General features: G+C 42.4%; 2 protein-coding genes across 6 annotated transcripts; one reads left to right on the forward strand and one right to left on the reverse strand.

Moving 5' to 3' along the window:
- The first annotated feature begins 3,871 nt into the window (after nucleotides 1-3,871).
- Nucleotides 3,872-66,660, forward strand: HSD17B2 (hydroxysteroid 17-beta dehydrogenase 2). Of its 4 annotated transcripts, none has more exons than XM_023637383.2 (6): nucleotides 3,872-3,967; nucleotides 4,147-5,426; nucleotides 39,419-39,631; nucleotides 45,543-45,728; nucleotides 58,446-58,583; nucleotides 66,237-66,660. In XM_023637383.2, exons 2-6 carry the CDS (start codon nucleotides 5,162-5,164, stop codon nucleotides 66,587-66,589), a joined length of 1,155 nt encoding a protein of 384 aa, XP_023493151.1. In that variant the 5' UTR covers nucleotides 3,872-3,967; nucleotides 4,147-5,161; the 3' UTR covers nucleotides 66,590-66,660. The 4 variants fall into 4 exon arrangements, with proteins under 4 accessions (XP_023493151.1, XP_014593952.2, XP_070118204.1 ...); XM_014738466.3 differs by having other exon boundaries at nucleotides 58,449-58,583; XM_070262103.1 differs by lacking the exon at nucleotides 3,872-3,967 and having other exon boundaries at nucleotides 5,109-6,451.
- Nucleotides 66,661-99,506: 32,846 nt separating this feature from the next.
- Nucleotides 99,507-114,317, reverse strand: MPHOSPH6 (M-phase phosphoprotein 6). Of its 2 annotated transcripts, XM_070263133.1 has the most exons (6): nucleotides 113,400-113,490; nucleotides 112,294-112,488; nucleotides 111,619-111,731; nucleotides 103,011-103,101; nucleotides 100,658-100,752; nucleotides 99,507-100,219 (listed from the first exon to the last, which is right to left on the reverse strand). In XM_070263133.1, exons 3-6 carry the CDS (start codon nucleotides 111,726-111,728, stop codon nucleotides 100,087-100,089), a joined length of 429 nt encoding a protein of 142 aa, XP_070119234.1. In that variant the 5' UTR covers nucleotides 111,729-111,731; nucleotides 112,294-112,488; nucleotides 113,400-113,490; the 3' UTR covers nucleotides 99,507-100,086. The 2 variants fall into 2 exon arrangements, with proteins under 2 accessions (XP_070119234.1, XP_001502084.1); XM_001502034.7 differs by lacking the exon at nucleotides 112,294-112,488 and having other exon boundaries at nucleotides 113,400-114,317.
- Between the last annotated feature and the right edge of the window lie 29,862 nt (nucleotides 114,318-144,179).

Below are 144,179 nucleotides of genomic sequence, written 5' to 3' on the forward strand. Positions count from 1 at the left end.
AGGGCACTACTGTCAAAAGAGCACATGAGTCTTTGGATATACGAGTAAAAATATAGCTCCAGGGATAGGGGAGGTGATAATCTTGCTCTAATCTGTGCTGTTTGCGTTGTACTGAAAATATCGTGCCTTGCTCTGGGTCAACCTTTGAGAGGGGAAGTAAGTAATTGTCTCTCATTCTAAGAAAGGCCAGGCTGCCAGGGGTCCTTGAAATCCCATACAACAAATGAGATCTGACCTGTTTGGAATTAATGATAACTGTGGAGTTTAGACATCTTCACCCCACAACGTTTCAATGACAGAAAAAAGACTTGACCCAACCGCAACTTCTGGTTGTTTTCTCCTGGTCTTTTTCCCTCCTACTGTATGAAATAGAGAATCATAATTACAATTGCAATTCAACACTTAAAACACTAGTTATTTCCCAAACACTTGAAAATCATAACAAAACTTGCGTTACCAGCAAGACTACCCTGATGTTTGTGAGATGATCTGTTATGACCTGTACCACCCTGTTCACGTCGTGAAGTTTGGGTCACCATGACATCAATACAATGTCATTCTCTGCTTGGTGAATCACACCATTACCAAGCTACGTTCACCAAAACAACGTGTTCTTCAGTGATTGCAACAACGTCATCTGTGAAGTGTTTGAACTCTTAAAAACGGGGCTGCTTTGGGCACTTAGCGCCGGACAAACCATATCCTACTGTATATGAGGGGCAACTGAGAAAACTGAGGACCACCAGCCTTGAGAAGGCGAGCAGTGATAGCAGTCTTCAAATACCTGAAACAAACAGGAATTAAGTTGGTCTGTGTGACTCTGGGAAAGGAAAGACAAATGCCACGATCACGCTCTGTCTCGAGGAGAAATTTCTAGTGCCTCAAGATGTCTTAAACTGGGAAGTCAGCTTCAAAGGCTTTGCAATGCCTTTTATCAGAGGTGTACTGGCAGTAGACAAGATGACCACTTGGTGGGGATGTTACAGAGAGAATCTCTGTTTTAGATGGGAAGTTACTTCTTCAAATTCCCTTCTGCATTCAAGAGCCACTGATTCTAAGAAAACATACAGACTAGGATTTTCAGCATTTTTTTTTTTTTTTTGCCCAGGTTAGGAAATCTTCCCTTTTGGGTAAGGTATCTTGTCTTCAGAAGGTGACTTCAAAAAGGCACCCCCACTAGGGCTGGCCCGGTCATGTAGTGGTTACATTCCCATGATCTGCTTCGGTAGCCCCAGGGTTCACAGGTTCAGATCCCCAGTGCAGACGTGTGCACTGCTCAAGCTGTGCTGTGGCAGCATCCCACATACAAAATAGAGGAGGATAGGCACTGATGTTAGCTCAGCGACAATCTTCCTCAAGCAAAAAGAGGAAGATTAGCAACAGATGTTAGCTCAGGGCCAATCTGCCTCAAAACAAACAAACAAACAAAAGACACCTCCGCTATTCGAAGGAAGCAGTGCATCGACCCACTGGCGTCATTAGCAGGCATGAGCTAATCCAATTGGCTTCTTCCCCTTGGAAAGCTAGAGCAAGCTTCCCAGAAATGGGACTCTAGCCAAACAAGGATGGTCTCAAGCATTGCTCTAGGGCAAGATAATGGGGACAAAAAGGTGACAGAGTTTAGCTCAGTCAGATGGAGGAAGTCCTCTTTCAGAGGCAGAGCAGCCCTCAGATGGCTTGGGATCCTGAAGTCCTCAGTTGGAAGGTGGACATTTAGGGCTCATAGGGGTTTGGGCTGGTTCTCACTAATTCTGCAACTCCATCTCTGTGTTCCAAATTGGGAAAAAGCCTTCCTCTCCACCACCATCCACCCCGACTAGTCATTGCTCCCATGGCAGCTACTCTGGAGAGCTCCCCAAGGTCAAGGACTGGGTCCCTATTATTCACTGCTGAATTGCCCCGTGGCTAGTGCAGCGCTTACCACATGGATGGCTCTCAATAAATACTTGCTCCTTCCTGTATTCATTCAACAGGTATTAGTTAAGTACACGCAACATGCCAACACTCGATGGGGCATTTGGTGCACAGCAAATTAAAAAAAAAAGAAAAAACAACCACCAAAAAACCAAAAAGCAGATGAGGTTTTTGCCCTTGTGAAGTTCATGGTCTGGCAGGGGAGACAGAAAAATCTTAAACATGAACAAATTGAGTACAGAATTATGGATTGGGCAAAGTGCAGTGAAGGGAGTGAAGAGGGTGTGAAGATAGCAGGTATTCTGGTTGGGTGGTGAGGAGGTGACATTTAAGCAGACGGCTGAAGGACAGTGAAGGGAAGAGCTGTGTGATGAGCTGAATGAAGAAATAACTAAGTGACGGGGAGGCTGGCAAGATCCTCTCCTCTGCTGAGGAGAGGAGGGCCAAGAGGCAGTGAGTGCTCCCAACGACGAGAAAACTGGCTGTCATCCTGTCAGTGCCAGGCACAGAGTGAGAATTTTATCATTCACTGAAAACACACACACACACACACACAATGGGGAGCTGGGCTCCATTTCCTCAGAGGAGGAAACCGAGTTCCAGGAAGGGTAGGTAACTTGCTCAGTGCCTCACAGCTATTAAGTGGCAGAGCCAGGATTTGAACTCAGTTCCATGAGGCTTAAAAGCTCACGTTCTTAATATTATGCATCCTCTTCTCTGCCAGAGGACAAGGAGCGTCCTTACCTAGACTTCCACGTCATGGCACTTTTTGCCCCCTCCGTGGGAGCCCCAGGACTGAGCAGCTGGGAAGCACCCGGGCTGCCACCCGGAGATCTGCTTCATCTCTGGCGGGCATGCACCAGTCAGGGAACCCATGTGGATGTTTGGCTCCAGCCCCACTGTGGGAGCCGCTGACCAAGTGCCAAGGCCCCCACTGAAGAGCTGTAACCAGTCCTGCACCCTCACCTAGAAAGCCCTCTGACACTCCTCCCGAGCTAGCTTGACTGACTCCTCCCAGCTGGTGAGGCCACAAGGCCCGTGAGGGGTACCCGCAGCCGGGACGGGTGTGAGCAGGGCTGACAGGAAGGAATGGCGTTTGTAGAGGGAGGGAGATCTCAGATCTAGCCAAATCACATTCCAGATTCTTACCTCTCAGCTTCCTGGCCTGGAGACAAAAATACCACCCCACCTTAGGGGTCCGCGCAGCCGGGAGGGCAGGCAAGAGGTGCCACTGCCCTACTGAGACCCCCCCACGATGGCTTTACTGTCACCTCTTTCGGTCCCCCAGCACACTATGGTCCACAAGTCACTGCTTCCGCCCAGTCTCTCTTGGGTCTTGAGACAGCCGTGTACCCAAGTGGGCTCCCTTTACAGTTGGACTGGCTGGGGGCGATTCACCGAAGGCTCATGGGTGGCCAGAACCAGTTTCCCAGACTCCCTTTCCCAAACCCTACCTTCTTATGGGACAGGCTGCTGCGACGTCCCTCCGAAGTCCTGCCTTCCCCATACATATTGTCCGATCGGAGCCCTCTCCCCTTCTCCTCCCTGCCCCTCAGCACGTGCCAACTTCAACCATCTTTTGGGACAAGTGTATATGCCACGGGGCACTGTACGTTACTTCTCTAGTTCTTATGCTCTTGCTTAAAAAACATGACTTGCCAGCATTTATGAGGCTGCTTCTGGTGTGCCAGGCAGGAGGTGCTAAGTGCTTCACGTCGATATTTTTCCCATTTTTACAGCTGAGGAGAAGTGGTCTAGGGGATAGAATGACACCCCCCCAAGAGTGCCTAGTTAGTGAGTAACAGAGCTCAGATGAGTCTGGAGTGCAGGTAATCTGATCTCAGAGGCAGATCTTTTCTTGCCTCTCCAGATAGGCCAACGCCCAGCCTTTATCAGAATTCTGTGTCCCTCCCAGCCACGTGCCTGGTACATGCAAGGCACACCATCCGCCCAGGTGGGACAGAGCCCTCTTGGGGATCTCATCATTGTTGCCGGTGGTCAGTAAGGTGTTGAGGATCCAGAGTGCTGGCTTTTGAGCCAAGAAGTTGTGGAGGTGGGTCGGGATTCACTACTCTCATGTACGTAACTTAGCCTCTCCCAGCCTCAGTTGTCCTTTCTGTAAACTGAGTGTAATAATACCCACCTTGAAATGCTTTGTAGGGTTCAAATGGGGCTTGAGTAGGGCAGGGCTAATATATAATGTACCGATTGTCTTTTATTTTTTGCCTACAGCAGGCAGTAGAGTAGAGCAACTAAGAGCACAAAACTCTGAAACAAGGCGGCTTGACTCCATTTCTGTGTGGTCTTGGGTAAGTCTCTTAACCTCTCTGTGCCTCAGTGTCCTCACCTGTAAAATCGTGACACTAACAACACCTACTTTGTAAGGATATTGTATGCAAAGAGACTGAGCATATTGACTGTGGAGTGCCAGTGTCTGGAGCAGAACTTGGTAGAGAATGGGGTCTCAATAAAGAGAATGAACAAACAAATAGTTGAACACGATCTCTGGCACAAATAGGTCCCAACAGATATGGGCCATTATTGGTTGCATTATCATTGTTATCTCTCCCTGGCATATCTCCCCTCCCTCTGGCAAGACCCAAGCACTTTGCATCTGCCAAGGATCTCTTCCTCTTGTCCTATATTCTCTCTCCATCCAACCCTTCGCCTGCCTCCACTGGGAGATGGCGGGAGTCCTGCGGACAGGAACAAAAACCAGTCATGCCTTCTCCTTCCAGAATTGATCTTCCAAACCTCACTGATTGCCTGGATTTACACACACACACACATCTCTGAGTCAGAAGGACTCAGACAGACACACCACAGGCTCCTAAATGGGACCAGTGTTTTCCTATGGGTTTAAGGGTTTGTTATTTGCTGTTCAGATTGAGTTCTGTCAATTATTACCCAACTGGTTGTCCCTCTAGAGTCATTAAAAAAATAATGGGTTCGTGTTTGCTGCGGGTGAGTATGCGTATGTGTTGTACGTGCAGGGGGCGTGGGGGGAGCAATGGACTAGGAAGCGTGCTGGGACTTACATTAACCTGCACACGGCTCTGAACTACCCCCCAGGAAATGTGTGCCTGCATAAGTATGCTTAATCCACGCTCATTCAAAGTGTGCCGGGGCTGTTATCTCCGCCTCCCTTCTTGCCTGTCCCTTCATATAACCCCGGCTGCCTCCAGCCAGTCTTTGCCCACTTGACTTGCTGGCCCTGAGCACACAAAGGTGCAACGACTCTCTGAGAATGAGTCTTTTCTGCTCTGAGACAGTGGGGCTCTGCCTGGCTGTCACCGTAGTGCTGGGAGGAGCAGTTCTTTGCAAACTGAAGAGCCCAGGGCAGGAGGGGAGAAAGGTGGTCTGCTTGGTGGGCCTGTGGGGAGGGGCTTGCCTGCTCAGCCTGTCCCTCTTCTGGGGCTTGCTTCTCTTCTCCCTGTCATGTTGCCTCATGTATACTTACTTATCCGGCCAAGAGCTGTTACCTGTGGATCAAAAGGCGGTGCTGATCACAGGTAAGTGGACAGACTGCGACCCTCACTCAGGGCAGCACCTGGCACTTGCTCTGCCTTAGCAGGACTTTTTCAAATTAGGCTTAAAAATGAAATCCTTGACAGAGAGCAAATGCAAGCAGACCTGCAAGTGTCTTTCACTGCACCGTTTTGGTTTGCTTTCTTCAGGAGGTGCACCTGACGGGACTGGTGGCGGGAGAGACCGGGAAGGCGAAGAGCATCTAAGCCACAGTTTTGTTAATTTCCCAGGATAAATAGGAATCGGCAAAGCTGTGCCATTTTGTGCGTTTCATTTTACCCAGGAAAGTCCCATAGATTTCTTTAGGCTTAAACGGAATTTTGTTCTGAGATTAATGTTTGACGGCGTTCTAGACTTGGGCTCTTACTCCCTAGATGTGCAAGAAACCTTACAAAGCCAGGTTCTCCTTGTATTTTGCTGTGTTTTTTAAATATTGAAGGTGGAAATTGTGTAATTTGCCCGGGGTTCTGTCAAGAATCTTTGGTCTTCAAATCTGTCATTAGCCTGCCGATGTTTCTTAATTGGATCAAGAAACAGTTGCTTGTTAGCTCAGCTGCCTGCTTTTTTCCTCTTTTGTGTTTTTTTTTCCACTGCAGGTGTGAGGCCAAATTAAATTCCTGCGTGTTGTAAAACTGGTTGGTTTGGCTGCAAAGTTTGAACTTGGATAGGGCTCTAATTAGGATTATCCAGCCTTATCCCAACCCAGAAAATTCTTCCAAGATAAGAACATTAGTTCCAGAATCATTTGCGGGGAGGTCATCACGCCCCACCCCAGCCTGAGGCCACCATCCACTGGGGTGAAAGCAAACAGGGGGCGCGGATGGAAGTGAATCAGAGGTTCTCTCAATTCCCTGAGAAGTGGTCTCTAAAGCGACTTGTCTACTTTTCCTTTTCCTTTACCCTGATAAAGAAATTCTCTAAGACAAAATGCAAGTTGGCACTTGTTGGAATTTTGAAGTGCTGCGGGAAACAAGCTTCTTCAGCGAAAGCAAAACAAAACAAAACAAAGGTAGAAAACTCTGTTGATCGGTGGGATGTTTATCCACGTGAATGTCTGGTATGACCTGGAATCGTGCATCTAAAAGATTGGCTGGGTTTTCCACTTTTTTGCTAGAATTCTCTGGGTGGGCTGGGTGAGCATCTGTAAGAAGAGTCTAAATCCTTCTGTTCTGTGTGTAGTAGCAAGTACTCATGGTCTTAAGAGCAAGGCCGGGTCGAATCTATTTTTTTGTACTTTTTCTCTTGTGTGCAAGAAGACAGAACAATTAAGCATGTTAAAATAATAATCGGGATGTCGTGGCTGACTCTAATGAAACGTGATCTCCCGGAGGGTCTGAAAGTTCCTGGGAGCACTTCAATTTCAGGGAGCAGCACTCCTAAGGCTAATAAATAAGAATACTAAACCCTAGGATAGACTCAGGCAAACTTCAAGATAATTGGGAAAACAGGAATCCTTTCTTGCTTGTTTATCTTGTCAGTTTTCTTTATCCTCTGTGTTTGAAGATGTAGGCATGCAGAAAGGCACAAAATACACACTTCAGTCAGTTAGCCCACACCAGCCATTGAAATGTCCTGACTTGTGTGCAGTGGCATGGAAGATGACTGATTCAATTAGGCAACTCATGCCGCGACTGATCCCTCAGTAAAATGCTTACCAATCAGCCAGCTTAGAATTAAGAAAGGAAGCACATACATTTAAGGGTGACTGAAATGTTCCTTTGAGGTTCTTTGCTATCTTCAGGAGGAACGCTCCAGGTGTAATACAATTCTGCACAAAGTTTCAAGACCTTTATACTCAATGGAGAAATTTAAAATGAATCCATTTAGTTAGATGAGAACTCACAAAAAAATGAGTCACTGTGACTTGGAATAACTTTGTTTTAGGTTGGCATGTGTCATAAATTGGGACACATTTTAATGTGGGGGAGGGGCAGGGAGAAATGTGGTGGTATACATTAAAAGCCATAAATATTATTCCTTTATCGGATGATTCAAGATTTGGAAACGTCTCTTAAGCAAATAATCTGAAATATGGAAAAAAGGTAGACAGAACAAAATGGTGTATTCACAGAGCTGTTCAGGATAATCTTATTTAAAATTGTGAAATATCAAAAGCAAAATGGTGACAAATTATAGTGTAACAATGGGGAACCATTAAAAATGACAACCACAGGCCTGTGTGACAACATGGATAACTGGGCTAGAGGAGAACATGCAGGAGACCTGAGTGTTTGAATAAGGCTCCAACCACACCACAGGAATAGGAGAAACACTGGAAGGAAACAGTTTTCGAATGGTTGAGTTAGAGTGATGGGTTTGTTTTTCCCCTAGAATTCCTCTAGTGTGGTTATATTACTTATATAGTAAAAACATTTTATTTTTATTTATTTATTTTGAGGAAGATTAGCCCTGAGCTAACTGCTGCCAATCCTCCTCTTTTTGCTGAGGAAGACTGGCTCTGAGCTAACATCTGTGCCCATCCTCTATTTTATATGTGGGACGCCTGCCACAGCATGGCCTGCAAGGTGCCAAGTCCGCACCTGGGATCCAAACCAGTGAACCCTGGGCCTCCGAAGCGGAATGTGCGCACCCAACTGCTGCACCACCGGGCCAGCTCCGTAGAAACATTTTAAAAAGAGATCGCATTAATAGGATAAAGCCCATTTTGGTGCCTAGTTGATTATAGGCCCGGGTGTAGGACAATTACTAGGACAAGTTAAAAAAAACCTTTTCCTCTTTGAGTCCCTTATTTCATTTTGCCAAGATAGTCAAGGGTCTTTTGTCTCAGAGATATATAATTGTAGTAAGAAGAAGGAATAAGCAAGCCTAGAGTGTTTGAGATACAGCGGCCATCCAGTTTTTAAAATGACTATAAAATTAGTGAAGAGCAGGCCCATGTGATTGCAACAGCGTCTCAAGCACAATATCGTGGAAAAAATGTTGAAGTGTGAGATGCTTGGGTTTGCATTCTGCGTTTGCATTGCCTTGGGCTGGGTTCTCTGGAGGCTGAGCTTGAGACGGGGATCTGTGCCAAAGGGATTTCTTAGGAAGGTTTCCAGGGAACACTGTTCTGGTGTAGGGAAGATGGGCAGGGAAGGGGAGGAGGCCAAGCAGGTGTGCAGCATCAGGGGAAGTCTGCTGAGAGTCACGTTGGCTTACTCACCCGGGGAAAGATCTGGAGGCAGTGGGGGTCACACGTGAGAGCTGTCTGCATTGCCGGCCAGCGAGCTGTAGCCCTTATACCTGTACACCTGTCAATCATTAGTGAAGGGCTGTTCCCCCCCTGCAGTGGTGGGGAGGAGAGGAAGCTTAAACTCCAGGCCCTTTTGGCTCTCTGTGCCACTGGTAAAGTGATCACTGGCATCCTGGGGAAGCCCTCGGACAAAGTCACAGGTGCTGGCTGCTGGAAGTGAAGCGCACTTTGGATTAGCGTGCACGAAAATGGCCGATGGATCCGGGCGGTACCTTATCTGCTACATACCTCTTACTAGCTGTGTGGTCTTTGGTACCCAGTTTTGTGCTTTTGAACTTCTGTTTCCTCCTCTGTAAACTGGAAATGATAATACACACACACACACACACACACACACACTCCTATAGATGGAATTAGTGGAGGAGAGAAAGAGAGAGGGAGAAGTAGAGTGAGTGGGAGTTGGGGGGGTGATTTTGTGTATTGGGGTGATACGGGGAAAAGTTGAGGAGTGAAGTTAGGGAGAACAAAAGGAGAATAAAAAGAAAAAAGGAAAAGACTGACAAAAAAGCGGAGAGAAGGAACATTCACTTATTCATTCAACAACTACTGATTGAGGACCCGGTATGTGCCATGTACGGTCCAGAAACAATGGGAGAAGAAAATTAAAGACCGTGCAATTGTTATGCTGTCAAGGGATGGGATCAAAGTTCCTAGTTTTCCTTGATCTTGGACCCACATTCACTGGGGTTCCTTCTTCCTCATCCCAGTTTGTGCATTGTCCTTCTCAGCCTACCCTTTGAACTTGGTAAAAGATGCAAAGGTAACTATGATTTTCTATCCTCAGGCCTTTCCTCCTGGCTCCTCTAGTCTTTCTTACCCACCTAGAGGGTTAACTACTGATTTGGCATCTGCTGTGTGCAGGACACACACCTGGAGTGCTTCACTGTCCAACAGGAGAGATGTGGCCATACATAACCATAGGCATGGGACGAGGTAAAGAGGGTACCTCCAGGAGGATTCCCAAAGAGCCGTGGAGCCCATGAGTGGGCACAGCTCCTATGTGGGGGGCTAGGGAAAGCTTGACAAAGGAGGGACCTTGTTAGGAATTTAAAAGTAGCTTGCTAGAGGGAAAATAAGGTCTTCCAGGCTAATTGGTTAAGCAGCTACTACACACAAAGCTGGCAGTCATTAAAACTTGTTGAATTGGATAATTTTCAATTGGAATTTTCAAAACTAGGTACAATGGAGGATGGATCAGGGAAGGCAAGAGGGATCTGTTTTATGTGGAGGTCTTCATTTTATGCTTCAAATGATGGGTCCAATGTGATGGGTGACCCCTTCTGGGACTTATTAAATAGTTCAATTAAAGTTCTAAAATTGAATACTGTTGGCATCACCTTGGGATTTGGGCTCCTTTTGATTTGATGTTAGATTATGGAAACGGACAAACATTGACAGTGGACTATGAGACTAAGAGAAATAACATCTTCATGCTCAGAGCTTTACATACCTTTTATATTTTATTCTTACAACTCTAATAACTTACATCTTGTAAACGAGGAACGATGTGTCCAAAGTCACTGAGCTACTAAGTAGCAGAGATGAGACTAAACCCAGATCAGATCCATCTGTCACCTGAAGCCATGCTCCCAACCTCTGTCATTATCAGTGCTATAGCCACAGTTACTAGTAGCCTGTAAAGATTCCCAGCATATAAAACATGTCCATTCAATCGGCAAGTAAATATTTGACATCTATTATGTGCACAAGGTTCTGCTTGATACAGAACTTGGCAACTGATTGGGTACAAGAGATGCAGATCAGATAAGATAAAATCGAGGTACCATGGACAGGGATAGGGACGTTTGAAAAGGGTGATGAAGCCATAGGGTAAGTTTGACTTCAGGTTTGAGTTGAGGGCAGTGAGAGGACAGTGCAGGTGGAAAGTCATTGGCATTTGGAAATATAGAACTAGACCTTGGTTAGGTTTGAAGAAGGAGACTGGAGAAACACAACAGAGTGATGGTTAATGGAGCAACGGAAGAGGTCTTTCAAGTATATAGTCGTGTGTCGCTTAACGACAGGGATACTTTCTGAGAAACGCTACTACACACCTAGGCTATATGGTACTCATCTTGTGGGACCACCATCGTATATGTGGCCCATCATTGACCGAAACATCCTTATGTGGCATGGGACTGTGTAGTAAGGAATTGATATAATCCTCAGTGAGCCTATAATCCAGTTACTCCATCAGATTTTTTTTTTTTGTATAAGCATGTATCCTCATTCCTCATTCAGTTTAAGCTTTACCTTAGCCTTCTACAGAGAAGCATAAAAAGATGTTGTTAACCCAGGTGATTCTGTAAAAGTTTGAATGGTGGTTTCATTAGGCATTCTAGATGGGGTGCTCTGGTTGGGGGAAATTCTCATGGAATGAAAGTCTCCCCAAATATCTTGCAAGCTGTTTGAAGGCAGGGACTAGGTCTCTTTTGTGACCATGTAACCCCTTCTCAATCTCTGAGCATATTAGACCCAATACAATGTCACTGAGTGAATGGACCAAGTCAGTGAAATGTCCTCCCCCTTTTGTGGTCATTGGCTGGGCACAATGGAATTGTCCCAATCTGCCCACTTGCTTAGGTACTTATCTCTGCTGGTTCTTTTTGCTGGGGTCACCTGTAAAGAAAGGGCAGAGTGACATGGCTGAGTTGCGGAGGCCCCAAACACATCATTGTGATGACTTGGTTTTAAGGGTGCTCCTACTTACCCAAGATGTGGCACAAACGGACATCCTCTGGCTCCCACCACGCTGCTGAAACTGCTCTCCCAAGGGTCACTGGTGCCCTCCTAGTCACCAGAGCTTGACCTCTCCTCGAGCACTGCTGACCATATTTTTCTTCTTGACATGGCCCCCTTTGCCTTTCAGGATACTTCACTTCTGCGCTCCTCCCTGAATTCTCTGTCCCTGACCCTCCAGGTTCTTCTTCCTACCCGCGCCCCTAGGGAGCCCTCTTGCCTCTGTCCTTAGTTCTCTTATCTTGCCACATCCTCTGCTGTGTAAGTCTCACCTGCTCCTGTGCTGTTAATGGTCTCTGTGTGAGGACTGGAAAACCGGTAGTTTAGTACACCCAAAACTCTTTTCACCTCCTGACTCATATTTCCAGGATTTTAGACTGAAACTTTCAACTCAGCGTGTTCTTAAATAAACGTATCACCTTCTCTCTTATCCTTTTCCTTTTCTTAACTTCTCTGGTTCCCACCTTTTCCCCAATTCTATCTATTCCACCTATTTCCCATCTCTGTTTCCACTTCTTTGCGTCAGCCACTTTCTACAGATTCTTTTCTCTCCCTTTTTGATGATTTCTTCATAGATTCATCTTCCTCTGTCTACCTTCCTAAATGTCACCATTCTCTACACCTAACCCTCAAATTCCCGTGTTTTCCTTTAGGGTCTCTTTACACTCTCACATTCTCCTGTAGTACTCTTGTTTCCATGTGTATCTTCCCTTGCCACCATATTCTGGTGATGATTAATCTCTATGTCTTGCCCAGACTTGTGTCCTGTACTCTGGACCACATATCCACTGCTTCCTGAATGTCCCAGGATCCACATGTCCCTGACTGCACTCATTAACATTCCCCTAAATCCTGCCATTGCTCCAATAGTCTCTACTCTGTTGATGGCACTATCATCATCCACCCATCAGCCTGTCAGGGAATTCACAGTACATCTTTGATTCCTCCTATCAATCTGCCCAAATCAGAAACTTCAGAGTTCTCCTTAATTCTTTCTTCTCATTCTTAGCCAAACAGGGCAGCACGAGGTTGATGATCAGGTAGTCAAAGGATGAGGTTGCTAAAAGACCCCTAATTCTGGAAAGAGAAGAATGAGAGTGAGCATGATTGCAACAGAATCATGAGAATGGAGGAAATATGAGATGGAGGGAATCACTTCCTCAGAACCCTCCCACCCAACACCCACACCTTTCCCACTTAAAGTTTGAGAGAAGCTTCTAGAATAAGCCACAGGAAGTATGTGTTCAAACACAGATAGTAAACCAATAAGTCATCTTAGGGGAACATTGTCGTAGGAACAATGGTGTAGGGTTTGGGGTCCTGTTCCCCAGGCAGGGTCTGCCTTCAGTCTCTGCTGGCCTGCTCCACTCGTTATGAGTCAGTTGTGATGCTGGGGGGAAATAGTGGTGAAGGAGAAAGAACACCCCAGTCAGCTACTTTGGGCTTTACACAAGTCAGAGATAAACTTCATTTCAACCAACTATCTCCCAGTCTTGAACGCCCTTTTCAGAATCATCCATTGACTGGGGTTATTTGAATAAACCCAGTGATGGAAAGCTCACCACCTCTTCAAGGAAATACTTCCATTTTTATACAATGCTAATAGTTGTAAATATCTTCTAATAATGAGCCAAAATATGCCTCCCTGGAATATTCATCAAAGCACTTAGTTCTGCCCTTAGAAGTCACATAATCTAATTAAAGCACTCTTTTGCATGATAACCCTTGAAAAATGCGAAGAATGCATCATATCATAGCCAAATCTGCTTTGAACTACATTGTCTCATTCCTTTACCATTCTTCCCATGTCTTGGTTTCCAGAACTTTCACCATTATCCTCAGTCTCTTTTGGACCATTTCCAGTTTCTTGACATTCCTTTGAGACATTGACTCAGATTTAACATCATGTGCCACCTTGGTATGAGCACTACAGACCAGACTGGAACTAACGAGGTGAAATTAAATCAGAATAAATGCAAGTTCTTTCATTGGATGTTGTTGCTTTGTTTGGTGAGGTCAATCCATAATCCCCCTTTTTCCCCAGCTGAGTTCAGAACCAGTTGAGACAGACAGGGAAACAAGGCAGGTGGAGATCAGGACGTCAGCTTTATTCCTGATAGAAGCATTGGATTAAGTGTCTTCAAAGTGTAGTAATAACAGTGCACCCATTCAAGGCAGGGTTGAAAGTCTCAAGCCTTGCCCACAAGGTAGGTCTTGGATGGGGCAGCTGGGCTATCACAGCCCAATAGCACAGGCATTTTGCGGGCTAGGAGATTCCCAAGGAAGAGAGGAGAGCCTCCATGTGATGCTCTGAGCTCTTGAGTTGTCTCCTCCACTTCTCAGTCCTGATCATTTGCTCTGAATTGTCCTTTGGGTTCTTCTGTTAGAAAGAGAAGAGACCTTTATGTTGGGTGAGACGTTCTTGTCCAGTTCCTTCTGTCCAACTCACCAGATACTTTGCTCCACCTTCCCAGGAGAGGAGAAAGCAGGAGAGAGAGGGGCCAGGAGTGTCACACTGATAATTATTCTTCCATATTAAAGGAAGCACAGGAAGTGAGGAAGAAGCGATCCCCCTAATCTTAGGTTCAGAAAACCAGCTCTCTGGATGGAAGATGCTGTCTCTAAACTGCAGCTTGTGTGCCAGAGGTCTAGGCAGATTTGACTGAAACTTAAATGGGGTCAGTGGTGAGCTGTTTGCCCACAACTCTCTTCACACACACACACGCACACACACACGGCTTCACTCTTAAGATTCAAAATGTCTAAATGAAAGTGTTAGACCACTCACTAACTCCGGGCTCTTGAGCAAGCAGCTTCACCTCTCTGAGGCTAATTTTCCTCATATGTAAAATGAAAATCATGATCGATACTTTTTCTCAGGATTAAACAAGATTATGAATATATATGTGCTGCATGGCATGTAGTAGGTGATTCATGAGATATAATGATTTTTACCTTTTCCTCATCTTGTCCAGTCTATTAATCCCCTTTGCAAAGAAGACAAAAGCAAAATTAGAGTTTGGTATTTCTGTCTCCATGCCATTCATGAATGCTACGTCATCAGCCTCATTCACTGGTGCCTTTGTTCTTTCTCATTAATACCATCACTTGACTGGCAAGCTCTCTTTCTGTAGTTAACTTGTTTCTGCAGACCTCAGTCTAATCTAGGTTTTCACTTACAGATGCTTTTCTTACAGATGGGTAGGGCTTCTCCCATGTCAAGACCCTTGGTTCTATGCTGTGTCTACCCTTGTTTCTTGCCTCTTTAAGCCCTGACCTTATCTGAGGGTTTCTCATGCGACCACTCTAGTCTCTTGAGTTTTCTCCCATGATTCTTCTCAGTCTTGATCCTTTATGCTGAGTTGTCTTTTCAGTTCTTCTATTAGAGAGAGAGTCTTTTGAGGGCATTGGAACATGGAGACCTTTGCTCTGGGCAAAATGTTCAGCTGTTGTCTTTCCTCGTGAGTCTCCATCTCTGTATGAGACTCTCAGGCTGTGGAGGATAAGGGGTCCTGAGAGGGACGACGATTTGTAATTGATTTGAGCTGTGCTGGAGCCATAGCTGCATGTTTTCACATTTCATGCTTTCAACAACCACTTGTCGATTGCCTACTGTGCACACTTGAGATACAGTGGGGAGCGAAGACAAACAAGGCCCTTGCCCTCAAGAAGCTTAATTCTAGTGAAGGAAGACATGAAACAAGCAAACCAATACATAGGTAAGATAATTTCAGTGCCGCGAGACTCTGATGGCATGGATGGTGGTTTCACGGTGTTCCTGAGAAGTACGTCAGAAACTGTGTCAGGCACTGTGATTAGCACTTTCCATGCCTAATTTTATTTAATCTTCACAAAGGCCTTATAAGATAATTTGTAAAAAATTATGAAAAGCTTTAAATATATGAAAAGTAGAGTGAAGAGGCCCACATGCCCAATATCCACATTCTAGAATAATAATGGTCATGATATCAATGAGATAATTTCTATTATTAATCCCATTCAAAGATGAAGAAATGGAGGCTTTCAAGAGTTTACATAACTAAGGTCACATAATGTGAAGTAAGTAAGTGTGGTACTAGAATTCAAATGCAGGCTATTCTATCTTTCTTTTAGGTCAAGGAGATGATATAAGCAGTGCAGACAGGAGATTGACATGTGTGCCTTCTCTGGGGGAAAGGGGCAATGACTGCCAAGTGTTTCAGATCTGCTAAGTGGCCCCCAAGCATCTTTGGCTTCCACATTCAGACCCAGGGTCATACGGTAAAGTTGGCTTCCAGCAGTGGAAGGAGAGCTCTATCACCCATCAAGGCTCACCTTGGCATTTCAGAGAACCTCGGGGACTGAACAACTAGGGACTTCCCTGGGGTTTCTCTCCAATAGCAGAGCTGTTATGTCTCCAATGAGAAGCCATCAGTGCCTTGTGCAAGATGCCTTCTCATTGTTCATGGAGCCCATCACTGTTTTCCAAATATTCCCAGCTGTGCTCTTGGCCACCTCTAGGTTATCACTTCAAAGCCTGCCCTGTGTACTGTTGAGTTTGGTGAAGTTTTGGGAGGAGCCAGAGAAGATACCATTTTCAAAGGAGGATTTTCAAAAGGAGCGCTATAGTTGATAGTGTGGAAAGGGGATTGCAATCCATTCATTCATTATTGCATGAATAATTCTTGAGCACCTCTGTGCCAGGTACTTGGAATACAGTGGCAAACAGCATGCGTGCATTCATTACATTTAATAAACTTATAGTGTAGTGAGGGAGATAGACAAGAAACCAGGACATTAAAAGGCAATGCAACATGTGAGAGTTCAGAGATGTGGGAAGAAGAAGGAGGAGGTAAGATCACCCAGAAGGCTGGGGCGGGGGCCGTGAGTTTGGAAAGCAAGCAGCTAATGGGGGGACTTCATGATGGAAGAATGGGCAAACTTGCTGGCTCACTGGATCTTCGTAGAGAAGAAGAGGAGAGACCCACTAAATGTTGGACTTTCCCTACCGTAAACCTCGTCAAAGCCCTTTGTAATTCCTCTTGACTGTCTGTTTTGCCAGATGGATTGTCACCTCCATGAGGGTAGGCAACGTGTAAAGCATGGTGCCCACAACAGGCTCAAGGAATGAATGCATGAAGAAATGAATGTAGACAATTATTCTGAGGGTCTGAGAATGACTTTTACTGCTAAGAGAAACAACAGGTTTTGAGAGACTGAGGGGAAAGAACTGACTTTGAGAAGAAGATAATGCTTTTTGTCTGAGATGTCTTAAATTTGAGATGCCAAGTTTGTATCCAGGTGGAGGTCTCCAGATGAATTTGGAGAAGTGAGGCTAAATCCAAGAAAGAGCCCAAGATTGGAGATAAAATTAGGTTAGTCTTCCACATCGATAAGACAAATGAAGTTCTGGAAGCTAAAACGACATCTGAGCCAAGAATGTAGACAGAGATTAGGACAAGGAACTGGGCAGTGGAGTCCACTCAAATCTACAGGCAGGTAGATCTGGATGCTGTAGGATTCCAAGGAAGAGGAAAGTTCCAAGGAAGAGAGTTATAAATAACATCCAACACGGAGGACAGATTGAATGGGATGACAAGATGCCTCTGGATTCAGTGCCTTGGGGGTACTGATTAGAGAGAACTGTTTCAGTAAATGGAACAAGAAGGAACCCCAACGCAGACAGTGTGGAGATGATGTTAGTGCAACTCGGAAGTTTTGAGAACCCTGGTGGAACAAAAAACGATCAAGATGAGAGATTAGCACTAGGAAATAGTGAGATTAAAAGAAGTTTTGGGGAGGGAGAAATTTTGGGGAGTGATTTTGGAGGCCCTAAAGAAAGGCCTCACTGAAGACGTTGACAGTGCCAAAAGAATTGTGGCAATTGATGAAGTAGGAGGTTATTATCCAAGAGATAAAGAAAAGGTAGAAGCCACTGAGTGTCTCAGCTGTCGTTCTAGTTGGTTTACAAGACTAATATGCCAAGCTATTGGTGAAAAAGGCAATTTACTTACATAGTGCATCTTCAATTGTTTGTGGTGCCGCTTATGGTTACAGTATAGTTAGGAGAATAAAATGAAATAAGGCATGCAAATGTTTAATACTGTGCCTGGCTGCATAGTACACAATCGATGAATACTACTGCAGGAAATTGGAGAAGACGAAAGACAATAAAGCAATCAGAGAAAACATCATGACAGAAATCATACTAGCCATTTTCTGGACAGAAACAGTCTCCACGTTGGCCTCTGAGCGCTCTGTCACTGCCAAGTTAAATTAGATCTCTCTTGTATATGACATTCTCATCACATTTCTCAACCTTTATGAGTATTTGTTCAATGTCTTCTTCCTACCATAGCACTGCTTCTTAATGGAGGCAGTCTTGCTTCCCAGGGGACGTTTTAGCAATGTCTGGGGATATTTTTGGTTGTCACAACTGAGGGGCATGAGAACATACTACTGCCATCTGGTGGGTAGAAGCCAGGGATGCTGCTGAACATTCTACAATGCACAGGGCGGCCCCCACAACAGAGAATTACCTGATGTCACATGGCAATAGTGCTGAGGTTGAGACACCCTCTCCTACAGTGCGAGCTCCCCGGATCAGGGGCCATGTCGTTTTCGTTGGTCACGATATCCTCAAGTGCCAGGTACAAAGCAAGTCACATCATGGATGCCCAATGATAATAAAAGGAAATGGGGATTGAACTGGATTTTAAAGAATAGGCCAGGCCTGAATGTATTTTCATCTGCTTTGAGCACACAGTGGCAGAGGGTGCTGGGAGTTTGTTTTGAAAGAAAGTTCACAAAGGAGATTGCAAATACTCTATCCCCAAAAGGATGGAAGACGTGAAGCAGCCGTGGAGCTTCACCAGGAGACTGACATTGCTACAAACACGAGAGTCCCAGGACAAAAGGCCTGGAACTGCTGGCAACACAAGAACACCCAAGACTATGAACAATTGGTTGTTTTGACGCATAGAATTCAGCCACCCGCTGAAACAGCAGAGAGAGAATTTTAAATAGACACAATCTAGAGAGTTCCTTTGATAAGGCAGAAAGATGAGGCTTCTGAGCCTGCTGTGGCTGCCCTGCACACAGATAAGGTCTCCACCTTCGGGCAGTTCCTCGAGTCTGGCGGATATCAACCATCACTGTGCATTAGGATCGCCTGTGAGCCTTTTAAAGCACACTGATACTTGGGCGCCTGCTTCCAGAGCTCAGGTTTACCTGATCTAAGGCATGTGACCTGGGTGTTGACATTTCCTCAGAGCACCTCCATCCCAGGTGAAGCTAAAGCGTAGCCCTTCGTTGAGCATGAACCACAGCTCAAAGCCGCATGTAAGCAATTCCCCTCTCCAGCACCCATACACCCAATTCCACTGGATGTCTCAGACTTTATGCATCTGAAAGTGAGCTCTTGATTGAGCTCCTGGGCTCAGTCTTCTCCATCTTGGTGAACCACACTACCTGGCACCCTGTGGAGACCAGAATTCGGAGTCACCCTTAAGCTCTGTTCTCCTCCTTCTTCCCCCAGATCCAGTTCATTCCCAGTGCCATAACTGCTGCTTTCAGAGTGTGTCCTGATACACCCACCGCTCTCCTGCGCCACCTCTGCTCTAGGCAAAGCTGTCGTCATTTCCTCCGGGGCTGCTCCCAGCCTCTGGGATTTCACTCTTGCCCCTCCAACTCATTCTTTGTAGAGTAGCCAGAGCGTCCCTCTCTGCTTTTCCTCGCAGCACAGGCTTTGGCTGTGAATCAGGTGCAGAAGTCAGCAGAAGGAGCCCACGGATCAGTGAGTTAGTGACTTGGATCACAGAGAAAAGAAGCGAAGTCAAATAGAATTAAGAGTCGGGGAGATGTGGAAGAGGCACACAGTCCAAACAGGCTAAGATGGACACAGTCCTTGTGCAGAGTCTACGGAGGAGGTAAGAGGTCATTGACATCACCATCATTTTTCATTCTCCTGAGTTAAAATACAATGACAGAGATTGCAAACTAAGACAACAAATACCGCATGACCAATGATAAATTTAGCAGACTGGGAAAAGTTCATAAGGCCGGCTGTGGACTCTGAGTTCCCCACCAGGCTGGAGGCCCCTTGAGGGCAGGGAGTGGGTCCATCTCAGTCACCATTTTAGCACGAGCACCCAGCCCAGTGTGGGGCAGAGAGAAGCTGAGTTAATGAATGGAGGGACACTTTGGTTGGGGCTGTCTTCTAAAGATGTTCTGTATCAATTCTGAAACTGTGCACTTGACCTGTGTGCTTGTCCCTGGAGAAGAAGCTTCGTCTCGGGTTGCTGCTGGGGAACTAGCACAGGGCTAGACAGAGGGAGGGCCCGAGGGGCAGGGTATTCCCTTTGCCTTATGCAAGGAAGTTCTAACCTAGAACACATAATCATAGGTAGAAGTGCACGGTTATGCTTAATTGAGCAGATGTTCCTGATGATCAAAGTGACTGAGATATCACGGAGTCACCGTGTCCCATTGAGTCAAGATATCATCTGCTTGAGTCCATGTTCTACACACTGTCAGAGGTCCATCCACGCTCTCCACAAGAGGTTCACAAATTCCCAAGCTTGTCTTTCTCCACGTCTTCTCTGGCTCTGATTTCTGATGAAGGTGACCTCTTGTTCTTCTCCCTGTTTTCAGCCAAAACATATAAGAGTTCCTTTTCCTTAATTACTCACCCTCAACCCACCCACACACATGCACACACAAAGAAAGTCACACACACAGATCAGCTGACAGAAGTAAGCTTTCCGGAAAATTCAGGGGTCTTCTGTTATAGCAGACACTGTAGATATTAGATTGCCTTATTCTTTTTTATATCTTTCTTTTTATTGAGCTACAATTCACATACCATGAAATTCACCCTTTAAAGTATACAATTCAGTGGTTTTTAGTATATTCGTAAGATTATACAACTGTCACTACTATCTAATTCCAAATTATCATCACCCCGAAAAGAAACCCGTAACCACGAGCAGACTGCTCTATTCTTAAAATATGACTTAGTCATTTCTACCAACTTAACTTCCAAACCTCCTGACATGTTGCTTCCCATCCCCACTCCTGTCTCATCTCTTTGGAGCGTCACTCTTTGTCCTTCCTCGTTAGTGTCTTTAGTGGGAAAGGAATAGTACACGGCAGTGTTGCCCAATAGAAGCATAATGTGAGCTGCGTAATTAATTAAAAGTTTTCTAGTAGTCACATTTAAAAAAAGTATAAAAGAAACAGGTAAAATTAATTTTAGTACTGTATTTTATTTAAAGCAGTATATCCAAAATATTATCCTTTCAACATGTAATCAGTGTCAAAGTTATTAACGAGGTATTTTTCATTGTACTAAATTTTAGACGATTTGTTTGTGTTACTTCCTGAGAGAAGTCTTCTTTGACCTGCCTCCTCAAGGCAGGTCCCTCCCTTTCACCTGAATTACTCATCACAGCATTCATTTTAGTTCCTTTGTAGCACTTACCACAATTCATAACTTTCTTTTCTTTTTTCTTTTCTTTATTTTTTGCTGAGGAAGATTCATCCTGGGCTCACATCTGCTGCCAATCTTCCTCTTTTTTTTTTTGGTATGTGAGCCTCCACCACAGCATGGACACTGACAGACGAGTGGTGTAGGTCCATGCCTGGGAACCAAACCTGGGCTGCTGAGGCAGAGTGTGTGGAACTTAACCACTAGGCCACTGGGGCTGGACCATAATTTTCTTTTTTATATCATGCATGTACTGTCCGTATCCCACACTGGACTGTAAACTTTGTGAGAACAGTTCTACGGACTGAATTGTGTTTCCCCCAAAATTCATATGTTGAAGCTGTAACCCCCAATATGATGGTATGTGGAGATGGGGCCTCTGGGGAGGGATTAGGTTTAGATGAGTCATGAGGGTCGAGCACCCATGATGGGGTCAACGTCCTTATAGGAAGAGACACCAGAGCTCTCTCTCTCTCTCCCTCTCTCTGCCATGTGAGGATACAGTGAGAAGGCCCGCAGTGAGCTCTCCTCCTGCAGGCCAGGAAGATGGCTCTCACCAGAACCCAACCTTACCAGCGTCCTGATCTCTGATTGGACTCCAGAACTTTGGGAGAATGGATTTTTGTGGCTTAAGCCATCCAGTCTGTGGCATTTTGTTATGGCAGCCTGAACTGACTGATACACATGGGGATCACATCTATCTTCCTCACCAGTGTGTCCCGAGTGCCTAGCACAGTGCCTGGCACATAGTATCAACTCGAGAAAAACTTGGCAAATGAATGAATTCATAAATAGATATGGATGTCAAAAATTAGCAAGGTGTAGCAATCGGTACTTGGACGGCTCACCTAGAATATTATCCACTGGGAGCATTTCTTTCTGAGGATTGTCACCAGACTTGGAGATTGTCCTCCAAGGAATGGACTACAAAACATGGATTTGCTTGTAGCCATGGTTCAGGCAACTAATGCTGAAACTCACTTCTTTTGTCTGTGAAATGAAAGTAAACAAATTGACCCTAGGCACTGTTTACTCCTTCAACACATATAGAGTGTCTATTCCAGCACTGTCCTAGGTGCTGCAGATTCAACAGGGAACAAAGCAAGGTTGTTGCCCTCACGGAGTTTGCATTCTATTGGGGGAGACAATTATTTAGAAATTAATGGACCAATATGTAATGTAATGTCAGATAGCGGTAGGAAGAATGAAGAAAATTATGGAGATATTTTAGGTAAGGTGTTTAGCACAGAGTCTCAGATATAATAAGTGCTCAATAAATGGTAGCCTTTTATTTCACTTTTATTATTCAAATTATGATTTACGGCACAGTATCTAAAATGATCCTTTTAAAATCCAAGTCAGTTCATGTCACTCCTTTGTTCAAAACTTTCTAATGACATCTCATCATTCGTAGAATAAAAACCATAGTCTTCACCATGGTTTAAAGCAGGGTTTCTCAACCTTGGCACTGTTGACATTGGGCTGGATACCTCCTTGTTGTGGGGCTGCCCTGTGCATTGTAGGATATGAAGCATCTTCATTTGACTCTATGCGCTAGATGCCGGTGGCACCACCCAACTGTGACAACCAAAAATATCCCCAGATATTGTTAGATGTCCCCTGGGGGGCAAAATCACCCCAGTTGAGAACCATTGGCTTAAAGGCCCCACAAGAAGCAGCCCAGAACTACTGTCTTGATCTACCGCCTATCATTCTCTTCCTCACTTACTCTATTCTCATCAAAATGACCTGGTTCTTCCTCAAACAATCATGTCCTTGACTGAGAGCCTTTGCACCTGCTCTTCCCTGTGCCTGGTGCAGCCTTCCCTGGGAGACCTGTTCAGCTTGTCCCTGCTCAGAGATGCCTTCCCTGATCTCCATACAGAACATGGCATCCTCCTCCCCAGTCACTGCTCTGCTTCATAGCACTCATCACCACTTGACACCATATGCATTTGTTTGTTTCTTTATTGAATGTATCCTATCTCCCTCTACAATGTAAGCTCCACAGGACAAGGACATGGGTGGTCTCATGTACTGCTGTACCCCCATGATCTAGAAGAGTGCATAGCACATAGCCAGTGCTTAAGAAATATCTGTTGAAAGAATGAACTAATGAATAAATGTATGAGTATTAGAAGACAGGCAGGAACACACAGGATGGAAAAAGCAGGACATGTGAGAGATGATGAAGCAACCAGCCTGACTGTAATAAAAGATAGGTCCTGAGGTTGTGCTTGGTTGGGTGTGAATAAATTATGGAAAACCAGGCAGGGCACTTCACCCATTACCTATCAGACAAGTGGGAGCCGGAGTAGATTCATGAGTAGGGGAGAAATGTGATAAGGATTAAGCAGAAATTAAAAACCTGAATCCAACTAGAAAACAATGCAATGAAAGCCTGGACCCAGCTAGAGAGTAACACAACGTTTTGTGTGTAAGCAGGGATGGCAAATAGCTTTCCTCTCCTGTGATATCTCTGGTTGGTTAAGAGTGTTTGGGCAAGTAGCTTCTAAGGAAGAGATGGAACAATGATTTGATTGTTTGATTGAGCCATGTTCATGGTGGCATTAGAAGGGTGTGATGGCAGGGGTGTCAAGGGTTTGCCATCCCTTTTGGAGGAACTAGGTCAATGGCAGTGATTGTTAATGAAACAGAAAATAGAGAATTTCTGTAAATCAGAGATCTCTTGGATTTCTGGGTGGTATTTTGGTCAAACTTGGCAGGTAGAATCTCGCACCAGTATGTATTAGAAGCAGCCGAGTGAGTTTTTGGCTTTGTGTTGGCAAGAATAACACCCTGTTAGTCAGGAAACACTATTCCTATGAAAAAGACCCCAGAGACATTATTACAGCAGCTCTTTGTAGATAAAACTATAGATAATGATGGTGAGGAGGAATTAAGCCACCTTGGGATAATGGGACAATTGCGCTTCCTCTCTGGATATTTTCCATTCTTTGTGTTACGTTAATCTTAAGCAAATTTACTTTTTATGGAGTAGTGTGCTATTTTTTTATGTAATTGCTTAACATGTTTTTACAGGTACTACTTCACTTGTAAACTTTCTTGTGAAATATATGGTTGAAACCTTTTAAAAAAATTCCACTAACCAAACCACATGAAAACATAGCAGAACGAATGAAAGAATCCAGCCTTAAAAAGGACTAATGTACGATTTCATTTATTCAAATTAAAGATCAGGCACAACTGATCTATGCAGTTAGAATTCAGGAAAGTGGTAACCTATGGGGTGGGGCTGACTGGAAGAAGGCACGAAGGAGATTTCCGGTGAGCTGGTAATGTTCTGTTTCTTGATGTGGGTGCTCGTTGCATGAGTGGGTTTACTCTGTGAAAATTCATCCAGATGTACACTATAAAAAGTAGATAAACACCTAAGGAAGTTTCTCTATAATGTACGTAGCAGATTGATACCCTCAAAACTGTTATTGCCTTAAATAACTCCATCAGGTGAAATATACACTAGTCATTGATTTACAAAGATTGGCTATATTCAGATGGACCATGGTGAACAGGAAAAATAAAGCCCCAAAACCTGTGCTTTAGAATCTTATGATTCTAATCACATGTCTGCTCTTGTTAGTAAAGTGATGATGGCAACTTTGCGTTCTTTGAAGCTTCGATTCCTTATCCGTAAAATGGGAATAAAAAAATATACTTTCACAGGAACCAAATGAAAGAGCTCCAAATGACCAAAGCTGGAAGAATTTGAGCAATAAAATAGTTTTGGATTATAACCCAAAATATAAAATTAATATCCATGAGTCCATAATGATATAAATAAATGATTGAATAAGTCAATAAATGAGGGAAAAGACACAAATCTCCCATGCAGAAGAACTCCAAATGATTTATGTAGATACTCCATTCTAAAGGAGGGGAAGATAGCTCTTCACTCCTTAAGTGTGAGCTACGTGTAGAGACTTCCCTGCAAAGAGTACACTATGCAAGCGGGAAAAAAAGTAACTTTATAACAGAGAAACCTGGCAACATTACTTCCTCCAAATGACCAAGGGCGACATCAACAGCCATAAATCATGTTGACAGTATGTACTCTTAATATGATGTGATAAAAATGGCCCTTTACCTCTGTCATCTCCTCCTCCAAACCATAACCCTGGTCTAATCATCAGAAAAGCCTCAAATTCCAATAGAGGGGCCTCCTACAGTATACCTGAAAAATACTCTTTACAACCATCAGAGATGTCAAAAACAAGGAAAGGTCTGAGAAACTGTCACAGCCAAGAGGAGCCAAAGAAGACACGACAACTAAATGAAATGTGGGATTTTGGAACAAAGAGAGCACACTAAGCAAAAGTAAGAAAACCCGAATAAAGCTTGGAATTTAGTTAATAATGATGCAGCAATATCGGCTCATTAATTGTAGACAATGTAGCATACTAATGTAAGGTGTTACCAATAGGGGAAACTGTATTCGGGTTAGATGGGAGCTTTCTATACTGTCTTCCCAATGTTTCTGTAAATCTAAAATTGTCCTAAAAAATTAAAATCTATTTGTTAAAAAAGATCCACTATACTTTGAGATCTTGGGCACGAAATGAGGTAACATATATAAACACAAGGCTCTCAAACTTTTGGAACCTAGCTCCTTCAGATGGGAAAAATTCATTAGGGCCCACCTAGTCTTCGCTTTCCCACACCAGCTTCGTGGTGGGTCCCATGCCCTAGCGGCAGTGTATATTTTCATGGCCACTAGAGCTCAGTAGATTGCTGAATTAGAGTCATCTGTGTACTCTAGTTTCATCTGTGAATAGAAAATTTGAGAAATTTAGTAAGGTGCATGTAAAAAAATGAATGGATGAATGTGGTCAGTAAAAAAGGATCTGAATTTTGGGGCATCTCTTTGTGGCCCATCAGTGCACCATTGGTTATACATTTAGAATTTAATTTGTTTAAAAAGTGTTATTGAGGGATCAGCCCTGTGGCCGAGTGGTTAAGTTCGCTCACTCTGCTTCGGTGGCCCAGGGTTTCGTACGTTCGGATCCTGGGCACGGACATGGCACTGCTCATCAGGCCATGCTGAGATGGCATTCCACATAGCACAACCAGAGGCACTCACAACTAGAATATACAACTATGTATTGGGGGGCTTTGGGGAGAAGAAGAAGGAAAAAAAAAGAAGGTTGGCAACAGATGTTAGCTCAGGTGCCAATCTTTAAAAAAAGAAAATTATTGAACACTTATTATATGTCAAGCACTGTGACAGCATAAGGATACAAGAGCAAATACAGCCTCTGTGCATAAATAATCACTTTATATTCTCCTAGGGGAATAAGAAGAAAGAAATTCAATCAGCAAGTACAATAATTTTTGAATTGAAGACAACAACCAAAAAGCTGAGATAAAGAATAGTGGGATGTGAGATTGGGGATGGGGAATGGTGCAATTTGGAGCCTCTGGGAAGGAGACTCTGAGGCAGAGCTGAGCGTGCAAGGGGTGCCCTGGGATGCACACCTATGAAAGGGAGAGAAGGAAGCAGGACGGCCAAGCCCACGGGGAGCCCTAGGACTGAATGGCCCCTCTGATTTCTCCCTAGTTGGGCTGAAATGGCCAGGATTTGTGCTCCTGCGTCGATCAATCCTTGGATGTGGATCACATTTGGGAGGGTGGCTCTCTGTAGCTGAGACAATCCTTGGACGAGCTGACTTCTGAAGGATGTCTGCTGCCAGCACTCCTGGCATCTAGGGTGAGTCCTTCTTTGAAGGCAGTCTGGGCGGTACACCACAGGGCGTCCACCCTGGGAGGTAGAGGACGTCTACCTTAAACACAATGGTCACGAAGGTCTCTCTCAGGTGGTGACGTTTCAGCCAAGGCGGGGAGGATGGGAATGAACTAGCACGTCAAAGAAAAGATGAGAAAGTATTATACGTGCAGAAGTCCTGAGGAGGGAAAAAATTTAGTACTGATCCCTCTGATATGAGCTACTTGGCACATTCTCGGAACCAAGTTAACATTCCTTTTGCTTCCTGAGGTGCGTCTTTTCCAGCTTCCGTGTAACTGACTCCATGTTTCCTCAAGCTGCTGTGCATTTCCAGTGGTGTGCCGGAGTCGGCTTGTTAGAGGCTCCAGAGAGTCAACTGTTAGGTATTCAGGAGTCTTGGAAGCTGGTTGTTAAACCCCTGGCAGCTTAAAAGTTGTCTGATTCAGCTCAGGCTGCTATAACGAAACACCATAAACCGGGCACCTTACAAACCACAGAAACGTATTTCTCACAGTTCTGATGCCAGCATGGACCGGCTCTGGTGGGAACCTTCTTCCAGTCTGCCGTCTGCCGACTTCTCCCGTATCCTCGCACGGCAGGAAGAGAGGAAGCTAGCTTTATGGCCCCTTATGAGAGCACGAATCCCATTCACGAGGCTCCACTCTCATGACCTAATCACCTTGCCTACTGCTATCCCTTTGGGACTAGGGTTTCAACACATGAATTTAGAGGGTTGACGTTGCTTCTAGGTCTTTTCAGGGGACAGAACTAGGAAATACGTGATGTTTAGAAAGAGGAAAATAAATCGTGAATTCATATTGACACTTTTAATTCAAATTTAAGATGACAGAACTTTTACTTAAATTCTAGACTTGTAATCTTGGCTCCTAGTGACATTGACATAATACTTCATTTGCTTTGTTCTCTCTATATGACAGCTCAAAATAATAATAATTACAATAACAATAATATTACCACTAATAATAAGGCTAATGAATGCAGTTTAAAATTTTTGTCAGTCTTCACGGTTTTGGCTAATAAATGCAGAAGAAATGATAGAAGTAGAAAAATCATTATTTTTAAATCTTGAATGAAGAATGAATGGGAGCAACAATCATTAATGTCATTAATGTAGGCTAAGGTTCAGGTGCAAGGTTGATGGGGAACTTCATATTGACAGTTGGGTTGACAGCCCCTGAAAACACCATCAAGCAGCGTCACTAAAAGTGGGACAACAATCATCTTTGCATCTCCTGCCGTAGTGCAACGCGGGCACCCAGCACCGCCTACGAGCCGTCTTGAAAAAGAAAAAAAGAGACAACCTAAATCTAATTAAGCTTCTAGACCTAACTTTACCAGAAGTTTACAGGACAGAGGAGCAAGCTGAACGGCAGCACAAGAAAGCAATTCACCAAATTCAGGATGCGGGATATTGTAAGAGACAAATGCCTCAGTTTCTTCAACAAACAAATGGCATGGAAAATGGGGAGAATAGAGGTTTACAGAACCCATGAGCCTTAAGAGACATGGAAACCCAATGTGCCGTGTGAATCTTATTTGTATCCTGAGTCAAACCAACTGTAAGAAGACATTTTTGAAAAAAGCAGGGAAAGTTCAATACGTCCTGGGTATGAGAGGACACTAAAGAAGAATTGTTAATTTGATCAGGTTTATAATGACAATATAGTTATGGTTAAAAAGCCCTTGTCTGTTAGTGGTGTACACTGACATATTTACAGATTTACGGACAACATGATATTAAGTGTGCAATTTGCTGTAAAATACAAGAACAAGAGAAAAAGTGCGTGGGGACGAAATAGATGAAACAAAATGTTGCTACTTCTAGTGGGAAGATGGGCACATGGTCCATTATACAATTCTCTGTTCTTTTGTAGGAAATGGTCTCTAAAAAATTAAAATGGTAAGGAATGGTGAAAGGGATGTGAACGAGTGTTCCAGGCAGGGCGTCCGATGTGGTCAAAGATGTGGGCAAGGAGGCATCAAGGAAATTCCAAGTATGGTTGTGTGTGGCATTTAGGATGCAAGTGGAAGACAGTGGGAGATAAAGCTGGAAATGCAGATTAGAATCAGATCATACAGTCTTTGATGCCAAACTTAAAACTTGAATTTGAGTCTACAGTCAGTGGAAGCCACTGAGGCTGTGAGCAGAGGAAAGGTAAGCTCAGAGACACGCTTGGGATGCAGAATTGTGCCCTGTGGGCTACAGAGAGGGCAGGGCAGGGGCAGGCAGACCCCAGGAGAGGGAACTGTGAGTCTAGCAAAACAGTATAGTGTAAGAGGACAAGAGAGGTGACGAAATGGGGCCTGGACTATGATACTTGGCATCTAATAGGCTGGTCTTTAGTCTTTCGGCAAATATTTACTGAGCAGCTACAACACGCCCCGCACTGTTTCAGGCATGGGGGACAGGACAACGAACTAGATAACCCAGTGAGTCACTGTCCTGGTAAAGATGACCTGGTTGCTTCTCTTTCCTGCCCATGGAGTGTTTTTTTTGTTTTCCAATGGAGTGTTCACTCAAGGAGGGACCTTGAGTTCTCTGTAAACATGAACTGTAGTTCCTCAAACTTTGCTGTTTATAACATTGATCATTCTCCCTTGTAATGATTTACCTAACTTCTGTCTGTGCCGCAGACTAGGTTTTCTCAACCTCAGCACTATTGCTATTTGGGGCCAGAAAATTCTCTGTGGTGGTGGCTGCCCTTTGCGTGTAGGGCGTTGAGCAGCATCCCTGGCCTCTGCCCTCTGGATGCCAATAGCACTCTCAGAGTTGTGACAACAAAAATTTCTTCAGGGGCCGGCCCCGTGGCTGAGAGGTTAAGTTCGTGCGCTCCACTTCGCCAACCCGGGGTTTTGCTGGTTCAGATCCTGGGCGCCGACATGTCACTACTCATCAGGCCATGCTCAGGCGGCATCCCATATGCCACAACCAGAGGCACTCGCAACTGGAATATACAACTAAGTACGGGGGGGCTTTGGGGAGAAGAAGAAGGGAAAAAAAACCCAAGAAGATTGGCAACATCTGTTAGCTCAGGTGCCAATCTTTAAAAAAAAATAATTTCTCCAAACATTGCCAAATGTCCCCGGGCATGGGGGTGGCAAAGTCACCCCTGGTTGAGATCCCCGCCTTCGATCAGTGTTTCTCCATCCTGGCTGTGCATTGGAATCACCTGCAGAGCTTTAGAAACTGTTGCCAATACTGGACCCCAACACAGACCAACTAAATAAGACTCTCAGGGGCTGGGGCCTGGACATTAACATTTTTTAGAGCATCCCAGGGATTCTAGTGGGATTCAGGATCGAGAACCTCTGTCCTAGGCGGTAAGCTCTGTGAAGACAAGGAGAAGACTGTCTCTTTTTTATGGTGGTATTGCTAGGACCTAACACAATGATCCCTGAATGAATAAGTAGTGAATGAATGAATGAAGGCGTGAAGGCGCAGAGACAGGAAGAGTGTCAGAAGTTAAAAGTAGCTTTAGGGAGAGCCAGAAAATCATCTTTTTTTTTTTTTTTATGGTCATGGATACCAGCTGTTGGCTAGATTCTTCCTGTTTTCTTTCTTTTTGTGGAGGTGGGCATTTAATAGATTTAAAAAAGAGGAGGGGCTGGCCCCTTGGCATAGTGGTTATGTTTGGCACATTCCACTTCACTGGCCTGGGTTTGCAGGTTTAGATCATGGGTGTGGACCTACACCACTCCTCAGTCATGCTGTGACAGTGACCCACGTACAAGATAGAGGAAGATTGGTACAGATGTTAGCTCAGGGCTAATCTCCTCAAGCAAAAGAAAAAAGAGGAAGATTGGTGGCAGATGTTAGCTCAGGGTGAATCTTCCTCAGCAAAAAAAAAAAAAAAAAAGGAAAAGAACAAAAGGATTCCCTGGGTCTCTGCAAAGACACCCTTGGAGGAAATGGGGCTGGGAGGTCTTGGCTGAGGCCCCTAAGTACCACTCCTGAGAGGGAGTTTTTCCATCCTTGTCTGGATTCTTAATTTGCCTCTTTATAATGGCTTCTGTTCTTGGCTGGGGATTTCTGAAATTCTGGTCCTCTCAGATGACCACACATCATCCCCATCAGCATCAATTTCAAGGATGTCAGTATCAAGAGTCATGTCCAGTGTTTCTAAACTGGTACTCCCTCAACAGATGTAACATGAAATTTTGAACAAATATAGTGTCAATTTCTGCTGCACCTGAGAATGTATATCATCAACTTGGTTGCAATCTGACGGCAGGCTGAGCTGAGTTGAACTGTCTTTTTTTTATCACAAGATACAGAAAAGCAGATATGGAGATAGATGTCAAAATCTTAGGATGGAAAGCATGGGTACTGCATGGACGTGGGGACTGGGAGAGAAGACTTTGGTTCTGGGTGACTGGAAGGCTGTTGACACCATTTAGAAGAATAAGGAATTTCAGAAGGTGAAGCAACTGCGGGTCATTGGTGAAGAATTCTGTTTGACTTTGGGATGGCAGCAGGTGAAGGTCAGGAGAAGCAACAGGACTGGACTGGGGTCTGGGAATCCAGCCGCTTACTCAAACCCAGCGCCACTTTGATGGGTTGCTTATTTTGCAGCAAGGCTAGGAGCTGTTTCCTTGTGCACCACTGAGAACAGATCCATCGCATTTTCCCTTCTGGAAGAGCAGCTGTAACCAGTTTGCACTGTTTCAAGCATGATGAGAGTCCGTCCTCTTTGAAGGGAGCTGGCACCCGTGATGGGGACCCCTCTCTGGAACAGAGCTCCCATCGTTGGTCCCCACTTTGCGTGTTACACCCCCGCCCAGGTGCTCGAGGAGACGAGGAATCATAGCAGTAGAAGAACACGCTGTAGAAAGAACAAATCTGGGTTGGAGAGCCGACTCTAGCACATTCCAGTTGTATAGCCTTGAATGAGTATTTAGTCCTCAGCATCTCAGTTGCCCATCTTAACACGGGAATAACAATAATATGCGAGAATTAGTCATAAAGGTTATATCCCAGGAAAAATATGTTTATTTCCACTAAAAAAATTGACCTGACAGATCTAGCTGTTTCCCATGGCCTCACCACCCAACAGTTATTATCCTTAAGAGTCCACTGGCAAGGGAGGTGGGGTGTTGGTGGTACAATTGTCAAGTCTTTGCTCTTCCTGGATTAGGAGCTGAGCCTGTAGGGCCCTTGGGGAAGTCTTAAGTGCACTAGAGTTTTATTTTATTTATCGACCATTTTATTATACCTTCATCTATTTTATAGAGAACAGGCAGTGTCAACGTGAGGGTGGCGATGACGGATTGCTTAAGTCTTAAACAAGAGAGGGAAAGTCCTTTCCTACTTAGTTTTTCACAGGTTTCCAGATAGACAGCTCTTGACTCCATGACTTTTGTAAGTGGGACAAAGTATATCAGGGGTCTCTGGTTCTAAAGGGGTGGGGGAGGTCACGTTAGTGAGGAATGCTGGCCGTAGAAATGCGCATGCATACTATGGAGCAGGGAGCCTTGTTCTAACCAAGAATATGGCCCATGAAAGGGGCAGCCATTGGGATCCTCAGCTTCAGCTCTTGGGTTCCTTGTAGGAATGCAGGCCTGGAGTTAGCCCATCTCCTGGTTAAGGAAGAGAAGCTGTTGACCTGGATTTTAAGGTGAAATTGCCGGATTCTAAGTGTTGGTTTAAACGATTACAAAACACACTGTGTGGGCCAAGCAAAATGCATATTTAGACCATGTTCCCGTATTGATCCATAGTAGGTCCTCAATTTGTGTTTGTATCTTCCACTACTAGAAATGAAATTCCAGGAGCCGGCCCCATGGCTGAGTGGTTAAGCTCGTGTGCTCTGCTTCTGTGGCCCAGGGTTTTGTGGGTTTGGATCCTGGGCACGGACATGGCACCGCCCATCAGGCCATGCTGAGGCAGCGTCCCACATGCCATAACCAGAAGGACCTACAGCTACAATATACAACTATGTACTGGGGGGCTTTGGGGAGAAGAATTAAAAAAACAAAAGAAGAAGATTGGCAACAGATGTTAGCTCAGGTGCCGATCTTTAGGAAAAAAAGAAAGAAATGAAATTCCACTGAGAAAGGGTCACCTCTGAGAAGCTCTGCTCTAGGCTGCTCTTGGTGGAAGGCATCGTTGGCAGAGGGGGAGTGGGAGAGATGAGACCACTGGCAGAAAGCAGAGCGTGGTCCTTGGCTGATTCAGCACTATGCTTAGAAAAGCTGTGATGACCTTCTACGACAGGAACTGAACTGAAAATCCTTTTGGTTCCAGGAACTAGAAAAAGCCAATGAAAGGAGTAGCATGGATTAAAAAAAAAAGTTTCCTTTTACATAACAAACACCTAGATAACAACTGCCCTTTGCCCGGCCCTGTTCTAATTACTTTAATATATTAAATTATTTAATCCTTCTAACAACCCTATGAGGCAAGTCCTGGTAACACCACCCCCGCCATAGATGAGGAAATTGAAGCACAGAGAGGTCAAGTGACTGTTGAAAGTCACACAGCTGGTAAGTGGCAGAGTCAGAATTTGAGCCCAGGTATCCTGGCTCCAGAATCTAGGCTCTCACCATTTCTCTCTCCTGCATTTTAATAGGGAGAATTTTATCTAGTAATGAAAAATGATGGTTTATGGGTTTGAAGACTATGTAGAAATATGTAAAACTGGTTTATATAACATTAATTTAAAAATTAGTTCTCAAATTATATGTGTGCTATATAACTGTAATTGCCAAAGAACAGTCTATAGAAAAAAAAAGACTAGAAGAAAAAAACACCAAAATTATAAAAGTTATGCTAGATTGGTGAGATTACACATAATTTCTTCTTTTATTAATCTCATTGTTGATTTTAAAGTTTCATTACTTATATGAGGTTTTAATAGTGACTAGAAATCATTTATAGGCTTGCAACCTCTTCCCCCTTCATCCCTCTTTCTGAGTGTAGCTTCCAAGGGACCCAGCTTGTGTCCAAGAGCACATGTGGTCTCCTCCTCACAGTGTGGGTGTGTTCCATTCAAGGGACCCAGCCCTAAAGAACTCTTGAACTGGAATTATTCACAATTGGCCTAATTTAGGACTTGACCCAGTATGCAATGGGCTTTCTGTTCACCAGCTAACACGGCGCCCCCATGTGGCAATAGCATAAATCCACTTACAACTAGCCCGCCAGCTTTGAAAGGACTACACAATTTTTAATTAACTCTTTGAATTAAAGTGATTCACATTGTTTCCATTTTGCACATAAATTGATACTTTATTAATGTTTTTAGAATGAATCACGATTTCAAAGTTTCTCTAATCTTGCACAAATGGGACTCTGCTTCTCATTGCTTGCTCCAAGTAGATGGATTTCCAGGCCATTGGAAAGAATGATCTCAAGGGTATGCTCCAAGGCTGAAAACCAGCTCTGGCATCTCCCTCACCCTCTATTGGGGTAGGGATCCAACTCAACGAACGTTTGTGGAGCACTTACTTTGAGTCAGGTACCCTCAACATGAGCGGCATAGGACTCTGTCTCTGTTCTTAAGGCATTCACTTTCCAGTCTCCTCTTAACTGCCCTCTGAATGTTTTTTATTGACCACCTACTATATGCTAAGCCCTGTGCTCTGGAAGAATTGACTATTTTATACCCCAGATGTTTATACCCCGAGACCTGCCTGGGTTCCAGCCTGCCTCTGCCATGTCCCAGCTGAATGACTTAACCCTTCTGTGTCTCAGTTTCTTCCTCTGTAAAGCGACGATAGTAAAATGACTTGCCTCCCAGGGTGGTTGAGGGGTTTCAATGAATTAATATGCATGAGGTTGGCTGAACTTGGTAAGCATTCAATTTGTATGACTAGGTATGTTTATTTTCAGCGGTTACAATTGGGTTACTCTTATGAAGCACTTTGCCTTTTCACAAAGGCCCCAGCCTTGTCTTTGGGTTTCTGGAGTGCACAAGGGTTGTCTTATCTCTACAGGGAGTGGCTCCCCAGCCACATACCTTCCCAAGGCCCTGTGAACTCTGTATACGCTCACAGCTTTAAAAAACCAGGGCTAGCACAGCCGGATCTCTAACACTCTACATCAGAAATGATTTCTGAGTTAGAGCCATAATACTGATGACAGCCACATACAACGCGCGGGGCCTTGTGCAAAACATTCTCTGTCTCGTGTTGACATCCAAGGTCAGCCTAGGAGGGAGGTCCTGTTATAGCCCCACTTACCAAATGAGGAAGTGGAGGCACCACAGGGCCCATTTTACAGATGAAGAAGCTGAGGCACACAGAGGTTAAATAATCTGACCAGGGTTGCACAGGTAGGGAGGGTGGGGCCAGGTTCACACCCAGGCCCCTATGCTACCGTTCCTTGTAGGTAAGGACAAACAGAGGGCCTCCCATGAACTATGGCTTTGCTAATCCACTTGCAAATAAAAAACAAATCCAGATTTAGTAAGGAGATACTTTGTTCAAAAACATTATTGCAAGAGCCAGGAGGACTATTGCAGTAAGGGGAACACTGACCACAGGTGTGCAGATAGCTCAAGAGTTAGGCAAAAGAGAATTTTACTTTTACAGCAGGGAGCAAGCAAGTCTAGGAAGAATCAGATGAGAGGAACTGGGCTGGGCCAGAAGTGGTGTAATTGGACTGGAGAGGAGAGAATGCCTCTCCCTGAGGCCAGCCTGTTTTCAGGAGGGGCTGTCTGCTGGCTCGGGCTGAGGATGGGCAGGACTGGGGGAAGAGACTAACTATACTCAAGTCTGGTTAACAAGCGTCTTGTTCCAATGACTCATCGGGATAAGCAGTTCAGCTAATCATTTGTGAAGCAAAGAATGGGAATTTGGAGGGCCTGGGTCTGGCTTTGTCCTAGGTAAACAAGGGGGGCATCCGTGAGTTCTATCAATGTCATACAGGGAAGGCAACTTGCTTGCAGTAAGCTGTTTACCAAAACAGGCAGAGTAGAGGTATTTCTTAACGTTTGCTGTTTTCCAGTATCACAGGCTCACTAAACTTCAATATCACTGCTCAATTTGTGGCTAGCATCTTCTATATGCCAGGCTCTTCCTAGGAACTTTCTGAAGAAAGTCAGATTCCGTATTCACGAAGCTGGTCAAAGCCATGACCTTTGAAAATGTCTGCAAGATCATTGTCTACTCAGAGAAAATGGGATTGGGATCTAAGCGTCTCCTCCTTCTTTCATTTAGCATGTTTTCCACGTTCATTCGTGTTGTAACGTGTATTGGAACTTCATGCCTTCTATTGCTGAATCCTATTTCATTGTGTGGATAGACCACATTTTGCTTATTGATTCACCAGTTGATGGACCTTTAGGTGGGAACCTTTTCTCACCTTCCTTCCTAGATGTGGCTGAGCGCTTATTTGCTGCATGGAGCCGAGGGCCATAGCCTTCATCTCTGCACCATAGAACGATTGTCTCCATGCAGGGGGAACATCCTGGTTGCCATCCTGGTATGACACAAACCTATCAGGGGAACTGGGAGCCTTAAAATCCATGGCCCCAGTATGTCCAGCTGTGACAGCCAAGGAGCCTAGGGTGTGGTGCCTCACGTGGGAGGGGCCCTCCATGAGCACCTGGCCTGACCCAACTGAGTATGTATAACCTGGCTCCAATCTGGTTCTAAGATAGTTATTTTCAGGTTAATTAATAACCTTCCTTGCTCATCCATAAGAGGATCATTCTGGGTTTGGCTTCCCCGTACCTCCTTTTTCTGCCTACACCAAGGAGAAGGTGGATGGTCCAGGATGACGAAGAGTGATGGACTTGGATTTAGGCTCTGGCAAAAGGTCCAGGTCCATCCCTACTATCCCTATGATCTTGGCCTCTCTTGTTTTCAGTTTCCTCATCTGTAAAATGGGAATGGTAATCTCAACTGTAGACATTTGGAAAATAATTTTACAGAACAGATTTGGCCACCGGTGACATGTGGGGGGTTCCAGGGAGAGGTCGCACACATTGTACCCACTATTTGGTGAACTTGCTACTGTCCAGGATCTGGCCTTACCACTGTAGACCCAGAAGTTGGATTTGTCCAGTGGCAAGTCCATTTCTACAGGGAAAATCCACATTTGCTGGGCTCACAGAACTGTTATTATTATAGATTATTATATGTTAGGACCAGAATTCTAATGTGTTAATTTACACCAAGGCAGAGATCTGTCACATGGCCCAGATACTTGTGTCTGCCTCAGTGGGTATCATTTCCTCCTCTGGCCAGGCCCAGTCAGGAAACCAGGCATATGCCAGGGGCTGTTTCCTGGGCACAGATGCACATGGACATATAGGAAAGAAGGAGATGGAGCAAGAGTTGAATGCAATCAATGATGGTATCAGATGCCTTCACTTCATAACAGGGATGTCAGAGGGACGCCAGAGCCCACATCTTTTGCTAAGGCCGCTGCTCTCTCTCAGGCAGCGTTTGCAGACACCAGCCACGTTGGCCTTTCTTTGCATCTTTCTCTACACTTACAGGGCTGGTGAATCTCCATTCTAATTGGCATGACCTTTCAAAGAAGAGAAATTACACAAGAAAAATAAGTCCTTTCTTGTAGCAAAAGTGGAAAACATTAGAAGATAAGGTCCCCTCCATTCTGCCTCTCCTGAAAGTAACTGCTATGCCTGTTTTGGGGTCTCTTCTTTCAAATCTTTCTTTTACATTTCCAATCACGGGTAGGTGTAGAATCAGATCCCTCCCCTTTTTTTGGAGTGTAAGTTGGATTCTATGTAATAAGTGCTATACTGTAACTTATTTTATTTCACTTAAAGTCTCTTGGAGCAATATCCATGTCAATTTATATAGCTCTCCCCGTCTTTTAAAATTGCTTGTCATATTCCATCATATGTACCATAATTTATGTAACCATTCTCGGATTCATGGACATTTAGGTTAATTCCTTCTTTTACTCTTATATCCAGTGCTGTAAAGAACATCATTTATGTATTTCTGAAAACGGTCATGTGCCACATAATGACGTTTTGGTCAATGACAGACTGCATATCTGATGGTGGTCCCATAGAATTGGGACCATATAGCCTAGGTGTGTAGCAGGCTATACCATCTAGGTTGGTGGAAGTACGCTCTATGATGTTCGCATGATGGTGAAATCACCTAATGACCCATTTCTCAGAGTGTATCCCCATCGTTGAGTGATGCATGACTGCATATGTGAGTTTTTTCTCTAGGACAGATACTGAGAATTTTGGGTCAAAGGATATGCACATTTAAAATGGATGCAGGTTTTAGTGCTTCACATTTATCAGCAGTGTATGTGAATGCCTGTTTCTCTGTCCTTTTGCCTTCTGATGGTGATCATCCTCTCTTTGGGGTATTAAAAAAACAAAATTCAACTGAGTAAATTTGAAGATCTAACTGACTTTATTTAATGATTCCTGAATCAGGCAGCACCCCGTCTTAGCAGATAGAAAGGAGCTCCAAAGACCTGCAGAAAAGAAAGGGCTGTTATAGGCAGAAAGGGTGTGGAAAAAGGAAGTTTATTAGCAAAGAGTGGATTGTTTCAGGAAAGGTCACCCTCCTATGGGGGTGGAAAGGACCTACGGGCAGATTACCTCCTAGTGCTGACGGGGTAATTCCAGAGCGACTCGTTAAATGCTGCATTCCTGAGAGACACTGAAACTGCAATTAGGGTTGATATTAGGTCTTGGTTTGCTGATGTGGGGCTTAGCACAAGCGACTCCATTTTGGGCCTGTCATTTCTTTTTTTTTAATAGGAGACAGTAACACTTCTGGTCAGATTCTTGGCAAATCTGGTTAGCTTGGAAGTCAGACATCTTTTCTGATTGCTTACATATTGATCCTTGAGCTGATTAACACTGTGCTCTCCGATTTCCTGTATTTTCTGATTTTTAGGGGGATGCCTGACTATAGCCCCCAACTGCTGCCAAGAGAGATCCCTTAAGATTTACAGGAGAGATCACATGACATAGCCAATGTGAAAATGATTTCTCATCTTTAGAGCTGTAGAGATGTGTTAACTGCTACACACTTATTCTGGTATGGCTCAGAGGGCGATTTTATGTTCATGTTGTCCTCATCAGAATTTCAGATATTATCTTTTGTACTTGTGGGGGTAAAACAATTTTTCCAGGGTCCATAATATTCTCAAGAATGGGTTGTGTAAACTCCCATCTCAAATTCTGAGAGGCCTGACACATTTTACATATTATATTATCCTCTATTTTCACAAAGCATTACACTTAGGGCTTTCTATTTGGTTTTGTTGCAGGTTTCTTTCTAGGGTTGATGTCTATTCAACGGTTTGGGAGACGGCCATGGCTAGGGAAAAAGTTTTGAGGAGGTGAGAAGTGCAGGTGGCTATGAGCCTTCATCTTTCATGGTCCAGAAGGATCTGGCTCCTGGGGGCAGCCTCTGTTATCACCCTGTGTCTGCTTTGAAGCGGGACATTTTGTTACATCTCTAAAAAGCAAAAGCAACTCCAAAGTATTAGTTTGTAATGAATATTTTATGGAGTGAAGAAGGTTACAGCAAATACAGCAGAGATTAATAAAAAAATTTCCATTAGATGTCTTAGTTTGCCCTCCTAAGTTCTTTGGCCTCCAGCCACTCCTGGACCATCCCCCCATCACAGTTTCTCCTTCCACTTATGCCCCCACCCCAAATTCTACCTCACTTCCCTGTCTGTTTTTTTAGTGCAGAGAAAGTTATCTGTTTTGGTTTCTCTGCCCATTTTCCCACTTAGCAAATAAAGAAAATTCTCCTGCCACTTTGGTCTGAGTCCACTTTGTATTATCTTGACCCCTTGCAGGTAGCGATTCTGGGATTGGCCATGCTTTGTCTAAGCATCTGGATGAGCTGGGCTTCACAGTATTTGCCGGAGTTCTGGATGCAAAGGGATCAGGAGCGGAGGAATTACGAAGAAGCTGCTCCAAGCGCCTGTCTGTGCTCCAGTTGGACATCACTGACCCGCAGCAGATCAAAGACGCCTACAGCAAAGTCCTGGAGAAGGTGCAGAACAGAGGTACCACCTTCAGTTACCCTTGCCCTCGATTGCTCTCCACCCCCCTTGCAAATGCCCCACTCCGGTTCCACCCTCCACCCACTGCCCTCTAACCCATTCTGGCTGCCAGCTGCACGTCAAGACTCATGTACTGAGTACCTGAGACATGCTGGGCCTCTCGTAGACAGGAAGACTTTAGCAATGAGTCATCTGTCTTCACAGAACTTACAGAATTCATCTCATTCCCTCCGACATCTGCTCAGTCACTCTCCCATTAATTACCGCCCCCGTCCCCTCCTCACATCTTTCCCCCTACCAACATGAACATGTGTTAGACTTTAAAAATATAACTTTGTAATCACTGCCCTCCCTCAGCCGCTGCCCTTTCTCTTCTGTTTCCTTCATGGCCGAGCTCTTTGGAACTCTATCACCCTCTGTTTTTAATTCTCATCAGGCCTCCCTAACAGGTCTGGCCAGGCTAATTGGTATTATCCTAAACACCAAGCTCTTAACTTCTCTGCAGTGTTTAAACATGTCGATCACCTCCTCTGCCTCGGCATTGGGGTCTTCAGCCCCCTCTTGACTTCCTAGTTCTCCAATCAATCTTTTTGCTTCTCCTGTATGAGCCTCTTCCTCTGTCCTCTGCATAAATGTGAATGTTACTGAGGGCTCCATCCCCCAAATGCCCACTCCAACTTTCCTGGGCTATATACTCTTCTCTCCCTACACCAGGAATTTTCACCAGGACGGCTACGTAATGCGGGGGGCCCAATGCAAAATGAAAATTACATGGGGTCGCTTATTTTAACAATGATTAAGACTTTGCAATGGTGCCAGCAGAGAATTAAACCAAGCATGAGACCCTTCAGAAGCACCGGGTCCCGTGTGACTGCACAGGTTGCACACCCATGATACCCACTCATCCTGGGCACCACTCCCCCAACCAATTAAATCAGTATCTACATATAGTAACTCAGCTAATCCTTCAACAAGGAGGCTGATGCTGTTGCTCTCTTTTTACTGGGAGTGTCATCTGTAAGGAAGATCCTTCTTGAGGGTCCCAGATAGCAGTATATTTTAAAGCTCCCCAGGGGATGCCAGTGCTATGCCAGAGTTGAGAAACACTGAGATTTAAGCCAGTAACTTCCAAATCTGTATCACCAACCTAGCCCTCTTCTCAACATCCAGACCTGTATGTATATAGAATTGTCTGCCAGACATCCCACCTCAATGTCAAAAACTGACCTCATTATCATTTCCCCTGCTGCCAGGCTGCAAATCAGTTTTCCCTCCTGCATCCATGGCTCAGACACTGGCACTGCTTCCTAACCAGTTATTCAAGTCAGCAACCTGGGGGTCACTTAGACCCCTACCTTGCCCTTGATCCCTGCACCCTATTGGTCCTGAGTCCTGTCACTTCTACCTTAGACAGTTATCATCCCAGCCCCTGCCTACCATCTCCAGGCAGCTGTGGCCACATCTCTTACCTGGGCTACCGCGATGGCCTCCTTGCAACCTGGGTTTCCTTCCCCATTGCTTTCCAAGGGGAGAGTAATGTTTTCAACGTGCACGTCTCACAATGTCATCTGACTCCTAAAAACTCTTTGATATACAGAGCCCCCACGTCTTGGCTTCCTCCCATGAGCCGGGCTTATGGTAGGTATTTTGCTTTGTTTCATTGAATGGCTCAGTGGCTCTCTACCTGCCACCAAATAAAATCCAAATGCCTTAACAAGGATTAGAAGGCCTTTCAAGATAATGGCCCCTGCCACGCCCTTGGTCTGCAATACCTGCAGGTCCACTCAGTAAAATCTGAATGGTTTCCATAATAGAAGGTGTTGGTTCACATCTTTGCACATCCAGCTTCCTCTTACCAAAATTTCCCTCTTGGCTCCACTCCTTTTCTCTAAGACTCTTGCCTTTGTCCACCTGTGGACTCTACTCCCATAGGAGACCTGGCTCAAATATAGCATCTCTTGTATGATCAACCTGATAATCCAGGTGGCATTATTCACTTCCTCTTCCGGAACTCCCTCATTACACCTTGCACACGCCCATATTACTGCATTATTTTAAGTATCTGTCCATCTCCCACTCCTCACCACTAAGTTCCTTGAGAACAAAAACCATGTTTCCATCATCATTCTTTCAGGTGCAAGTGACACAACCCAATTCAAAATTGCTAAAGCATAAAAGAAATGTATTTACTTATATAATTGAAAAGACTGGTTAGCTTTAGGCATGTCTAAATCCAGGCACTCAAGCAATGTCGTTAGGACCCAGTCTTTATTTATGTATTTTTTTTTGGTGAGGAAGATTGGCCCTGAGCTAACATCTGTTGCCCATCTTCCTTTATTTTGTATGTGGGATGTCACCACAGCATGACTTGATGAATGGGGTATAGGTCCACGCCCAGGAGCCAAACCCACATACCCTGGGGGGCTGAAGTGGAGCATGCGAACTTAACCACCACACCACCTGCTGGCCCTTGGAGGCCTCAGGCACTTCCTGCTTACATCCTCTTTAAAGCTGACACTCCCAGCAAAAACAGAGTAATGCTACCTGCTCCATTTGGTAGTTAAACAGTAGTTATACAGAGAACACCTCGAAGAACCCCTGGCATGAGGCAAGTGTTCAGTACAGACTCCTATTTTCCATTCATTCAACGTTAAGCACAGTCCCCGGCATATAGTAAATCCTTAATAAACATCTGATAAATAGGATGAGGGAAACATAGATGGTTGGTTATTGGGAATTAATTTTTAGCAAGTTTAGCAATGTGTGGTCATTTTCTAGAATGACAGTTTTCGTGGGCTGATCTTTTGCTATCTGATAGGGTTGAGCTTGTCCCTCTTATAAGCTTGACTTTACCATGTCTTATTCAAGGAGATATTCAATACAGACCCCTGTAGTGAGGCCTGGAGGGGCACTATCGACTATATTGAAGGGTAAAGCAGTGGGTTCTAGATATGGAAATACCACACTAATGTCTAGGGAGAAAGGAGGGTGTCAAGGGCAGTTTCCAGGGTGTCAGTCCCTGCTGTTTTGGGGCCCTGCCTTCTGGAGAGAAGTCCTCTTCTGGGACAGGATTTCTAATACCCCTTCTGCCTGCTCTCCTCACAGTCTCTTTCAACTTCAGCCTCTCAAGTCAGAGAGAATGTGGAGCTGTGGGACAGGGCAGTTTGAAGTCACCAGGAAGGATGTTTGCTAAAGAATCGTCTAGGACCAGTAGAGAAACCAGAAAACCTCAGCTCCTGTCAGAAGGCCAGCAACTGTGCTGTGTTCCCACACAGCATATTATTAAATTAGTATTAATGTATTAATTAATGTTAATTATTTAAAAACTATTAAGGCCTATAGGTATAACGTGCTATTGGTCAGCTTGGAATTCTGTGACAGGAGTTGGCAAATTCTGGCTTTCCCTGTTTTTTTTTTTAAACATTTTATTTTGAAATAATTGTAGATTCACAGGAAGTTGCAAAAGAATGTAGAGAGATCCTGTGCACTCTTCGCCAAGCTTTCCTCAATGGCAGCATCTTGCAGAACTGTGGTACAAGATCGAAACCAGGAAAGTGGCATTAGTATAATCCACAGGCTTTATTTAGGTTCCATTAGCTATACTTGCATACGTGTGTGTGTGTGTTGCTCTGCAATTTTCTGACAAGTGTAGCTTTGTGCAAAAATCACCACAATCAAGATACAGAACTGTTCCATCACCACCAGGCTCTCTCATGCTGTCTTTTTAGAGCCATAGTCTCAGCCCATGACAATCACTATTCTGTTCTCTCTCTCTTTAACTTTGTCATTTAAAGAATATTAGGTAGATCTGCCACCTATTTTTGTACAGCCTGTGAGCTAAGGATGGTTTTTACAGTTTTAAATGGTTAAAAGAAATCAGAAGACTATTTTTTGACATATGAAAATTATGTGAAATTCAAATGTCGGTGTCCATAAATCAAGTTTTATTGGAGCACAGCCACTCCCACTGATTTACAGATAGTCTGTGGCTGTTCTCACACTATAATGATAGAGTTGAGACAGTACGACCTGCAATGCTAGGAAATTTACTCTCTGGCCTTTTATAGAAAACGTGTGCCGGCCCCTGTTCTAGGGCATTCTCAAGCTGCCATCTCCATGTTCACTGGTCAAGGTGTGCATCAGGCTGAGTGAATTATAACCATCATTTGAAGGTGCTAGTGGAGGCATCTTCTCCAGCCATCACCATCCTCATAATAGCTGTTGAGTTCTTACTGCATGCCAGGCATCATCTCATTTAAGGCTCGCAATCATTATTGTGTGTAAATGTCGGACCACCAACTCAGGTATGCAAGAAATGTAGCTTTATTTTCTGTAACTCAACTCAATTTCTATTTTGAGCCATCTTTCTGTCCTATGGCAAAAACCATGTCAGTCATTTTGAGCTTCACTTCATTTCCCCGGGGTAGCATCTAAATTCCTGGGGATGGGACGTTTTTGCCTTCGATCATCAATGCTTCGTGCTGCCCCTGCTGAGATGTCCGATGCTCTGTGGGGTCCTTGTGCAGGTTGGCTGCTGCCTACCTCCTTGATGCCATCAGAAAGACGTTGTTAGGGCTGATGCCTCCTGCCATTTCCCTGCCTCTGCTAGCACTGAGACTCATTCTGTTCCTGGACATACTACAGGTTCTCACACCTGAGGGTGCCTCAGGATCTCCCGGAGGGCACGTTCTATCACAGATGCTGAGCTTCAGTAACAATTTCTGATCACAGTTTCTGGCCCAGCAGGTCTGAGGTGGGGTTCCAGAATTTGCATTTCTAACAAGTTCCCAGTTGACGCTGATGCTGCTGTTTCTGGACCACACCTTGAGAATCACTGTCCTAAATCATGCTGAGGCTTGGGGAACTCAGAGAATCTGTTTCCGGTCTGTCTAGCTAAACACACTTTAGATCCTGTCACCTCTGTTTCTCCCAGGTAAAGAGGACCCAGGTTACTAACCTCTGCTCCAGATCCTCCTCCCCCAAAACATCTGGAGGTTTTGTAGTACCTCTTTCCTCCCATTTAGGGTACTGGTTCCCAAGCTTGGTTGTACATTGAATCACCCGGGGAATGTTAAAAACCACTAATGCCAAGGTCCCCTCTCTCCCCTACCCTCAGTTTCTGGTTTAATTGGCTGGAATGTGGCCTGGGCATTGGGGCTTTTAAAGAGCCCCCCAGGTGATCGTAATGTGCAGTCCAGGCTGAATACCACCACGTGTGGACTGTGGTTCTCCAAGAGTGATCCAGACCTGCAGCCTCAGCATCTCCTGGGAACTCGTTAGAAATGCAGATTCTCAGGTCCCACCCCAGGCCACGCCCCCCCACCCCCGCAAACAGATTCTCTGCAGGTAGGGCCCACCCACCTGTGTTAGAACAAGCCCTCCTGGTGATTCAGTCAAGAGGGTCAGGCTAAGTGGGGAAGAAAATAGGGCTCAGGGACTCTGCAGTTTCCTTAGCTCTTGGCACTGCTGCCCTTGTCTTCCTGTTTCCCTGGACTAGGGAAACTTTTCTAGTCTAGGGAAAAGGGAAGACAGGCTCCTATATCATCCTGCGTTGTCCTAAAGATGTTATACTGTCTCTACAGAAACATGAGGTAGATTCTTATTACCTCCCCTTGCTGTCATACCTCCCCAGATAGAGCAAATACCTAGCTTCTTGGATATAGGAGACGGCTTTGAGGCAAAAGAAAACACCTCCAAAAAACCATTGCTTAATATTTCACACATTTACTCTCCACACAACTCCCCAAGGTGGTTGGTTTTAGGTTATTCAAGGAGACTGAGGTGCGAGAGTTTACGTGATCAGTCTAGATCTTAAATCTCCAAGGAGCCCTTCTGACTCCAGAGCTTGCAGTGTTAAAAATCCTCCTGCTCTCCACTCTCGCCTATCCTCAAGGCTGTTCCTTTCTGTTCTCAGGACTGTGGGCTGTGGTCAACAATGCTGGGATCATTTGCTTCCCAGCCGAGGGGGAGCTCATCCCCATGACCCACTACAAACGATGCATGGCTGTGAACTTCTTTGGGGCAGTGGAAGTCACGAAGGCATTTTTGCCTCTTCTTAGGAGATCCAAAGGGAGGCTGGTGAGCATCAGCAGCATGGCAGGTGAGTTAACTTTTCTCCAAGAGGCCGTGCAGTGCCCATCGTGCAAGACATGGCTCGCTGCATTCTTTGTGGGATGAACAAGAAAGCAGGACACGCTCATGCAGCGCTGGGTCAGGATTAGTCACATTGTATGTTTACTTTTGATCTTAACACAATCAAACCTTTCTCTCCTTTCAAATCCTTTCAGGTACAAACTCTTACCTACTTTCTAAAGCATGTGTTCATTACTGGGGATTTGGGGATTCATACCTTCACAATGTGACTGCCAACGCACAAGCTTCCCAGATTTGGACGGGAAATCCCACATACAGTTAATGTCAACATTGCAAGTAACCTGTTTTCAGTTTTCCCTAAGTTCAGCACACTGTGTTTTTCTCTGCAAGATGAGTAGGCACATATCTTCACTCTGTTGGAACTGTCAGAGTCTCATGTCTTGGTTGGCTGCCTACTAGTGTTTTCCACACAATCCTTCGCATCGTTTTGCAATCTCAAGGATATTGGGTCAGGGTGTGACATTTGATGACTCATCTCTCTCCATTTCAAAGAAGAGAGAGTCAACAAATTGAGTCAAGGGTTTAACAATCTCCCTTCCTGTAAACAATGCCCACCTATGTGATATCACACCCTTTCTTCTAGGACAGACATTTTCAAATTGGGGCTCCTCAGAGCTTTACTCAGCTTTGGGTAGCGTCCATTGGGTTGTCTTTTGGGACACTGCATGGGTGAGAGGGAAGCCAAAGGGGTGGGCTCTGGCCTCCAAGATCCTGCCTTTAAATAGAGGAATATAACTCTTCACTGTTTGACAATTGGTTCCAGGTAACACTTTTTTTTTTTTTAAATAAAGGGTCCAACCACTTATTTTTGTTGTTGTTGTTTGTTTCTTTGTTTTTGGGGAGAGGTTCTTTGTATTTCCTAGACAATTATTTTCGTCCATCATATTCCCTTTCCCGGCCTTGACTCAGTGACTTCCTTGAATTTAACTGCTATGTGAGTGTGTCATTAGAGTCGTTGATTGGCTGAGGAAGAAGAAAGAAGGAGGGAAAAAAGGGAGGGAGGAGGAGGAGATGGGAAGAGAGAAGTCTAAGGTGATTAAGAGCAATGAGTATTATATTTTAACTTATATGGTATCCTGAAGTATTTCCAATTTCTTGCTACCTTGCTGAAGCAAACAAATTCTGAGAAAACGCATTTGCAATATTTCACCCTTATCTTTCTTCTGAGAGTAGCCTTTCCATATTTTCCCTCTGTGGAAGCCTCACCTTTCTCAGTTCCCTGGCAGAGTCTGGTACTTCTGGAAAAGCCTCACATGCTCCTTGCCTCACTCATTCAACAAATATTTACTGAAATGACTGACTGCTGTCTTCTCCTTGACACGCTGACAAGGAGTTTTTTCTCTTTTCTTTCTTTGTTCTCAACTTTGAGTAGCTCATTCATTTATACGGTTTTACTTTCCTTATCACTAATATGCCTACTATCCGCTGTAGGCCCAGTGTCTGGCATGTATTAGAAGCTCAATTAATAAATGAAGAAATGCAAATGTGCAAATGGCTGAAAAATGGATGAATGAATGGGTAAGCGAAGAATTGACAATACAGAGGATGCCCATTCATACTTCTTCATCTTGGCCTCTACAGCTTTTTCCAAGCCAAGATTTTGTACTCTCTTGTCATGTATTTCCACTGGGGGGAAACCGTGAGTGTTAAAATAAATCACACATCTCACTCCTATTCCCACCCCTGGATGTGCAAATTCTTCACATCCAGCCTTACTATTTCCATTTCATTATCTTACCATTATCAGTAAGTCAACACATCTGAAACCAAACTTATTATCAGCAACTCAAAGCTTGCTCTCCTGACTTCTTTCTCTTCTTGTCCTGGTCCTTTGAGTTTCAGAGCTTTGAGCTTTCTTAGGTTTGTTTCTCTCTGTGCCTGGCTCTCCTTTCTCCCACCTTGTCAGTCACCTAGACATGGGGAGTCTTCCTTCATCACATGCAGCTTGGAATCCTTATGTCCCAGAGAAACTCTAGAAACAAGTTCATTTATAGGATTCAGAAACACCCAAGGTATTTTATGAAGTTGTTAAAGCAGTAGCCAGAAATCAGAACAGATGGGAAGCACATGCACTTGACAGGGCAAGTGTTTGTAAGAAGACAGGAACAAAACTCTTATATGATGCTTATAGTTTCCCTCATTGATGAGGAGTAGAGGAATTCAGCAGAAAACAAAATGAGGAAATCTCTAACACTTGCTGATGAGAGTTTGGCAAAACATTGGAAAAGATTTTGAGCAGAGGATAAGAAGCTAGACTGTAATACAAGGATCAGAAAAGTCAACGCATGTGTAAAAGACAATACATAATCAATCAATCCACAGAAATTAACATCCAACATGATGCCAACTTGATGATGTGTCTCTTGGCAAAGTTAACATAATAACAGTTTTGGAAAACGTGCTTATCTGGGAGTTCATCTCTGGTATTTTTTTCATTTTGAAGCAGGGGGCATGGAGAGAGAGACAAGGCAGTTAGTCACTAAGAAGTGTTCTCCAAAAGGAGCTCGTGGTTGCCTTGACCCATCAAGTTGTCTTGAGCCAGACACCTCTGCCACCCTCTGCATGACAAGAATTTCAGTGGTGTTGATTTATCATGGAAGTTTGCATCAGCCAGCAGAAGCTGAGCTGGAATCAATAACTCTGTTTCAGTTCTCCATTGCTGCAGAGCAAATATCCCCAGAGAAAGTGTCTCAGCGTGCTGTGAGTAGGCAGCTGGTCTGGCAGACAGAATAGTGGTCCCCCAAATACATGCATGTTCTAACCCCTGGACCCTGAAATATGTGACCTTACCTGACAAAAGGGACTCTGCAGATGTGATCGAGTCAAGGATCTTGAGATGCAGAGATTATCCTGGACTATCTAGGTGGTCTGAGGCGATTACACACGTCTTTACAAGAGGGAGGCAGGAGGGTCAGAGTCAAAGAAAGACTGGAAGATAGAGGAAGGGGCCATGAACCAAGGAATGCAGGTGGCTTCTAGAAGCTGGAAAAGTCAGGGAAACTGATTCTGCCTTAGAGATTCCAGAAGGAATACAGCCCTGCTGATACCATGATTTTAGCCCAGCTAGAGCTCTGACCTTCAAAACTATAAGATAATAAATTTATATTGTTTAAGCCACATGGTGGTGGTAAATTGTCATAGCAGCAATAGAAAAGTAATACACCTGGGTTGACCTGAATATTGGGTCAAATGCCTCTGGGCCCATCTCAGTTTCTTTAAAGGTCAATGGATGATGTATCTACCCTTCTTTCCTGCCTCCTTCCCACCCTCCCCACCCCCCCCCCCAAAAAAAACCCAACTTTGGGGGCTGGCCTCCCCTTCTAATACCCAATCTTGGCTCTCTATATCAAGGCTCACTCTGCCCCAGGCCTTGGTCCAAGCACTCCTGGAGGACATCTTTTGGTAGTTTTAGCTACCAGACAGATATTCTTCTTAGTGAGACATCAATTCTGTTTTATTTTTTTTTTAATTTCAACTATATTTGGCCAATGTGTTCAATTCCAGTATTATGGTAGAAATGCCTGAGAAACTGTCGACATTTGATTCAGCTCGAGCAACACGGCACCAATTCCTGCTGCAGTGATGAGTGCATGTTTTTCAATCCCGATTGGGCTCTTTCTATGGGTCAAACATAATTATCTCTGATTAACAACTTATCACATGTGCCTAATTTCCTAGTTCAAACATTTTCCTTTTCTGCAAACTCTAACACCCATTCCTTCCACCCTTACGCTTTTATGCTTCCCTTATGCTTCCACCCTATGTGCACAGCCTTTTCTCCTCATCCTTCATACCATGTTGAATCAACACTTAGCACTTGACTACACGCCCGAAAAGCAAAGCCGACTTCAGAAAGCACAGATTTTATTAAGGACTTTGTGCAAAGATAGAAGAGAGGGTTATATCCCCAAAGACCCAATTTAATGAAAATCCCTTCTAGATGCTTCTTTTCTCCTTCCAAAAGTCTTCAGTTGCCAGCTACCTCTCCTCTGGGCAGCTGCCACTCCTTCTTCCCCTCCTAACTGGCTCCAAAATCTTTCCTCATTCATCTTTTTAAGGTTCATCCATGTTGTGGCATGTATCAGAACTCCATTCCTTTTTAAAGCTGAGTCAAATTCCACTGTATGGATATACCACGTTGTTTATCCATTCATCAGTGGATGGACATTGGGTTGTTTCCACTTTTTGGCTATTATGAATAATACTGCTATGAACATTCACGTACAAGTTTTTGTGTGCACACTGTAAATTCTATGTAAGAGTTAGCTATAACTATCACTTCCTGTGTCCTTGGGTAAGTCATGTAAGCTCTCTGCACTTTGGTTTTTTCGTCTTCTAAAATAGAGTTGATGAAGATAATAATAGAACCTACATCCCAGGACAGTTGTGACCACTAAGTACATTTAGAGCTGATGTTCAAATACTCAGAGCAGTGCTTGGAATATCGTAGACATCTAATAAGTATTAGCAATTATTATGAAGCATCCCCTATGCTTCAGGCATTTGTTGGATGCTATCAGATATATGATCCCGATAATCCTGCAGAGTAAGTATTAGTATTCTCATTTTGTAGTCTTGAAAACCAAGGTTCAGAAGAGTTATATGACTGGTCCTTCAGTTAGAACCGGAATTTAAACTTTTGTTCCATGTTCTGACTAACCAAGCTACTGCCTCCACCACTGATTCAGCTGGATGGTGTGTTACCTCCATGTCAACCACAAGCCAAGAGCCTCAGGGGCTCTTCCCAAAGGTATCACCTCCGCCATTTTCCTCTTCCTACTAGCCCCACTGCCAGCTGCTTGCTTCGGCCTCACCTCTGTTCCCAGGGAATAGGGTCAATATAATCCACATCTAAATCCACTGCTATGGATGGGAAGTTCCAGGATTGGGGCACAGGAGAAACACCGCTTCCTTAAATTCTTCTCTAGGAGATGCACGAAGAGTCAACCACATTGTAAATATACCCTTCCCTTCCACCTCTCCTATCCCTAAAGAAAGGAACAAGAAACAAAAAAGAGTGAGAGAGACGTCATATAACTATACAGATAGAATCAGGTTTCAAAAAGGAGAGGAAGCCAGTCAAGTGGAGTGGAAGTAAACTGCCTGGGTTTTGATCCTATCTTTACTACTGACAATTGAATGATTTAGGATAAAGCCCTGAACCTGTGAGTTGCAGCTTCCTCATTTAAAATGGGGATAATAATAATTGCTTCTTCTTAGGGCCGTGATAAGATGAGATGAAATGGCACAGGTTTAAGCAGTAGCCTCACACCTGGAAGGAATAGGCTTAGAGACCCAAAAGCTTGCTTCCCCACCCCTGATTGTGACACTGAGTTACCTTCCATCCTGCTGTTCCCTGTGTTCACAGTCTAGCCTCTGGGCAGATTACCCCAACAGATCGTTACTTCCAGATTTGACCATACCTTCTCTGGGAGAATTTTATCCTCTGTAATCATGTCTATCATCCTTCCCACAAAAATAGAATAGCTCTTTAATCCAAATCCTGGCAAGGAAGTTGGATAAATATTTAATCAAGGATTGGCAGAATGGGGTGGCACCTCTTTGACTGTACAAAGGCCAGTTGAAAAATCTTTATGTTTGAGAGGTCTAAAAGCCTTTTCTGACCAGTTTTCCTTTTAAGTGATTACAGAATAAACCCCTGTGTACAGTTGCCAGCTGTGCTTGAATAAGAACAGTTGAAAACAAACCTTATGAAGCAACTCAGGCCTCAGGCATTTGGAGCAAATTGGGGTTTGAATCCTGCTCTTCTATTAGCAGCTGGGCGACCTGGGGCCGCCCACCTCACTTGTCTGCGTGTCCATTTTACTGTTTGCCAATGATAGGGTGACACAACACCTGAGTCTAGGGCAGCAATTCCTGACCTCAGCTCTACCGACATTTCAGGGGAGGCTAATTCTTTCCGTGAGAGACTGTCCAACGCATTGTAGGATGTTTATCAGCATCTGTGTTCTCAACCCACTGATGTGAGTAGAGCCCACGCCCCCGTGCTGACAAATCTTCAGACATTGCCACATGTCCACTGGGGCAGGGGTGGGGTGGGGGGCACAAATCACCCCCCGTTGAGAACCTCTGGTCTGGGCTGTGGATTTAAATGCATTGTGGATTCTGAGTGTTTAGCACAGTTATTGGTACATGGAAAGCATCCTAGGCAAAAGGACCTCTCTACTGAGATAAAATAGTTGCCCACCACACTGAGCTGTTTAAAAGGCATTAAAATTACTTTACACCAAAGTAAGTGGCATCAGAGATTCGTACAAGTCTACAAATTACAGTATCCAGTGGAGTTCATGGTTCCAGCCTTGAGCCTAGCTGACAGTCCAGAGAAGCTCACTGTGGGATCATTCCTGGACATTTTCTTGCCAAGCTGGCTGCCTTAAGGAAATCGTCTGGCAAATCATTCAGCCAGTCCTTGCACCACTCAGTGCTGTGCGAGGAAGCCAAAGCTGAGATTTGCTTCCCTAAAACTCTCACACAGTAGCCAGAACTAGTGCAGGCAAGGGGAAGAAGGTAGAGCAAGATGGAGTGAATGTCTCTGTGCTGAGTTTTGTATCAGATGCTTATGCGCCTAGAGTCATTTAAATCTAATGTCTGCAGGATGCAGATATTAATCCCTTTTCTAGATTGAGCACACTCTAGCCCAGGATCACCCAGCCGGTAAGTGATGGAGTCAGGGCTGGTTCTGAGTTCCTCTCACTTTATTAGACTATTAAATAAGAACATACCAGGCAAACTGGAACAAAAAAACACAGACCCTAACTCTAGCATGTTCAACTGGTGATTAGGAAGTGTTAGCAATTTATGGCTGTCCCCTAAACAGCGCTTCTCAAACACTAACGTGTGTAGTGATTACCTGGGGATCTGGTTAAAATGCAGAATTAGACTGAGTCGGTCTGAGGGGAGCCTGGGATTCTGCATTCCTATAACCAGTTCCTAAGTGGATGCTACCAGTCCCTGGACAGCTTTTTCATGCTCCAGATGCATTAGAATCACCAGAAAGGCTACTTACAAACCACTGCAGGAAATCAAATCTACAATGAGATAACATTTCATACCTGCTACGACGGCTATCATCAAAAAAACAGAAAATAACACTTGGTGGGAAGGGTGTGGAGAAATTGGAACTCTCCGGAATTGCTGATGGGAACGTCACATGGTGGGGCCTCTGTGGAAAACATTTGACGGTTCCTCAATAAGGTAAACACAGAGTTACCGTGTGACCCAGCAACTCCATTCCCAAGTGTATACTCAAGGGAGCAGAAAACAGTGTTCAAACAAAAACTTGTACCTGGATGTCTATTGCATTATTCTTCGTAATCGCCAGAGGTGGAAACAGCCCGAACGTTCATCAACTGACGAACTGACAAACAAAATATGGGCTATCCGTACAATGGAATATTATTAATCCATAGGAAGGAGGGAAGCACTGATACTTGCTACAGGGTGGAGGAAGCTTGGAAACATTGTGGTAAGTGACAGAAGCCAGACACAAAAGGCCACATACTGCATCCCTCACCAGTTCTTCAATGCCCCGATAGATAAGCCTTCTATTTTGGAAGTCAGGTTTTCCCTGATGAAATGGAAATAAACTTACCAAGTTCCTGGCAACCTTTTGCCTTGCTGCCTTTAGGCAACAGGATTTTAACCTGAATGGAACAAACATAAAAATTCGAGAATCTAACTGGACAGGCTGTGAAGGGGTGCGTAAGGTCAGAAGACCTGAGACCCTGTGGCTCTTGGTCAGCCAGCCTGGGACACCTCCACTTTTTTCATCTCATCAGGGATCTTAGATACTAATATAAAATATTAATAGTAAGGTTGGATCTATGATGTTGAACCCTGCAGAACTGCTATTTTGTAGGTCAAAAATTGTCTAATACTGGCAATTTCACAGGGTTCAATATAATACAAAAGGCAAATGTGTCTTAAATGGTTGGTCCAAAGCATGTTTTCTATTTAGATTGGTAATGTGGGAAACGATAAATTCTCACCACCTGTCATATCATCCATAAGGCAGTACATCACCACGAAAGCACAGATGCAGAAATATGTGACCAAAACCTAATGTAACAGTTTAGGATTTAGTATTCAAAAGAAACACTTGGATTTTTTTCAAATACAGATTCTGATTCAGTAGGTCTAGGGTCGGTCCTATAATCCACGTAATAAGTATTGTGGGAGATCCTGAAGCAATTGTACTTACTATTCTAAGAAACACTGAACATAGGGAGCCTTTTGGGCTATTGAGATATTATTGCAAAAACTTTGAGTAGCACTAAAGGAGCTAATAGGGAGCACTCATATGGAGCTTTCTTTGTGCCAGGCACTATTTTAATATACTAATTGATTTAAATTTCACAACAACTCTGTGATGCACGTACTATCATTATTCTTAATCTACAGGTTAAAAGACAGAGGCGTATAACAAAAAATGACTTTCCTACTTTTAATTGATTTTCCTAATCAACGGCAGAGCTGGGATTTGAGCAGAGGCTGTGTTGGCTCCAAAATCCAGCTCTTCACTGCTACTGTCTGCTAACCTGCCTTCGAGCTGGCCAAGCTTACCCCATCTACAGAACCCACGGGGATGTGAGAACAGGCCCAGCCCACAAACAGGGTTGTGACTTTGAACAAGTTGCTTTAACTTCTTTGTCTTTCTCATCAGTAAAGGAAAGGTGTTGGATTTCATGAAACTCAAAGTCACTTAAATAAGAATCAGCTGGTCATCTGTGGCAAGACAGGAACCAGAGTTGGCTATTTGATGCCAGGTGCTGTATTTAAATTTCGTCAGTTGAGCCTTGGAAGCCTTCCTTTTAAGTGACAGGGCTGAACTTCAAACTAGTTTAAACAAAAAGGGGAAAAAGAATTTGTTAACTCACCAACTGACTGGAACCAAGTTTTAAGATGGGATCATCTTCACTCTCCCCCGCCGCCACTCCAACTTCCCTCCTTAACACCCATCTCCAACACCACTCTCCCCTTTTCGCTCCTCTGCTTTCCTTTGCTTACCTTCTTCTATGTGGTAGCAAAATGGCCCCTGGGAGTTCCCATATTTCACCGTTATCACACTTAAGTAGCCAGGAATAAATAATAAAGCTGTCTCCCTTCCACCATCTGTATCAGGACTCTGGCTCAGTGTAGGTCACACGCCCAACCCCAACCCAATCTCCACCTCTGGGGGTGGGGTGGGTATTATGACTGGCCAGTCTACCTCTCTTAATGAGAAGGACAAAACCATTGACTGACGGCCTTCCTACCAAGACAGGTGGTAAGGGTGAATATTTCCCATAATGGGAATTATGTGAGCCAGACAAAAGCTTGAATAATGATGTAAGAATAATGATGATAACTGCCATTAACTAGTCTAGGTATCTCTATGCTCTTTCCCCCTATCCCGTTTTACTGAGATATAATTAACATATAACATTGTATTAGTTTAAGGTATACAACATAATGATTTGATATGTGACTATATTGTGAAATGATACTACAATAGGTTAGTCAACATCTATCATCTCTACAGTTACAATTTTTTGTGTGTGATAAGAACTTATAAGATTTACTCTCTTAGCAATTTTCAAATTTTCAAATATGCAATACAATGTTGTTAACTATAGTCACTATGCTATATATTACATCCCCTGAACTTATTTATGTTATAGCTGGAAATTTGTCCCTTTTGACCACCACCCATTTTGCCAGCCCCCCAACTCCCTCCTCTGGTAACGACCAATCTGTTCTTTGTATCTATGAGTTTGGTTATTTTAGATTCCAAATATAAGTGAGGTCATACAGTATTTGTCTTTCTCTGTCCGACTTATTTCACTTAGCCTAATGTCCTCATGGCACTCAAGGGCCATCTGTGTTGTCACAAGTAGCAAGCAGGACTTCCTTCTTTTTTATGAATGAATAATATTCCATTGTATAAAAAATATACCACATTTCTTTATCCATTCATTGGTCAATTGTCACTTAGGTTGTTTCTGGGTCTTGGTGCCTATAAATAGTGCTGTAATGAACATGGATGGTGCAGATACTATGCTCTTTTTTTAATTGAAATTTTTACTGAGATCATTGCTGATTTACCTAAAGATGTAAGGAAGAATAAGAGAGATCTTGTGTACCTTTTACCCAGTTTCCTCCAATGATAAGATTTTGTGAAACCAGAGTACAATATTATAACTAGCCTACAGCTAATGTTATAATCTACCAGTTTTGTTCAAATTTCCAGTTTTACTTGTACTTGTGTATGTATTTGGTTCCATACATTTTATCATCTCATTTTCTTTTTAACTGCATTGTATGGCTTTCAGATTGTGGTTAGATAGTTGAATTCAAAGCATGGTTTCATTATGTGGCTGGAAATGGCCAATGTCTCTACTCAGACTGCCCTTTAAGAAATCAGATCTGGTCATTGCAGTCATATTTTCCCTGTGTGGGAAATGAGCTCAATGTTTTACGGGGGGTTCAGGAAGAGGTTGCTGAAAGCTTGTTTAGAAACAAGGGTTTGTCTGACCCACTACGGACTGTAAAGTTTTGGCATAAGCATCCCTTAATAAATAAAGTCCTTAATAAGTGTTAGATGTGGGAATGAGGCATATTTTGTGGTCTCAAATGCTTATGCTGAAAACTTTAACCTTTGGATAGAGGTAAGACACAGGCAAGAGAACTTAGGGGTAGAAAGATGTCCTTCCATGGATGAAGCATGCCCAACTAGAAGAATAAAAGAGATTTTGGCAGGCAAAAGGAATCATTTGGAAAAATCTGAAGTCAAGAGAACAAAGACAAGCACATGTGCAAAACTAGACCCATGTTTGGTTTGGTGAGAATCACTGAAGGCTGGGAAAGCTGGTGGAACTGGGATGCATGGAAAGGTAAGACCAGGGCGCACTGGAGATCCTCTTCCCAGCCCTAGATAGTTGTGAAAATGTCCTGGGGGTTTTAGACAAAGCAAAATACCCATGAAATCTTCTCTGGCATTTGCTGAAATGTCTGTGGTCTCTTGAAGCCAGGTGGTAGCTTCTTATTTTTTTTAATTAAAAAAATTGATATATAATTGACATACAAAAGACTGCTTATATTTAAAGTACACAATTCAATAAATTTGGACATATGTATGTACCCAGGAAACCAGCACGACAATCAAGATAGTGAACATGGCTATTATCCCCCAAAACTTCCTATTCCCCTTTCTATTCCCTCCCCTGCCCCCACAGCATGTAACCGCGGATCTGTTTCTTTCACTATAGATTTGTTTGTTTTCTAGAATTTTAAATAAATGCCATCATACAGCACATACTCTTTTTCGTCTGGCTCTTTCATTCACCATAGTTATTTTGATACTCTTTCATGCCGTTGCACGCATCAAGTTCATTCCTGTGAATGGTTGAGTTGCATTTCATCGTATGGCTGTATCACCGTTCGTTTATCCATTCACCTAGTGGATGCTTCTTTGACCAGGGAAATCTTTGCCAAAGCTGGGAGCCCTAATGTCATGGGTCCAGTCATCCTGGGTTCCCCATGAGGTCCCCTGGGTGCTGTGCACCCTCACTATCTTCACCCCTTCACAATCTCAGTGTCTTCCAGTTAAAGAACACCAGGAACACATCCGTCTTCATTTCCTAGGGTCATTGTAACAAATTACGAGGGCTTAAAACAACAGGAATTTATTCTGTCACAGTTCTGTAGGCCAGAAGTCTGAAACCAAGGTGTTGGCAGGGCCACCTCCCTCTGAAGGCTCTAAGGGAGAGTTCCTCCTTGACTCTTCCAGGTTCTGGTGGCTCCAGGTGTTCCTTGGCTTGTGGGAGCATCGCTTCAATCTCTGCCTCCATCTTCACATGGTCTACTCTCCTATTTCTGTGTGTGTCTTCTCCTTTTCTGTTTCTTACAAGGACACTCATGATTGGATTCAGGGCCCATCCTAATCTAGGATGGTCTCATCTTGAGGTCTGTACCTTAATTACAACTGTAAAGGTTGTATTCTAAATAAGGTCATTCTACTTTTCTGGCTTCTATTGCTTCTGACTTCCATAGCTCCTCCTTCCCTGCTGGGCCAATGATGGACCCAGTGTATGGCTCAATTTCCCCAAGGTTCTAAGATGAGTGTGATGTAGGTGGAATAAAGAGCGTCTGCCCCAGCCCTACCCAGCCCTCCTAGAGTAAGTCCTTTCTTACACCCTCTTCCAGAGATGCCTCAGAGTTCCCCATGGTGTGTGTTACTCCTTGTTGCAACAAGTATTAAACCCAATTTGTTTAACTACATGTACTGTAACGGGTTGAACAGCGACCCCTACACAAAAAGATATGTCTACCCAGAACCTTAGAATGCAGTTCAGCCTAAACAGGGGCAGATGCTCTTTATCCTGCCTCACTCACATTTAGCTTGGATGCTGGGAGAGATTGAGCCTTACACTCAGCTTGTCATTGGACTAACTGTGATGGAGCAGCCATGGAAGGCAGAAGCAAAGGAAGCCAGACCATGCTTGTGACGAAGAAAACATGCTCACCTGGGCACAGAGGTCCCTTCTCTGCCTTAGTCACCACTGCTACCAGTTCCTGGCATGCAGTCAGCGCTGTTTAAATACTCAGGAGATGAACAGATGAAAACATCTGACTTGATATTTTTTTTCTCCCATTATTCCTATAGCAGGGGTCCCAATGGAAAAGCTGGCAGCTTATGGGTCATCCAAGGCGGCTCTGACCATGTTTTCGGCAGTCATGAGACGAGAACTTTCCAAATGGGGAATTAAAGTCTCTGTCATCCAGCCCGGAGGCTTCCAAACAAGTAGGTATTTGAACCCAAGAGCCTGCAATGTTCGTCCTTGAAGGGATGCTGAAGCTCCTTTGTTCTGACAGAGCTCAAACTGAACCCCCCCCCCCCCCTTAATCAACCAAAGAGGTGTTGGAATGAGTGGCCTCTTTTAAGAATAGAGGGGCAAGGGCGAGGTTCTTCACTGTATGGTTGTTGCCCTGCATCATTCCACAAAGGAGTTAGGGTTTTTCTCATCAAAGGTTAATTTTTTTCTATTTGCTATACACACACACACACACATATATTTTTTTTTCCACATTTCTTACCTGGAGATTATCTGCCTTTTGCCTTTATCTCCTGGTGTTTGTTCAACTTGCAGGTCTTACATGGTCAAAATGGGGGAAAAATTCATAAATGAAAAGATGTTTATTTTAGAAGGTGACGTTATTGATTTAAACGTATTTGCAAGGGATCTGCGAGTTCGGAACGATGGAGAGAACTAAATTTGGCATTCCCCAGAGTTCTTAGTCTGTTTACCTACCTTGGGATGTGAGTGATGCAGATGTGTTTTCTTCCTGACTTTGCTTTCTCCTTTTTCTCCCATAAACATCAGCACAAACTTTGCCTGCTCTGAGAGGGTAAGAGAATTTCTTCTCTGTCTTTGTGGCTAATACAGATAACACTTTCTTTTTATTTGGGGTCAGGCTGGGCATTGCTGGCTGTGGAGTCAATTAGTACCTGTTCTTGTGGCACGAACATCATTCTATTGGCAGTGACAGTAACCAAATGTGAGGCACTGTCTTCTTCACTGTGAGCCCGAAAAGCTCAAAATGAAATGGGCTTCCCCAAGGCAAGACCTGAACCTCTCCCTCAAATGAAGCTTGGGAGCCCTCCAGAGAGATGTGTTTTTGGAGTTGGGAGGATCATCTCTCCCTCTGGGTATCAAACTTGGTATTTTCTTCCCTGTTCTATTTATTTGCTTTTGTCTTAGGTGACTTGCTCTAACTTCTCTCTTTTTCCATTTTTCTTTATCTTCTCTAGGATGTTGAGAAGAATAATAAAATAATTGCTTGGCTTTTGAGGTCTTTGGAGGAAGCCTTTTCTCCCCATTTTAGTTTCCTTTTGGTGCTGTAATAAATTACTACAAATTTATTCTCCGACTGTTCTGGAGGTCAGAAGTCCCAAATGAGTCTTATGGGGCTAAAGGTGTTGGCGGGACAGTGTTCCTTCTGGAGGCTTCAGGGGGGAGAATCTGTTTCCTGGTCTTTTCTAGCTTTGAGAGACCAGCTGCATTCCATGGCTCCTGACCCCTTCCTCCACCTTCAAAGGGCATCACTCCAACCTCTGTTCCATTGTTCCATCTCCTTCTTCTCAAGATCCTTAACGTAAACATATCTGCAAATTTTCCCTTACCGCGGAAGGTAACATATTCACAAGTCTGGGGAGCAAGACATGGACATCTTGGGAAGGGGCATTATTCAGCCTGCCACGCCCTTCAACATTATACTACGTAAATTTTTTGTAAACCTCATCTTGTTTCTTTCCACTTACGGGTGCACAGATCATTCCATCCCTAACTGGCAGTGACTGTGAAATTCTTCTTTTTAAAAAGTTTTCATTATTTTTTTTCAGGTGTACATTGTAATATATTTCGAATTCTGTGTAGATTACATCGTGTTCACCACCCAAAGACTGATTACCATCCATCACCACACACATGTGCCAATTCACCCCTTTCCTCCCCTCCCTCCCACCTTCCCCTCTGGTAACCACCGATCCAATCTCTGTCTCTATGTGATTGTTTGTTGTTGTTTTTGTCTTCCACCTATGAGTGAGATCATACAGTATTTGACTTTCTCCCTCTGACTTATTTCACTTAGCAAAATACCCACAAGGTCCATCCATGTTGTCACAAATGGCCGATTTCATCATTTCTTATGAATGAGTAGTATCCCATTATCTATGTATGCCACATCTTCTTTATCCATTCGTCCCTTGATGGGCACCTAGGTTGCTTCCAAGTCTTGGCTATTGTGAATAATGCTGCAATGAACATAGGGGTGCATGTATCTTTATGCATTTGTGTTTTCAAGTTCTTTGGATAAATACCCAGCAGTGGAATAGCTGGATCATAAGGTAGATCTATTCTTAATTTTCTGAGGAAACTTCATACTGTTTTCCATAGTGACTGCACCAGTTTGCACTCCCACCAGAAGTTTAGGAGGGTCCCCTTCTCTCCACATCCCCTCCAACACTTGTTGTTTCCTGTCTTGTTAATTATAGCCATTCTGATGGGAGTGAGGTGATATCTCACTGTAGTTTGGATTTGCATTTCCCTGATAGTTAATGATGTTGAGTATCTTTTCATGTGCCTGTTGGCCATCTGTATGTCTTCTTTGGAGAAATCTCTGTTCAGATCTTTTGCCCATTTTTTATTTGGGTTGTTGGTTTTTTTGTTGTTGAGATGTATGAGTTCTTTGTATATTTTGGATATTAACCCCTTATCTGATATATGATTTGCAAATATCTTCTCCCAGTTGTTAGGTTGTCTTTTCGTTTTGTTGATGGTTTCCTTTGCTGTGCAGAAGCATTTTAGTTTGATTTAATCCCATTTGTTTACTTTTTCTATTGTTTCCCTTGCCTGGTCAGACATGGTATTTGAAAAAATGTTGCTAAGACCGATGTCAAAGAGCGTACTGCCTATGTTTTCTTCTCTAAGTTTCATGGTTTCAAGTCTGACATTCAAATTTTTAATCCATTTTGAGTTGATTTTTGTTCATGGTGTAAGATAATGGTCTACTTTCCTTCTTTTGCATGTGGCTGTCCAGTTTTCCTGACACCATTTATTGAAGAGACTCTCCTTTGTCCACTGTATGTTCTTGCTCCCTTGTTGAATATTAGCTGTCCATAAATGTGTGGGTTTATTTCTGGGCTCTCAATTGTGTTCCATTGATCTGTGTGTCTGTTTTTGTGCCAGTACCATGCTGTTTTGGTTCCTATGGCTTTGTAATATATTTTGAAATCAGGGAGTGTGATACCTCCAGCTTTGTTCTTTTTTCTCAGGAATTCTTTGGCTTTCTGGGTCTTTTGTTGTTCCATATAAATTTTAGGGTTCTTTGTTCTATTTCTGTGAAAAATGTTGTTGGAACCTTGATAAGGATTGCATTGAATCTGTAGATTGCTTTAGGAAGTATGGGCATTTTAACTATGTTAATTCTTCCAATCCAAGAGCATGGAATATTTTTCCACTTCTTGGTGTTTTCTTCACTTTCTTTCAACAATGTTTTATAGTTTTCAGTGTGCAGATATTTCACTTCTTTGGTTAAGTTTATTCCTAGGTATTTTATTCTTTTTCTTGCATTGTAAATGGGATTGTATTCTTAATTTCTCTTTCTGCTACTTCGTTGTTTGTGTAGGAGTCAAGTTTTGACGTAATGTGTTTTTCAAACACCACCTCCTCTCCTCTCCTCTGAAGAATATGACCCACCTCCCTTATACCCCCCGAGGTGATGGCCATTCTCTCTCTCCTCCCTGAATTTTTGAACTCTGGGCAGGTGCAGACTACCCCCACGGCTCAGTCCTTAGTTCTGGGCCATCGAACATTTAATTGATGATTTAAGTGAAGACGTGAAAAAGCACGTCTAATGAAAGACCACAAACTGGGAGGAACTGCTAACACATTAAACAACAAAATCCTAGAGGTTTGAAGGTTAGCCCAAACTCACAAGATAAAAATCTAAAGAGAAAAACTGAACTTTTTCTTGAAACATTTGGCAGTGGGGATCTCAGAGTTGTTCAGGAGGAGTGCACCTTGGTGCAACAGCTATTCTGGGAGGTAGACCAAGAGAGAGGCCTGGGCCATCCAGGTTGAGAGGCTAGACCAGGGCGATAGCAATGGAGGGAAGATGAGGTCCTGAGAGGGGCTTCCAACTTGGGGACTCCTCCCTGGACAGGGAGGAGAATTGAGGGGATTGAGGGAGAAGGTGGGTAGGTCAAAGATGATGCCAAATGTGACAGACTGAGAGACTGGGATAGAAGGTGTGACACAGAAAGAAGAAAGCCAGCCGATGGGTGGTATAAGTGGAAAGGATGAATTTGCTTTTGAAAATGGCAGGAGAATTGAGGGTTTGGTGACACAGCCAAAGAAAACTTCCAACACACAGATGTAAGACTCCATTTGGACTAGAGAGCTACCCTGTGGTTAAAATACAGTTTCGAGGATTCATCGAAATTGTTATAGATAGCTTTATGAGGGAACTGTTCTTATCAGGCACTAGCTACCTTCCATACATTCTTTCTTGATGCTGTTGATCTTATTTTTTTTTAACTGAGAAATAGATCATATGCACACATAGTTTAACAAATTATTATAAAAACTCATGTGCTTAACATCACATCAAAAAATAAAACATTGCCAGCACCCAGAAGCCCCCATGTAATCCTCTTCTCTTATAGCCCTCTCCCACTCCCAAAACATAACCACTCTCTTACTTTGTGTAACAATTGTGTATTTGCTTTTCTTTATGGTGTTACATCCTTACATGCACCCCTAAACAAGAGAGTTTGGCTTTACTGGTTTTTGAACCTTACCTTGAATGGAATCAATGTGTATGTATTCTTTTGCATCTGGCTTCTTTTATGCGACATTATGTTTTCACAATTCATCCATTTGGTGTGGATTCATTTTCAGTGCTGTCTAGTATTTTGTGAACATGCCACGATTGTTCTACTGTTGATGGGATATTTGGGTCACTTTGGACAATTATGAACAATTTAGCTATGGACCTTCTGGCACAGGTACTATGGTGTGTGTGTATGTGATAATTCCTATGATACATAGCCAGGAGTGGAATGAGTGGATCATAGAGCTTATCTTCAACTTTGCTGGATAATACCAAGCTATTTTCTAAAATATTGTTCCAATTTATGCGCACACCCTTTCCATGTAGGTCTTAATCTGCACCACAGCCCTTGAGGGATAGGTTTAATTGAGATCATTCACCAGGTAAGGACACTTGGGTGGGGTAGGTGATATATACCCCAGTGTGAGTGTCGGGCACACCATGACAGCAAGGAATTTGAAACCACACCTCTAAGTGCAGTGCCCAATTCTTTCTTTTATACCAGGCTGCCCTCAGTTTAAAGCTGATATTTGATGGGCTCTCTGAAGGCAAGAGGCTAGACAGTGGAGGGCTGAGAACTCAAGTCTGGAGAGGGACGCTTGAAATGGGGGACAAGGAAAGGAATCTTCGGGGACACAAAGAGCTTCTAAATACATTCAAGGAGACATAGTTGACTTTTTAGTGCCCTGCAATAAAAATAGCTAAACAGACTGTATGCTTAGCAGATTTTAAGGACTTTACATGCGCCATCTCACTTAAACCTTGCCTATCAGTTAGGCAAGATATTCCCATCTCCGAGGGAGAAAATGAGGCTCAGAGAAGTTAAGGAATTTCCCAATCTACAGAGCTGATATGAGTCAGAGATAGGATTTGGATCCAGGCCATCTTAATTTCATTGTGTGTAGCCCCAAAGTGGCAGGGGATGGGTGAGTGGGCGTCAAAAGTAGTAGATGAAGGTTGACGTAAGGCTGGTGGCTTTATCACCAATAAAGAGAGCTTTGGGGACTCTGGACAGGGCACCCACAGGAGTACGTAGAAAGTTCATGAGGTCTTTAAAAGAGGGAGGAAGTGAAGAGGAAAAGGAATGGCCCAGCCTGTGAAAGCAGAGACTGGGGGAGACGTGGCTGGAGGAACAATAGTTCGTGCCAACTTGTATTTCAAGACCTGGAAGCCTCCAGAGTAATCGTCAGGGTAATCATTGCGCCTTCATGAAAAGACTTGAGCAACTGAAACTCTGTTTGCATTCCATGAGTATAATTGGGTTTCTCTGGCTTACATTTCACTGCGAGGCTCCCCCACAGTCCTGATATCCAGGAGTCACCCCAGCTTGCAAACAAAGGCTCATCCCCACAGCACCCCTGAACATCACACACTTTGCAGGAGGGAGTGTGGGTGCTGCAGCCTTTCTGGAAAGTAATCTGGCAGCAGCTGTTACAATTCAAGATGAATGTGACTTTTGACCAGGCAGCCACACTTTGGGGACTGTAGGCTGCAGAAGTAAATGCTGAAATACAACGGGATATTGGTGCAAGGCTGGTTTGGGCAGCATCACCTGAAATGGTAAACCTAGGAACAGCTAGAAAGTCATTCGATAGAGGGAAGGTTGACTAAAACCTGTTCAGTGGGAAATTCTGCTGCTCTGGCTTGAATCTATAGCCATTGACCAGGAGGCAAGCCTGTCACTTATTACTAAGCAAAAAACCAAACAAAAACCAAGAAAAAGAAAAAGAAAAAAAGGGCATTTCTGAAAAATATATATAGTGTGGTCCTTTTTGGGTTTTGTTTGTTCCTGGTAAAATAAAATTAAACCAAAGCCTTCTATGTGTATATATGTTCGTATGAACAGGAGGACACAGAAATGTGAAAGGACACACAAGACTGTTACTTCCCTCAGAAGAGATTACTTTTAAAAACATAGACATCTGTTTATTATGGACTTTATACGATGAGCAAGCTTTGCTACTATATTTTAAAGTAAATATATATTATTAAACTTTATATAATAAGCAAGCATTACTTCTATATTAAAAATATATTTATATATATGTATATTTGTTTTTGGTGAGGAAGACTGTCCCTGAGCTAACATCTGTGCCAATCCTCCTCTATTTTCTATGTGGCACACTGCCACAGCATGGCTTGATGAGCAGTGTATAGGTCCGTACCTGGGCTCCAAACCTGCGGACCTCAGGCTGTCAAAGTGGAGTGCATGAACTCAACCACGACACCACGGGGCAGGCCCCTATATTTATATATTCAGTCATATATAATTTATATATTAAATTTTAAATGTATATTTAAATTATATTTAATATCTGTTGTCTAAAATTAAATTACATTATATGTATTAAATAGATAAATGATAGTTAACATTATATATTTAATTTTACACATAGAAGCAGGCATTATTTCTATATTTTAAAAAGTTATTTGTCTATACGTATATGTGTCTGTATGTACATACATATTTCATACATAACATATTGTATACATTATATTTTATATTGTATATAATAGTCGTGAAAAGACATTTTCTAGAACGTTTGTGGCAGCGCTATTTGTAAGAGCCCCAAGTGAAAACAATGCAAATGTCCATTACAATATATTGGATAAATAATTTATGGCATATTTACACAACGGAAAACGCTGCAGCAATGAGAATGACCACACAATACATGGATGGATCTCTTAAAGTCAAGTCAGATTCCATTTATATAATGTCCAAGGCCAGGGGAAACTACTCTGTTCTGTCAGTCGGGACAGTGGCTCCTGGAAAGGGGGCTGGAGGGGGCGGGGACGCTTGCAGACTGGTCCTGTCCTTTTCTTGATCCAATTGCGGGTTCCATGAGCTATTTAGTTTGTGAAAACTCAGTCATCTGTGCACTTTTCTGTATGTATGTTTAAAAATATATAATAAATACCATTCTAAAGTACATATTTTAAAAGGCGTCTGGGAACGCCTGTCAGCGGCAGCCATCACAAGGGCCTGCCTCCCTATTAAGGGTCAGACACGCCTATTCTGGTCATTCCAGCCTCTGAGCCTCCCTTTCCTCTTGCGTCCCAGATATCGCAGGCACGAGTGAAATGCAGGACAAGCTGGAGAAGAACCTCTTGGACCACCTCACCCCGGACGTGCAGGAAGACTACGGCCAGGACTATATCCTCGCAGAACGGAATTTTCTCAGTGTATTGAACGTGAAGTCTCAACCAGATGTCTCCCCGGTGCTCCGGGACATCCGGCACGCCATCTCCGCTAAAAGCCCCTTCGCCTTTTACGCACCGGGGAAGGAGTCTTATCTGTTCCTCTGTTTTGCTTCCTTTGTCCCTACTTGCGTATTTGATCTTTTTCTCAAGAACGATGGACAGAGCATGCCCAGAGCTCTAAGGATGCCTAACTGGAAGAATAAGGCCATGTAGACAAATAAGCGCCCAGTGTTATAGACGAGGGAAACCCGAGCTTCCCATTAAAGTTGTGGTTTCTACCTTCACTCTCTGTGAACTCTGTTGGTTGAGTAGCACTTAGCGGTGAGAAGGCTGGTGGGTGTAAGCGATCACCATGGAGAGTGTTGAGTGCCTTCTCTGCACTGGATATGTTTCATATATTCTCTCATCTAGTTCTCATTAGAGAGCTGAGGTAGGTATCTTCACCCCTTCTAAATAGCTAAGGGAATTAACGATCAGAGAGGTTAAGTTCCTAGTTCATTGTCACACAGCTAGCAAAAGGCAGGGCTGGGATTGAAATCCAGATTGGACTCCACTGCCTGCCAGGAGAGGAGGAAGAGAAAGAGAGATAAAGAGAAAAAAGAGAGAGGGAAGGGAGAAAAGGAGGAGGAAATGGCAAGGACCACAGTCAAGCAGAGTCTGTCTCATTGTGCCTTGATATCCCGCTGTGACTACCGCATCCAAGGTATTGGATCGTCGTACATAATCAGTGCTCTGTGTACCTCCTCCAGGGTCCCTGGAAATGCTAGGATGAGGTCTTCCATCTCAAGTACCCCAGAGGCCTCTTGGCAGACCAAGGGCATGTGACTGACTGGCTAGTTTGGCATCCATAGTAACCATCCCTGTTGCCTCCATCTGAGCATCCGAGGATGGAAAAGCCAGTGTTGTTATCGGGAGAAGCCCTGGTGATGGGAACGATGTCAGGTATTGAAAGAGATGTGGCCAGATTCACCTGGAGGAGGGAAAAGAGGAGGAGCTGATGAACAGAGTGGGAATAAAAGGAACCAGAAAAAATCCCAGCTTGACACAAGGGAAGCAGAGGTCCAGACACCTGGCTCGCTGCAAACCTCTCTTTGTCCCATTTCCTTTCTAGAACGTGCAGCTTCTTTTTCTATTCTCCAACCTCATGGAGATTTGGGAAAGGTAGAAAAACTGACAGTGGTCTACAGTTCCCCCCACACTCACAAATAATAGATAACAATATCGTGAGATAAATAGTTATGAAATTATTAATATGATCCATTTTCAATGGCTGGTCATGCCGACTTCCCAGGGGTTCTCCACCATCGCTTTAGGGGCAGAACAGAAAGAAAAGAAAAAAAATCAAGGTTTAAGTGTTGATTTCCAAAATAGGTACTTTTTGGAGATAAGAGTTATCAAGATCAAACTTCCATTTGCGTGATTCAGACGCTGTTGAAACAGCCAAGGGTTTGTACCTGCCTGCAGTTTGGAGTCTGGAAGCAGACTGAGGATTGTGTGTTTCACTGTGAGTCAGTGGTTCTCAAGGTGTGGTCCTTGGACCTGCACATCAGTATCACCTGAGAACGTATGAGAAATGCAGATTCTCAGGAGCCAACCCAATCCTATTTCAGGTTCCCACGGCTGCTGTAACAAATTACAAAAGACCTAGCAGCTTAAAACAACGTACATTTATTATTTTACAGTTCTGGAGGTCAGAATTCTGAAATGGGTCTTACAGGGCTAAAATCAAGTTGTCAGCAGAGCTGTGTTCCTTCTGGAGGCCCTGGGGGGGAATCCATTTCTTGCCTTTTCCAGCTTCCAAAGGCCTCCTGCATTCGTTTGCTTGTGGCTGTATCACTCTAACCTCTGCTTCCATTGTTTCATCTCCTTCTCTGACTCTGACCCTCCCTTTTATATGGCCCTTGTGATGACATCGGGCCCATACAGATGATCCAGGATAATCTCCCCATCTCAAGATTCTTAAATTAATCACTTCTGCAAATTCGCTTTTGCCATGCGACGTCACCTATTCACAGGTTCCAGGGGTTCCTGTGCCATTATCATTATTAGGGACCATTCTTCTACTGACCACGCCTACTGAATCAGACACTCTGGGGGCGAGCCCAGCAACTCGTGTCATAATGAGCCCTCCAGCTGATACACACCCAAGTTTGAGAACCACTGCTCGAAACTGTAGAGTAAGCAGGTTACATGCTATGTGGTCAGGCCACAGAAGGAGGAGGAAAGCTCTTCGAGGACAGTGGGAGAGAGCTGGAGACATCAGGTTGAGACCTGAGTGTGGGGCCTACTTTCTGCTCTGCAGCCCCTTAGGGGTTGAAAACTCTGTGAGGCACGGGGAGAAGGTGCTGAACAGAGACAGATGAGTCTGAGGATTCCAGATCAGAGAAGCTCCTACTGGTTTTCCGCAGGAGTGCGTCCACACTATCTTGGGGTTACCTCGAAGGGAAAGAGACCCCAGGTGACCTATTTAGCTGGAGAAGGGCTGACAGCCTCTCACCACCACTCCCGTCATGATGCCCTTGGGTTTGAGTGGGAGTAGAGAGGTCTGGAAAAGTTGCGGAGGCTCCCAGAGAGAGTAGGGAAAAGAGCTGGGAATGAAGACCCACAGCATCTTCAGGGTGGGTGGGGGGATGCCGTAGCAGAGGCCACTGGGTGGGCACCCTGGAGCTGGGGGCTGAAGTGAGGAGGAGAAATCCAACTGCAAGCCAGTCAAGACGAGACAACGCTGCTTCCTCAGTGCTGGGGAAACACACCAGCCCCTAGGAACCTAGATTCTGAGGAAAAGGGCAAGGAAAAGAGAAGCAGAAGGGGAGAGAATCTTGAATTCCACCACACATTCACCTGGAAGACCCAGTTTTAAACCAGAGGAGACTAAATTAACTGGAAGTATTAATAAGCGTTCAAATATATTTCATTTTTAGCATAGTACCTATAGTTTCTCAGAAAACAAAAGAGACAAGTATTAAATACAAAATACCTCCAAGCCCTGACTATGTGTACATTGTAATTGATGTCCCTTGTTTACTGTAAGAAACCAGTAAGAGCCAATGCAGAGGGAAGCCCCCCACACATCCACAATTCGTCTTGGGGGAAGGCATGATGAACACGTGATCCAACAACAGGACTCCTGGCGAAATATATTTCATCTTCCCCAGTCCTGCTCTTCTGCTCAAAGACAGGCTGCAAGGTTCATTTAACCTAGCCACGCATCACATTGCAAATCGCATACAAAACCCAGCCCACTCCTCTTTGTCTCTTCTCTTTCTGTGTTTTCTCAATGCTGGCAGCAGGAAGTAGGCCATCCAAACAACAGACCCCGGATAATGGGGAAAAATTAGGAAGAGCATCCAGTGAAAATATGATTTCTTTTATTACATAGGGAGCCAATAAAGGCCTACAAGTAAACTTTATGATATTATTCGAATGGAACATTAAACTTCATCAGTTTCATTATCCTGGTGATAAAGACCATGTCTTGGACTGCCATTTTGGATGGTGGAATTCTGAGGAAGAGTAATTCCATGCAAACAGTTCTGATGGGGTAGTGGTGCTTCTTTGTCCAGTAAAAGTCCTTGGGCCAGCTCACACATAGTGGTCCATTCAGGGGCCTAGGACCCCTGACACCTGTTCTGGAGTGTTCAAAATAAAGTATTTCTCTACTAATTTGTCTTGTAAGCCAAAGTTTCCCTCCGGGATCTCTGGTGTAGAGGCGGCCATGGCAGGACCAGATGGCCGTTTCTGAGTCCAAGCTTGATAGCCAGCTCAGAATTTCACGTCAAGAAATAAGAAGCAAAAGGAAAGAAGAGAGATTGGAAACTAATTGGAAGGTTCAAGACAGGGAGACACCAATACATCTGCGGTCTGAAGTTGCTTACTTTTTTGCGTGCCCAGCATTCCTTTTTGGGGGGATTTTAGTGAGACTGTCATTCAAGGGACTCCCACCTCCACATCATAGGGGTTGGTGTGTGGCCCAGGTGGGCCAATCAGCCTATACCCTTGGCTCCAGTGATAGGTTCAGGAGTGGGCACATGACCCAAGAAGAGCCAATCGTGGCTCCCAATGTGGGAGAATTACTAATGGGCACTGGGAGAAAAGGGGTATCCTTTTCTGCTATAATGTCCATGCTAAACTGAAGCTTCTAGAGCCCACCAAGAGGACAGTCTGGTAGAGAATGAAGCCAGGATAGAGAAAAATGGAGCAGAATGATGAAGCAAAACCAAAATCTGATGACATAGTTTGAACCCCTTGATCTAGCTATACCTGCAGATCTGCCATCTGGATTGATTTCCAAGTTGTGCGAGCCAATACATTTCCTTTAAACTCTTTTGAGTTGGGTTTCTATCTTTTGCAACAGAATCAATTTCTGACCAAGGCACATTCTATGGAAGGCCTCGGTGAAGAATGAGGAATAAAATAATGCTTGGCAGAGAAAATAGGTAATGCTACAACGTCCTGGGGGAGAAAGAAAGAGATGAGACTAAAGAAAAAAAGAGAGGGGGTTAGGGTGGGTGATGTTACTATTCAGTGGTCCTCTGCCATAGAAAAGCAATATTTCTGTTAAAATTTCTTTTAGGGTTTTATCCCCAAAGTCTGTGAGCGTGGTCCTTCTGGAACAAGGTGACACAAAATCCTTGCTGAGCCCCGTAGTGGAAACAAAGATTTCAGCTGCTCGCTGGCAGTCCTAGACTATTGGAATCATGCTTGGTTAGGATCCCAGTGTAAGGTACACCACGCCTAGCGTGATAAGACATCCTGTCCTGCATTATCACAAAACTTATTTACCATCTTGCAAAATGTGAAGATGACTGAAGTGAGAATCCCAGCTCACCATGGGAAACAAGAAGATCAACAAAGAAGATCAAGGCTTTTGTCCTGAAGTATTTGTTCTTCTTAGGTTGTTTTATTCGTGTGAGAGTGTTCCCACACCAGGTAATTGCCTCAGGAATTTTACCACAGAGATTATTTTGTTTAGCTTGACTTTCTGTTCTTCCTCCTATTCTGGTAATAGGTAATTATTCACTACTGGGTGTAATGTAAGCTTGCTCTTTGGCATTGCCCTGTGCTCTCTCCTGACTATCCAGGATGAGCTAATTCCATAGAGAGAAGGTCCTAACGTGAAAAATGCTGTTCTCTGCTCTGGGTATGGTTTTTAGGTAAGACTTACATATTTTCACAAGAAATTTTCATTGATGAACACAAAGCTCACACTTTCATCTTGAATACCCGTGGTAAGTAGCAAAACAGGACTCAAAAATCGGAAGAGGGCTAGGCCAGTACGCGGCATTGCCATTGTAATGCTGGATTTTAGGGGCAGGGGGCGCTGTTCAGCATCTATTTACCTTCCTATTTGGAAGTCCTTTGCCAGGTGGGAGATCTCGGTGGAAGCAATGCTTACGCTCCAACTAGAGAAGCCAGAGAACTAAATCCTGCCTGGCCCAGCATCTGAGCCTCTAGGACTTGGGCATCGTGAACAAACACGTGAGCTTCCCAGGATACGGAGAGTGAAGGATATGAACAGTGGTGGTGGCAGGCTTGCACAAGTGATAGTTGTTGTGCTCCCTCCTTCTTGGCCCTTTGGAGATACTTGGTCTCATCGATGCAAGTTTTCATGCCTGGTCTTCCAGCCTTGCCTTGATTATGTGAATCATCTCTCTATATATTTATTTATATTCAAATCACTCCCATTTTGTTAAAAGACAGTCCGAACTCCGTTTCTGTTATTTACAGCCACAAGCATTCTAACTTATATCCTCCTCTTGCTGATCACCACAATGTTTCCAAAGGCCCCCCCCTCCCAACATACAGCCCTTGTCTTTGTGGGTCCTCAGGGTGAATGGCTCCAAGAAGGCAGCAGCCTCTACAAAGATGGATGGCGTGCCCATTTCCCTGTGTGCACCAAACCGGTAGCCCTCTCCTCTTGCTCTGTCTAGGATTCTGCCCCACCTGTAGGGATGCAGTAGGATGGGGCCCCAGCCAGGACCTGGATTCCCATCTCTTCTTTTTGGTTTCTACTGAGAAACATCTTCACAACTCCGAGTCCCGAAGCAGCCGCCCCAGACAGAGAGCTTCCGGCTAAAATGTAAGGGGCAAGACTAAGGCTTGACCTGGGCGGGTTGGGAGAGATGAAAGGGAAAGGGGTGGCTGGGGGAGACCTTTCCAGGGAGGCTTATGAAAAGGACTTGGGGGCCTCTGCTATTCTCTCCCTGCTTTCAGGTCAAAGGACCACTCTCCCCTCCCCCTGCACAGTGATTTGTTTTTGTTTTGTGTTTTGAATTCTGGTTAATATTGCTCCAAACATGTCACCTTCTTGGTGGCAGAACAGCAAGGTGGTATGGTATGGGCATTTTGGAGAGTCACAGTGTCATGGACTGAATGTGTCCCTACTCCCCACCCCCCCACGGTTCATATGTTGAAATCCTAACCCCCAATGTGATGTTTTAGGAGGTGGAGACTTTGGGAGGTAAATAGTTCAGGAAAGTGGAGCCCGTGTGATGGGATTGGTGCCCTTATAAGAAGAGAAAGGAGAGAACTCGCTTTTTTCTCTCCACCTTGTGAGGATATATGGCCATCTGCAAACCAGGAAGCGGGCCCTCTCCAGACACCTGGTCTGCCGGCACCTTGACCTTGGCCTTCCCAGACTCCAGAACGGTGAGAAATGGACGCTTGCTGTTTAAGTCCCCCAGTCTATGGTAATTTGTCAGAACAGCCAGAACAGATTAAGACACAAAGATTTGGGTTCAAATCTGCTGTTCAACAGCTGGGTGACCTTAAGCAAGCTGTTTAACTTCTCTGTATCTTAGGGTATTTTTTCTTTTGACTCTAAAAACAGAGGCAGTGGTAACGCTAATCTCATACGGTTATTGTGATGACTAAATAGGATAATAATGCAAAGAGTTTAGCCTGTGCCTGGCATTTAATAAGGGCCCGTAAACATAGGAGTAATAGTAGCTGTTCTTTTCTTCTTTCTATCTGGACACATTTGCTGTAGAGACAAGGTCACCTTGCCGTGTCCTTTCTAGGTTGAGGTCGGATGGTGGGAAGGCCAGCGTGGCTCTGAATCTCTGCAGCCAGGGCTGTAGGAACACGGTGATCCAAATGGGGGATTTCCCTGCCAGCTGGCGAATGCTCCTCCCTCCCATACAAAGTAGTCTTTCACGGATGATGAAACTCACACCTCCCACTCTTCCTGATAAGAATCTCTATTGCCCTGTTTTTTTAAGTTAACAATCCCATTTATATCTTCCGATGTGCCAGGAACTCTGCTGAGCAATTTACTGCGATTAACCAATTCAATCCTTACAACAACCCCATGACGCTGGTACTATTATCATCTCCATTTTTGGGTAAGAAACCAGGCTTAGAAAGTTAACTTGCCCAAAGTCACATGGCTGGTATGTAGTAGGACTGAGTTTAAAAAAAAATTGTGGTAAAACTTACCATTTGAACCGTTTTTACCTGTACAGTTTAGTGGCATTGAGTACATTCACAATGTTGTGCAACCATCACCACAATCCATTTCGAGAACTTTTTCATCATCCCAAGAGTTGAGGTTTTGATGCTGAGTTTGTTCAACTTCTAATTTGTGAAAGGAGCTATTGTGTGGTGGTGAGGAGCAGAAATTCTCCCAGTGTTTAAATCTCAGTGCTGCCACTGATGAGTCATGAGCTCATGGGGAAGTTACTTGTGCCTCCGCATCTTCCTCTATAAATGGGGAGGATGATAATTAATGGTGCCTATGTCATAGAGTGGTTAGAATATGAAATAACTTAATCTATATTAAATACTTAGAACTTACTTGGTAAATAGTAGGCACCCAATAAGCATTAGTTATTATTACTCCATACTACTAACAATAGGGTGCTATAGTAATAATGGGAGCGGAGCTGGAACATGAGAGCGTTAGGAAAGAAGTTGCAACGCTGAGAGAGCTTTGGACTACATAAAGTTTTATTCAAGCTGACTTCTTAAAGCTGGGCTTGTGGTGATATATCACTTCCTTACACACATTGATGGAGATTCAGTAGGTCACTAAAATCTCTGATGTTGAAAGGCATGTGATCTCTCTCATCACTAGATAACTGGGTGGCCCAAGCAGGCCGCTGATATCACATATGCACATCTCTACCTATCAAGCTGGCTCCCTGGCAGATGGAGAAGCTGGGATGAGCTGCAGAATGCAAGCCTGTAGAGGCAACATCCTCAAATCCCTCTCGTCCTCTGGACTCCAGGCCAGGAACGCAAGACTCACGATTCCGCTCCGCCTGCCTCCTCCTTTCACGGTGTCATGGAAGAATTTTCGGAAGATGTTAAAATCCCGTACAAACACACAATGAGCATGCATCAAAGTTTTATTTAACTCCTTTATGAGAGAACCAGCAGGATGGCAAAGCTGGCCTCAGACAGGATATGAGAAACTGATATATAAAATACAGTGCTCTTATAATAAAAGGATGCTAGAATTAGATTGCTAAGTTAGATACAAAACTACAAAGCTGGCTAATGTTCTACAGAGCAATACACTCATAATCTTTGGGTCTATATTCTTTGCTGATCAGAAATCATCTGCATCTCTACTGGACAAAGACGATTTGCACCCTATAAGTTTTCTCCAAATTAATATCTACTCTTACAGACCTGGGTCCCTAGGCAATATATAAGTTGTAAGTCAAGGGAAGTCACATTTCCTTAGAGAGTTGGGTGGTCCTGAGGTGGGCTCTGGCATGATACTAAAAAGACCATAGGTATCTTTTTGCCTTATTCCCAAGTTTTGGGCGATTTTTTCATAACAATAACCACGGTACAGATTGCTCAGCAATCAGAAATTCTTTTCCGCCAAGCCTAGAAAAGGCCTCAGACACTTTTTCTGCGCTGAGCTCCACATAGCCGCTACTAGTTGATGAGAACTGATGCAAGAGAGGAAACTGATTTGCCATCCAGCCCTTGGTGTTGACGGTGGCTTGGTTTAGAAGTTCTGGACAGCTTCTCCCACGGCAGGCTGATACTGTTCCAACGATTCAGTCAGAGCTCTGGCTTAGCCATGAGGAAAGACCTAAAGAAACATTCTCTCTCGCTGCAGGAAGGTGAGAGGTCAAAGAAGGTGGGAGGTCAAGGGAAGCTATTTTTTTTCCATTCTGGATGATATTCACTTGCTCTTCGTAAGTATGGATTTCATAGACAAGCTACATGACTTCAGAGCCCTTGATCTCACACTGATGATGGGTTGTTTTGATTGTATTACGTGTAGAGAGTTGTGTGTTAAATGGGTGAGGACCTTGGAAGGGGCTGGGTGACTTGTTCTTAGTTACATTGGGTGCTGTTAACGACCTTAAAGAGTGGTCCACCCATCCAGTAAATGGACCTGTTGTAATCCGAGAAATGGGAAGATTATGACCCAGGAGGAGAGGCAATTATCCTTCATTCATTCCAAGGCATCCATTGGCGCCTATTATGTGTCAAGCTGTATCGAAGTCCACTGGAAGCTGTTGGAGAGTCTCTGCCCTAAAAGGATCATGAGACCTCTGGTACTACTCTGTAACAAGTTTCCTAAGTGAGCTATACAAATGCCTACGTGCCTCTTCCAATAAAGGCATGTCCATCTGCAGTAAGACAAAAGACTTAAGCAATGTGTCAGTGTTCTTTGTTGAAATGTTCTTGTAATTATGCAGTGTTTAAATTGTCAACAAAATTTCCTGCTTGAAAATTACACTTGACTTGTACATTTCTATGCAAAATTGGGAAAAAGTTGATCAATGTTTCAAGTAAAGTAAAGGAACACTAATTCAGTGTCATCACGGGTCTTTCATTTCTGTCCAAAGTGAAATGATAAGAGGGGACAGAACGTTTTCCTCTTAGGACAGCTGTGAATGGCCAGTTGGAGAAAAGCCTAAGCAAAGCACAGGGCAGCAGAGCCTAGAAGCTGAGCACGTAGCGCCTGGCATTGTGATTTGTAGGCAAAAAGTGGAACATGTGACCCCTCTCTATGTCTTGGTGTTTTGTGACTTCTGCTTCGTTGTTTCTTAAGAGTGAAATTCTTGCCTTGTTGAGAGGTGGGAGACAATCCCACTTTGGAAGACGATGAAGCAAGAGCGGTGAGTGAGAAGCTGTGGGAGGTGGGAGTGGGTCCAAAATAAAGAAGACAGTGCCTGCCCTTCCAGAACTCACTGTGTAGTAGCCAAGAATATACCAAGACTTCCTTCAGACTCCTGAAGTGGGTTTCCACACAGACCTTCAAAAGGAGAGATACACACCATTGCAAATACTAGTCAGAAGTAAGTCAGATTAGCTGTATGGTGCCAACGTAGACTCTAAGGGCATTTCGTATATTACACATCCTGTACACCCCAACCGGAGCCCACATGTTTCTGTTCTGTGACTCTTGGCCACTCCGCCTTCTTTGATCTGCCTTAGGGATCCAAATGCCACACCAGATCATGGACGTCCGCTTTGCCTACCCAGCCCACACTGTTAAAAGGAGGGAGTCCTGCTTCAACCCCAAACCTTATGTTTTCTCTTTCCTCTCTCACCCACAGCGTTACTGACTCCTTCTCCCACGCAGCAGGTTTTTCTTGAGCTCCCACCTTGTGCCAGATATGGTGCAAGGCACTGGGGGCACATCTGGAAACAAGAGAGGTGGATTCCTGTTCTCCTGGGAATTGACAGAATAAATGGGAAGACAAGCATGCAGCAACTGAATAAATAAATAGTTTGATGTAAACGCGCGATCAGGGCTGTTAAGTTTGAGTGACCTTGGAACTGTCTTCGCCCATCACAATGGGTGTCTGATTTTAGCTGTTTCACCAGGGCTCCGACCACCAAACCACCCACCTGGCTCTTCTGAAAAGAAGCCAATGAAGGATGAAACCCTTGACAGCAGGCCCCAGGAGGTGTAAGAAGGATGGAAGCTCTCCCCTGAACAACTGCTTGACCTTCCAGGGGACGCAAGTCTACTTTAACTCAGATGTCTGTTGCTCCTAGACTCTTAAGAAGTAACTCCAATCCCCAACCAACACCTGCAAGGGACACATGGTTCTGCCTGGGCCTGTTCATAAAGTCAGCCTCAATGTAGGGACTCAGCACCCGGGTCTGCAGGCCCTGGGTCACAAGAAGGAGCCTGTGTTCTGGTCTGAGGTGACAAGCTGCAGTTTGATCTGGGAATTGGTTTTGAAACATCTGGGTGCAGGCCAGGTGGCAGAGGCCCAAGAGAGAGTGGGGGCATCTCTGGCCAAAGCTGAGTGGATGGATGGAATTTGCCGGGCACGGGCTGTTGCTGATTTTACATCATTTAGCTCACTGCACCTCAGATAGTGGGCCTCACTGAAAACTGCTCATACCTTTAGGCTGACTTTTTTTGGACCCACTCAGGAAGCCTATAAAACAGGGCTACCTTGCCCTGGCCTTTTAGGGGCCTGAGCACTCTGAATGCTGCAGGACTCCTGAATCCAGCCAAAGCCAGCTTCCCTTCCTCTCTTGCCCAGGCTTAAGTTTCAGGGTGCATGCCAGCTTCTATGGCAACTTTTACAAATTAGTAAACAATTTTACTAGACAGACACAGTCCCAAGGATGAATGGCTTGGGAAGAGGACTGCAGGCTGGATTTCAGGCCCCTCTTACTGCCTTTGTAGGGTATATTGGGAAATGCACAACCCGTGCAACTGCACGAGTCAGCCTTGCCAAGCTCTAAGATCTCCAAGGACAGTTTCTGTCAACCCCTCCTTACAATGCGTCCTACAAAGCCTGACTTAGCATCAGACCACGGGGATGACCAAGTAGCAACTGGAGGAGAAAAGGTAGTTACCTTTGATTCTACCTCCCTGCCCCTTCTGTTCTAGGGGCATCAGAAATGATTTGGGATCCTGAGCAGCAATTTATTAAGTGCTAAATAAGCACACCGACTCTGATAGGACACCCAGAAGGCAGGGCAAGTTTGGAGTCTGAAAGTCCAAACTAAAAAGTGGGAGTGGTTACCGTTACTTCTTACCTTGCTATCCTCAACATGTTGCAGCAGGCAGCCAGGCAAGCATTTCTACTGGAAGAAAACAGTGAGACTGGGATTGGAAGGCAAGGAGATGATGGTGGAGCAAGGAGCTAGAGGTGGTTGGAAGGAATAGGGCAAACGTCTAGGGAAGGAGCTCAACAAGGAAAGAGGAGTGCGTGAGCGTGGGGGGGAGGCTGGCTGTAGAGGGGGATGGGGAATCTTGGCTGGATAACTCTTTACCTTTTTCAGGTTGAAGTCAGTACAGTCCAGAATCCTGAAGGTGCTGACGGTCTAGAGGGGTTGTGGAGAACCTGTCTGAGGAGACAACAGTTAGGCTGAGAACAAAGGTTGGGGAGGAATTAGACATAATCGTCTAATAGACATTTTAAAAGTTGAGTATTGTTTTATGTACAATAAACACCCTCACCCCTCCCACCCCACACACAACTTAAGGATATGGCTCAATGAGTTTTGAGACATGACTATACTGTGTAGCTCCCCCTGGTGGGCGTGGGGATCCAGGTTCACTTTTTTCCATACAGATATCCATTTGTTCCTGTACCATTTGTTGAAAAGACTTCACCTTCTCCACTGAATTGTTGTGATGCCTTTGTAAAAAACTTACTGACCATATAGTTATGGGTCGATTTCTGGACTCTCTTCTATTCCATTGGTCTGTTTGTCTATCCAATGCCAAGGCCACATGTTTTTTGTTTATTTCTTTTTTTCTCTTTTTCTTTCTTTTATTGGATAAGTTTTTTTTGACCTCCTGTTTTTAACTTGACCGTATTCTATTTCAATTCCTTTGATGGTTACTAAAAATTTTAACATGTATACTTAATGTTGTATCTTTAAAAATAATATGTACATAAATTTGCATTTTTAGTCTTCTCTTGAATAAGATGAGGACCTTACCACAATTTAACTTCCTTCAAAATGCTCCCTTCCCATCTTGCATGTTATTTTTTTCTGGTGTTATTTTTTAAACCAGATAATTGACTATTTACAATCAATGCATAAGTAAATTTTCTAAATAATTACACAATTTGTAATCAATGCATATTTAAATTTTCCAATCAATTTTTGCTAAGCTCTCTCCTCACTAATTCTTCTTGCATGGCACAACTTTGTCTTTATTTTCCTAAATCTGTTTATTTATTTATTTATTTTTTTTTGCTGAGGAAGATTCGCCCTCAGCTAAAATCTGTGCCAGTCTTCCTCTATTTTGTATGTGAGTCACGACCACAGCATGACTACTGACAAGTGTTGTAGGTCCACCTGGGAACCGGACCCAGGCCGTAGAAGCAATGTGTGCCAAACTTAACCGCTAGGCCACGGGGTGGGCCCCTAAGTCCATTCTTTAATACTTCTTTCAGGGATGCTCTGTGAAGAGTAATAGCTCTTGACCTCTGGGTTTGTGAAAAGAAATTTCAACCCAGAATTCTATACTCAAATGAACTGTCATCAAGAGTGATTCCATTTCTAAACATCAGTTCAAGGTCTAGCTTCCAAAGGATTTATCTTGTCTAGAGCCTCACATGAACCACATGGGTTTTTGACTTTATTTTTTTTTAGAGTAGTTTTAGGTTCACAGCAATGTTGAGGGGAAAGTACAGAGATTTCCCATGTACCCCTAATCCCCACACATGCATCGCCACCCCCACTATCAACATCCCTCACTCAGCATACATCTGTTACAACTGATGAACCTACATTGACACATCATCATCACCCAAAGTCCGCAGTTTGCCTGAGGGGTCATTCTTGGCATTCTACATTCTACAGGTTTGGACAAATGTATAATATGTATCCATCATTGTGGTACCATACACAGAGAGTTTTTACTGCTCTAAAAATCCCCTGTCCTCCATCTATTCATCCCTCTTCCCTCTCCTCTTAACCCCTGGAAACCACTGATCTTTCTACCGTCTCCATAGTCTGCCTTTTCCAGAATGTCATATAGTTGGGATCATATAATATATAGCCTTTTCAGATTGACTTCTCTCTCTTTAATATGCATTTAAGTTTCCTCCATGTCTTTTCATGGCTTGACAGCTCATTTCTTTTTAGTGCTGAATAGTATTCCATTGTCTGGACTACCTCAGTTTATTTATCTATTCATCTGCTGAAGGACATCTTGCTTGCTTCCAAGTTTTGGCGATTATGAATAAAGCTGCTATAAACATCCGTGTGCAGGTTTTTATGTGGACATAAGTTTTCAGCTCCTTTGGGTAAATACTGAGGAGTGTGATTGCTGGATCATATGGTAAGAGTATGTTAAATTTTGTAAGAAACTCCCAAACTTCCAAAGTGGCGGTACCATTTTGCGTTCCCAGGCCACACAGTTTTGATTCCTGCGTAAGTAATAATGCTGTGACTAAGACGCCCTGGTGGCCACTGGAATGTTTCATTTCTTGTTTTTAGGTTTGGCTATATGTTTTTAAACTTGGGGAGTAGTCTGCATCTGTTTAATTCCCCATCTCGAGCAGATATGTGTAGTCAGGAAAAAGAACTACTCATGCAGAGAAAACAGCATGAGCATAAACCCTTCTTGAAAGTTTTGGAGAGAAGGACTGTGATTGCAGTGTCGTAAGGGAGAGAGACTCATAAGGTGAGATGCAAAGACAGGTCCAGGTCGCATAGGACCGGGGTAAGGAGTTTGGAATTTATTCCCAGTGGAATGGAAAACCATAGAAACATTTTAAGGAGAGAAGGGACATGATCAATTTCCAGATTTAAAAAGTAATTTGGCATTTATTGCTGGCTTTCTTGTTCTCTTTACTTATCCAGCTTCTGAGAGCTCCTGATTTTACTTTCATGTACATATGTCTGTTTCCACAGCCTCCAAGCATTTACATTTTGAGAAGGCCTTCCACAATATAAATTAAAGTTTCCAACATTAGTCTGTAGAAAAGAAGGAATCGTGTCAAAGACCCGGCTTAACCCTGGTTATAAACAGCATGACTCATAGGAAGCAAAAATGTAATTTACATTAGATTTGGCCAAGTTATTATTAAAATATATTAACTAATTAAAATATATCAAGCAATCATTCAACAAATGCATTGCAAGAAAACGAGAGGGATGGAGTAGGGAACCTATAGATTAAAAGAGACTTAAAAGAAATATCAACCAGTCAGAGTGTAGAGACCTTATTTAGATCTTGATTTAAACAAACTCTAAAAACAAAGACATTTGTTAGATAATTGGCAAGTTGAACACTGATTGGATATTCTACAATATCAAGAAATTGTTAATTACTTTACATATGATAATAGTTATTTTAAAAGCCATTACCTTTTAGACATATACACTAAAACATTTTCAGATGAAATGGTATGACATTTGAGATTTGATTCAAAATAATATAGAGTGGGGTAAGTGGGTGGAAATATAGATGTATCGAGATGACTATAAATAGATAATTGTCGAAGCTGGAAAGGAGGTACATGGAAATTTATGATACTATTCTGTCTACTTTTGTATAGGTTTGAAATTTTCCTCAATAAAGATCTTTGAAAGAAATGAAAAGCAATTTGCAGTTTTTAAACATTCAGTAAGAAAATATGAATTTAATCAATACAAACTTTCCAGATAAAAATGTCTGTGATCCTTCCCTTTTCCAATGATTCTTTTCTTGATTATATGTATTAACTATCTATCCATCCATCCATGCTTTTATCTATCTATCTATCTATCTATCTATCCATCCACCTATCAATCATCTGTCTGTCTGTCTGCCTGCCCATCTGTCTAGCCTTACATTATCAATAACAATTGTTGAAATGTTTGGTTCAGAGTTGCTATCTTAATTTGAGCTCCCCAGAAGCATACCCTGAGATGAGGATTCGAGTATAAGCAGTTAATTTTTGAGGTCCAGGAAAACGTGGAGGGGAGTGAGGAGAAAGGAAAGCAGCCAATAAGCTGCCTTATCAAGCAAGTCAGCACTGAGCGTAACTGGAGCTAAATTCCTGGGAAAATTCTCTGATATAGTGTTACACACACACTTCCGAACAGTCCTCCTGAGTGGTGATGGGGTGTTTTGATACCAGCTCTGATCAGTGATTGGTTGAGGGCTGCTCCCAGGAGAAGTTAAGTCTCTGGCACTTGCAGTGTGCTGTGCCCAGGCAGAACGCTATCCCACGAACTTGGGAAAAGGCTTTGGCACAGAGGTGTGGATCTTGGCAGATGGAAGATGGAGCACACTGAATGGTCAGACCTAGGGGAGATGGGCAGGGCTCCAACAGCATCTGTTATAGTCTTCCCCTTACATAACACAGACCTATTTGTGCTCCACATTAATTCCCTCCATCCTGCTTCTTCAAGGTGGTGGCCAGTCACGATGTAAAAAATAAAAACTTATAATAGGAGGATTAATGAGACAAATTACAGTCTCCACTGCTGAAGTTAGGTCTGATATTACAATGAATATTCATTATTTCCCTCCTTTACCACCTATTCTAGATTCCCCTCTCACTTGGCAGCACTTCCGGTGATCTAGGTTGCTTGTCCAGTGAGGTAACTTAGAGCTTCAGCTCTGGAAACAGGGAGTCTGGTTACCATGACCTCGTTAGGTGGTGGTTCATGCAAATTCCCATTTATTGTTCTCCCTGGATGTGGAGGTACCATGAGGAGCCCCAGTACCTGGAGTACCATACACCCTGCTCTCTTCCTCCACTATTTAGCATGGGATGTTCTCATGTTCTCATGGGATAATCCATGTGTGTTACTCCTGCTGGTATAATACTTCTTTCCTTTGCCTTCTGGTCCACAGGCGTGATGAGCCCGAAAAAATCAGCAGCTGTAAGTTTAGTTTTAGTGGAACCCTTACTGCGACCCCTGGTGGAAGTGTTCCCCCTGGGAACCAGACCTTCTAGCCCAGTAAAGCCTAAAGCTGAAGGACAGGAAGCACAAATTCTCCAAGCAGGTCACTGGAAGCGGTGGCGTGAAGGACCTCTCCTCTCCTTCCTTGACCCCTCCATTCCTGGATCTCTGATATTGGTTAGGTTCCCTAGAAGCCAAACCTGAGACAGGGGTTCCTGTGCAAACGACTTCTTGAGGGAGTGCTCTCAAGAGAATCCTGTAGGGGAGCGAGGAACCAGGATAGGGTGGGGAGAGAAGCTAGACAAAGATGGGTTTAGTAAGAATAAGTGGATCGATTCTGCAGGTTCAGAGCGTCTGAGGTAACTGCATTCCTTCCTGTCTTTAATTTTCCGATTATTCTTTAGCAAGAAAATATAGAGTGAGCTAGGCTGAGTTAGTTTCTTCGAACTAAGAGTGATTTAGCACAAATCAGAAATTCTGAATGAAGACTGTACCAATTCTAACACTTTAAGTTGTAAATCAGTAGGTTCTCAAGTGCATGCATCCAGATGTCCCCACCCCACGCCCTCTTTATCAGGGTCCGACTTTGACCTAGGAGAGTCACTGAGGTGGGGAGTTAAGCCTATTTACGTCATTCTCACGGTCAGGTCCTGGGCCCAATTTCCAGCACAACCTGCTATTCTTTTCAAAACAAAATCTACAGGATCTTGAAGCAGCCTAGTTGAAGTAGTTAAGATCAGGAATCCTGGGGTCAAAATATGTGAACTCATTTTCCAGTTCTGCTTCTCTCCCAGCTGTTTATTGCTGGATAAGAAACTGCCCAAACCTTCGAGCATGCAAGAGTAACATTGCAGTATTTCTCATGATCCTGTGGGTCAGATATTCAGATAGAGCATAGAAGGAGGGAGACTTCTGTTCCTCTTGATGGCTCCCTCTTCCCTTTCTTGCTTGTCTTTTTTCTTATTTATTTCTTTTATTTCCCCCTTTCCTCCCTTCTTCCTTCCTTCCTTCCTCCCTTCTCTTCCCTTTCTTTATTCTTCTGTTTATTCTTCAGCAAGAAAGTAGAGAATTAGGCTACATTAGATTCTTTGAATTAAGAGTAATTTAGAATAAATTTGAATTTCTGTATGAAGATAGTACTAATTCTAACCGTTTAAATTTTAAATCAGTATGCTTCCAACCTACATAATTCATACTCAAGAGAAAGCTTTTCTTTGCTTTATAATTATTATTTCCTTTTGTATTTGAAATCACTGGAATCTACTTAAAGGTTTTTGTTTTGTTTTGTTTTGTTTTTTAAATCTCTAGATCTCTGACTATGTGTGAGGAGGAGTAAGTCAGGAAGACTTCAGGTTTTCCTCAATTTTACTCTCCAGTTGTTCTTTTTCAAACTTGGAAATTATCCAATATCTGATCTGAAAGTTGCTGTCTGCCAGTCGATGGGTGCTGGGGCGTGTTTTCAAGCCCTCTCCCATCTCCACTGTTAACATCTCAGGTGTCTCAACCTCTACCACCAGGATAGATTTCAGCCTCATTTTTAACCAATTAGGTTTCTGATTTCAGTGCTGGAGACCCTCCCATGCCAATGTCACATTGGCAAGGGATGATGGAAGCAACTTCAACCTTGTAAATTTGGCAATTTGGGATGGTAATTTCTAAAAAAACCTAGATGTCAGTTTCCCTAGAATCAAGGAGAAGAAGCCACACTCCACTGATGGACTCCTCTCTGGATGCCAGCCACAGAGATATTGCAGTCCTTGGCAGGAATCGTGTAGCAACCAATCCAACACTCTGGGATGAGTCCCTTTCCCTGAAATTTCTTTCTGAAAAGACTTATTCTCTGCTTTATCCCTCATTGCTGCTATGTCCTGGCTACTTCAGAAGAAAGGTTTCTAAGATTGAAAATAAGGCAAGGATATCCACTCTCACCACTTCCATTTAACACTGAACTGGAAGTCCTAACAAGTGCTATAAGGCAAGAAACAAAAAAAAGGCATACAGACTGGAAATGTATACATAAAATTACCTATTCACAGACAACATGACGATGTTCATAGAAAATTCCCAATAATCTCCAACAACAACAACAAAAGCAACCCACAAGAACTATTAAGTGAATTTAGCAAAATCACAGACCCAATATTGTTAAGATGTCAGTTCGCCAAATTGACCTACAGATCCAATGCAATCTCAAAGAAATTCACAAAAGGCTTTGTAGAAATTGACAAGTTGACTCTGGAACTTACGGATAATTATAAAGGACCCAGAATAGCCAAAAAAATTTGAAAAGGAAGAATAAAGTTGGATTAATATACTGATGGATTTAAAGATTTCATATAAAGCTGCTAATATTAGTGTAAGAATAGACACATGGATAAATGGAACAGAACAGAGAATCTAGAAATAAGCCACATTAATATAGACAGTGCCAAGGATATTCAGTAGGGCAGAGGATAATCTTTTAACAAATGGTGCTGGAGGAATCGGACATCCGTATAAAAAAAAAGAATCTCTGCCCTTTGCTTATACCATAAACACAAATAAAAGCAAAATGAATTATAGACATAGACATAACAGTTAAAACTATACACTTTTAAGGAGAAAATCTTCATAACCTTGAGGTAGGCAAAGCTAAGACACAAAACACACCATCAAAGGAAAATCTAATAAATTGGGTTTCATCAAATTAAAACCTTCCGCTCTTTGAAAGACAGCACTGAGATTATGAAAAATAAAACCTAGAAAAATATATTGGAAATACATGTCTGACAAAGGACTTGTATCCAAAATATTTAAAGAATACTTGCTACTCTACAAGAAGACAGACCATCAGATTTTAAAAATGGGCAAGATAGTTGAACAGACTGCACAATGGAGGACATGAACGCATGAGGAGATGTTGAATGGTACTGTTCACCTGGGAAATAAAAATTATAAGGTACCACCATACACCCATTGGAATAGCTAATAGCAAAAACACTGACAATATCAGGTCCTGATGAGGATGAGGAGCAAATGTAACTCTCCTATGTTGAATATGGGAGTGTAAAACGGCATACTCTGGAAAAGTTTGTTTCTTATAAAAAGAAGCACACACTGTGAGATCCAACAATTGCACTTCTAGGTATTAATCCAGGATAAATGAAAATATATTTCACAAATGCTTATACACAAATGTTTATAACATTTTTATTCATGATAGAATAAAACTGGAGACAGTCACAAGACCCTTAACACATGAAAGGATAAAACAAATTTTGGTGTGGTCATAGGATGGAATATTAATGAGCAATAAAAAGAATCACACTGCTGAAACATGCAACAACTTGAATACATATCAAAACATTACGCTAAGAAAAAGAAACTGAGCACAAAAAATACATACCGTAAGATTCTATTCATATGAAATTTTAGAACAGGTAAAACTATTAGAAGGTGACAGAAGCAGATCAACGGTTGCCTAAGATAAGAGGTCAGGAATTGACTACAGAGAGGCAGGAGGGAACTTCTAGGGTGGATGGAAACATTCTACATCTCGATTGTGGTAATGGTCATCCCAGGTGAACACATTTGTTAAAAATGGCTGAAGGGGATCAAGTGGCACAAACTTGCATTTATAAAATAAAGAAGTCATGGGGATGTAACGTTCAGCATGGTGACTATAGCCAATAACATTGTATTGCACATTTGAAGTTGCTAAGAGAGTTTTCATCAGAAGAAAGAAAAATGTTTGTAATTTTGTATGGTGATAGATGGTAACTAGGCTTACTGGGGTGATCATTTCTTAATGTATACAAATATTGAATCATTATGTTGTATACCTGAAACTAATATAATGTTATGTCAATTATACTTCAATTAAAAAACTTATCAAACCATAGACTTAAAATGGGTGCATCTTATCGTATGTAAATTATATCTCAATGCTGATTAAAAGCAACAATTCATTTTACTAGTCGACAAGATAAAAGAGACCTATAAAGTGAAGATTTGGTGCTGACCTTTGAAGAGTTACTTTTAACATCTTCAGCTTGAAGCTCATCTCTTCCCTGGCCCCTTCTCAGGGAAGTTCAGTGAAGAAAGAGCTCTCTTTTTTTCCTCCTCCCTTTCTAGCCTTTTTAAGAATGAAAGTATTCTTGATCAAGGAAATGAAAAATGAGTTTATATTCAATTTTTTTATATTCAGAGTTGGTTTAACATGAATTAGAATTTTTGGAATAAGACAGTATTAATTCTAACATTTTTAAGTATTAAAGCCAATAAGCTTCCAACATGCATAATTCACATTCATAAGAGAGTTTTTCTTAGCTTATGAATTACTACTTCCTCTCACCTTTGAAATCACCAGGATCTATTTAGTAGCTTTCTTGTTTTTTGTAATCTTTTTATCTATGAGGAGAATTCAGCTCAGGGAGATTCAGGCATTTCTTAGTTTTGCTCTTTTGCTCCCACGCATAAACATTGAATACCAAATTTCTTTGTTTTTTCAATCTTGTTTTTTTTTAAAAATACTTTTTGTAAGGAAGATTGGCCCTGAGCTAACATCTGTTGCCAATCTTCCTCCCTTTTTTTCTCCCCAGAGCACCCAGTACATAGTTATATATCCTAGTTGTTTGTCTTTCTGGTTCTTCTATGTGGGACTCTGCATCAGCATGGCTTGATGACCGGTGCTAGGTCCATGCCCAGGATCCAAACCAGCAAACTCTGGGCTGCCAAAGTGGAGCACATGAACTTAACCACCACGTCAGGCTGGCCCCCCCAAATTTCTGATTTGAAAATTGCTGACTGCCAATCCCTCTGCCGTCACCCCAGCTGTAGCTGCCTCAACATGGAGATGGATGGTTTCAGCCTCACTTTCTTTTACCAGTGAGGCCTCTAATGACCCAGTGATTTCCTCCTCGATTCCTGCTGGAGTACCTTCTGCCACTTTTTCCAGAGATGATAGAAGCAACCACAGAATTGTACATTTGGCCATTTTGGATTATAATTTCTCAAAATCTAGATGCCAATTTTCCCAGAATCAAGGAGATATAGGCCATACTTCTTCTCCTGAAATCAGCTACAACGTTACCACGGCACACTGTGTGAGGATGGGTCAGCCAGCAACCTAACATTCTGGGATTATTTTCTTCCCTTGAAAATTCTCTCCAGCAATATCTGCACTGTGGTTTATCCCATATAGCTGATTTATCCTGGCAATTTAAGGAAGACATTTTTTTCCCCTCCAAACCTTGTCATCCAATTCACAGGGCTGGCGGTTCACTGGGATTCATACAAAGCTTCTCAAACTCACTAGTAGTCAGAGAAATGCAAATGAAAGTAACATTGAAATGCCACACCTTGCACACCTAAGATTGACAAACGTTTCATTTTTATTTATTTTTGTTTGTTTTATATTTATATGTTTATTTTTTTATTGCGGTAACATTGATTTATAACATCATATAAATTTCAGGTGTACATCATCATATTTTGATACTGTATAGATTACATTGTGTTCACCACCCAAAGACTGATTACCATCCATCACCACACACATGAGCCTGATCACTCCTTTTGCCCTCCTCCCTCCCCGCTTCCTCTCTGGTAACCACCAATCCAATCTCTGTCTCTATGTGATTGTTTGTTGTTGTTTTTATCTTTTACTTATGAGTGAGATCATACAGTATTTGACTTTCTCCCTCTGACTTATTTTGCTTAGTGTAATACCCTCAAGGTCCATCCATGTTTGATACTGACCCTAATATCAGTTTCCCCACATTACACCTGGCATATATGGGGTTAAAACCAAAACGCTCTTTCCCTGCTTACTCTCTGGCTTCCTGGCTCCAGAATCCACTATCCTCCATGGAGACAGACACCGTCAAGGGACAAGCACCTGGATTATCTTCTCCCCTCGAAGAGATATAGGCTGGTGGGAAAGCTGCTGACCAGCAAGGTCATAGGCTCCCTCCTCTCTGCAAGTGTCTCAAGGCCAAAGACAGGCTGGTGGGAAAGCTCTGACCAGGAAGGCCATATGCTCTCTCCCCGACCTAAAACCCCAAATAAAAACCCTTTCTTTTAGCTTCGCAGGGAGTTTGGGATTTCAGCGTTAGCTGCCCTTTCTCCTTGCTCGGCACTGTGCAAAAATAAAATTCCTACTTTCTTCCACCACACCTGGTGTCAGAGATTGGCTTGCTGCGCAACGGGTGAGCGAACTCACTTTGGGTTCGGTAACATGTTGTCACAAATGGCCGGATTTCATCGTTTCTTATGGCTGAGTAGCATTCCATTGTGTATATATATGACATCTTCTTTATCCATTCGTCCCTTGCTGGGTGCCTAGGTTGCTACCAAATATCGGCTATTATGAATAATGCTGCAATGAACATAAGGGTGCATGTATCTTTATGCATTCGTGTTTTCATGTTCTTTGGAGGTATACCCAGCAGTGGAATAGCTGGATCGTATGGTAGTTCTAATCTTAATTTATTGAAGAATCTCGCTACTGTTTTCCATAGCGGCTGCACCAGTTTACACTCCCACCAGTGATGTATGAGAGTTCCCCTCTCTCCACCTCCTTTCCAACACTTTTTGCTTCCTGCCTTGTTAATTATAGCCATTCTGATTGGAGTGAGGTGATAGCTCATTGTAGTTTTGATTTGCATTTCCCTGATAGTTAATGATGTTGAACATCCTTTCATGTGCCTGTTGGCCATCCGTATATCTTCTTTGGAGAAATATCTGTTCATATCTTTTGCCCATTTTTTAATTGTGTTGTTAATTCTTTTTTGTTGTTGAGATGTATGAATTTTTATGTATTTTGGATATTAACCTCTTATCAGATATATGAGTTACAAATATCTTCTCTCAATTGTTAGGTTGTTTTTTTGTTTTGTTGATGATTTCCTTTGCTGTGCAGCTTTTTAGTTTGATGTAATCCCATTTGTTTATTTTTTCTATTGTTTCCCTTGTCTGGTCAGACACGGTACTTGAAAATGTGCTGCTGGGACCAATGTTGAAGAGTCTACTGCCTATGTTTTCTTCTAGAAGTTTCATGGTTTCATGTCTTACATTCAAGTCTTTAATCTATTTTGAGTTAATTTTTGTGTATGGTGTAAGATAATGGTCTACTTTCATTCTTTTGCATGTGGCTGTGCAATTTTCCCAACACCATTTGTTGAAGAGACTTTCCTTTCTCCATTGTATGTTCTTGGCTCCCTTGTCAAAAATTAGCTGTCTGTAGATGTGTGGATTTATTTCTGGGCTTTCAGTTCTGTTCCATTGATCTGTGTGTCTGTTTTTGTGCCAGTACCATGCTGTTTTGGTTCCTATGGCTTTGTTGTATATTTTGAAATCAGGGAGTGTGATACCTCCAACTTTGTTCTTTTTTCTCAGGGTTCCTTTGGCTATTTGGGGTCTTTCGTTGTTCCATAGGATTCTTTGTTCTATTTCTGTGAAGAATGTCATTGGGATTCTGATTGGGATTGCGCTGAGTCTATAGATTGCTTTAGGTAGCATGGACATTTAAACTATGTTAATTCTTCCAATCCAAGAGCATGGAATATCTTTTCATTTGTTTGTGTCTTCTTCAATTTCTCTCAACAATGTTTTATAGTTTTTAGCATGGAAATCTTTTGCCTCTTTGGTTAAGTTTGTTCCCAGGTATTTTATTATTTTTGTTGCAATTGTAAATGGGATTGTATTCTTAATTTCTCTTTCTTATACTTTCGTTGTTAGTGTACAGAAACACAACTGATTTTTGTATGTTGATTTTGTATCCTGCAACTTTACCATATTCATTTATTATTTCTAAAAGTTTTTTGGTGGATTCTTTTTTTTTTTTTTTAAAGTGACCTTCATTTAGTCACATAAACTAATGATTTATTAGGATGGTTGTGGTTTGAAGATTTTTTATTTTTTTCCCTTTTTCTCCCCAAAGCCCCCCAGTACAGCGTTGTACATTCTTCGTTGTGGGTCCTTCTAGTTGTGGCATGTGGGACGCTGCCTCAGCGTGGTCTGATGAGCAGTGCCATGTCCGCGCCCAGGATTCGAACCAACGAAACACTGGGCCGCCTGCAGCGGAGCGCGCGAACTTAACCACTCGGCCACGGGGCCAGCCCCTTTTGGTGGATTCTTTAGGGTTTTCTATATATAGTCATGACAAACATTTTAAAGTTGATGTTTCATTATATGTTACTGCATAACAAACCATCCCAAAGTTAATGACAATGCCCTTAAGATTCTTGGAATCTCTCTTATATGGGGAAGAGGATCTAAGAGACATGCCCTTAAATCTTTCCGGCATCTCAAAATCAGAAAATGGTCTTACAGCTGCATCTTTGACTTTGAGGATTTACCTCAAAATTTACCCTGAGACCAAATTTTATTGACAACACACCAGGTTTGGTTTTTGCATTTTCTTACTTTGAGAACCTTTTGCTTGCTAGAAAGACCACCCTGGGTCCTCAGATTTTCTCTAAATTCTGCTATAAAACTAAGCAGTTCCTTCTGGAGTTCATCTCCCTATCTTGTATTTTACCATAGACAGCTGGAAGAAGCCATCTGTCCCTTTTAACACTCTACCTGGGAATTTCCTCAGCTAGCTCTTACCAGATGCGGTGGGCACTGGAGTTCATTTCTGGGAAGAAGCAGCCTCAGATGCCTTGCGCCATCCACTTGATGGAAGAGAGTAGAATCTGGTACCTGGATTAAACCAGAAGGGTCATAATTCTAACGTCCTGGGGAAAATACTGAAATTCTGCTCCATTACCCTCGAGCCTTGAACGACCGAAGACTTTGAGTTTGAGAGTATATGCCTGCAGATAGAATTATCTTGCAAAACAGTGAAGTATGCAAAATCTTTGGGGAGTCTAATATTTATAAAATTAATTCACAGAAGAGAGTTACTAAAAACATTTACGTGAGGTTAGGTAAATAGCAAAAACATTTTTCATTCAATTCACTATTATCTATTAAACGCCTACTTTCACAAAGCCCTGCGTGAGGAACGTGGGGCTGGAACCAGACAAAGAAGAGTGAGGCCTAATCCCTGCTTTCAAATTGGATAATATTTCAGAGACTATGACCTAAACGAATACGTGATGACATATGGTTATCTTCCAAGTGAGCACTCATCAAATAATTGCTTTTCCAATTTTTTTCTTACCATAGATTCTCACGGACAATCATTGTTAATATAGTTTCACTAATATTGAGAATACTCTATTTAGGAAATTAACCACTTGTGTCGAAAGCTAATTGTTAATGCAAATTTAACCCATATCATCTGTAAAAAAGTAAATTTATAAAAAAGGAAATATTAAAAACAATGCCAGTTTGTAAAACACAATTCTGAAAGATTCTGTTTGGAACAAATAAGGGTCTTATGGTGCTAGGTTATTTTATGCCTGTTTCCCAATTCGATTCTTCTGCTTTCCCCTACGGGGCGACATAACAGAAAGAGCATGGGCTTTGAGGTTAGCATATCTGGGTTCAAATTCTTGCTCTATCACTTAAATGCTGTGTAACATTGGGTAAGTCACTGAATGTCTCTGGACTTCAATTTCTTCGTGGGTAAAATGGAGACAATAAATTGTATCCCCAGCCCATAATTCAGTCCCCGGCTGAGTGTCAGAACTCAACATTTGTTAAACAAACAAATGAGTAATACCAGAAATATTCCTCCCACATGGCTGACATTTAATGACAGATCTTTGCTTGCCTGTCGCAGTGGTTACTGTTTTGGGGAACATTCATCAGAACAGCTGCTACCACCTTGCTTTATTTTCATCATCAATGAAATTACGATTATCTGTTAAATTGAATTTTATGTCCACTAGCCAATGGTATTCAGTTTTCCTCCCAAAGATCTGGGACAGCAAAGGTTTCAATTGCCTGATTTGGTGGCCTTGTCTCTGCGTCACTAACTGCTTCCAGCACAGGCAGCTCCGCTAATGGCTTCCTTCTTCCATTTTCTTATCATAGAGGAAAATGACAAAGTCCCACCATCATCAGCTCCCTTCTTGATTAAATACCTGCTGGGTCACTGCTGGTCAAGTGTGGGTTTGTGCTTCACACTCCTGAGGTAGCTCCGGTTTTCTGTTACTGTGGACTCCAGAATCTGCTCTATGCTCTGAACTGCACACTTGTTCTTTATTATTCTCCATTTTTGGGTTGTTGCCATCCCGATGAGGTTAAATACGAATCTGAGGTGGGAGTAGAGAAGTGTGAGATTCAAGGAGAGAATCCATTTGGCATGGATGTTGTATGGGGTGAATCACCACCAGGGACAATGATCAGGGCAGAGATCAGAGAGGGGAACAGGAGTGTGAGAGCCTGCCGCGAGTGGAAGAGCAGGGAGAGAAGTCACAGTCTGCCAGTATTTGTCAGTTTGTCATCTTGATTATCTGAATGGTCTTGTTTGATCCTGCTGTAATTTTGCAACAACGCAGAGTTGCCCCAGCTACTCATGGGCGGTCAGGGTTTCCTCCCATCCAGAGAATGCTGATGGAAGAGATGTTAGCAAGAGATACCATCGGAATTAGATGTGCGTTAAGGAGAACAGGGCGACTTTGTACAAACGAGCCTTGGAACTCCTACTTTATAATGAGTATCTGAAACCCTGTGCATCTTTTTTCTGGGGCAAGTGAAAACACAGGGCCATATGGAAAACAAGAAAAATACGTTGGAAGGAAACTCTAGGATATAAAATTGAGCTGTTGGTTTGGAAAGTGGTATCCTCTCTGTGCAAATGATTTCTTTGTCCAAACAGAGCTAAACAGGGTCCATGTACGGGTTAATGACTTTCATAAAGGGAAAACCCCCCAGTTCTCCCCTTCTTATGTAGGGAAACACCCAATTCTTCCCTACTATGTATCTCCTTTACCTTCACAGAGAATACTTCACTTCTGATCACCAAATGTGGGAGGGTTTTCCCACACCACCAAGCAATTCTTGGACACCAGCAAAGTGTCCAAGAAGTCAACTAAATTCTGACACTGTTTACCTAGAGATAGCATCAGATTCCACAGGTTAAGGGCTCAGTCCTACAAAGACTGCCCCCCTCACCTCCAAACCCACACATTTCAGAAACCAGTTGCAAGTCCAGATTACCACCTGTGCTTCTGACCAACCGGCTATATATCAGAGTTTCCAGGGACAACCTCCTCGGACTTCAGACGCCAGTCACAAGTCCAGGCTATTACCTGTATTTCTGACCGACTGGCAATAAATCAGAGGTTCCCTTGACTCCTTTCTCAGTTTTGATTTGTCTGCTAGAGCAGCTCACAGAATGTAAGGAAACACGTTTTGCAGCTTATTAAAGGATATGATAAAGGATACAGATGATCACCTAGATGGAAGAGATGCATAGGGCAAGGTACGTGGGCAAGGGCGCACAGCTTCCATGCTCTGTCCGGGCACGCCACTCTCCCAGCACCTCCACGTGTCCACCAGCCTGGAAGCTCTCCGAGTCTCATATTTTTGGGATTTTATGGAGGCCTCATCACGTAGGCATGCTTGGTCATTAAATCCATCTTCAACCCTTCTCCCTCCTCAGGAGAATGGGAGTTGGGGCTGAAAATTCTAAGCTTCTATTCATGGCTTGGTCTTTCTGGTGAGCAGCCCTCATTCAGGAGCCATCCCGGAACCCACTGAAAGTCACCTCATTAGAACAAAGACACTTCTATCACCCAGGTAATTACAAGGCTTTCAGGAGTGTCAGCAACAGAGGTCAAAGGCCAATATTAGGACAAGAGATGCTCCTCATGTTCTTATCACTTAGGAAAGTACAAGAGTTTTAGGAGTTCAGTGCCAGGAACTGGGGACAGAGACCAATATATATTTTCTATTATTTCACAACTTTCATAATGATTAAAATTAGGGCCAGCCCCATGGCCTAGTGCTGAAGTGTATGCAGCGCACTCTGCTTCAGCAGCCTGGGTTTGGTTCCCACCCGTCAGTGGCCATGCTGTGGCAACGACCCACATACAAAATAGAGGAAGATTGGCACAGATGATAGCACAGGGCGAATTTTCCTCAGCAAAAAGATAAAAAATAAAATTAAAATTAGAACTTGCTGTGTAGTGAGAAGCTTATAGCTCTGTAGGAACGTACAGAGCCACCAAATATTTTATTAAATTGCTTATGTAAGGATATTCCTGCAGGGGGAAGGCAGGTCAGACTACAGAGTTTCCTTAAGAAGCTGCCAACACACCTTGGACTCAAATGATAAGGCTCCTGCACATTCTCTGAGGCCAGGATTGGGAAAATTGCAGAGTGTTTCAGCAGGCAAGTGGGGAAACTGATGTCTTCATATAACATACATTCAAAAGTGGAAGTTCTCTAGGGGTTTTTCTGAAACTACTATTAGAGCTATAACTTCTCTCCCTCCCTAAATAGCCCACTTTAAAAAGTTCATCAGCCAAGGTGAATGTCAGTGAATGAATGGTTGTGTATCTGTGAATGAAATGATGATTATCTGTTAAATTGAGTTTTATACCCGTTAGCCAATATTCAGTTTTCCTCCTCAGGATCTGGGATGGCAAAGGTTTTAATTGCCTGATTTGGTGGCCTTGTCTCTGTGTCACTAACTGCTGAAGTGTCTGCCTCCAGCACAGGTAGCTGCACTAATGGCTGGAGCCACAAACATCTCTGATCCCACTGGTGGCATCTTCTTAACCTGAATGCACATTTCCACAGAGACGTGATCAAATAGCTGCATTTTATAGTATGATTAGAAAGAAACTTGAGCACTGAGTATGCAAACGGACAATGGCCAGATCATATACAAGAATAGGACTTCTGACCCATAACCAGCATCAACCTGCCCAAGAAACCAACCCTTTCACTCCAATAAACAAGTCGGGAAGCTAGCCTGCCATGTCAGACTTTCAGGAAGCCAGAGGTTATCTCTAGTGACAATCCAGGAAGCTGAACAGTAACTTCTGTAACAATGGGCCCCAAATGGTCAGGACTTAATAAAGCTTCCCTAATTTTTGTCCCCAATTCCAACTTAGGACCAACCACAGAAGGTCAAACATGTACCCCCAACCAAGCCCATAGGATATTGGCCACCTATGCCTTCCCCAGGACAAAGCCCCCCATCAAGCCGTACCTGAAGCCATCCTTTCTTCCACTCTGAAGCTTTCCCTGCCTCTGCCTGCCTTTGAGTCTTCGCCAAAACACAAGTGATGGTGGCTGACTCCCTTGCTATGTAGCCACTACAGAATAAACAGTCCTGTCTCCTCCTTTGGTTGGTCTTTATTTCCACAGCAATGTGGTTTAAACCAGCTTTGCAGGCCCATTAGTTTCCGAATCATCCAACCATCATTCATTCATTCATTTATCCATTTATTGAAGAAACATATAAAAGCTTTAACATGAGCCACATTTCCTTGCCAGGTGCAGGGGAAAATGAAAAAACACACGATATAGTCCCTACCCTAGAGGATGGTAGCTTGACAACTAAGGAGAATAACGTGAATGACCCAGCAACCAAGCTGATGGGCATTAGTGTGCTGGGGTAGCATCTTCCAAAAGGTGATATGCTAACTACTGGTGACATGGGATAACTTCCAGGAAATTATAAATGGCTGAACATTTTTACTTTAATAGTTGTAAACTTGAATGCAGATTAGAAAAAGATGCATTTTAAGTCCACCAAATCCATGATTTCACACATATTACTGCTTTACAGGGAGTCTGTATCAGTCAAAATTTAGTCAGGAGATAAAAGCCACCCTTACTTTAACAGGGGAAATTCAATATAAAGAATTGTTAATTGGGCATTAAAGGCAATTACAGAAGGGCAAAAAGGGAATACTCAAGGTATCATGCAGGAAGCTGCCACTCTTAAGGAAGAGGTTAAAATTGTTCAATTCTAGAAACCCGGAGGGGCCCTGGAGGGCTGAAACTCAAGACCTCTGGCGAGAAGTTGCTGCTTAGTTAAAACCAGTGTCTTCGAGCTGAGTGGGGGGCCTGTGGGCCAGGGTGCTAGGCAGACGTTTGAAGAGGGAGCCCCAAATGGTAGCAATGACTGTTACTGAACACCAGCCTCTGCTGGGGTGAAGAGGTGTTTCGGGGGTGACAAAGAAATAGGAAGCAGGCAGAAAGGACCAAACCCCTCCTTCCTCCTCTAGCCCTGCCATCTCCCTCTGGGCCTCTGAGGGCAGATCCTAATAAGCAGCCAGCTTGCAGAGGACAAATGGGGTTTGCTGAGTGCCAGCCCAGCACCAAATGCTGAGTATAGAAGGGTGTTTGAATCTGAGAAACAATAGCTTAATATCTGCTACAGTCTGCTCCTTGGGCCATTCAGGACACCCCCAAAACCTCCCGCTTCTAAACTTCCCACAAGAAAAATAACTCTTTATTTCTACTTAAATTGCAAACACGCTTTGTACAAAAGATTTTCTCTCTTTCTCCAAAACAAGACTAAATTCCCAGGAAACATTGTATCCGTTTGTGGGAGACAGTCACCCTATTCATCTCATCTCCTGACAAGATGTTAATTATATCTAGAATTTAGTCACAGACCTATCTGAATACTCTGTTATCTCAAGACTATTTAGCAAATTTAACCCTCTAAAAAAGGTATTAAATAGTAACAGGAAGAAGGAGAGGGCAGAAAGTAGTATGCACACACACACCCCCCAAGGAGGAAAATATACCTAACTGCTCAGTAACTTGTTTCTGTAATTGGTCACAAGGCTGTAGTTAATAAACTCCATTCTTCCTCTACACATTCCATGTTTCCTCTTCCCTCAGCCAGCATCTCAGCTGCCCAGGGTTTATACCTGGCAGGACGGCCCAAAACTTCGTTGCCTAAAGGGTCAAATCATTTTCACTTCCTTGATGTTATAGATTTCAATTAAAATTTATCACTGGACATGGAAATGCTAAAAAATGCCCTAACTGCCCTGGGTTCCAGATACCCTTCTCCATCACCCACTGTGTAGGAACAACACAAATGCGCCTTTGTTCCCAAGATCACATGCACCAGCCGGGAGAGTAAACTCCTTCTTTGTGGGCTGGTTTAGTGGTAATACGCCCAGATTGTTTTAATTTCTGCCTTAATGGAACCATTGTTGTGTTCCCTGGTGGGAGCACTTCTTCCTCGGGAACCCAGACCTCCAAACAGAGCTCAAAATTGAGGGATAGGAAGCAAAACTTCTGGGAGTGGGTTACTGGGTTTAACAGTGAGAGGAACCACACTATATCTACCTCTGCTTGATTTCAGACCATACATTCTGACTACGAAAGCAACAGCCCCATTGAATGGGCACTGATTCAAAGCATAAATTTCATTTTGTAAGACGGAGTGTTATATCCCACCTAGGGCCATAACTGCGAATTCAGTAGACCATTCTACCATTCGATTATGCCTGTTGCTCCTGGGTGATGGGGTAAGTGCTAGGATCAGTGAATTCCAGAGACATAAGCCCATTGCCCCACTACTTCTGTGAAATGGGCTTGTCTGTCGGAAGAAATGCTGTGCGGAATATCATGAGAGTGATTAACACTCCGTGAATCCATGGATTGTGGTGCTGCTAAAGCACTGGGAAGAACTTCCAGCTTCTGCCCCAGAACGTAGAGCTGGAAGAGGTTGCTTTCACTTTTACAATGAAAAAGAGCCAGGTTAACATCAAATTCACGACTTTTTTTGTAACCACGAGAGAGCTAAGGTCACAAAGCAATCGAAATCTAAGGAGATTGAGAGAGAGGAGACATACATCTCATTTAGTGGCTAGGAACAAAAGCAAATGAAATCAGTATTTCTTAGTTCTAGGTACGTATCTCCAGACAGACAGACACACACATACACACTTAACTCTAAGTGCTTCTGTACTTAGTAGTTAGAATAAGGTTCATCAGACTAGGGGATGGGCTGGTTGGTGTGAATTCTATTGAGGTGTACTATAAGAAATTAATAATTGTTTTTGCACACAAAAGGTAATTTCTCATGGTTCAACCTAATACATCACCATATTCTAAATTAATGGCTGGTTTTTAAAAGTTACGACTTGGGGCCGGCCCCGTGGCCGAATGGTTAAGTTCGCGCGCTCCGCTGTGGTGGCCCAGGGTTCGGATCTTGGGCATGGACATGGCACTGCTCGTCAGGTCATGTTGAGGCAGTGTCCCACATGCCACAACTAGAAGGACCCACAACTAGGATATACAACTATGTACAGGGGGGTTTGGGGAGATAAAGCAGAAAAAAAAAAAAAAAAGATTGGCAACAGCTGTTAGCTCAGGTGCCAATCTTTAAAAAAAAAAAAGTTACTACTTGAATAAAAAGTTCCAATACTGAATTAGACTAAAATTATTATTTGAAAGTATAAGAGAACAGAGAAAGTACATGAAAACAGATATTTATTATAGAATAATTTTCTTTTTTTATTAATTAAAGGCTTTAAACAAAAAACCATAATTTCACAAACTGACAATGACTTGGTAGAATGCAAATACTTCAGGGTGGAGAGGCAGGGTTGTCCTTGATGAATTTACGTATAATCAATTCTCACAACATTTGATTCCAAAAAGTATGCATGAATTGGCTTGACATGATTAATAATTTAAATATAAACATAAGGCAATTTAAACATTGGTATTATGAGTCAATTCAAGGTCAAAGACTGGAGAGCTATATTAAAAAAAACCTGAGGTCAAAAAAAAATCTTTAGGAAACATGGACTATATTCCTATGTACATCTGAAGGTCTAGGGCTAAACATCCATTCGTGATGAACACCAGCAAGCAAAGGAGGCATAACAGCCACCACACAGCTGTTTCACAAACAGCGTGTTTCCAAAATTATACATTTCTTTACAAATAAACATTACAATATTAATAACTATGGAGAAACTATCAGAATGCGTTCCAAAATATGCTAACTTTCACGAGGCACCCCCGAGCCGTATCTTTAGGCATCCATTTCAGTCTTGGGGCTTTAAGAACATCTTCTTTGCTTTCATTGGTTTTATGTCTCCGTTTTCATCTTCTTCATAATTGGCACGGTCTCTTTTTTTGGCAAACTTTTTTCCAATTGTCCCCACCAGGGTCTCATATCTGTCAAGATGATATATAACACAAGTTTAATTTCAAATAAAAAAGGTAGGAATCAAGTCTTGTCAAGAACATCAAACTAAATACGCAACAAAGATAAGAAAAATCAAAACTATGATTAAAAGAAACTGCCTGATTTAAAAATTTACAAATTTCTCTACAAGTGATTAAATTCTTAACTGTTTTCTGTTTTTGCATTATCCTAAATAAACTGAGAGGTAAATTTTAAAATGTGTGTAAGAAGCAACACTGCAAATGAGCCCTCAACTGGCAGCCTGTGACAGGTGTAAACGCACCCCAGGTCACGTCAGAGAAAGCAGGTCATCGTCCTGCTGGGCACTCCCTTTACAGCTACTGCAGACTGTGGGGCAAGAGGAGCACGCTTTGGGAGGCCAGTGAAGGCTGCGCCCAGGTTGTAACGCTGTTCCAAGTAATGGTTACCTTCTGGCCATTTCTTCATCTGACACATCGAGCTCCACAGTTTCATCTTCAACTTCCTCTGCTTTGTTCTTACCATTCATCTGAAGCATTAATTTCTGAAAAGTACATCAATGCTGACTATTAGGGCTGGAAAGGGCTCGTTAAAGGAACTAGTGTTAATGTATTGGAAGGCAGAGAAACAGAAGTCACCGAATCTACAGGACTAGCCAAAATTTCTAAGAGATTCTCTGTAATACTTTATTCCGCAGTGTGCTAACAGAAGTCAGCTCTGAATTAAAATAATAAGATAAAGCCCCATTAGTTAATACTTACTGTTAATGAATTAAAATTGCATTTTAGATGATAAATCTTATCAGTTACTTACATATGAAGCAGGCACACTGCCGACACACTCTAGAGAGGGGGCCAAAGAAAAAGCAAGCTTTCAGATTCCCTCTCAATTTCCCATCTTCGAGTCAAGTGGAAGTAGTACCACAGTTCAAAGTAATTTTACATGGACTTTTTGGTTGGGGGGACAGCAAATCACTGGATGGAAGAACTGGAAGACTGGCCCCAGTATAATGAGAAGGGCCTGCCTCATCTTGAAACACAAAGGTGGATAACACATCTTGTCTGAGGTCCACGTGTCATGGGTCTCCCCTCTGTCTATTTTTCTCACATTAACCTTTTCTTGACAGTTACCCTCTGACAGACTTTTTTGTTTTTAATGTATAATACCTTCTTTATAGCAAAATGGGATGAGGAAGGGAAAGCGGAAGAGAAACCAGTATCGACTAGCTTTTCCAACGTTTAAAGGACTGTACCACAGTTACAGAATATTTATTGAATAAACTCACTCCATGTAGGTGTCAAACACATACAATATAAAAAATGTGTTCTAAGTACATCCTGTTTATAATAAAGTAACTGCTGTCAAGTTGTTATCACTCTTTTCATAACCAGATATACTGAACTTTTCTCACATTTTAAGGCAGCTCAGATCTGCAAGCCAAACAGTTAAAAACTTTCTCCCAGGAGAATGTATTCAGTGTTACAGAGTGCCAGTGACTAAAGCTATCTTCTCATGAGTGCCCACATCAAATTCTCAGGGCCACATCAACTCCTTTTCCCACATACCAGACATACTTTGGAGTGCTTGCCTAGCCACAACCCCAGTCTCTGGGTGTCACACACTCACACTTGTTGCTTTTTTCTCCCACTTTACCCCAGTGCCCTCTTTCCTCTTTTCAATCTAAAGCTTTAATGAGGCCGAAGCGGGGAAAGTATGTATTAAAAACAAACACTCTTAGTGTTGATTTTGTGTAAAGTAAATATAACAGGTTAATTATCATACCCCCTCAAAAATGGGAAAAAAAAGAAAATCAACCTATAAGCTTTAAGTAAACTCTGTCAATTAGCTTGGTTAATGGTGGCTCTCTACAGGTATCTTTAGAGAACTGATTTTCAACCAGGGACACTTTTGCCCACCAGGGACCTTTGGCAATGTCTGGATATATTTTTTGTTATCACAGCTGAGGGGTGTGTGTGTGTGTGTGTGTGTGTGTATGTGTGTAAGAGCATACACACATGTGTGCACTATTGGTATCTAGCAGGTAGGAGGTAGAGGCCAGGGATGCCACTAAACATCCTACGATGCACAGGACAGCCCCACCACAAAGAATTATTGGGCTCCAAATGTCAATAGTGCCAGGGCTGAGAAACCCTGGCTTCAGTGATAGTTGCAAAACTAAGGCTTTACAACATAAACCTCTATTTGTTTGGTTAAGTACTTGATAGGATGGCTTTTAATACATCGGCCAGAGTTCTAATAAATATTTGTTAAATGAAGGTCTGAGCTTCTCTATAAACCTGAGGTAGGAAAATTCAAATGAATAGCTCAGTTATAAGGTAAATATTTACTTTTCAAACAAACTTTCCAGAGGATTCATTTAAAAATCTATTTACAAGCTTGGATTAAAACCTGTCCATTAAAAAGTCAAATTACTCAATTTTTAAGTAAAATTTTTCCACTAGAAAAGATACATTTATAGATGCCAGAAAACAATTTTTCATAATAGCATTATATGAATAAAATACTGATGTTCTTGTAAAAGACCCGAGATGAAATTCTAACACTTCCAGTGGTGCTGTCAGGGACGGTATACCGCTCTATTAAATTGTCTACTCAATTCTCCCATAAAACTAGACTGCAGCGCCTGCAATTTCTTTAAATAGCTATGGCGATATTTCAAGACTTGTTATTTTCTACATAATAAGGAGAAATGGCACCTGGTGGGAAAAAACCTAAACCCAATTATTAGCAGAAAGAATTCAACTGGAAAAACTTTAAATTTGAAGCAATTATATTTAATACCTCAACCTCAGGATTGAATCCTCTGAATGACATTCTTCCATAGAGAAGATCTTCACACAGTGAGAAACTTTGCTCTTCTATTATGAAACTCCTAAATGGGAAAATAAACCTATATTAATAGCATGTCTACTTATAACAAAGCACAGCCAATAAAACTCAAGATTTCAAATGAAAAATGAATCTTAGGGTTATCAAATACAGCAAGATTTCTAACTCAGGGTTAGAAATAAAAACCGATTAATTTGGCCAGCAAAGGCATTAGGAGACAAGAGCTGCAGGCTGGAGGCACAGTCTCTTATAAACACTACATTCGATTTGCATCAATGCCTACATAATGTAGACCTGAAGTATTTATAATAAACCTGAATCTTCCAAACCTGAAGCAAAGTTCCTCTGACATTTACACGTCTGACCAAGTTCTTATTAAATTTTCATTAAATATCCAGAAATGACAGTCCTGGGCAGCTTTAAGCGAGTGTATTAGTCAGAGCGCTTAGCTATAAACAATAAAGACTGACCCTAGATGCCTTAGCAGAGAAGGAATTTACTGGAAGGATACCAGGTATCTCATAGAATCACTGGGAAAGCTGGATGAGCACAACTGGAAAATGGACAGGGACATGGGTGGTAGGGGGTCGACTCAAAACCAAAATCACGCTACAAAACTGTCCCAGGAAAAATGACGCTGCTGCTGACAGGGCTAAACACTGGACACCGGACGGCACTGAGGAGGCCACTGTTGCCCTGGAAACAGGATGCAGGCGCAGATGTTTTGGTCTCCAAAACGGATTCTCTTGAGTCACCAGTGCCTGACTCCAGTCCCAGGTAAGCATATCTGACTACAGTCTAGCCATCAACCGGAAGTATGCTAGGAAAGCAAATACTTGCCCTCTATGGCTTCTTTCGCAGAAAGTTGGCTCTGCTTCTTGTCAAGATTCACTCATTCCTCCACTCACTCAGCCAACACTTACTAAACCCAACTGTGTACCAGGCACTGTTCTAAGAAGCTGAGGAGACAGCCACAAATAAGAGAGCCTCTGCTGTAAGAGATTACATTCTACAGAGTACTGCCAGATAATAATAAAAGATTTATACTATGCCATGGATAAAAATGAAGCAGGTTATTCCACTCCTGGCCATCAGGGAGTAACTGGTACCAAACCAGCTCTCCTACTGCAATCAACTATAAAACAGGATGAATAGGAAGCAACTATTTTCAGACAATTAACAACTCAAAGTTTAGGGCTGTGATGCCGAGAAGAAAACCAAATGAAGTGAGCCCCATGAATGTTTGCCTTCTGACAGGAGAAATTTCTAGACTGTGGAGCAGGGAACAGGAGCCCAAACAGAGTCCAGTCTCACTGAACTGAAGAGACAAACTGAAGCTCAGGGCTACAGAGGTGGCTGAAATATACGGGTCCAGATAACAGAGCAAAGGAGATAAGCAAAGGAATTCTGGGAGCTGCATATTGGGTCCTCTTGAATCTCTGGCCAGATATTAGGCTGTACCTGTGAAGGGTGAGTCCACAGTGTCAAGGGAAGAATAACGATTTTCCGGAGGAGAACAATTACCTGGTGCATTAGTTTCCTAGAGCTGCTGCAATAAATTACCACAAAATTGGTGGGTTAAAGCAACAGAAATTTATGTTCTCACAATTCTGGAAGCCTGAAATCAGTTTCACTGGAACAAACTCAAGGTGTAGGCAGGGCTGCACTCCCTCTGAAGGCTCTAGGAGAGAATTCAGTCCCTGCTTCTCCAGCCTCTGTTGACAGCAAGCATTCCTGGATTGTGATTGCATCACTCCAACTCTGCCTCCATGGACACGCTGCCTTCTCTGTGTGCATGGAACCTCTCTGCCTCCCTCTTATTTATTTATTTTATCTTCTGTGAGGAAGACTGGCCCTGAGCTAACATCTCTGCCCATCTTTCTCTACTTTATATGTGGGATGCCACCACAGTGTGGCTTGATGAGTGGTGTTAGGTCTGTGCCCGGGATCTGAACCTGCAAACCCCAGACTGCCGAAGTGGAGCATGTGAACTTACCTACTATGCCACAGGGCTGGCCCTGCCTCCCTTTTACAAGGATATATGTGATTGTACCTAGGGCCCACTCAGATAATCCAGAATAATCTCCCCACCTAAAGACCCTTAACTTAATCACATCAGCAAAGTCAACTTGGGCATATAAGGTAACACTCACAGGCTCCAGGGATGGAGGTCTAGATATTATCTGGGGGACCATTTCCCAGCTTATCATACCTGGGAACGAAAATTTACCCTGGAACTGTATGTTGAACAAATATAAGACCTTGCACAGATGAGGGAAACGTCTGAGTTGTGTTTACCGGAGTAGAGAGACCAAGGTGAACACCCTGACAGTGAAGAGAAAGGTCACAACTTAAGAGTAAGGCTAATCTACTCCTAGAGTGAAGGCTTTAAAATCTACCCTAACAAAAATGGATCAGGCTGATTGGCATGTAAATTAAGTGCCTAATGGAACAAAATTCAACACTTTATTAAGGAAGACAACAAAATCCAGGTACTCAGCAATATAATATACATAACGTGTAGCACACAATAAAAAATTACTAGACATGTAAGGAAGCAAGAAAATGTGACCCATAAACAGGAACAAAACAAATCAACAGAAAAAGAGAGATGACAGAATTAGTAGAAAAGGATTTTAAAACAAGCCATGCTGTGGTAGGCATCCCACATATAAAGTAGAGGAAGATGGGCACAGATGTTAGCTCAGGGTAAGTCTTCCTCAGAAAAAAGAGGAGGATTGGCAGCAGTTAGCTCAGGGCTAATCTTCCTCAAAAAAAAAAAAAAAAAAAAATCTCAATGCAACAGAATGGAGCCCAGAAATAGATCTATACTAATATGACATAGTGATTTTTGACCAAAGCATCAAAATAATGCAATGACTGAAGAAAAATATTTTCAATAAACGGGACTGGGACAACCAGTTATCTATTAAAAAAATGAACTTTGATTCCTACCTCACACTATAGACAAAAAAATCAGAGATAGATGAAAATGTAAAAGCTAAACTTACCAAAATTCTAGAAGAAAACACAGAGAATATATTTGTAACCTTGGTAGACAGAACCAAGAAAGAACTAACTATAAAAGAAAAAAAAATTAATGAAACAAAATTAATAAAAACTACTGCTCATCAAAAGACAACATTAAGAAAATAAATAGGCAAGACTTGCACTGGGAGAAAATATTCACAATACATAAATCTGGCAAAGATTTGTATTAAGAATATAAAGAACTCCTATCTGTACAGAAGTATGTAATGTTTACCTCTAAAAACAAAAAAGAATCCTATATAAACACTGAATTCTATCTAGTTAATGATGTGCATGCTGAAGTGGTCAGGGATAGAACGTACTGATAGATGTATAGAAGGGGGAATAAATATCTGATAGGAAATGTTAAAAAAAAAAGATAAAACCACCTCATTTTTGAAAATGGGCGAAAGATCTGAATAGGGATTTCAGAAAGGTAGATATGGAAATGGCCAATAAGAACACAAGAGTTCTTTAACATTATTGTCACCAGGAAAACGCAAATTAAAAACCAAAATGAGACACCGTTAGAATGCTAGAACAGGTAAAATTAAAAAGATAACACAAAATATTGGCAGAACCACCAGAATGCTCACACTTCCTTAGTGAAAGTGTAAAATGGTTATAAGCACTTTGGAAACTGATCTGAAAGTTTCCTGTAAAGTTAAATATATGTCAATCAGATTCCACATTGCAGTTAACTTTTAAGAAACTACTACTTATTGAGTTTTGGAGTAGTACCAAAGAAGAATTATCCAAAAAAGCTACTACAATATTCTTCCCTTTTCAACTACATCATCCGTGTGAGGGTAGATTTTCTTTATATACTTCAACCAAAACAACATGCTATAATAGGCTGAATGCAAGAGTTAAGAGAATCCATCTGTCTTCTATTATGCCAGACATTAAAGAGATTTACAAAAACGTAAAACAAGACCACTCTTCTCCCAAATTTTTTTGTCTTGGAAAACAGTTACTCTTCATTCAAATGTGTTATTTATGCTAACATGTATGAGTTTATCTTTTAAATGAGTATTTTAACTTTAACTTCTCATATAGTAAATATCAACATGATATAAACCATACAAACAAAAGCCCTTTAGTTCACTGGCCCTCTAGTCTAGCTAGTACCTCACTTCCTTCAGGATCGCCTCTCCCTGAGGGAACCTAAATTCAGGCACACATTCTCCTGAACTTTTTGTACAGCCTTTTCCATAAATTTGGGATTCCCCCTTAACTGCTCAATCTTGTTTCCCGTAGAGTACAGCTCATAAAACCTCACCAATCCCCCAAGTAAATCACCTCCCTCAGGAAAGCAACACACATAAGCTGTTAAACAATCGCTTAAGACAAAAGATGGACCCATAGGACAGCGACCCCTAGAGGCCAGGGGTGGATTCAGAGCAAAACAAGAGGCCTCTCAGAGGGCTTTCCCATAGGTTTCCACTGAACACAATTATTTTAACATTAATAAAAAAAGGAGCATAGGTGTTTTCTTATCTAAGTGCATGGTTTCAATAATTAGGAGAATTAATTATAGTTAGCAAATAAGTGAAATATTTCAGAATTTAACTGTAAACATTTCTATATTTTAATTTCTCCATTTCATTAATGAAGATCCATAATTTTAGAGCTAGAACACATCCAGGAAATTATCTAGTTTATCTATTTTTCCAGATGAGAAACTACTGCTCAGAAAAAAATAAACAGACTTGCCTAAAGCCACAAATGACATGCATGGCAAGACCGGGCAAAAACTCGCTGCTGGGCAACCATTCTCTACATGTCTTGCATTTCTGCATTTCTTATGAAAGAGGTACTAATTGCCCGCTTACTCTGGACTGTCTTTTCAAGGATATGTGTATAGTGAACGGCTTTGAGAGATGTAGCTATTATCTTCCTCTAGAGCAACGGGTAGACTTGCTTAAGGCCCAGTATAATAAACATAATATCTCCCTTGGGGCCAAGAGCAAGTGTGCTTGCAGTTCAATATCAAAGACTCAGGTGTCCTAAGCTCTGGACTTGTTAGCTGTGATGCAAACCTACTAGGGTCGTCACATTCAGGTGGGCCTCAACACGTCATCTCCTGTGGGGTATAGGGGACAAGGGGGAAATGATGCAAACGTGATGCTCATGCTGCTTGCTGTGCTCTAATAAAGTTCTTTGTCTCTGACTCAGGCGTCTTGTACCTTCCAGCAGCACCCATGAAACTGTGCCAGGCTAACTTGTTAGTTTCTACATAGGGTACAATCTCAGATCTCATAGTTCGTGACATCCATCAGGCCACAATACACAAACACAAGAAGCACAGTAGCCAAAAATACTTTTTAAACAACATCCTATGGCAAAAGTAATTAAACTGGCTATATCACATACTCTATGCTGGGGCACATGCTTTGGAGAAAAACATGGTAACAACAGCAAAAACCTTTGAGCTGGTAAATTCATCCCTAGGAATTTATAGTAAGCATGTTACAGCAGGTCCCGTGGAAACAGACTCAGAGACACAGTTATGTACAGAAGTTTTATTGGGCAGTCCTGTTTGGGAGATGCGCCTCTATGGCAACGAGGACAGCAGGCTTGGGCAGAGCGAGTTGACCTGCAGTGTGGCTACGCTAAGGCCTCGGCCCCTATGAGGAGCTCTGGAGTTAGGAAAGCCCTGCAGTTGTTCCAAGTTGAGGCAAAGCAGCCAGACCCTCATCCCCCTACAAAGCGCAGTCACCAGCTATGGGTGTCCCCTAGGGGAGGTATGAACACTGAATAGCCCTGAGCATCATCACTGAATTATAGCCTGGCTGAATGGCAACCTCTAGACTTCCAAAGCATATACACAATTAAATCGCCAATTTCACAGATAGCAGTAACCTTCTGGAATAATTCAGATGACACTACCAAGGAAAGATTCACAAATACAAATGAGCAAAAAAAAACCAGCGGGTGAATTTCATAATATTCAAGTATAAGGAAATACATACACTCCTAACATTTATTGTGCTTTATGACTGGCATTGTGGCAATTGCTTCATATATATTATCTCATTTGTTTCTCATAATGTGTGTGACAGGTGCTGTTATCATACTCAATATACAAATGACAAAAGACAGGTTAAGTAACTTGTCCAAGGTCACAAATAAGCAAGTGATAGATCTGAGTATCACGCTCAGGTCTGCCTTATCTCCAGAGCTCATAAAAGCTTAATTAACAAATCCATTCCACCGTCTCCCTATTTAGGGAGTTAAAACCCCACACCACAAGGACACAGCATTCATTTATGCTCCAGATCTACCTCAACCTGGCTCCCATCCTGTGGGATCACCTTGGGCTGCTGTGCTCTCAAATGAAGGCAGTGGCTCTTCTAAGATGCTGTCTCCAGATTCAGTAAGCACTCCCTCTGCTTGACCCCCCAGGCCTGGAGTGGAATTTACTCCCACTGCACAAGCCACCGAGCTCCTGCACTGTTCTTAGTGGCTTCCTTAGGCCCTGCCCACATGGTAGTCTCAGTTATACCCCCCTCAAATTACCCAATTTGACAGTGTCATCTCTTCTTGCCAACATCCTAAACTAACATTCATACCTATACATAAATAGGATGCTGAGTGACGGCAAAAGGTTATTACTTACTGTTATGGTCTGAATGTTTGTGTCCCCTGCGAATTCATATGTTGAAATCCTAACCCCCAAAGATGATGGTACTAGGTGAGGCCTTTGGGAGGTGCTTAACTCATGAATGGGATTAGTGCCTTATAAAAGAGACCCCACAGGGGCCAGTCCCGTGGCAGAGTGGTTAAGTTCGTGTGCTCTGCTTCAGCAGCCCAGGGTTTCGCCGGTTTCGATCCTGGGAGTGGACCCAGCATGGCTCATCAAGCCATGCTGAGGTGGCATCCCACATGAACAACTAGAAGGACCCACAACTAAAATACACAACTATGTATTGGGGGGGCTTTGTGGAGAAGTAAAAATAAAACCTAAAGAAAAAAGGAGCCCCCCCCCCCGCCCCACCCCAACGAGATCCTTAGCCACTTCTACCAGGTAAGGACATAGCAAGAAGGGTCACCAGCTACAAAGAAGTGCTCAGGAAAAGGGCCATTTTGGAACCTCAGATTTCCAGCCTCCCTAACTGTGAGAAATAAATTTCTGTTGTTTACAAGCTATGCAGTCTATGGTATTTTGCTATAGTGGCCTGAACAAACTGAGACATTTATCTCCCTAGGAATGGAATCGAAAAGTCATTTTTCTGGGAATAATAAGCTGTGTTGGGGGGTAAAAAAAAAAAAGAATACTAAAAACAAGTGCCCTGCCTTTCAATAAAAGTAACAAAATATCTGGACTACAAAACATCTGGACTACTTTGTGTAAGCTTAGTCAAGGCACAGTTTAGTGCATTACTAGTAATGGTCCCTTCCTACATCACCCCACTCCCAGATAGATACCATCTTTGGCATTATCTTCCCCTTTCTCACTAAAATCTTGCTTCCTCTGAGAAGCAACAGAGATAACCAAGTACCTTCCTTCTATCCCTCCTGGTGGGACACACTTCTATCTTTAGAGAAGGATATCTAACCTTCTAAAAAGGATCCAGAAGAGGTCAGCCAAATGAATGACGGAATATAACATGTTAAAAACAAAAATAAATTTTACAGAAAGGAAAAACATCAATGTGCCTGAAGATAATAAGTGGCATCTTTAGTCATTTGACAAGGTTTAATGAACACTACCAGACCAGACGGCTTAAGGTAAGAAGAGCACCAAGGAGAAATGATAAACAACTTCCAGAAGAACTTGGATAAATTTATGAATGATGAGAATCCATTACTCCTTCATTCCAAAGTACTTATCAAGTACCAACCAAGCTTAGAGGTGGAAGAGAAATGATCTAGTGTGCTATCCCAGCTTCAGCAATGCTTTGCTGGGTCATTGGTACCCTCTCTTAAGCTTCAATTTCCTCAACTATACAATGGATGGAATGATAGTAGCCAGCTCTCAAGTCTGCTATGAGGATTAAATAATTAAGACATGTAAAGTGCTTAGCCCAGTTCCTAGTACACACTGTAGATTCAATAAATAGCTAAGGCAATTGGTATTAATAGGAAAAATTTTAAAAAGAGAAACAGACCCAAAACTCCTGACTTGCTTTTAAAAGGCTCAGCCTAATGAAGAACTGTATTACTGAAACCAAACTGGAGAGGCCTGAAATACACACCTAATGTTCGGAACTTTAATATGATAGACAGCACACTACAGATTCTCATAAAAGGGCCCCAGTTATTACTAGAGATGTATGGGCTAGATTTCTTTATTCAATGTAAAAAAAGAACAATGTTATAAATGATGGCCAAGGGCCAGTTAAAATGCATAAATCCAAGTAGAACTCATGCAGGTTGAATAACTCAGAAAACTATTTGCAAGGCTAACTCAAGAATTGGAATAGATACTATTTCTCAGGCTCTGTCAGTGGAACGATGTATCACATTTACAGGGACCTCCCTCTGAATGCCAAAGTGTCATCAATATAATTTCTAATGAACCCACTCTTTCTCTTTCAGCTCCGGCAAATCCAAGTACCAGTGCTCTTCACTAATGATTTTCTTTTCTTCCTCTTCTAGTTGTTTCTTGGTTTCCAAGTCCAGCCCCCTTTGCATGAACTGTCAAAACAAAACAAAATCAGTGTCAGCAACTAATTTTCCCAACTTAGAGGTGAGGAAAATTCAAATAACTTTATTCTTCCACTTGCTGTCGCTCCAGGAATCCCATCTCATGATTGAGGGTGGGGGTGGGATGACCAAGCAGCTTAGCTCTGCCCTTACCAACATCCCACAAGACTAGGAGGGAACCTGCAAAGCACACAAAAAACTAATGTGTACTTCCTTTAAAATACTTCAAAAAGAGATTTATCATAACTTAGTTTTTCTGATTTAATAAAACAGGCAACAAAAAACTGTATTCAATAAGTATCACACTAAATATGTGATACAGAATGGCCAGGGAGGAAGGACTAAGACAAAGACTGATCCACAGATCAGGACAGGCAGGTAGAGACAGAAAGTGAGAGGAAAGAAAGGATGAGACTCAGTACTTTCTGAATCTCTCACTGACCCAGGGAGCTCACTGGTTTTTGCACCTGCTGATCTTGGTGTGCAATGCCCTTCTCGCCCTCTTCCACCCGGCCAACTCCTAACCCTTCTGACATAGCTAAAGCTACTCCACCTCGTGAAATCATCCTTGGTAGCTGCAGGCAAAATCAGCATCTCTCTCCTAGGCTTCCCGTGGTACCCTCAAACAGCCTCAGCACATTTTAATTTCTGGAGCATCTGTGTCTTCTGGAGGCCTTCAGGGCAGGGGCTGTGTCTGGATCGTCTCTTCCATCAGTAGCAGCGTGACGAATGATGCACAGTCAGGACTCTTTAAATGTAGACTGAAGTGAGGCTACCTCTATAAGCCTGCTCTTCATTTAACTATCCTCTGAAATGCTGACTAACTCCATGGCTGCTCTTTATTATAAAATCTTCAGAAGTGCCACTCAAAAGAGGCCAGTAGAGAAAACAGCAGTCCTGCTGCTAGTCTCTCCCCAGCACAAACAATAGCTCTACTTCCTCAGGAGACAGGAAAACAAATCAAGAAGTTCATCACAGCAAAATGATAAAGTATCAATAAAGGAGAAAATAAATCAGAAAACATCCAGAAGCCTCCCAGCAGTTAGGCCTTTTACCAGGGACTTAACTTTCAACCCCGGCACTGTTCAACAGCTTCCCCATCTTCACAAGATAAAAGAAAAAAATCCTTGCTCTGGCCTAAAATTCCTCGCATAGTTGTAACCACTGGCTACTTTTCCAGGCCCATTTCTTGCTACTTGCCTTCCAGACATACTGAATTATTTCACTTCTTGGAAATCTCACCGGATGTTTTGGGTTTTGCCTCTCAGACTTCTGAACTGTATTTTCCCTCTGTTTATGTCGCGATGCACGTCCCCGCCCCGCTGTGCACTTCCTTCACCTCAGGACCACTTCCCAAGGAAGTTCCCGGGGCTCCCGGGGCTTGCAGCTTTGCCACACTTAGTACGCTGCATCCTGCCTGCTTCCTGACGGGTCTGTCTCTCCCATCCGATCGCGGGCTTTGCGAGAGAAGCCCCCGGATTTATAATCCGGTTCCCAGCGCCTAACGCAGAGCAGGCGCTGAGTGAATGAATGAACGCCACCGCTGGAGGCTCCCCGGGGCCTCTCTGGTGCCCCCACGCGCCCGCCGCCTCAGCCCCGGCCAGCTCGGGAAGACTAGGTACCCCTGCCGCCCGGCCCGCCTCCCCCGAGTCCCCGCACCTTCATGCGCAGCAGGTTCTTGGACAACTTAGTCTTGCGCTCGGCCGCCATGCTGGCTTCCGCCCGCCGCCACCAGCCCCGCCGCGCATGCGCGCTGCTGCGTGCGCAGCGGCCGACGTCTTACGTAGCGTGCGTCGTCCCGCCCCGCGACTTCGCCTGAGTTTCTCCCTCCGGAGGAGAGCGTGGGTCGTTCTCGTGTCGCCGCGGGAAGAAGCTCGAGGTGAGGGCGCCGTCGCTAAAACAAGACCCCGACGAGGCCACTGGTGGAGGAGGCCCGTGTCCTGGCCGCTCCGAGCTGTGGTCCGCCTTCCCCGAGGGCTTAGACCGGACCTCTCAGGCGCCGCGCCGGGCAGGGCGGCCACCCGGACCTCGCCGTGCCGCGTCGCTGCCTCAGGCCTTATGGTGAGACCCTTGAGGCGGCTGCCCCCCGTCCCGCCTGGACTGTTCCTGACGTGATGGGTGGCAGGCTTCCAGCGTTCCGCGTCGCTTACGTGGGAGGGCTCGTTTGCTGTTCACGGTAACCCCGTGGGCCGTACTGTCCCCGTCCCCGTGTTGCAGTCGCGTAGACGGAGGCATAGGGCTTCCTGGACGAGCCGTAATCAGTGAGGGAGGGCGCCGCTCACCGGGCGGGCCGGTGTGGAAATCCAGCGGAAACCGTGGGGGAACTCGCCCGGAACGGTTGTGTGCGTCGTTGAACCCGAAAGATCCTTCGGTTAAAGAGGAGAAGAGACGGAGAGCGTCAGAGACAGGAGGACCAGAAGACGACCTTGCGTTCATCTGAAGAATGGGGAAGACGATGGCTCAGACGTTTTCCACACCGTTCACACGGGCCCTGCTTTGGGAGACACCCAGCCGACTGGCGTTTCAGCTGACAGCGTGCACCCTGTGCCGCGTTCTTTCGCAGGGTGCCTGACCTGTGTTTACTTAACCGTCGTGAGAACTCTGAAGAAAGTGTCGTCGTCATAGAGTTCGGGGTCCTGGGGCCCACAGAGGTTAAGGGACTCAGCAGAGCTCGCGTAGCTAGTGAGTGTTGGAGCTGAGACTCAAAGAACGTGGTGAAAACGTGGCCCTGCCCATCAGGTTCTCCCAGTGGAGTAACTAAAGGCACGACGATGTCCGCGGTTGCAGAAACTCATTCCTTCATAGCTACATATGAGACCCTGGGCAGATCTCTGGACTACAGGAGTGTGTGAAAACACGTGACCTCGCTTTCCCTAAAATGATGATATGATAGAGTGACTTTTAGGGGTACTTTACATGAGGGGGTCTGGGATGGCTCTTGTCGAGGATAGCGCTAAGGCTTGAAAGTTGAGAAAAACCTCTTGTACGAAGAGTTGGCCGTAGAGCGTACTAAGGAGAGAATAGGAACTCTAAAGGTCCCGAAATGAGAGCAAGAGGAGAGTTGTCATGAGTTTACCAAGTGGGAACGATAGAGGTAATCACGTTATGAGTTGGATTGTGTCCCTCCAAAACCAATGAGAATTTTGTCTCAGGATGTGACTCTGTTCGGAAATAGGGCCTTTAAAGAGGAGATTAAGTTAAAATAGGCCGTTAAGGTATGTCCTATTCCAGTCCGACTGGTGTCCATCTAAGAAGGGGAAAGTTGGGTCCATAGGGAGACATCAGGCATGCAAATGCACAGAGGAAAGGCAGTGTGAAGACAAAGCGAGAAGGCCTCCGTTTGAAAGCCAAGGAGAGAGGCTTCAGAGACTCCAAACCTGCCTATGCTTTGATCTTTAGAACTGTGAGAAAATAAAGTTTTGTTGTTTAAGCCACCCAGTCTGTACTGTTTTGTTATGGCAGCCCTGGCAAACTAATACACCACATAATTAGCTATAGATTACAGTTGAAATAAGAGCCCTATGAGAAAACTCTGGGGTTCATGAGAGGATATAGCAAGGGCACCTAAACCATTCTGGCCCAGAGAAGGAAAGGACTCTTAAAGGTGTGACATTTAAGTGGAGATCTGAAAGGGGAGGAGTTAGCCTGGGGAGAGGCCTTCCATCATTCAGTTTTATGCTACCAAGACTCCCATACATCCTGGGAACACTTTTCATCTTGCAAAACTGAAACTCTACCTGTTAATAGCTCCCCATTTCCTCCTCCCCTGGCAACCATTATTCTATTTTCTGCCTCTGTGAATTTGACTTCTGTTCAGGATTTTGAAAGAAGTTCTGTGGAAGCAGAGGTGAGGAAGTGACCCAGTCTACTGCATGCAGCTAGGAAACAACTGAGATCTTGAAGGATGAGCACATATCTTGTCAGCTTAAGAGGAAAACAATTCCTGGTAGAAGTAAGAGCATATGTATGCCAGCTTAGGATGCTAGAAGCTCCGTACATTTCCTATGGACCTCTGTTGTTACCAGGGTACTTGCACACTGGTTCTGATTCATTTTCTTGAAACATTGGCTTCATGATGTCACTTTCCTGCTTCAAAATTTACAATAATTTATTGTCTGGGATATAAAGGTCAAATTCTTCAACCTACTACTACGTTTTTATTTGACAATGAAAATACTTCTAATTAAAACTAATCCCCATAGTCTCTTCTCACCCATCAAAATATAATAAATGAGAAGTGATTTAAGAGTAATGGTGTAATTTTAATTTTGAATTAAACTCCCTCTGAGGGAAGATAACTCCTTGCTCTCTCTATGCTACTGAATTGTAGAATACAGAGGATAAGTCTCACACTCAGTGGGTCAACCTGCTTTAGTTACACAGCCAAGGAAACATCATTTTGGGGGAGGAGATGTTTCTGTAGGTCTTCGCACATACAGGGGATTCTGAATCTTTTCTTAATGGAATTTCTTGGAAGTGTGAAAAGTTCAATTCTTTCCAATTACCAGGTCCATCAGGAAAAGGCCCCCTGAGTCTCCATTCTTGTAGCTGACCATATCTGAGGTTGTGCAGCCCAGTTCAGCAAGTCTAGTCATATGTATCTACTGAGCACTAGAAATGTGGCTAATGTGACTGAGGAACTGAATATTAATTTTAAATTTAAAAACTGTAGCAGTGTAAAATATTTTCCCATTATATAAATTTTATTGCTGTGGAAAGACTGTGTTTCACTTTGACCTTTGAAAATTTAGTATCTGAGTTGAGATGGGCCATAAGTTTAAAATATGTACCACAATTCAAAGACCTGGAAAAAAAAAAGTAAAATATCTCTAATATTTTTTCATAGTGATTACATGTTGAAGTAACAGTAGTTTGGATGTACTGGCTTAAACAAAACCTAGCATTAAAATTGATGTGGATCAAGGCTGCCCCAGGGAGAGGAGCCCAAGGCATCCTGGCCTATTTGCAGATCTGTATGACCTGATTCATATCTAAAGTTATACAACCACACACTAGCTAGACCCCACCTGTACAGATACCATTTTAATGGCTTTTTACATGATCTTTCCTTTGTCTAGTAAAAATAACTCACATACCTATGACTTATAAATTTAGCCTTAACCCTCAACACATTGCAGCTCTTCACTGCCCATGTGTCCTGTCCCTGTGCTATTCTTTGACTAAAGAGCACTACCACCAGAACTTGAGAGTCCAAGATATGTTTCTTTTGATTCCTCAGCTCGCCGAGCCTAAATCATTTCTTCTGGTGGCCCATATCAGATCTTGCTTCACGGGCTTGTGAGCTTAAGTTCTGGTAAGTGCACTTTTCCTCTTTTTGTGTCTTCCCCTTTTTCGAGGATGGATCTAAATTCACTTCATCAGGAACCTTCTCAGACAGCTGTATGAATCCAAGCTTGCTGCCCATGGCTACTCTATGGGGCAAACCATGGCATTCTGCCCTAAGAGAATCAGTACCTTAAGCCTGAGGGTGATGAGGAATGAATGAATCCATTCCTTCCTACCCCTATCTTTAATATATAAATTTTACATGGGCATTGGTCGACCACTTCAGTCGTTAGGATGGTCACCAATCTCCAAGACTCCCGTGGCAGGTGTCTTTTCCTAAGGCTGGATTGGGATCCCTCCCTATGGCTCCTAACCACACTCCTAACTGTGGGAAAGTCCCAATCGGGACTCTGGTTCAAGAAAAGTACCAAACTCTAGCCTTTGGTTGTGTATGCGAACTCCTTGGGAGAATGGTTCCAGGATACAATTGGGTAGAATGTCCCCCAGACTGGTGGAAAATTCTTCACTGTTTTTCTCTATTCTTTTATCTCTGGGACCATTCACCAGGCACCTATTACTGCCAGGCATAATAGGGAAGATATACAAGGGATGCAATGCAGGGGTCGCCCCCATCATCCCTTGCTATAGGAAACCCACAGGCAGAACAATGGGTAGGATGCTGCCCTAGGTTCATGGGGGAATTTCAAGGTAATGGACCCTTTTCTTTCATCTCTCTTCTTTTGTCTTTTTGCTTCCTAGGACCATGAGAGCTTCTAATTCCATTCTTAAGGACTCACCTTTGGCTTGCCTTTTAAATAACTGGGCAAAATGTGATCTACAAGATCTAAAGAAAAAGAGACTTATTTTTACTGTAATACTGTTTGGCCTTAATATACTCTGAATGAGGAAAATGGCCCATGAGTGGCATCCTAAGTTTTAATACTATTTTTCAACTAGACTTATTTTGCTGCCACCTGGGAAAATGGTTTGAGATCCCTTATATTCAAGCGTTTATGGCCCTAAATCAAGATCCTGAACTCAGAGCGGTTTGTTGCATGTGTCTAGCTTCCCCTCCATCTGGGGTCCTCCTGCTTATGGCAGGGCCATGTGGGGTCCAATAGGACTGTCTGGGCATGCACTTGGAGTGGGAACAGTTGTAGGGCTTTATACCCTAAATCTGGGAACTAGTTCACTGGTGTCTGGTTTTTTTGTGTGTCTGTGTCCCTGTTGGTAAGTAGCTTAAAATTGGCAGTTTGGGGACTGAGTTTCTCAGTGATGGTAATAAACTATCTTTAGAAATTAGCTTGTTTGTTGTGGCCACCTTGGGAAAGGCCCCCTAAAAATGGAGATAACTATAAACAGCTGGCAAGATAACCCAGGGTAAAGTTACAGTGGATGTTTTGGGCTCCTTTTGAACTTTGCAACCAAGAAACGAAATCTTTATAGTCAAAGCCTCCACCCCTGGGAGCCCACACCCTCTGGTTTCTGTGCCTGATCACTCTGGTGACCCCAAGTTGGATGCCCTGTCTTGGTGGTGACCTGTTGAGTATTTTAGGTGCCTAGTGAGTCAGTTATGAGGATAGGAGACCTGAAATTTATTCTGTAAACTGTCCTGCCTGTTTTGTGTGCCCCAGCTTGGGAACTGTTGTGTAACCCTTATCTTGATAACCCTTGGGAAGAGGCTGTGAGGGCAAGGCCTGATCTCCTCTTTTCCTTTCTTTGTTTTCTTCATTACCTCCCCTGTTGTCACCAAGTCTAGGTTAAGTTCAGGCTGGACCTGAGCAGAACCTGGACCTTCTGTAAAATCAAAAACTTGAAAGCCTTTTGCCAGGGACTTAACTCTCAACCCTGGCACTGGGAGCCCCCGCCTCCAGCTAGCTCCAGGCCTTTGCCTCTTGTCTCCCTGGCTTGCCTTATGCTGGCTCAGGGACTAAGTGCCCAGGCCGAGTGGGACTTGACTAAATCTTATAACTATGTCGAGACCCACAGTCAGGTTCTGCACCGTTCTCTGGACTGCTGTCAGTCAGACACTGATGGTGCTTTACTGCCATGGGGAATGCCCCAAGCATCCCCGGAGACTCACCCCTTGGGTGCGTTTTAACTAAATGGAAACATTTTCAATTGGATGGGGTATGCCCCAGAAACTCCATCTTGGAGAAGACTTGAGTGGTTTCTCTGTGCCTTTATGATGTATTTGAACAGATAGGTCAACCTATAATGTCATTTGAGTTACAACTCAGTTTCTGGGAAATCAAGAGCAACTGTCCTTATATAATTCTTGCAAGAGTGGAAAAGCAGCTCTAGAGGCAGTTCAGATTCCACCCAGTCCTTTATCTCAAAAGGAATTATCATCTCGCCTCTCCAGGAACTGTTATCTAGCCCATCCCAGTTCCTAAGACTGAAGAAAACAAAAAAAAAAAAAAAAAAAGGAAAAAGGAAAAAAACGGCCATAAGTGTGCTCTTGCCAAAAAATCTAGCATCTTGAATGTCTTCTCCACAAATATTAGTAAAAAGGCTCAAGACAAAATTTGCATTCATAACTGATGAGCTTTGTATTACTGTACCTGATTCACGGCAGTAATTTTTAAAACAATAGCTGTGGAGACTCTGTTTATGTGTGTTTATATGTACATTATATATGTATGATATTTTACCTCCGGATGCTGTGGCCAAAATTAAGAGCTCTGTTTAATTGGCTTAAAGTAAGTGCTTATGTAAATTCTAAATGTAATACAAATTAACCTAAATGTCCTTTAAGTTAACATGATATAAATTAATCTTTTAATAATTATAAATTAATAACTGAAAGCTTATTTAAGTTTGAGTAAGTCTACCTAAAAGACAGAGGTATATGTTTTGCTAAGATAATTTCCTATGTTCAGAAGGACTGAGGTCTCTCTTAAAATTTTTTGAGTGTTTGTGCTATTGCTTGGAATAGATAACTGAGCATGTTTCACAGTGAGTGTTGTTTCCTATCTGAATGAGTGTTTTAAAACCTTTTGATATTTTTGACAAGCTCCCCACCTCCCAAAAAATTCAAGTCCTGATTGAAGGATTTCTTTCGACCTAGAAGAAGGAAGAAAATCTCTCTGAGGATTTTCAGAGGGCCCCTGGGACTTCTCAAAGAAATTTGTTTTCTCTCCCTTCCTATAAAGAGGAAGATACTAAACTTATTAGGCTTATTTAGTATGTTAAATTGTGTGGAAAGCATTGTCAAATAAGCGATGATAAACCTTTTTAGGTAGTATTATGTGGATAAAAGTTATTGATATAAGTGTTTTAAAATTATATAACATTCCTAAAATTCTTATCTGTCCTGATTGTCAGTCGTAATTCTAATTATTATCTTGAAATGTTGTATGTCATAGAAGTAGCCAACTTTCTTTGTCAATTGCCCTTCTGAGTCTTTAGTCATTTGCAGATAGTTGCTATTTTACTCTGGTCCTTTTGGCTTTTGCAAATATGGTTCATCTTCAGAGAAATTCATGGAAAGGATTATGACACAGGATTCTATAATACAGGTTTCTGATAAGCTTTCAGATTGTAAAAACTTAACTGGGTAAGAAATTACAGAACTCTTAACAGAGAAACTGGTAACCTCATGAAACTGCTGACAGAAGATTAAGATCAAGAATCGATTACACAGGACTGAATGAACTGATAAGGATGATTATAGTTTTTATGACTTTTGTTTAAAATATTGTTGATTTTTTGATGTTTTGTTTTCTCAGATTTAAGGAAATCTTTTTCTCTTTTCTCTTATGATAACTATGACTTATAGCAATTTGGTGAAGTTATATCTTTGTGAACAGAATTAGAACATTTATCTTTTTCTCCATACCTGATCCCTCCAGAACTTGGAAACTCTTAGTGAGTGAGTGAGTGAATGAATATGGTTATTTTCATGGAAATATAATTATTTGCCTAAGTTCAATAAGAATCTGTTCTCCTTATAACAGGACACATTTGGAAACATTGGTTATATTACTGAGGCTTTGACTAGAATGTCATATTTGAGAGAAACATACAGACTCAGATATGACAATACAACCTTTGAGGAATAAAGGTTAACTTTCTGGAATAAAGCCACTTGGAAATATTGGCCTTGTACCTTGTTTACAGGGATTGCAGCAATCTTAACTTGTAAGTAATGAAGGTCACTTATCTGGCAGGTGCCTGGAACCTCAAAATATTTTGGGCAACCTTGAGAAGAGAGGAATCCACCCAAATCTGTAGATATTGCAGGCAAAATTTGATGACAAGTCCTTGGCTTGGCTTTCCTGGCCTCAAGAGCCCTTTAAAGTTCAACCTGAGATTCTTTATGAAAAGTTCCAGCAAAGCAGATTTAAAAGAGCCTATACGATCAATTCCTGTTCTGGCTACACTTATGTAAATAATTAGACCAAGTTTTACTGAAACTACACTTATTTTGCAAACCAGCTAATCTTAATTTGACTATCTTTTGTAAAAATGACGGTGATTTTAGAGAGAAAATTTGTTTCAATAGAAGCTATAGTACACATTTATGGATATTAGATTCTAGCTCTTCTCTTCTATAAGATTCATCTATTACTAATCATAATGTCTCCTTGTGGCCATCCCTCTCTGATACCTGGGAGCTCCCTGGGCCATAATCAAACCTTTTCCTTCAACTCTACTGCCTAAATACTAACTAGATTTGCCTTGTCACAGGTGGATCATAAACAATGAGTTCCTAAGGTAAAGTCAACCCATTGATACACACAGGATGGACTATGTCAAATTTGGGATGAATATATTTGGCTCCCTCCTACTAGTGCTCAACTCAGTCAAAAGGCCACTCTATATTGGGAAGAAACCAATCTCACTTGTGGTACTTGGCCTAATAGCACCCAACCTATGGGACAGATTCTCTGTTTTATGTGTTCTCATATCATAGCCTTAAAAAAAATACTGATTGGTTTGGAACTCACTGGGATGGAAGGCCAAGCACACATTGGTTAGCCCCTAATGGCACTCAATGGTTATTTGACTCTAACTTATGGCCTTTGCTGCTGCTTGGATGGATTGGACGATGCACCTTACCCTTTGTCTGGATACGAGGTAGAACTACATTTACTATGTTTCCTCCTGCTAACCTACCCAACCTACAACAACACTGGACCTGTTCTGTCTTCCACTGGTATGATCACCTTGCCTCAATTTTCCTTCCAAATTAGGAATCAAAAGTGTCATCTGGCACATGGAAACCCTAAACAAATTTACCATGAAGGCATTAAATGATACACAGCATAGCCTTTTGCTGCTCAATTTAGAAGTATCCCAAATGTGTAAGGTGGTCTTCTAAAACTGAATGGCACTGGATGTCTTGACAGCAGCAGAGGGGGGCACTTGTGCCATCATAAAAACTGAATGTTGTGTCTGTATTCCTGACTGCCATCAAAACATCTCTGTCCTCCTATCCGATATGAGTTACCAAATTAAATCCATGTCTGACCCTACCCTATTCCTAAATGACTGGTTGGGCTCCTGGTCAGGTCCAGGTCTTTGGACTACTATCAAACCTTTATTCATTGGGTTAATCATATTGCTTGTATTTCTTCCTATAATTTGTTGTCTATTTCATTGTTTGTCTTCCACATGTGAACAATGTTTTGCCTTCTGGACAGTTCTTGTCAAATAATTCTCTCATTTCCAGAGGATCTGTATACCTTGTCTGCCTTGGACTCCACGGACGCAACCTTCTGGTCCATTGAACGTCCTGCCTGTACCCTTAAGGCCTCCATTTAGGGACAGCTGTATAACCTTGTACAGCTGGAATTGGTTAGTGAAGATTGACCATCATCCATATCCCCAGAGGATTTGGGGCCAAATGAGTTCAAGGGGGATTTTATGTTGTGGATCAAGGCTGCCCCAGGGAGAGAAACCCAAGGCATCCTGGTCTACATGCTGATCTATATGACCTGATTCATATCTAAAGTTATACAACCACACAGTAGACAGACTCCACCTGCACTGATACCATTTTAATGACTTTTTACATGATCTTTCCTTTGTCTAGTAAAAAATAACTCACATGCCCTTATAAATTTAGCCCTAACCCTCGATGTATTGCAGCTGTTCACTGCCCATGGGTCCTGTCCCCATGCTATTCTCTGAATAAAGAGCACTACCACTGACCTTGAGAGTCCAAGACATCTTTCGTTTGACTCCTCAGCTCACTGAGCCCACATCAAAATTAATTTCATCTTTTTTTTTTTTTAAATGAGGTTGCTAGAAAATTTAAGGTTACCTTTATGGCTTGCATTTCTTCCTCTTTCTTTATTAGCTTTTGTTGTTTGTTTGTTTTGCACGTAATAGAAATTGATAATGGCTTATTAAATAAAATGAGGGTTTATTAGAAGGATACTGGATAGTTCATAGAAGTAATAGCAAAGCCTGAGAACAAGGCCAAGTTAAAAAGACAGAAACCAGGGCAGCCTTGGGGCTGGCCCAGTGGCACAGCAGTTAAGTGCACACGTTCCACTTCGGTGGCCTGGGGTTTGCCGGTTCGGATCCTGGGTGCGGATATGGCACTGCTTGGCACGCCATCCTGTGGTAGGCATCCCACATGTAAAGTAGAGGAAGATGGGCACGGATGTTAGCTCAGGGCCAGTCTTCCTCAGCAAAAAGAGGAGGATTGGCAGATGTTAGCTCAGGGCTAATCTTCCTCACAAAACCAAACCAAAACAAAACAAAAAACCAGAGCAGCCCAGGGATCTGGGAAGCAGGAATTAACTTAGTGCCACTGCAAGAATGATGAGCACCAACTGATTTCTCTGCTCTTAGGACACCACTCAAGTTTTCAAAGTCTAGGAGAGTCTCATTGAACCTTTGCTAAGGGAGGGAAAGACCTGTCTTATAGTCCCTTTAGGACTATACAAAAGGGAGGAGGGGTAAATCTTTAAGAAGAAATTGGGTGCTGTAAGCCAAAGAAGAGCTAATCATTATAATAGCCAAAACAGCAATACCAAAGACAAATACCTCTTTAAGGCAGGAAGGGAGAGAGTTCTGTTGACACAGCCCTGAAGGACAAATAATCAGTAGAGTGTCAGTTGGAAAACGCACATCCAACCTCAAATCTATCCTTTCTCACAGAATGTGCTCCCTCTTCCTGCTTCCCTGTTTGATTTGGTAAGCGAGTATTTATTAGCTGCCTGTTCCGTGCAAATTGTGACTCTAGGACACCCAGTCTAAAAGTCTAAGTGGTGTAATACATCCCTTCTGCTCTTACATTCAGTTACTTATTAAGTCCTATTGATTAATTCTTCGTGGTTATCTTGGTTAAATTAGAACTTGGTGCTGGAAGTGACCTTACAGGATGTCCAGGTGAGTAATTCTTAGACATGAGTCAGTGGTTATGACAGAGTAATCGTGGAAAATTTAAAACACATCAAAAACAAAAATTCCTGATTCCTGGATGATTCTGATGATCAACCAGGATTTGGGAACTACTGAGCTAGATAAATCTCCTAATTATATATACAAATTGCATCAACTCAGTCAGAAATCAGGTTTGTGAACTTTCCATTTATCTTTCTTTTTATCATGCCCCCATTCATCATTTTTTTCCATTGTCATGAGACTGTCCCTGAATTTAATGGCTAAATCTTACTACTTTATGACTATGACAGCAATAGACTCCTATTTTTTCTGCCTCCTGCCTTTTTCATTCTTTAACCAATATTTTTGAGCATCTCTTATGTTCCTGGCCCTTTGGTAGGTGCTGGGGAAACTACCCCTCCCCTGAGGGTATGCCACAGACAAGGATACAGGTGCTAAGTGCTGTCGTAGAGATAGGAGTTGTGGCAGGGAACCTAATCTGGATTTGAGGAGTTTGGAAAGCCTTCCTTGGGGAAGTGACATCTAAGCTGAGACATCCAGATGAGTTAAGAAAAAGGGAAAGGGGCAGGAGGAGAGAGGCAGTGTTTCAGTCAGATGGAAAGAGGTTTGAATGATGCTGGTTGTATAAGTGACAAGTCTGGAGAGGCAAGCTAGGGCCAGACCTTAAAGGACATATGTTAAGTTGGTAGGATTTTGAAAGTCGCTCTGAAGCTATTGAACTATTTTAAGCAGGAGAATGACATCATTTAAAAATTGCACAATAGGGGGCTGGCCCGGTGGTGTAGCGGTTAAGTTTGCATGCTTCATTTTGGTGGCCCTGCGTTCGCAGGTTCAGATCCCAGGCAGGGGCCTAGCACCACTCGTTAAGCCACGGTATGGTGGCATTCCACATAAAAAATAGAGGAAGATTGGCACAGATGTTAGCTCAGAGACAATCCTCCTAACACACACACACACACACAAACACACACACACAAATTGCACAATAGAATTGTGTCATTCTTAAGCTCAGTCTTGCTGAAAGTGGAGAAGGGAAATGAAGGAAGGGAAAACAAGGTAGGGAGAGTCTGACCTTCAAGTCATCTCAAACACTCATTTAGATTACTCTTCCTAATTTACTTTAGATTAATTTCCTATTTTAACCACTTAATCCTATCACCTGTGAGATAAAATCCTGGCCGATGGTCAAGGCTTTCCACACGTGCCTTCTAGCCTTGCCGCCTAGCTGTTTAGCCCTGTCTTGTGTGCCTCAATTTAGTCTCCTCTAGGCAAACATCTCTCTATGCCTCCAAACATTCCAGATTTACTCTCCACGTACATGTTCATACTGCCTTCTATTTCTGGAATGGTGCCTGGAATAATGTTTCCTCTTCTTTCAACTTTTAAAATCCTGCCTCTCTCTCAGAACCCAATTCAAGTTTCACCTTCCTCTTACATCAACTGAAAATGATGATTTCCTTTTTTATTCTGAATGCCAATAGGACTGGTTTATAGTTTCAATGTTTAATTATACACTACCTTTGATTGTTACCTGATGTGATTGCAGGTGCAGGAGGGCAGTTCGGAGTTTTATAGTCGCCTGAATCTTTCACAGCTTCAAGCAGTTCTTAATGTACTCAATAAATACCTACTGAATGAATAAGTGAAAAACTGCTCTTTAAAATGAGCGAGACAGCATCTTTTAAAATTATACACAGTCTTTAATAACTTACAAGCCCCAGAATACCTAACCAATTCTATCTGGCTGAATTGACTTTTTAAAAACAATTTTCATTTTACAAAAGAAAAAAAATAAAAGAAAGGCCAAGGACGTGGTAATGAAACTAGGTCATTTTCCTGTACTAATTCTATTCAAAATGTTCTGTTCAGTTAAAAGATATGATATCTTTGGACTTTCTGCAGAAGTTTCTAAAGAAGCCAGTTGCTATGGGGATCATGAAGAGAAAAAATTTAAAAATATGACCAATTTATGCAAATGAAGCCACCATATCTAAACCTGGAAGACATTTGTGAGGAATGGAGGAGGTTCTCGAAAGAAAGAGAATGTGGAAATGAAGTGTTAGGGGAACATGTTATGATTGTGGAAGTCAGGCCACAGCTAAGATGGATGTTTATTTTCCCCAAGGGGAAATTGTGTGTTTACTAATAATAAGAAGGAACAAAAGAAAAGTCTTCAATCAGAGGGCTGGAGAGACTAAACTGTCTTCTCTTTACCTATGACAAGTTCTTACTCATAAAAAAGGAGAGATTGGGTTATAAAAGTCAAAGCTAATAATTGAAAAAGGAGGCTGTTTGGACTTTGAACCAAGCCACGTCGGTGGCTCTTGCTGTTTTATATCCCGTTACCACTCTTAAGAATATGAGTCCCACCATTACAAAAATAAAAAGCTTATTATTTTTCTTACAAGAACAGTTACATGTTTATAGGTATTCTGTTATTTATTATTCATAGTAAATTTTGCAGACATGAAAATGTATTTTGCCTTTTGGAGAAATTTTTCCTGTTGTAAATTTAAAATAGAAACAAACAAAAAGCTGTTCTCCTAGATTACTGCCAGTTTGCTGTGAGTATGCCGGAAAAATCAATGGCAGGTGCATTTAGCCCTGCACCCCTGCCAGGTGGTATAGGTTGATGGACAGTAGTCTTGATTCTGATGCTGGTTCTGAGTCCTTCTCTGATCTTCTTGCTACAGTTGGAAATTCCTGGCCAAGAGGACGTAGACCAGCCAGGGCAGGGGTTTTTGTGACAAAAGTGAACAATTAGAAGAAATAAAGGAAGGTTCTCTTTGAATTCCTGTAAGATATAAAAGGAGGAGAGAGCTAGCAATGATGTTTTGTGATAGAAAGGAAAAGAATCTAATTAAGTATTAGATTCCTTTTATTAAAAATCTTTATTAGTTTTTCAGATTACAATGTATTACAAAAGTAATATATTTCATTGTAACAAATACAAAAATGTAGAAATGTACTAAGTAGAAAAATGAAAATCTCACCTACTTCACTCCTCCAACTCCCCATTCCTCAGAGGCAACCTCTGTTAAATCCTTTGGCTTTCAAAGCTCATGCTAAAAAAATGCTCTTTAAATAAACTTTGTATCTGTTGAGTTGTTTGAAGAAAAATATGTTTCTGATAGTAAAAAGGCATTGAAAAGTGTTATAATCTCTTTTTTTCCTTCAAATATACCTATAGGTGTTTGTCTGTTTCTTTGTTTTGTTCTGTTTTTCTTTGATTCATAAGAAGGTTTGGCCATGACTTACTACCACCATTGGGTGGCAGCCTAAATTGCAACCTCTTAAGAAGTGAATTTATCCTTGGCATTGGGTTCTGTGAAATTCATCTTACAAATGATAACTTTGCACAGATGTTTTTAAATGAACTGTTGAATACTTGTTTCCTCTTGTTCCTAACAAGAATGAGAGAGAGAGAGAGAAAGAGAGAATGAATGCGAGCAAAGGAAATATCTAGTGGCCAGATGTCTGGGAAAAAAATCCTCTCTTCCATTAAGTTATTTTGCTTCTGCCCATCTACTCTCAACAGCTCAAGAGCCTCTTAGCTCTGTGAGGATCAAATGAGATAACATGTATGAAAGCACCTTACCAAATGTACAAAGCTGTGCAGATGTGAAGGATGGTTATTATTACAGCATGGATCCAGGTTGGTTTTATAGCCACTTTTACTGGCATGATTGCCTTTTAAATGGAGTAGTCTGTGTGAATTAACAAACACAAACCCAGATCTGTAAAAACGATTGCACATCTTTATTTTCTTTAACTTCACTTAAACCGAAATCTAAGATCTCATCATATTTCTGGCCTGGCAGGAATGAAATATAAGTATTTATTAGTGCCCTCTTGTTCCAAACATTGTGCAAAGGTTCAGGATCTTTAGTGGTGGCAAAGCATAGGTGAAGATCCTTGTGGTCATTGATCCTTGGATCTCATGGATAATATGGAGACGGTCATCAGCCAGCCAGCTTGGTCCTTTAGAATCTGCTCTTCCGTTGCTTCTAGTCGATGCTTGGTGTTCGAGAATCTTTGAAAGGACTGGTGGCCAAGCATCCAACCTCTCTGGGTACACCACACAGACACTCCAGATTCTGATCTCACTGGACCTTCTGAATCCTGACCTCTCTCTAGTATTGAGAAATCTTTTCCTTTTCCCTTTGCTGCCCTAGGACGTATCCAGCTATCCCATCCGCCTCAAGGTCACATGGACATACCTCTTTAGTGAATGTAGGCTTTGATGAGAGTCAGGAAGAGCTGTAGAATCCAAGCAGCTTCCACTCTCTGCCCTAGAAGATATTAAGGGCTTGGCTACCTTCATGGAACAATTTGAGGTGTGCATCGAGCAAAACACAAACTAAAGACTCAAAAAATTATTCTGCTCCAGTCATAACAAAGGCCTTCTCTTGGCTTCAGCCGGACAGAGTTTTGATGAGTGCACTCTAGATTGTGTGTGTCCTTCTATCTGAGTGAGCAAAGTGCACAAAATTATCTTCTTGATTCCTCGACTGTACATAGACTAAAGAACTGTTCTCGTTTTTTCATCCAGCTGCAGTAATTCCAATATAAGAGAAAAAGGAAAACACTCCTTCATTAACTCTAAAAAACAATCATTATAATAGTCTGTAATTTACAGTTGTCAATGAATACCTCCCATAACATTAATGAACATTGTTGCTCTGGACTGGTTATTGTATTTGGATTTTTATAGCAACATTCAAACTACAAGGAAGCAAAGTTGCTTTCTGTTTCTGCTGCTTAGAGTATGGGCGTTAGGGATGATTAGTTTTGTTGATTAAATTATCTAATCATAAATTAATTGCTGTAAGTTAGATGTATAGCTATTTGACATTTAATAGATAAATTTTAGGGATAGAAAATGTTTTAAAATTTTTTCTTATGTAAAATTTCAAAAATATTCAAAGGTACAGATTGGAAAATGGTCTAATTAACACCCATATACTCAACAACCAGCTTAATTATCAACTCATGGCCAATCTTGTTTTATTTGCGTCCCCCCAATATCCTTCTCTCCATCCCTCTTCAAATTATTTTGAAGCCAATCCTAGGCTTCATATAATTTATCTGTAAATATTTCAGTAGATATCTTTAAATGGTAAGGACTTAAAAAAAACACAACGTAATCACAATGCCATAATCACACTTAAAAGTTAAACAATGATGAAAGAACACTTTATCTCCTTATTTTCATCATTTATTTGTCTCCTTATTGAAAATTTAATATTAAATTTATGTCAACAGCCTAAATCTACACGTATTAACATATCCTGAAAGATATCCAGCATATGTTATTAAGTGAAAGAGCAAGTCATATAATGATTTTTATAACATAGTTCAGTTTCTACTTTAAAAGTTATAAATAACTACATCTATTTTTGTTTAAACATGTAAAAGGATTAGAAATATATACCCCAAACCAAGAACAATTGTTACTTTTAAAGTAAGATTAATCACAGTTGGTATTGGGGATAGCGAAAAGACTCTCACTTTTAACCTGTTCTTTAGTATTTTTTATTTAAAAAAAAATCTGTATATTACTTTTGGAATTAAATTTTCAAAAAAGAATTCATGAAAGGAAGAACTTAAATTATATCAATATGTGAAGTAAGAGAAATCTCAGATCAGGATGTCCTGTCCAAACACTGTCCCTCAGTAGGACAATCTTACACTTGGGTTAAGAAGAGTAGCAGTTAGCACGTATAGAGTGCTGGCTATGTGCCAGGCCCTTTGACAAGTGCTTCCAGTCGGATTATTTATTTCTCACCATAACCCTTTGAGGTGGGTATTCCCATTTCACAGATGAAGAAACACGATCTAGACCAGTTGACTAACTTGGCAGAGGTTTGGAAGAGCCTGACCAGGCTTGGAACTGATGTGCTGGGACTCCCATGCCCCTGCTGTAATCGCTTCACTGAGCATTCCACTTCCCTCGCTTCTGAAGGTCTCACTGTGTCAGAGTGAATTTTGTTACTTCAGCTCATACTTGTCTGACTCTTTTGTTGCCTCATTTCCACATTAGCTTTAACTATTTTACTATAAACTCCATGGCTTGGGCAAGACAGAGTAGTAATTCCTCTCATTTTCCCCCTTGTCCATAGAATCTGAGTGGCGTGAAGGAGTCAGAGGAGGAGCAAGCCAAAAGAACTTTATACTCTTCTCATTCGAGAAATATTTAAACAGCAGACAGATGGTTCTCGTCACAAGTGGCTTTCTGTGCCGTTCTCCAGCTGCCTAACCTTTTATTCTCGGAGGAGAATCATAAAGCTCTTCTTAATTTATCTATTCCATAAACACAGGACAAAGAGATTATAAGCGTATGGGAATAGAAGTGCCCAGCATTGGAGTACATTGGAATACATTGCAAATCATAGGTGCAAACAAGCTGTTAACTATCTTTTTAAAAGTTGTCTGGATTAGTCCTTGCATACTATAGCAAATTTATTTTTTACAACTTGACCTTAGCATCCACAATGTTTTGGGCATTTTTCTGGGTCATTTTTTGAACAGGATAACAAATGAATTTTATTATTTAACATTAAAAGAATGAGAAGAGAAAGCAAATTAGTCTATAAAACAGTATACCTACACACACATATACTCTGATACATAAATTATTTTTGTATTCAAAACATTATTATATCCCTTACCTGTTGGAGATAATTGAGATGTTATTGTGTACCCAAAAGAAAACTGTCTCTAAGGCAAAGAAAATTGATCCTTACCAAAATTTGCTGAAATTATTCAAATGATTATTTAAGAAGATGAGTGGTTTGAGGTTTTCTCTCCTTTGCACTCCCTCGCTCTAGCCACCCCATCAGGGATTGTAGGAGCTCCACAGACTGGGTTGAGAAAATGCCCCTGATGAGACAGAGTCTTCCAGAACTTAGACCACTTGATGTCCCTCTTTACACACAGTGAAAAAGTACAGCAAGTACGAACTACTCCATGGACCACAGGAAGATACTGTTCAATCCTACTTGTATTATTAAAATAAGATTCGAGACTTTAATCATTTAGATTTAAAATTTCACCCTTCAGACATGCTGAATGGTAGGCTACTTTAGTGGGTAGTTCACAGTGTTTGGAGAAGTAAATTTAATATTAATTCTTCTGCAAATGTATATCTTTACTCTGTGTCTCTGTGTCTGGATACTCCAAAGAGGATATTTTGAGGAATCTTATAAAAACTCATAATTATGTTTAATGAGATAGTTTAAAATAACTCAATTCTAACTCCTTTAGGAGATGTAGACAGAGGAGAGGCCTTTGGCTCTGAAGGGAGCGGAATTTCTCACTGCCTGATGTCAGGAAACGTAGAATGCTTTGGGAGATCTTTAGTTCATTCAGAAGCTGTATTGTAGGAAACCCAGTTCTGCAGCCCGCCGTCTAGGTAGGTCTCACACCAGCGTCTGGGGCAATTCTTGACTTTAGGTCCCATGAACTGCAACCTTATTCCTCCAAGGAGAAGTAGTTTTCCTGTGACTTATGTAACATGGTTGTCTTTTTTTTTTTTTTAAATGTGATTTTTTTTTTTTAAAGAGTTTTATTTTTTCCTTTTTCTCCCCAAAGCCCCCTGGTACATAGTTGTGTATTCTTCGTTGTGGGTTCTTCTAGTTGTGGCATGTGGGATGCTGCCTCAGCGTGGTCTGATGAGCAGTGCCATGTCCGCGCCCAGGATTCGAACTAACGAAACACTGGGCCGCCTGCAGCGGAGCGCGCGAACTTAACCACTCGGCCACTGGGCCAGCCCCCAACATGGTTGTCTTTTTAATTATTCCTTCCTCTGGATCATCTTGCAGTTTTTGTTACTAGAAAGTAAGTGTCCAAACATGGCGGTTCAGTTGTATGATACATATAACTGTAATATAAACTATTTGGCAGAGAAGAATGTCTGTAAGGTCACAGCTTTAATGACATTTTAAGTGTTAGGACTGGAAATTTTCTAAAGATCTCTATTCAGCTCTTTATTTAGCTCAGTAGAAAACTGTGGCTTCAACGAAGTTAAGCAACTAGTGGCAACTCCAGGACTAGAGAAGGTCATATTGTACCATGTTTGAGTGCTTTGGTTCTGAAGTCTCATGGTCTGGGTTTGAATCCTGCTCCCACCACTTATCAGCTGTGTGACCATGTGCAAGTTACATCACCTCTCTGTAGCTCATTTTCCACATCTGAAAATGGGACAATGATAGTACATAGTTCACAAGGCTGTTATGAGGGTTGCATAAATGAGTAGGAATTAAACACTTAGCACAGTGCCTGGTACAGAATGAGTGCTGAATAAATGCTATTAGAATTAGAATTCATATCTCCTACCTCTTCGTTGATTGCTTTATAGTTATACCACATTGTCTCTCCTGACATCCTTTAAATATTTTAAAGGCGTTATTTCTCATTAGGATTGATTAAATATTTTAGAAAAGAATGTATATTTAACAAGTATCATCTTAACCATTTTTTCCACGTGAGAGATGGTCATGAAATAAATGAAGAATTTGGAATGAAATGGAAAAATTAAATGATGTATGTCTGAGTATATTCAGGTAGGATGTTATATAATAAATTACTTTTTAATACAGCCACAATTCCTAATTTGCATAAACAATTGACCACTTTAGTGGCTCATTAGATAAATTGAGCCCAACTAACCAATACAAACTTATTACACATGCACAACTGGAATGTGAAACTGTTCCTGGAAACTCGTTGGAACTGAAATTTCCAGTAAAGGGAACTCTTGATTTTTCAATAAAAGAGAAAATATCTATTCAAGATCCGTGTAGAGGATATGGATTTAGCAATGATTTGTTCTTCAATTATAATCACTTACTGCCTTTTAAAGAGAGATTCAGGTCTTTGCAGCTTTCTGTGAAGACATACTGCCATAGCAACAATGGCTAATCTTAGGTGTATGATACTGTCCGCCAGTTCAACTGTTAGTGCCAGCCCTGTGCGTTGAGCCATGTGTCGTGAGTTAAGCTCCACTTCTATTCTTATTAGGTATATGTGGCAGACACTTTAGGCTGCCTACTCCACCTTCATCCTCACTAGCCTTGTTTCTTGCTAGTAGAACCCTGTTTTTTCTTAAATATTGGGTAGCCATGTGCTTTAGGGGAAGTCAGGGTTTCCCTCAGCCTTCAGGGGAGGTAAGTCTTGAACAATCTAAACCAGATTTTATAATTCTAATTCTTACCCTTCCAGTGATTGACTTACACCTAGCTGGGTGACACAATTTTGGCCAATGAGACCTGAGGGAGAGTCTTTGGGGAAGGGGGTGCTTCTGGGTAAAATTTAGAAGGAAACACTTCTGTCTCTGATTGCTGTCATCTTTATATGGTGCCTGGAATTGGAAAAGCCATCTTAGGGCCTTGAGGTGGACAAGCCTCAGGGAGACAAGCCAACAAGCTTATGTTGGCAGAGTGGACAGATAGAAAGGACCTGGATCCTTCCCCATCTCAGTGAATTATCAAGTGAACTCACTCTGGAGCTACTCTACCTCTGGACTTGTTTTGTGATATAATAAAAGTCATTATATAAGCCAATTTTACTCAGCCTTCTCCTATTTTCAACAGAGGCATGTTAACTGATACAATGTAATATCACGTAATTGCAATTTTGGTTTCTTTGTATTCTTTGATGGTAGTTGGCAGAATGAGCTGAAGTCTGAAAATTGCTCAGTAGGACCAGGCACAGCGTGCCCCTCTTCTCTCATGGTTTCACATGCCAATGACCACTATCTCAATAACCGTGAGTATTTAAACTTTAACCAGTGACATTTCTTTATACCTTGAGTTAGTGTTTTAGGTACAATCATGTAAAAATTAAATTACCAAATTATTAATCTCATAGGGCCTTGTTTTTGTTGCAGTTTCTTTTTCTTCTCTTAAGCTCTTTGGGTCCCATCATTCTGGGGCACAGTATGCTTAAGGAGGCCAACGTGAACGGAGGATTACCTCAGCACAAGGAACGTTGTAGACCTTTTGTTACATGAGCAGACATCTTCTTTGAGCTGACATACTGTTTTCCTAACAAAAATGCTTAATTTAGATGTCTTAAAATTAACTTTCCTCCTTTTGTTTAGTCATGAGTACAGAATCATGCAATAGCAACTGTATTTAAGACAACTGAACATATATGAATTGAGATTAGTGTTGTGATAAATGAAACAAAAAATTAATTTGACATACATTTCAGATATATTTACTTGTTCTGCTGAATGATTACTAGACATAGATGTTAATTATTCATGTAAATCACCAGGGTTTATAGTTCATAGGAGCCTTATAAAATAAATGCAATTGGATAAATAAGGTTCAAATCTATAGGGAGTTCTTACCAACTTTAGGAAAATCTTCCTCAATTAATTTCACTCCTGAATAATTACTCCATTTTGGCTACCAGCCCTCTACACGCCCTAACCGTGTATAGTTATGACAGAGTAGTATCCCTTTTACTGTGTGAGTACCTCTTCTTTGAATGTCATGGTTTCATCAAGAGATTTGTTATTGGACCCATTAGGGACCAAACCATGAATGTAAAAGATGGGGTCTCAGTTAAGGGTGACACTGTGCAGTCAGGTATTTCTGTCAGTCATCTGGGCAAAGCAAACTGTGAGTGACTGAACAGATGGGGTCTGTTCAGAGAGACCCTCAGGAAAGTTCCCAGGTGAGCCCTGAGCCCTTGGCATTGACATGTAGTGATTTCTTCTCTTGGTAAAAAACAAACTAATAGACTGTGATCATTGTTCTTAATCAAAGAACAAACCCGTATTCCCTTTGCTGGTAGACAGGCTGCTGTATATTGCTCTATATTGAGGAGAAAAATAAAAAATATCTGCATAAAGCTTAAAAAATATTCACTTAAAGCGTGTTAATTCATAATACCTGTGTTCAGCAGTTTTTAGTAGGTACATCTGTAGAGAGAGATTGGGAAGAAACTTGTTCTTTCCTGTCCCATAAAGGCAAAACAAAGATGTGACTGGATGTCACTATGGGGTTTTGATTTCTGCCCATAGACAAGTAAAACCCTTTTCAGGACTCTGTCTACTTGCTGGAAAAACTGCCTCTAATTCAGTCCTTACAGAATTTCCCCTGTGGGGTTGAAACTCCTTTCCACTCTGCTTCACTCCCTGATTGAGCAACAGCGGCTTTGGATGATAAAAAATTTTCCCCTTTAGGCAGAATGCTGGAAGTAGTGTGAATAATATGGAGATCAAATGCAATATTGAGGCATGGTATTTGATAGGAAATAAAAAGCAGGTGAGGTCTTCTTATGAGTCTTTATCTTCTGTCATCCTGAAATTTCTCCTCCTCATCATATAAAGAATTAAAACACACTTTATGCTGGAGATGAGAAGCATCCCTAATTTTGGAGAATCCCAGGAGAGGCCCTAAAAGTTCTGTCTTTAATGGCATCCATGAGGCCCACAGCCTCACTTTAGTGTTGAGTCACTGGGTCCTTTGGGGAATAAGAAGGTGAATATTTGTGGGGGCCAAGAGGGTTGTGTAGCTTTTGTGCTGGACTCTGTAAGCTTGACAGCTTTTATGCATCTTACACAAAGTGAAATAATAAAGTCTTTCTGAAAATTTTAGTGTGTCTCATTTGCGTTAAGGAATGCCAAGAAAACTGTGTGTGTGTGCGTGTGTGTGTGTGAAAAATCACAGGGCAGAGCTGTGGTCACTTCGTCAGTCCCGCTATCCTTTGGGAGAAGCATCTTGAAGTGTTGAAAGCTTTCAAGTTATGTGTTTCATTTTAATAAGGGAGGTGAAATTCCAATGTAGTGACACATACAGCCCCATCTAATCATATAATAATGCACATTCATTTTCACGTTTCAGAGTGTTCTTACATGTTTTGCAAGTGTTCTGTCCAGTTTCTCCCATATACTGTAAGCTCTTTGCGTGAACAGATTTTCTGTTCTATTTCTTTTGTATTCTTGCACATGACACAGACTGCAGACTGCAGGGATTCAGTAAATCCTGATAACTTGCCAGTTTTAACTAGTAGATAAGCTATTTCTTTAAAGTTTACAAAAAACTTTAGCAATTAGCAGCAGGAGCAGTCTTAAGCTCTTTTCTTAAGGAATACATTTAGGGAAGGATATATAAACATTTCAGTTATCTTGGTAGCATTCTTCCTACGATTTCCACTTCTTAAAGAAAGCCACAATGGACAAAATTTAAGCACTTTAGCTACTGTCATCAACGAATCTACTAAGCACATAATTGTCTAGTATACACTTTCTTTTCAACAGCCCTGTTGACCAGACCTTCTTGTTTGGTTTTTAACTATCTTTTCATTATTAGTCCAAGTGCCAGTTTTGCTGCCTGGTCAAGTAAGATGTAAAGTACAAGAGGGAGGCTGGGTCTTTGAGGTGTCAAGACTTCTCTTTCCCCTTGGCTCGCTTGATCCACTATTTGTCTTATATCTCTAGAGTGCACACCTGACCCACAATTAGCATTCAGTAGCAACCAACAGGCCCATAGTCTCAGAGATAGGCAGGGGCCCAAGGCTGCAGTGCAAGGAAGAAACAAATACACTAAAATAGATAGATCTGCCTTGGTTAATGAAGATCACAGATGGAAATACTTTTTTTTTTCCCTGTGGACATGCTGGGATTTTAGAACTGATGCTATTAATCAATCTGTCATAAAACAGAAATAGTTGTAAATATGTAATATAGAGTATCAGTGGAATAGAAAACAAACCTTTAACTAAGCCTGATTTTTTTTTGAAGTTGGAAAATGTTGCCAGCCTGTTTTTGATGTAATTGAAAATGTTTAGAAGCTTTCCTGAAGAGTTGATTAATATATCAAAATCAAAAAAGGCAATTTTGAGTCTAATTTTGTTTGTTTACTGTGTAATACAGGATTCTTGGCTTTGAAATTCTGCCATGCAGGGTGAAAAATGACTGTCAGTGTGAAACAAAGTAGTCTATTGAAAAGAACATTGTGTCTAATAGGGAACAGCTGATACCAGCCCAATGAATGATATCTGGAATTATAATATCTCAGTCTTATTAGTTCCTGTGGGCAAAGGAGAGAGTCCAGATTTGGCCACGGGAGTGGAGTCTTTTCCCCACCCACCTCTTGGTGCAAGAAACCCAATGTGGGGAGGCACTCTGGTCCAGCCTGGAGGAATCAGGACAGTTTGAGACCTTGATAAGCTGCATAGACTGGAGCATCCTTACAAAGGTGTAGGTGATATCATGAGGGAAGGGTTGGCCTAGCTTTGTTAGGAGGGCCTGGAAATTTACTATGCTCCAAGAAGCTTTTCGAAGGGCTTCTTGATTTTCTAAATCTGAATGAACTGAATTAGGTAGATATATTTTGATACTCAGCTTTTGGAGGAAGAGGTGATAGTTCAAGAAAATTTGCTGTGCTACAAAAAAATGAGTGAACTTTAATCAAGAGTTTCTGCCTATTTGGTTAAAACATGAATACTCAAAGAGAGAAAAATGGCTGCCCTAGAGTGATTTTACATCTTCCCTTTTCCAATTTCAAATATTTTCCCTATTATTTCAATCATTGACATCTCCCAGAAACTCAGTATTTTGGTGGCTAATAGTGCTATATCTGCTACAAAGTCTTTCAAACTCAGAAGCCACATAAAAGTCTTTTATAGGACCATAGGTCTTGGTTTGGGGTTCACAAAATAAGGTCACTGTATGTAGAAGGAGGTTAGACTGAAAAAACCCCCACAAAATCAACGTAATTTCCCACCTCTTTGGATAGATACTAATGCGTCTGGGACAGGTTGTCATGCAGCCTCTGCTTGAATATCTCCCCTGATAGAAGGGGAGCTCATAGCTCAAAGACATCTAATTATTAGTAAGCTTTGTATCTTTAGCCAAACTTGTTTCCTATAGCCTCACTCATCAGGAGCAACAGTTATTTCCTCTTGTTTGGTTGTGATGGTCTTTGTTTTGATGTGATGGTTGTTATGCAGATAATTATTTTATCCCCCCTGAGTCTCTTCTCCTCCAGGCCAACCTTCAGTGAGCCCTTTAATCATTTTGTTCATAACAAGATTTTCACCAGTGATATCAGCATTATGGTGGAGTGAGTTGTTCCTTTTTTCTCTCCCCTCTAAGTTGCAACCAAACAGACATCCATTGACCAACAGAGGATTCCCTACACAGCACAAGAGGATGCCTAAGAGATCCGTGCATCTATACATCTGAACGTGGGTGGACTGGACCCCTGGGAGGCAGTGGAACTAGGGGAGAGGCCCCCTCCCCTTCTCTGGTGGCAGCTATCCAGGGTGCGGATCCTCATGCAATGACTTGCACAACCCTGAATAGAGGTGGCAGGCTGCCCAGCCCATGCTTCTGTTGCTGGAGTAGAGGTGGCAGCAGATGCCCTAGCCCATGTGACTGCAAGCAGATGGGTGGGAGCAGAAAAAAATAGCCCCTGCATCCCCATCCCCAGCAGTAGCAGGTGGAACCTGTGACCAGAGGCATCAGGAACCACAGCAGAACCAGTGACCCAGACTCCAGTGGCAAAACACCTGACACCAGCTCCTCCAGCAGTGAGGGCTGCATACAAGTCCCCAGCAGGAACAGCAACACCTGTGAATCCAACACGCCTGGCCGTGGTGCAACCAGCACTCCCAGATAACCCAGGAGCAGCAGTGCAGGTGGTGCACAGAGCAACAGCACCTGAACCTGTGGAGTGCCCATAGTCAGTGGAGGAACATGAGACCCAGGTGACCCTGGATGCAGCAGAAGTGCTCATAGCCTGTTGACCCTAGTGGTAACACCTGAGACTGCAGCAACATCATAAGCAGCAAGGCACCAGCAACCCTAGAGGCACAAGCAGCACAAGGAGGGCACTGATGATGCCTCTGGCAGAGGCAGTGGAGGTTGGAAAGGGCAGGCTCTCAAATACAATCAGAAGCAGCTCAGAACCAAAGTAACCAAAGACTTACCCAAATAAGAAAGATGGTAACTACCACAAATGTGCCAGCAGAAGGTCAACTCATCAAACAACATAAAGAACTACAGTAACATGGCAGAACAGAAGGAGAATATCAACTCTCCAGAAACTCAACTTGAAGTCACAGAAGATAACGACCAAACTGACAGGGAATTCAAAACAGCTGTCATAAAGAAACAACAAGTTACAAGAAAACTCAGAAAGACAGTTCAATAAACTCAGGAATAAAATTAATGAACAGAAGGAGTACGTCACCAAAGAGTTGAAACTCTAAAAAAAAAAAAAAAAGCCAAAGAAATTCTGGAGATGAATAACACAATTAATGAGATGAAAAATAATGTAGACAGCATTAAAAATAGAGCAGACCATATGGAGGAGAGAATTCGTGAACCTGAAGATAGAAACCTAGAAATGATTCAGGTAGATGAGGAAAGTCAACTAGGATTTTAAAAAAATGAAGAAATTCCTCAAGAAATAGCTGACTCAATTAGGAAAAGTAACATAAGGATTATAGGTATCCCAGAAGGAGAAGAGAGGGAGAAAGGAGTAGAGAGTTTATTCAAAGAAATAATAGCTGAGAACTTCCCAAACCTGGGGAAGGAACTGGACATGTAAGTACCCGAAGAAAATAGAACTCCTAATGACCTCAATGCAAAAAGATGAAGATAATAGGACTCCTAATGACCTCAATGCAAAAAGACCTTCTCCAAGGCATATAATACTAAAACTGTCAAAGTCAATAACAAAGGAAAAATATTAAAGACAGAAGGACAGAAGAAAATAACCTACAAAGGAACCTCCATTAGGTTTTCAGTGGATTTCTCAGCAGAAACCCTACAGGCTAGGAGAGAGTGGAATGATGTATTTAAAATACTAAAAGAAAAAAACTGTCAGCCAATAATACTCTATCCAGTGAAACTGTCCTTCAGATACGATGGAGAAATAAATCTTTCCCAGAGAAACAAAAGCTGAGGGAGTTCATTGACACTAAGCCTGCATTACAAGAAATGTTGAAAGGAGCCCTCCTACATGAAACAAAAAGGCAAAGGTTTACAAAGCTTTGAGCAAGGAGATAAATAGACAGATAGAATCAGAATATTGCAGCTCTATATCAGAATAGGTTAGTAAACGCTTAATTATAACCTAAAGGATAAAGGGAAAGAAAGCATCAAAGATAACTATAACCACTTCAATTTGGTCGCAAACTCACAATATGAAAAGAATAGTTTGTGACAACAAAAACAGAAGGAGAAGTGGAAAGGGACAGAACCTGTATAGGCTAATGGAGATAAGAGTCTATCAGAAAAAGGACTATTTCACCTATGAGATCTTTTATAAGAACCACATGGTAACCACAAAACAGAGCAGAATCACAAATCATTAATAAAGAGAAAACTGAGGAAAACATCACAGAAAACCACCAAACTGAAATGGCAGACAGAAATACAAGAAAAAAAGAAAAAATGGAAATAAAGAATAACTGGAAAACAAAAGATAAAATGGTAGTATTAAGCCCTCATATATCAATAATCACTCTAAATGTAAGTGGATTGAATTCACCAGTCAAAAGACACAGAGTGGCTGGATAGATTACAAAACAAGACCCAAGAATGTGCTACCTCAAGGAAACACATCTTAGCTCTAAAGAAAAACATAGGCTAAGAGTAAAGGGATGGAAGATAATATTCCAAACAAATGGCAAGCAAAAGAAAGAGAGTATAGCCATACTTATATCAGACAAAACAGACTTCAAGATAAAAAAGATAACAAGAGACAAAGTTGGGCATTATATAATGAAAAAAGGGACATTCCACCAAGAAGTCATAAAACTTATTCATATATATGCATCTAACACAGGAGTGCTAAAGTATATAAAGCAACTATTAACAGACCTAAAGGGAGAAATTGACAGCAACACAATAATAGTATGGGACCTTAACACCCCACTTATGTCAATGGATAGATCATCTAGACAGAAAGTCAGCAAGAACAGAGTGGCCTAAAATGAAACATTAGACCAGATGGACTTAATAGATATATATAGAACATTCCATCCAACAACAGCAGAATACACATTCTTCTCAAGTGCACATGGAACATTCTTAAAGATAGACCACATTTTGGGAAACAAAGCAGGCCTCAACAAATTTAAGAAGATTGAAATCATATGAAGCATCTTTTCTGACCACAATGCTGTGAAAATAGAAGTCAACTACAAGAAAAAAGCTAGGAAAGTCACAAATATGTGTAGATTAAACAACATGCTACTGAACAACTATTGGATAAATGAAGAAGTCAAAGGAGAAATAAAAAAATACTTGGAGACAAATGAAAATGAAAACACAACATACCAAAACTTATGGGATGCAAAACTGATACTAAGAAGGAAATTTATAGCAATACCACAAGAGACAAGAAAAATCTGAAATACACAAGCTTACACTATACCTAAAAGAACTAGAAAAATAAGAACAAATAAAGTCAGTAGAAGGAAGGAAATAATAAAAATAAGAGCAGAAATAAATGAAATAAGAGACTAAAATAGCAATAGAAAGGCTTAGTGAAACTAAGAGCTGGTTCTTTGAGAAGATAAACAAAATTGACAACCCTTAGCCAGACTTACTAAGAAGAACAGAGAGAAGACTCATAGATAAAATCAGAAATGAAAGAGGTGAAATTACAATGGACATCACAGAAATATAAAGGCTAATAACAGAATACTGTGAAAAGCTATACACCAACAAACTGGATAACCTAGAAGAAATTCTTAGAATCGTAAAACCTCCCAAATTGAATCAAGAAGAAATAGAGAATACCTCTCAGCCGTAAAATAAGACAAAATCGTGCCATTTGTGACAACATGGATGGACCTTGAGAGTAGTATGCTAAGTGAAATGACTCACAGAAAGACAAATATTGTATGATTTCACTCATATGTGGAAGGTAAACAAACAAACACATAGATAAGGAGAACAGATTAGTGGTTACCAAAGGACAAGGAGGTAAGGGAGGGCGAAAGGGGTAAAAGGGCACACACGTGGTGACAGATGAAAAATAGACTATTGGTGGTGTACATGATGCAGTCTGTCCAGAAACTGAAACATAATAATGTACACCTGAAATTTACACAGTGTTATAGGCCAACATGACCTCAATAAAATGGTTAAGGCACCACTTTGGGGGCCTTAACACTCTACTTTGGCTATGGTTTTCCTAGTCTAGCTTCTGCAGAATGGAACTGGATGCCCTTTCCCTTTTGAAAGTCTCTGATAATGCAGTTTAACATCATTTTAGTTCACTTGACAGCCATATCTTAATGTTGGTTCATACCGAGCTTCTGGTCAGTTGACACCTCTTGACGTGTTTAAAATAAATGACTACCCTCCTCCATGTACTCCCTATGTCCCCACCCCCACCATGATTCTTAAAATTGGCATATGGAACTTTATCTTTATACCTAATATATATGTTTTTTTGAATTCTGACCTGCCATTCAAATCTGTCAAACTCTGGTAGAATCTTGGTTTTTCACCTAGTGTACTGGTTTTCCTGTCAGCTGCAAATTTAAGTAGGTTTTCCATGTTTTTATAAGTGTTATCATAGCATTGTAAAAAATCATACACTTTGCAGTGAGACAGATCTTGGTTTCTAATCCTGGAGTCGTGTTCCTGCTGTCTAATGTTGGCGTGTTATTTAAACTCCCCAAGCCCAGTTTGTTCATGTGGAAATGAAGATAATACTTTCTACCTCTTAAGTTTGTTGTGAGTGTTCACAATAATGTAAGTGCCAATCAGATAGTGGGTGATGGTAATGGTAATAATAATAACCAGGGCTTTATTGACATGGGCTCTGGATCAATTCTCTTATTTTCTTTCTTCCTATCTGGATCAGAGTTAACATTTTGGGTGAGGCCAAGGACACAGCCATGTAGCCTCTAGAGACCATTCTCCAGATTTACATGCATTAGTTAGACAAACATTATTAAGCAATAATTGTTTATTGAGCACAACTATGTTTCAGTACTATTCTAGTGATTAGGGTCATAGTGGAAAAAAACACAGCAAAGTCCCTGCCTCATGGAGCTGACATTCAAAAGGGCAGAGCTACCTCATAATGTAGGGATGTCATTCACATCGAGTTTGTTGGCTCTGCAAGAAGAGGAGACAGACAGACAGACAGACACATGTATGTCTGTTAGTGTATATAATACCATGTCAGGTAGTGGTAAGAGCTAGAATATGTAATATGATATCAGACAATGGCAAGAAGTATGTAGAAAAATAAAGCAAGGTACTCAGGGTATGGTAAGGGGCAAATGCTATCTTATATCAGATGGTTGGAGAAGACCTCCCTAAGGAGGAAACACTGGGGAAAGTCCTGACAGAAGGAGGGAGGGATCTGTGCAATTCTCTGAAGGGAAAGGTTCTAGTTAGAAGGATATTGATTCATAAATTCAAAAAGTTTTGGTATGAATGTTCAACCAGGTATTATTCTCTTAAAAATATTGTCTTACTTATCCATCAGGTCCCAAGACTATGAAGAGACTTTGTAAATATGCTTGCTTTAATTAATAGAAACCACAGATGGATCTGAGCTTGTTTGGGGGTTTTGGTAGGCACAGGATTTGTATTCCCTTGTCCATGTGAAGGCTTTTCTCTCTCTGGTGTCTCTTTCTGGGAAAATGTGCAACTTCACAGAACGTAAAGCAAAGGGGACCCCATCAGCCAGCCAGATCATCTGAATCAATCCTAGTGACCCACAGCAGGGTAGGAGCCCCAGTCAAGTTGCTCTCAAATCCCTCACTGTGTACATGGCTATCCCCATTTCACCAGTC

This window comes from Equus caballus, chromosome 3 (assembly GCF_041296265.1).
Source record: "Equus caballus isolate H_3958 breed thoroughbred chromosome 3, TB-T2T, whole genome shotgun sequence".
NCBI classification, from domain to species: Eukaryota; Metazoa; Chordata; class Mammalia; order Perissodactyla; family Equidae; genus Equus; species Equus caballus.

What these genes read in the sequence shown, in the direction of transcription:
- HSD17B2 (XM_023637383.2), top strand. Translation starts at nt 5,162, where the DNA reads ATGAGTCTTTTCTGCTCTGAGACAGTGGGGCTCTGCCTGGCTGTCACC. An exon ending in GGAGAAGGTGCAGAACAGAG is followed by an intron (nt 39,632 to 45,542) that starts GTACCACCTTCA and finishes TTCTGTTCTCAG; the next exon opens with GACTGTGGGCTGTGGTCAAC. An exon ending in GCCCGGAGGCTTCCAAACAA is followed by an intron (nt 58,584 to 66,236) that starts GTAGGTATTTGA and finishes CTTGCGTCCCAG; the next exon opens with ATATCGCAGGCACGAGTGAA.
- MPHOSPH6 (XM_001502034.7), bottom strand. Translation starts at nt 113,450, where the DNA reads ATGGCGGCCGAGCGCAAGACTAAGTTGTCCAAGAACCTGCTGCGCATG. An exon ending in AGAACCTGCTGCGCATGAAG is followed by an intron (nt 111,732 to 113,399) that starts GTGCGGGGACTC and finishes TTGTTTTGACAG; the next exon opens with TTCATGCAAAGGGGGCTGGA. An exon ending in GATTCAATCCTGAGGTTGAG is followed by an intron (nt 100,753 to 103,010) that starts GTATTAAATATA and finishes TGTACTTTTCAG; the next exon opens with AAATTAATGCTTCAGATGAA.